This window comes from Silene latifolia, chromosome 3 (genome assembly GCF_048544455.1).
Source record: "Silene latifolia isolate original U9 population chromosome 3, ASM4854445v1, whole genome shotgun sequence".
In the NCBI taxonomy this organism is placed as follows: Eukaryota; Viridiplantae; Streptophyta; class Magnoliopsida; order Caryophyllales; family Caryophyllaceae; genus Silene; species Silene latifolia.
Window position 1 is genome coordinate 92,987,959 of NC_133528.1, and position 144,179 is coordinate 93,132,137.

Below are 144,179 nucleotides of genomic sequence, written 5' to 3' on the forward strand. Positions count from 1 at the left end.
AGTCACATGGACTAATGAACAATTACAATTGTTTAACACAATAAGTCACAAGAACTAATGAACAAGGACAAATGGTTCAAACAACGTGTCACAATGGCTAATGAACAAGGACAAATGGTTCACACAACGAGTCACAAGGGCTAATGAACAAAGACAAATGGTTCACACAACGAGTCACATTCACTAATGAACAAGGACACACAACGAGTCACATTCACTAATAAACAAGGACAAATGGCTTACACAACGAGTCAAAAGGACTAATGTACAAGGACAAATGGTTCACACAACGAGTCACATTTACTAATAAACAAGGACAAATGGTTCACACAATGAGTCACAACGGGTAATGAACAAGGACAAATAGTTCACACGAGTCACAAGGACTAATGAACAAGGACAAATGGTTTACACAACGAGTTACAATTAAAAATGAACAAGGACAAATGGTTCACACAACGAGTCACATTCACTGTTGAACAAAGACAAATGGTTCCCACAAAGTCTCATATTCACTAATAAACAAGGCAAATGGTTTACACAACGAGTCACAAGGACTAATGAACAAGAACATATGGTTAACACAACGACTCACATGGACTAATGAACAATTACAATTGTTTAACACAACTTGTCACAAAGACTAATGAACAAGGACAAGGACAAATGGTTCGCACAACGAGTCACATTTGCTAATAAACAGGGACAAATGGTTCACACAACGAGTCACATGGACTAATGAACAATTACAATTGTTTAACACAACGAGTCACAAAGACTAATAAACATGGACAAATGGTTCACACAACGAGTCACATTCACTAATAAACAAGGACAAATGGTTCACACAATGAGTCATAAGGTCTAATGAAAAAGGACAAATGGTTCACACAACGAGTCGCATTCACTAATAAAGAAGGACAACGGTTCACACAACGAGTCACAAGGGCTAATAAACAAGGACAAATGGTTCACACAACGAGTCACATAGACTAATGAACAATTACAATTGTTTAACACAATAAGTCACAAGAACTAATGAACAAGGACAAATGGTTCAAACAACGTGTCACAAGGGCTAATGAACAAGGACAAATAGTTCACACAACGAGTCACCTTCACTAATGAACAAGGACAAATGGTTCACACAACGACTCACATTCACTAATAAACAAGGACAAATGGTTTACACAACGAGTCACAAGGACTAATGAACAAGGACAAATGGTTCACACAACGAGTCACATTTAAAATAAACAAGGACAAATGGTTCACACAACGAGTCACAAGGGCTAATGAACAAGAACAAATAGTTCACACAACGAGTCACATGGACTAATGAACAATTACAATTGTTTAACACAACTTGTTAAAAAGACTAATGAACAAGGACAAATGGTTCACACAACGAGTCACATTCTCTAATAAACAAGGACAAATGGTTCACACAACGAGTCACATGGACTAATGAACAATTTCAATTGTTTAACACAACGAGTCAGAAAGACTAATGAACAAGCACATATGGTTCACACAACGAGTCACAAATGCTAATGAACAAGGACAAATGGTTCACACAATGAGTCACATGGACTAATGAACAATTACAATTGTTCAACACAACGAGTAACAAAGACTAATGAACAAGGACAAATGGTTTACACAACGAGTCACATTCAATAATAAACAAGGACAAATGGTTCACACAACGAGTCACAAGGGCTAATGAACAAAGACAAATGGTTCACACAACGAGTCACATTCACTAATGAACAAGGACACACAACGAGTCACATTCACTAATAAACAAGGACAAATGGCTTACACAACAAGTCAAAAGGACTAATGTACAAGGACAAATGGTTCACACAACGAGTCACATTTACTTATAAACAAGGACAAATGGTTCACACAATGAGTCACAACGGGTAATGAACAAGGACAAATAGTTCACACGAGTCACAAGGACTAATGAACAAGGACAAATGGTTTACACAACGAGTTACAATTACAAATGAACAAGGACAAATGGTTCACACAACGAGTCACATTCACTAATGAACAAAGACAAATGGTTACCACAACGACTCATATTCACTAATAAACAAGGACAAATGGTTTACACAACGAGTCACAAGGACTAATGAACAAGGACATATGGTTAACACAACGACTCACATGGACTAATGAACAATTACAATTGTTTAACACAACTTGTCACAAAGACTAATGAACAAGGACAAGGACAAATGGTTCGCACAACGAGTCACATTTGCTAATAAACAGGGATAAATGGTTCACACAACGAGTCACATGGACTAATGAACAATTACAATTGTTTAACACAACGAGTCACAAAGACTAATAAACATGGACAAATGGTTCACACAACGAGTCACATTCACTAATAAACAAGTACAAATGGTTCACACAATGAGTCATAAGGTCTAATGAAAAAGGACAAATGGTTCACACAACGAGTCGCATTCACTAATAAAGAAGGACAACGGTTCACACAACGAGTCACAAGGGCTAATAAACAAGGACAAATGGTTCACACAACGAGTCACATGGACTAATGAACAATTACAATTGTTTAACACAATAAGTCACAAGAACTAATGAACAAGGACAAATGGTTCAAACAACGTGTCACAAGGGCTAATGAACAAGGACAAATAGTTCACACAACGAGTCACCTTCACTAATGAACAAGGACAAATGGTTCACACAACGACTCACATTCACTAATAAACAAGGACAAATGGTTTACACAACGAGTCACAAGGACTAATGAACAAGGACAAATGGTTCACACAACGAGTCACATTTAAAATAAACAAGGACAAATGGTTCACACAACGAGTCACAAGGGCTAATGAACAAGAACAAATGGTTCACACAACGAGTCACATGGACTAATGAACAATTACAATTGTTTAACACAACTTGTTAAAAAGACTAATGAACAAGGACAAATGGTTCACACAACGAGTCACATTCTCTAATAAACAAGGACAAATGGTTCACACAACGAGTCACATGGACTAATGAACAATTTCAATTGTTTAACACAACGAGTCAGAAAGACTAATGAACAAGGACATATGGTTCACACAACGAGTCACAAATGCTAATGAACAAGGACAAATGGTTCACACAATGAGTCACATGGACTAATGAACAATTACAATTGTTCAACACAACGAGTAACAAAGACTAATGAACAAGGACAAATGGTTTACACAACGAGTCACATTCAATAATAAACAAGGACAAATGGTTCACACAACGAGTCACAAGGGCTAATGAACAAAGACAAATGGTTCACACAACGAGTCACATTCACTAATGAACAAGGACACACAACGAGTCACATTCACTAATAAACAAGGACAAATGGCTTACACAACGAGTCAAAAGGACTAATGTACAAGGACAAATGGTTCACACAACGAGTCACATTTACTTATAAACAAGGACAAATGGTTCACACAATGAGTCACAACGGGTAATGAACAAGGACAAATAGTTCACACGAGTCACAAGGACTAATGAACAAGGACAAATGGTTTACACAACGAGTTACAATTTCAAATGAACAAGGACAAATGGTTCACACAACGAGTCACATTCATTAATGAACAAAGACAAATGGTTACCACAACGACTCATATTCACTAATAAACAAGGACAAATGGTTTACACAACGAGTCACAAGGACTAATGAACAAGGACAAATGGTTCACACAACGAGTCACAAGGGCTAATGAACAAGAACATATGGTTAACACAACGAGTCACATGGACTAATGAACAATTACAATTATTTAACACAACTTGTCACAAAGACTAATGAACAAGGACAAATGGTTCACACAACGAGTCACATTGACTAATAAACAAGGACAAGGACAAATGGTTCGCACAACGAGTCACATTTGCTAATAAACAGGGACAAATGGTTCACACAACGAGTCACATGGACTAATGAACAATTACAATTGTTTAACACAACGAGTCACAAAGACTAATAAACATGGACAAATGGTTCACACAACGAGTCACATTCACTAATAAACAAGGACAAATGGTTCACACAATGAGTCATAAGGTCTAATGAAAAAGGACAAATGGTTCACACAACGAGTCGCATTCACTATTAAAGAAGGACAATGGTTCACACAACGAGTCACAAGGGCTAATAAACAAGGACAAATGGTTCACACAACGAGTCACATGGACTAATGAACATTTACAATTGTTTAACACAGTAAGTCACAAGAACTAATGAACAAGGACAAATGGTTCACACAACGTGTCACAAGGGCTAATGAACAAGGACAAATAGTTCACACAACGAGTCACCTTCACTAATGAACAAGGACAAATGGTTCACACAACGACTCACATTCACTAATAAACAAGGACAAATGGTTAACACAACGAGTCACAAGGACTAATGAACAAGGACAAATGGTTCACACAACGAGTCACATTTAAAATAAACAAGGACAAATGGTTCACACAACGAGTCACAAGGGCTAATGAACAAGAACAAATGGTTCACACAACGAGTCACATGTACTAATGAACAATTACAATTGTTTAACACATCTTGTCACAAAGACTAATGAACAAGGACAAATGGTTCACACAACGAGTCACATTCTCTAATAAACAAGGACAAATGGTTCACACAACGAGTCACATGGACTAATGAACAATTTCAATTGTTTAACACAACGAGTCAGAAAGACTAATGAACAAGGACATATGGTTCACACAACGAGTCACAATGGCTAATAAACAAGGACAAATGGTTCACACAATGAGTCACATGGACTAATGAACAATTACAATTGTTCAACACAACGAGTAACAAAGACTAATGAATAAGGACAAATGGTTTACACAACGAGTCACATTCACTAATAAACAAGGACAAATGGTTCACACAACGAGTCACAAGGGCTAATGAACAAAGACAAATGGTTCACACAACGAGTCACATTCACTAATGAACAAGGACACACAACGAGTCACATTCACTAATAAACAAGGACAAATGGCTTACACAACGAGTCAAAAGGACTAATGTACAAGGACAAATGGTTCACACAACGAGTCACATTTACTAATAAACAAGGACAAATGGTTCACACAATGAGTCACAACGGCTAATGAACAAGGACAAATAGTTCACACAAGTCACAAGGACTAATGAACAAGAACAAATGGTTTACACAACGAGTTACAATTACAAATGAACAAGGACAAATGGTTCACACAACCAGTCACATTCACTAATGAACAAAGACAAATGGTTCACAAAACGACTCATATTCACTAATAAACAAGGATAAACGGTTTACACAACGAGTCACAAGGACTAATGAACAAGGACAAATGGTTCACACAACGAGTCACAAGGGCTAATGAACAAGAACAAATGGTTCACACAACGAGTCACATGGACTAATGAACAATTTCAATTGTTTAACACAACGAGTCAGAAAGACTAATGAACAAGGACATATGGTTCACACAACGAGTCACAATGGCTAATGAACAAGGACAAATGGTTCACACAATGAGTCACATGGACTAATGAACAATTACAATTGTTCAACACAACGAGTAACAAAGACTAATGAACAAGGACAAATGGTTTACACAACGAGTCACATTCACTAATAAACAAGGACAAATGGTTCACACAACGAGTCACAAGGGCTAATAAACAAAGACAAATGGTTCACACAACGAGTCACATTCACTAATGAACAAGGACACAAAACGAGTCACATTCACTAATAAACAAGGACAAATGGCTTACACAACGAGTTAAAAGGACTAATGTACAAGGACAAATGGTTCACACAACGAGTCACATTTACTTATAAACAAGGACAAATGGTTCACACAATGAGTCACAACGGGTAGTGAACAAGGACAAATAGTTCACACGAGTCACAAGGACTAATGAACAAGGACAAATGGTTTACACAACGAGTTACAATTACAAATGATTAAGGACAAATGGTTCACACAACGAGTCACATTCACTAATGAACAAAGACAAATGGTTCCCACAACGACTCATATTTACTAATAAACAAGGACAAATGGATTACACAACGACTCACAAGGACTAATGAACAAGGACAAATGGTTCACACAACGAGTCACAAGGGCTAATGAACAAGAACATATGGTTAACACAACGACTCACATGGACTAATTGATACAAAATAAAGGGTTTCCATAAACCATTAGGACTGAACAATTACAATTGTTTAACACAACTTGTCACAAAGACTAATGAACAAGGACAAGGACAAATGGTTCGCACAACGAGTCACATTTGCTAATAAACAGGGACAAATGGTTCACACAACGAGTCACATGGACTAATGAACAATTACAATTGTTTAACACAACGAGTCACAAAGACTAATAAACATGGACAAATGGTTCACACAACGAGTCACATTCACTAATAAACAAGGACAAATGGTTCACACAATGAGTCATAAGGTCTAATGAAAAAGGACAAATGGTTCACACAACGAGTCGCATTCACTAATAAAGAAGGACAATGGTTCACACAACGAGTCACAAGGGCTAATAAACAAGGACAAATGGTTCACACAACGAGTCACATGGACTAATGAACAATTACAATTGTTTAACACAATAAGTCACAAGAACTAATGAACAAGGACAAATGGTTCAAACAACGTGTCACAAGGGCTAATGAACAAGGACAAATAGTTCACACAACGAGTCACCTTCACTAATGAACAAGGACAAATGGTTCACACAACGACTCACATTCACTAATAAACAAGGACAAATGGTTTACACAACGAGTCACAAGGACTAATGAACAAGGACAAATGGTTCACACAACGAGTCACATTTAAAATAAACAAGGACAAATGGTTCACACAACGAGTCACAAGGGCTAATGAACAAGAACAAATGGTTCACACAACGAGTCACATGCACTAATGAACAATTACAATTGTTTAACACAACTTGTCACAAAGACTAATGAACAAGGACAAATGGTTCACACAACGAGTCACATTCTCTAATAAACAAGGACAAATGGTTCACACAACGAGTCACATGGACTAATGAACAATTTCAATTGTTTAACACAACGAGTCAGAAAGACTAATGAACAAGGACATATGGTTCACACAACGAGTCACAATGGCTAATGAACAAGGACAAATGGTTCACACAATGAGTCACATGGACTAATGAACAATTACAATTGTTCAACACAACGAGTAACAAAGACTAATGAATAAGGACAAATGGTTTACACAACGAGTCACATTCACTAATAAACAAGGACAAATGGTTCACACAACGAGTCACAAGGGCTAATGAACAAAGACAAATTGTTCACACAACGAGTCACATTCACTAATGAACAAGGACACACAACGAGTCACATTCACTAATAAACAAGGACAAATGGCTTACACAACGAGTCAAAAGGACTAATGTACAAGGACAAATGGTTCACACAACGAGTCACATTTACTAATAAACAAGGACAAATGGTTCACACAATGAGTCACAACGGCTAATGAACAAGGACAAATAGTTCACACAAGTCACAAGGACTAATGAACAAGGACAAATGGTTTACACAACGAGTTACAATTACAAATGAACAAGGACAAATGGTTCACACAACCAATCACATTCACTAATGAACAAAGACAAATGGTTCACAAAACGACTCATATTCACTAATAAACAAGGACAAACGGTTTACACAACGAGTCACAAGGACTAATGAACAAGGACAAATGGTTCACACAATGAGTCACAAGGGCTAATGAACAAGAACAAATGGTTCACACAACGAGTCACATGGACTAATGAACAATTTCAATTGTTTAACACAACGAGTCAGAAAGACTAATGAACAAGGACATATGGTTCACACAACGAGTCACAATGGCTAATGAACAAGGACAAATGGTTCACACAACGAGTCACAAGGGCTAATGAATAAAGACAAATGGTTCACACAACGAGTCACATTCACTAATGAACAAGGACACAAAACGAGTCACATTCACTAATAAACAAGGACAAATGGCTTACACAACGAGTTAAAAGGACTAATGTACAAGGACAAATGGTTCACACAACGAGTCACATTTACTTATAAACAAGGACAAATGGTTCACACAATGAGTCACAACGGGTAATGAACAAGGACAAATAGTTCACACGAGTCACAAGGACTAATGAACAAGGACAAATGGTTTACACAACGAGTTACAATTACAAATGATTAAGGACAAATGGTTCACACAACGAGTCACATTCACTAATGAACAAAGACAAATGGTTCCCACAACGACTCATATTTACTAATAAACAAGGACAAATGGTTTACACAACGACTCACAAGGACTAATGAACAAGGACAAATGGTTCACACAACGAGTCACAAGGGCTAATGAACAAGAACATATGGTTAACACAACGACTCACATGGACTAATTGATACAAAATAAAGGATTTCCATAAACCATTAGGACTGAACAATTACAATTGTTTAACACAACTTGTCACAAAGACTAATGAACAAGGACAAGGACAAATGGTTCGCACAACGAGTCACATTTGCTAATAAACAGGGACAAATGGTTCACACAACGAGTCACATGGACTAATGAACAATTACAATTGTTTAACACAACGAGTCACAAAGACTAATAAACATGGACAAATGGTTCACACAACGAGTCACATTCACTAATAAACAAGGACAAATGGTTCACACAATGAGTCATAAGGTCTAATGAAAAAGGACAAATGGTTCACACAACGAGTCGCATTCACTAATAAAGAAGGACAATGGTTCACACAACGAGTCACAAGGGCTAATAAACAAGGACAAATGGTTCACACAACGAGTCACATGGACTAATGAACAATTACAATTGTTTAACACAATAAGTCACAAGAACTAATGAACAAGGACAAATGGTTCAAACAACGTGTCACAAGGGCTAATGAACAAGGACAAATAGTTCACACAACGAGTCACCTTCACTAATGAACAAGGACAAATGGTTCACACAACGACTCACATTCACTAATAAACAAGGACAAATGGTTTACACAACGAGTCACAAGGACTAATGAACAAGGACAAATGGTTCACACAACGAGTCACATTTACTAATAAACAAGGACAAATGGTTCACACAATGAGTCACAACGGCTAATGAACAAGGACAAATAGTTCACACAAGTCACAAGGACTAATGAACAAGGACAAATGGTTTACACAACGAGTTACAATTACAAATGAACAAGGACAAATGGTTCACACAACCAGTCACATTCACTAATGAACAAAGACAAATGGTTCACAAAACGACTCATATTCACTAATAAACAAGGACAAACGGTTTACACAACGAGTCACAAGGACTAATGAACAAGGACAAATGGTTCACACAACGAGTCACAAGGGCTAATGAACAAGAACAAATGGTTCACACAACGAGTCACATGGACTAATGAACAATTTCAATTGATTAACACAACGAGTCAGAAAGACTAATGAACAAGGACATATGGTTCACACAACGAGTCACAATGGCTAATGAACAAGGACAAATGGTTCACACAATGAGTCACATGGACTAATGAACAATTACAATTGTTCAACACAACGAGTAACAAAGACTAATGAACAAGGACAAATGGTTTACACAACGAGTCACATTCACTAATAAACAAGGACAAATGGTTCACACAACGAGTCACAAGGGCTAATGAACAAAGACAAATGGTTCACACAACGAGTCACATTCACTAATGAACAAGGACACAAAACGAGTCACATTCACTAATAAACAAGGACAAATGGCTTACACAACGAGTTAAAAGGACTAATGTACAAGGACAAATGGTTCACACAACGAGTCACATTTACTTATAAACAAGGACAAATGGTTCACACAATGAGTCACAACGGGTAATGAACAAGGACAAATAGTTCACACGAGTCACAAGGACTAATGAACAAGGACAAATGGTTTACACAACGAGTTACAATTACAAATGATTAAGGACAAATGGTTCACACAACGAGTCACATTCACTAATGAACAAAGACAAATGGTTCCCACAACGACTCATATTTACTAATAAACAACGACAAATGGTTTACACAACGACTCACAAGGACTAATGAACAAGGACAAATGGTTCACACAACGATTCACAAGGGCTAATGAACAAGAACATATGGTTAACACAACGACTCACATCGACTAATTGATACAAAATAAAGGGTTTTCATAAACCATTAGGACTGAACAATTACAATTGTTTAACACAACTTGTCACAAAGACTAATGAACAAGGACAAGGACAAATGGTTCGCACAACGAGTCACATTTGCTAATAAACAGGGACAAATGGTTCACACAATGAGTCACATGGACTAATGAACAATTACAATTGTTTAACACAACGAGTCACAAAGACTAATAAACATGGACAAATGGTTCACACAACGAGTCACATTCACTAATAAACAAGGACAAATGGTTCACACAATGAGTCATAAGGTCTAATGAAAAAGGACAAATGGTTCACACAACGAGTCGCATTCACTAATAAAGAAGGACAATGGTTCACACAACGAGTCACAAGGGCTAATAAACAAGGACAAATGGTTCACACAACGAGTCACATGGACTAATGAACAATTACAATTGTTTAACACAATAAGTCACAAGAACTAATGAACAAGGACAAATGGTTCAAACAACGTGTCACAAGGGCTAATGAACAAGGACAAATAGTTCACACAAAGAGTCACCTTCACTAATGAACAAGGACAAATGGTTCACACAACGACTCACATTCACTAATAAACAAGGACAAATGGTTTACACAACGAGTCACAAGGACTAATGAACAAGGACAAATGGTTCACACAACGAGTCACATTTAAAATAAACAAGGACAAATGGTTCACACAACGAGTCACAAGGGCTAATGAACAAGAACAAATGGTTCACACAACGAGTCACATGTACTAATGAACAATTACAATTGTTTAAAACAACTTGTCACAAAGACTAATGAACAAGGACAAATGATTCACACAACGAGTCACATTCTCTAATAAACAAGGACAAATGGTTCACACAACGAGTCACATGGACTAATGAACAATTTCAATTGTTTAACACAATGAGTCAGAAAGACTAATGAACAAGGACATATGGTTCACACAACGAGTCACAATGGCTAATGAACAAGGACAAATGGTTCACACAATGAGTCACATGGACTAATGAACAATTACAATTGTTCAACACAACGAGTAACAAAGACTAATGATAAGGACAAATGGTTTACACAACGAGTCACATTCACTAATAAACAAGGACAAATGGTTCACACAACGAGTCACAAGGGCTAATGAACAAAGACAAATGGTTCACACAACGAGTCACATTCACTAATGAACATGGACACACAACGAGTCACATTCACTAATAAACAAGGACAAATGGCTTACACAACGAGTCAAAAGGACTAATGTACAAGGACAAATGGTTCACACAACGAGTCACATTTACTAATAAACAAGGACAAATGGTTCACACAATGAGTCACAACGGCTAATGAACAAGGACAAATAGTTCACACAAGTCACAAGGACTAATGAACAAGGATAAATGGTTTACACAACGAGTTACAATTACAAATGAACAAGGACAAATGGTTCACACAACCAGTCACATTCACTAATGAACAAAGACAAATGGTTCACAAAACGACTCATATTCACTAATAAACAAGGACAAACGGTTTACACAACGAGTCACAAGGACTAATGAACAAGGACAAATGGTTCACACAACGAGTCACAAGGGCTAATGAACAAGAACAAATGGTTCACACAACGAGTCACATGGACTAATGAACAATTTCAATTGTTTAACACAACGAGTCAGAAAGACTAATGAACAAGGACATATGGTTCACACAACGAGTCACAATGGCTAATGAACAAGGACAAATGGTTCACACAATGAGTCACATGGACTAATGAACAATTACAATTGTTCAACACAACGAGTAACAAAGACTAATGAACAAGGACAAATGGTTTACACAACGAGTCACATTCACTAATAAACAAGGACAAATGGTTCACACAACGAGTCACAAGGGCTAATGAACAAAGACAAATGGTTCACACAACGAGTCACATTCACTAATGAACAAGGACACAAAACGAGTCACATTCACTAATAAACAAGGACAAATGGCTTACACAACGAGTTTAAAGGACTAATGTACAAGGACAAATGGTTCACACAACGAGTCACATTTACTTATAAACAAGGACAAATGGTTCACACAATGAGTCACAACGGGTAATGAACAAGGACAAATAGTTCACACGAGTCACAAGGACTAATGAACAAGGACAAATGGTTTACACAACGAGTTACAATTACAAATGATTAAGGACAAATGGTTCACACAACGAGTCACATTCACTAATGAACAAAGACAAATGGTTCCCACAACGACTCATATTTACTAATAAACAAGGACAAATGGTTTACACAACGACTCACAAGGACTAATGAACAAGGACAAATGGTTCACACAACGAGTCACAAGGGGTAATGAACAAGAACATATGGTTAACACAACGACTCACATGGACTAATTGATACAAAATAAAGGGTTTCCATAAACCATTAGGACTGAACAATTACAATTGTTTAACACAACTTGTCACAAAGACTAATGAACAAGGACAAGGACAAATGGTTCGCACAACGAGTCACATTTGCTAATAAACAGGGACAAATGGTTCACACAACGAGTCACATGGACTAATGAACAATTACAATTGTTTAACACAACGAGTCACAAAGACTAATAAACATGGACAAATGGTTCACACAACGAGTCACATTCACTAATAAACAAGGACAAATGGTTCACACAATGAGTCATAAGGTCTAATGAAAAAGGACAAATGGTTCACACAACGAGTCGCATTCACTAATAAAGAAGGACAATGGTTCACACAACGAGTCACAAGGGCTAATAAACAAGGACAAATGGTTCACACAACGAGTCACATGGACTAATGAACAATTACAATTGTTTAACACAATAAGTCACAAGAACTAATGAACAAGGACAAATGGTTCAAACAACGTGTCACAAGGGCTAATGAACAAGGACAAATAGTTCACACAACGAGTCACCTTCACTAATGAACAAGGACAAATGGTTCACACAACGACTCACATTCACTAATAAACAAGGACAAATGGTTTACACAACGAGTCACAAGGACTAATGAACAAGGACAAATGGTTCACACAACGAGTCACATTTAAAATAAACAAGGACAAATGGTTCACACAACGAGTCACAAGGGCTAATGAACAAGAACAAATGGTTCACACAACGAGTCACATGTACTAATGAACAATTACAATTGTTTAACACAACTTGTCACAAAGACTAATGAACAAGGACAAATGGTTCACACAACGAGTCACATTCTCTAATAAACAAGGACAAATGGTTCACACAACGAGTCACATGGACTAATGAACAATTTCAATTGTTTAACACAACGAGTCAGAAAGACTAATGAACAAGGACATATGGTTCACACAACGAGTCACAATGGCTAATGAACAAGGACAAATGGTTCACACAATGAGTCACATGGACTAATGAACAATTACAATTGTTCAACACAACGAGTAACAAAGACTAATGATAAGGACAAATGGTTTACACAACGAGTCACATTCACTAATAAACAAGGACAAATGGTTCACACAACGAGTCACAAGGGCTAATGAACAAAGACAAATGGTTCACACAACGAGTCACATTCACTAATGAACATGGACACACAACGAGTCACATTCACTAATAAACAAGGACAAATGGCTTACACAACGAGTCAAAAGGACTAATGTACAAGGACAAATGGTTCACACAACGAGTCACATTTACTAATAAACAAGGACAAATGGTTCACACAATGAGTCACAACAGCTAATGAACAAGGACAAATAGTTCACACAAGTCACAAGGACTAATGAACAAGGACAAATGGTTTACACAACGAGTTACAATTACAAATGAACAAGGACAAATGGTTCACACAACCAGTCACATTCACTAATGAACAAAGACAAATGGTTCACAAAACGACTCATATTCACTAATAAACAAGGACAAACGGTTTACACAACGAGTCACAAGGACTAATGAACAAGGACAAATGGTTCACACAACGAGTCACAAGGGCTAATGAACAAGAACAAATGGTTCACACAACGAGTCACATGGACTAATGAACAATTTCAATTGTTTAACACAACGAGTCAGAAAGACTAATGAACAAGGACATATGGTTCACACAACGAGTCACAATGGCTAATGAACAAGGACAAATGGTTCACACAATGAGTCACATGGACTAATGAACAATTACAATTGTTCAACACAACGAGTAACAAAGACTAATGAACAAGGACAAATGGTTTACACAACGAGTCACATTCACTAATAAACAAGGACAAATGGTTCACACAACGAGTCACAATGGCTAATGAACAAAGACAAATGGTTCACACAACGAGTCACATTCACTAATGAACAAGGACACAAAACGAGTCACATTCACTAATAAACAAGGACAAATGGCTTACACAACGAGTTAAAAGGACTAATGTACAAGGACAAATGGTTCACACAACGAGTCACATTTACTTATAAACAAGGACAAATGGTTCACACAATGAGTCACAACGGGTAATGAACAAGGACAAATAGTTCACACGAGTCACAAGGACTAATGAACAAGGACAAATGGTTTACACAACGAGTTACAATTACAAATGATTAAGGACAAATGGTTCACACAACGAGTCACATTCACTAATGAACAAAGACAAATGGTTCCCACAACGACTCATATTTACTAATAAACAAGGACAAATGGTTTACACAACGACTCACAAGGACTAATGAACAAGGACAAATGGTTCACACAACGAGTCACAAGGGCTAATGAACAAGAACATATGGTTAACACAACGACTCACATGGACTAATTGATACAAAATAAAGGGTTTCCATAAACCATTAGGACTGAACAATTACAATTGTTTAACACAACTTGTCACAAAGACTAATGAACAAGGACAAGGACAAATGGTTCGCACAACGAGTCACATTTGCTAATAAACAGGGACAAATGGTTCACACAACGAGTCACATGGACTAATGAACAATTACAATTGTTTAACACAACGAGTCACAAAGACTAATAAACATGGACAAATGGTTCACACAACGAGTCACATTCACTAATAAACAAGGACAAATGGTTCACACAATGAGTCATAAGGTCTAATGAAAAAGGACAAATGGTTCACACAACGAGTCGCATTCACTAATAAAGAAGGACAATGGTTCACACAACGAGTCACAAGGGCTAATAAACAAGGACAAATGGTTCACACAACGAGTCACATGGACTAATGAACAATTACAATTGTTTAACACAATAAGTCACAAGAACTAATGAACAAGGACAAATGGTTCAAGCAACGTGTCACAAGGGCTAATGAACAAGGACAAATAGTTCACACAACGAGTCACCTTCACTAATGAACAAGGACAAATGGTTCACACAACGACTCACATTCACTAATAAACAAGGACAAATGGTTTACACAACGAGTCACAAGGACTAATGAACAAGGACAAATGGTTCACACAACGAGTCACATTTAAAATAAACAAGGACAAATGGTTCACACAACGAGTCACAAGGGCTAATGAACAAGAACTAATGGTTCACACAACGAGTCACATGGACTAATGAACAATTACAATTGTTTAACACAACTTGTTAAAAAGACTAATGAACAAGGACAAATGGTTCACACAACGAGTCACATTCTCTAATAAACAAGGACAAATGGTTCACACAACGAGTCACATTCTCTAATAAACAAGGACAAATGGTTCACACAACGAGTCACATGGACTAATGAACAATTTCAATTGTTTAACACAACGAGTCAGAAAGACTAATGAACAAGGACATATGGTTCACACAACGAGTCACAAATGCTAATGAACAAGGACAAATGGTTCACACAATGAGTCACATGGACTAATGAACAATTACAATTGTTCAACACAACGAGTAACAAAGACTAATGAACAAGGACAAATGGTTTACACAACGAGTCACATTCAATAATAAACAAGGACAAATGGTTCACACAACGAGTCACAAGGGCTAATGAACAAAGACAAATGGTTCACACAACGAGTCACATTCACTAATGAACAAGGACACACAACGAGTCACATTCACTAATAAACAAGGACAAATGGCTTACACAACGAGTCAAAAGGACTAATGTACAAGGACAAATGGTTCACACAACGAGTCATATTTACTTATAAACAAGGACAAATGGTTCACACAATGAGTCACAACGGGTAATGAACAAGGACAAATAGTTCACACGAGTCACAAGGACTAATGAACAAGGACAAATGGTTTACACAACGAGTTACAATTACAAATGAACAAGGACAAATGGTTCACACAACGAGTCACATTCACTAATGAACAAAGACAAATGGTTACCACAACGACTCATATTCACTAATAAACAAGGACAAATGGTTTACACAACGAGTCACAAGGACTAATGAACAAGGACAAATGGTTCACACAACGAGTCACAAGGGCTAATGAACAAGAACATATGGTTAACACAACGAGTCACATGGACTAATGAAAAATTACAATTATTTAACACAACTTGTCACAAAGACTAATGAACAAGGACAAATGGTTCACACAACGAGTCACATTGACTAATAAACAAGGACAAGGACAAATGGTTCGCACAACGAGTCACATTTGCTAATAAACAGGGACAAATGGTTCACACAACGAGTCACATGGACTAATGAACAATTACAATTGTTTAACACAACGAGTCACAAAGACTAATAAACATGGACAAATGGTTCACACAACGAGTCACATTCACTAATAAACAAGGACAAATTGTTCACACAATGAGTCATAAGGTCTAATGAAAAAGGACAAATGGTTCACACAACGAGTCGCATTCACTATTAAAGAAGGACAATGGTTCACACAACGAGTCACAAGGGCTAATAAACAAGGACAAATGGTTCACACAACGAGTCACATGGACTAATGAACATTTACAATTGTTTAACACAGTAAGTCACAAGAACTAATGAACAAGGACAAATGGTTCACACAACGTGTCACAAGGGCTAATGAACAAGGACAAATAGTTCACACAACGAGTCACCTTCACTAATGAACAAGGACAAATGGTTCACACAACGACTCACATTCACTAATAAACAAGGACAAATGGTTTACACAACGAGTCACAAGGACTAATGAACAAGGACAAATGGTTCACACAACGAGTCACATTTAAAATAAACAAGGACAAATGGTTCACGTAAGCGAGTCACAAGGGCTAATGAACAAGAACAAATGGTTCACACAACGAGTCATATGTACTAATGAACAATTACAATTGTTTAACACAACTTGTCACAAAGACTAATGAACAAGGACAAATGGTTCACACAACGAGTCACATTCTCTAATAAACAAGGACAAATGGTTCACACAACGAGTCACATGGACTAATGAACAATTTCAATTGTTTAACACAACGAGTCAGAAAGACTAATGAACAAGGACATATGGTTCACAAAACGAGTCACAATGGCTAATGAACAAGGACAAATGGTTCACACAATGAGTCACATGGACTAATGAACAATTACAATTGTTTAACACAACGAGTAACAAAGACTAATGAACAAGGACAAATGGTTTACACAACGAGTCATATTCACTAATAAACAAGGACAAATGGTTCACACAACGAGTCACAAGGGCTAATGAACAAAGACAAATGGTTCACACAACGAGTCACATTCACTAATGAACAAGGACACACAACGAGTCACATTCACTAATAAACAAGGACAAATGGCTTACACAACGAGTCAAAAGGACTAATGTACAAGGACAAATGGTTCACACAATGAGTCACATTTACTAATAAACAAGGACAAATGGTTCACACAATGAGTCACAACGGCTAATGAACAAGGACAAATAGTTCACACAACGAGTCACAAAAACTAATGAAGAAGGACAAATGGTTCACACAACGAGTCACAAGGGCTAATGAACAAGGACAAATGGTTCACACAACGACTCACATTCACTAATGAACAAGGACAAATGGTTCACACAACGACTCATATTCACTAATAAACAAGGACAAATGGTTTACACAACGAGTCATAAGGACTAATGAACAAGGACAAATGGTTCACACAACGAGTCACAAGGGCTAATGAACAGGAACAAATGGTTGACACAACGAGTCACATTTACTAATAAACAAGGACAAATGGTTCACACAACGAGTCACAAGGGCTAATGAACAAAGACAAATGGTTCATACAACGAGTCACATTCACTAATGAACAAGGACGCACAACGATTCACATTCACTAATAAACAAGGACAAATGGCTTACACAACGAGTCACAAGGGCTAATGAACAAGGACAAAAAAGTTCACACAACGAGTCACATGGAAATGAGTAAGGACAAACGGTTTACACAACGAGTCAAAATGACTAATGAACAAGGACAAATGGTTCACACAACGAGTCACATTTACTAATAACCAAGGACAAATGGTTCACACAATGAGTCACAACGGCTAATGAACAAGGACAAATAGTTCACACGAGTCACAAGGACTAATGAACAAGGACAAATGGTTTACACAACGAGTTACAATTACAAATGAACAAGGACAAATGGTTCACACAACCAGTCACATTCACTAATGAACAAAGACAAATGGTTCACAAAACGACTCATATTCACTAATAAACAAGGACAAACGGTTTACACAACGAGTCACAAGGACTAATGAACAAGGACAAATGGTTCACACAACGAGTCACAAGGGCTAATGAACAAGAACAAATGGTTCACACAACGAGTCACATGGACTAATGAATAATTACAATTGTTTAACACAACTTGTCACAAAGACTAATGAACATGGACAAATGGTTCACACAACGAGTCACATTCACTAATAAACAAGGACAATGACAAATGGTTCACACAACGAGTCACATTTACTAATAAACAAGGACAAATGGTTCACAAAATGAGTCACAAGGGTTAATGAACAAGGACAAATAGTTCACACAATGAGTCACAAGGACTAATGAACAAGGACAAATGGTTTACACAACGAGTTACAATTACAAATGAACAAGGACAAATGGTTCATACAACGAGTCACATGGACTAATGAACAATTACAATTGTTTAACACAATGAGTCACAAAAACTAATGAACAAGGACAAATGGTTCACACAACGAGTCACAAGGGCTAATGAACAAGGACAAATGGTTCACACAACGAGTCACATTCACTATTGAAGAAGGACAATGGTTCACACAACGAGTCACAAGGGCTAATAAACAAGGACAAATGGTTCACACAACGAGTCACATGGACTAATGAACACAATTACAATTGTTTAACACAATAAGTCACAAGAACTAATGAACAAGGATAAATGGTTCACACAACGTGTCACAAGGGCTAATGAACAAGGACAAATAGTTCACACAACGAGTCACCGTCACTAATGAACAAGGACAAATGGTTCACACAACGACTCACATTCACTAATAAACAAAGACAAATGGTTTACACAACGAGTCACAAGGACTAATAAACAAGGACAAATGGTTCACACAACGAATCACATTTAAAATAAATAAGGACAAATGGTTCACACAACGAGTCACAAGGGCTAATGAATAAGAACAAATGGTTCACACAACGAGTAACATGGACTAATGAACAATTAGAATTGTTTAACACAACTTGTCACAAAGACTAATGAACAAGGACAAATGGTTCACACAACGAGTCACATTCACTAATAAACAAGGACAAATGGTTCACACAACGAGTCACATGGACTAATGAACAATTTCAATTGTTTAACACAACGAGTCACAAAGACTAATGAACAAGGACATATGGTTCACACAACGAGTCACAAGGGCTAATGAACAAGGACAAATGGTTGACACAATGAGTCACATGGACTAATGAACAATTACAATTGTTCAACACAACGAGTAACAAAGACTTATGAACAAGGACAAATGGTTTACACAACGAGTCACAAGGACTAATGAATAAGGACAAATGGTTCACACAACGAGTTACAAGGGCTAATGAACAAGAACATAAGGTTAACACAACGAGTCACTTGGACTAATGAACAATTACAATTGTTTAACACAACTTGTCACAAAGACTAATAAACAAGGATAAATAGTTCACACAACAAGTCACATTCACTAATAAACAAGGACAAGGACAAATGGTTCACACAACGAGTCACATTTACTAATAAACAGGGACAAATGGTTTACACAACGAGTCACATGGACTAATGAACAATTATAATTGTTTAACACAATGAGTCACAAAAACTAATGAACAAGGACAAATGGTTCACACAACGAGTCACAAGGGCTAATGAACAAGGACAAATGGTTCACACAACGAGTCACATTCACTAATGAACAAGGACAAATAGTTCACACAACGAGTCACCTTCACTAATGAACAAGGACAAATGGTTCACACAACGACTCACATTCACTAATAAACAAGGACAAATGGTTTACACAACGAGTCATAAGGACTAATGAACAAGGACAAATGGTTCACACAACGAGTCACATTTAAAATAAACAAGGACAAATGGTTCACACAACGAGTCACAAGGGCTAATGAACAAGAACAAATGGTTCACACAACGAGTCACATGTACTAATGAACAATTACAATTGTTTAACACAACTTGTCACAAAGACTAATGAACAAGGACAAATGGTTCACACAACGAGTCACATTCTCTAATAAACAAGGACAAATGGTTCACACAACGAGTCACATGGACTAATGAACAATTTCAATTGTTTAACACAACGAGTCAGAAAGACTAATGAACAAGGACATATGGTTCACACAACGAGTCACAATGGCTAATGAACAAGGACAAATGGTTCACACAATGAGTCACATGGACTAATGAACAATTACAATTGTTCAACACAACGAGTAACAAAGACTAATGAACAAGGACAAATGGTTTACACAACGAGTCATATTCACTAATAAACAAGGACAAATGGTTCACACAACGAGTCACAAGGGCTAATGAACAAACACAAATGGTTCACACAACGAGTCACATTCACTAATGAACAAGGACACACAACGAGTCACATTCACTAATAAACAAGGACAAATGGCTTACACAACGAGTCAAAAGGACTAATGAACTAGGACAAATGGTTCACACAACGAGTCACATTTACTAATAAATAAGGACAAATGGTTCACACAATGAGTCACAAGGGTAATGAACAAGGACAAAAAGTTCACACAATGAGTCACAAGGACTAATGAACAAGGACAAATGGTTTACACAACGAGTTACAATTACAAATGAACAAGGACAAGTGGTTCATACAACGAGTCACATTGACTAATGAACAATTACAATTGTTTTAAAAAACAAGTCACAAAGACAAATGAACAAGGACAAATAGTTCACACAACGAGTCACAAGGGCTAATGAACAAGGACAAATGGTTCATACAACGAGTCACATTCACTAATGAAAAAGGACGCACAACGATTCACATTCACTAATAAACAGGGACAAATGGCTTACACAACGAGTCACAAGGGCTAATGAACAAGGACAAAAAAGTTCACACAACGAGTCACATGGAAATGAGTAAGGACAAACGGTTTACACAACGAGTCAAAATGACTAATGAACAAGGACAAATGGTTCACACAACGAGTCACATTTACTAATAACCAAGGACAAATGGTTCACACAATGAGTCACAACGGCTAATGAACAAGGACAAATAGTTCACACGAGTCACAAGGACTAATGAACAAGGACAAATGGTTTACACAACGAGTTACAATTACAAATGAACAAGGACAAATGGTTCACACCACCAGTCACATTCACTAATGAACAAAGACAAATGGTTCACAAAACGACTCATATTCACTAATAAACAAGGACAAACGGTTTACACAACGAGTCACAAGGACTAATGAACAAGGACAAATGGTTCACACAACGAGTCACAAGGGCTAATGAACAAGAACAAATGGTTCACACAACGAGTCACATGGACTAATGAATAATTACAATTGTTTAACACAACTTGTCACAAAGACTAATGAACATGGACAAATGGTTCACACAACGAGTCACATTCACTAATAAACAAGGACAATGACAAATGGTTCACACAACGAGTCACATTTACTAATAAACAAGGACAAATGGTTCACAAAATGAGTCACAAGGGTTAATGAACAAGGACAAATAGTTCACACAATGAGTCACAAGGACTAATGAACAAGGACAAATGGTTTACACAACGAGTTACAATTACAAATGAACAAGGACAAATGGTTCATACAACGAGTCACATGGACTAATGAACAATTACAATTGTTTAACACAATGAGTCACAAAAACTAATGAACAAGGACAAATGGTTCACACAACGAGTCACAAGGGCTAATGAACAAGGACAAATGGTTCACACAACGAGTCACATTCACTATTGAAGAAGGACAATGGTTCACACAACGAGTCACAAGGGCTAATAAACAAGGACAAATGGTTCACACAACGAGTCACATGGACTAATGAACACAATTACAATTGTTTAACACAATAAGTCACAAGAACTAATGAACAAGGATAAATGGTTCACACAACGTGTCACAAGGGCTAATGAACAAGGACAAATAGTTCACACAACGAGTCACCGTCACTAATGAACAAGGACAAATGGTTCACACAACGACTCACATTCACTAATAAACAAAGACAAATGGTTTACACAACGAGTCACAAGGACTAATAAACAAGGACAAATGGTTCACACAACGAATCACATTTAAAATAAATAAGGACAAATGGTTCACACAACGAGTCACAAGGGGGCTAATGAATAAGAACAAATGGTTCACACAACGAGTAACATGGACTAATGAACAATTAGAATTGTTTAACACAACTTGTCACAAAGACTAATGAACAAGGATAAATGGTTCACACAACGAGTCACATTCACTAATAAACAAGGACAAATGGTTCACACAACGAGTCACATGGACTAATGAACAATTTCAATTGTTTAACACAACGAGTCACAAAGACTAATGAACAAGGACATATGGTTCACACAACGAGTCACAAGGGCTAATGAACAAGGACAAATGGTTGACACAATGAGTCACATGGACTAATGAACAATTACAATTGTTCAACACAACGAGTAACAAAGACTTATGAACAAGGACAAATGGTTTACACAACGAGTCACAAGGACTAATGAATAAGGACAAATGGTTCACACAACGAGTTACAAGGGCTAATGAACAAGAACATAAGGTTAACACAACGAGTCACTTGGACTAATGAACAATTACAATTGTTTAACACAACTTGTCACAAAGACTAATAAACAAGGATAAATAGTTCACACAACAAGTCACATTCACTAATAAACAAGGACAAGGACAAATGGTTCACACAACGAGTCACATTTACTAATAAACAGGGACAAATGGTTTACACAACGAGTCACATGGACTAATGAACAATTATAATTGTTTAACACAATGAGTCACAAAAACTAATGAACAAGGACAAATGGTTCACACAACGAGTCACAAGGGCTAATGAACAAGGACAAATGGTTCACACAACGAGTCACATTCACTAATGAACAAGGACAAATAGTTCACAAGAGAGTCACCTTCACTAATGAACAAGGACAAATGGTTCACACAACGACTCACATTCACTAATAAACAAGGACAAATGGTTTACACAACGAGTCACAAGGACTAATGAACAAGGACAAATGGTTCACACAACGAGTCACATTTAAAATAAACAAGGACAAATGGTTCACACAACGAGTCACAAGGGCTAATGAACAAGAACAAATGGTTCACACAACGAGTCACATGTACTAATGAACAATTACAATTGTTTAACACAACTTGTCACAAAGACTAATGAACAAGGACAAATGGTTCACACAACGAGTCACATTCTCTAATAAACAATGACAAATGGTTCACACAACGAGTCACATGGACTAATGAACAATTTCAATTGTTTAACACAACGAGTCAGAAAGACTAATGAACAAGGACATATGGTTCACACAACGAGTCACAATGGCTAATGAACAAGGACAAATGGTTCAAACAATGAGTCACATGGACTAATGAACAATTACAATTGTTCAACACAACGAGTAACAAAGACTAATGAACAAGGACAAATGGTTTACACAACGAGTCATATTCACTAATAAACAAGGACAAATGGTTCACACAACGAGTCACAGGGGCTAATGAACAAACACAAATGGTTCACACAACGAGTCACATTCACTAATGAACAAGGACACACAACGAGTCACATTCACTAATAAACAAGGACAAATGGCTTACACAACGAGTCAAAAGGACTAATGTACAAGGACAAATGGTTCACACAACGAGTCACATTTACTAATAAACAAGGACAAATGGTTCACACAATGAGTCACAACGGCTAATGAACAAGGACAAATAGTTCACACAACGAGTCACAAAAACTAATGAAGAAGGACAAATGGTTCACACAACGAGTCACAAGGGCTAATGAACAAGGACAAATGGTTCACACAACGACTCACATTCACTAATGAACAAGGACAAATGGTTCACACAACGACTCATATTCACTAATAAACAAGGACAAATGGTTTACACAACGAGTCATAAGGACTAATGAACAAGGACAAATGGTTCACACAACGAGTCACAAGGGCTAATGAACAGGAACAAATGGTTGACACAACGAGTCACATTTACTAATAAACAAGGACAAATGGTTCACACAACGAGTCACAAGGGCTAATGAACAAAGACAAATGGTTCATACAACGAGTCACATTCACTAATGAACAAGGACGCACAACGATTCACATTCACTAATAAACAAGGACAAATGGCTTACACAACGAGTCACAAGGGCTAATGAACAAGGACAAAAAAGTTCACACAACGAGTCACATGGAAATGAGTAAGGACAAACGGTTTACACAACGAGTCAAAATGACTAATGAACAAGGACAAATGGTTCACACAACGAGTCACATTTACTAATAACCAAGGACAAATGGTTCACACAATGAGTCACAACGGCTAATGAACAAGGACAAATAGTTCACACGAGTCACAAGGACTAATGAACAAGGACAAATGGTTTACACAACGAGTTACAATTACAAATGAACAAGGACAAATGGTTCACACAACCAGTCACATTCACTAATGAACAAAGACAAATGGTTCACAAAACGACTCATATTCACTAATAAACAAGGACAAACGGTTTACACAACGAGTCACAAGGACTAATGAACAAGGACAAATGGTTCACACAACGAGTCACAAGGGCTAATGAACAAGAACAAATGGTTCACACAACGAGTCACATGGACTAATGAATAATCACAATTGTTTAACACAACTTGTCACAAAGACTAATGAACAAGGACAAATGGTTCACACAACGAGTCACATTCACTAATAAACAAGGACAATGACAAATGGTTCACACAACGAGTCACATTTACTAATAAACAAGGACAAATGGTTCACAAAATGAGTCACAAGGGTTAATGAACAAGGACAAATAGTTCACACAATGAGTCACAAGGACTAATGAACAAGGATAAATGGTTTACACAACGAGTTACAATTACAAATGAACAAGGACAAATGGTTCATACAACGAGTCACATGAACTAATGAACAATTACAATTGTTTAACACAATGAGTCACAAAAACTAATGAATAAGGACAAATGGTTCACACAACGAGTCACAAGGGCTAATGAACAAGGACAAATGGTTCACACAACGAGTCACATTCACTATTGAAGAAGGACAATGGTTCACACAACGAGTCACAAGGGCTAATAAACAAGGACAAATGGTTCACACAACGAGTCACATGGATTAATGAACACAATTACAATTGTTTAACACAATAAGTCACAAGAACTAATGAACAAGGATAAATGGTTCACACAACGTGTCACAAGGGCAAGGGCTAATGAACAAGGACAAATAGTTCACACAACGAGTCACCTTCACTAATGAACAAGGACAAATGGTTCACACAACGACTCACATTCACTAATAAACAAAGACAAATGGTTTACACAACGAGTCACAAGGAGTAATAAACAAGGACAAATGGTTCACACAACGAATCACATTTAAAATAAATAAGGATAAATGGTTCACACAACGAGTCACAAGGGCTAATGAATAAGAACAAATGGTTCACACAACGAGTAACATGGACTAATGAACAATTAGAATTGTTTAACACAACTTGTCACAAAGACTAATGAACAAGGACAAATGGTTCACACAACGAGTCACATTCACTAATAAACAAGGACAAATGGTTCACACAACGAGTCACATGGACTAATGAACAATTTCAATTGTTTAACACAACGAGTCACAAAGACTAATGAACAAGGACATATGGTTCACACAACGAGTCACAAGGGCTAATGAACAAGGACAAATGGTTGACACAATGAGTCACATGGACTAATGAACAATTACAATTGTTCAACACAACGAGTAACAAAGACTTACGAACAAGGACAAATGGTTTACACAACGAGTCACAAGGACTAATGAATAAGGACAAATGGTTCACACAACGAGTTACAAGGGCTAATGAACAAGAACATAAGGTTAACACAACGAGTCACTTGGACTAATGAACAATTACAATTGTTTAACACAACTTGTCACAAAGACTAATAAACAAGGATAAATAGTTCACACAACAAGTCACATTCACTAATAAACAAGGACAAGGACAAATGGTTCACACAACGAGTCACATTTACTAATAAACAGGGACAAATGGTTTACACAACGAGTCACATGGACTAATGAACAATTATAATTGTTTAACACAATGAGTCACAAAAACTAATGAACAAGGACAAATGGTTCACACAACGAGTCACAAGGGCTAATGAACAAGGACAAATGGTTCACACAACGAGTCACATTCACTAATGAACAAGGACAAATGGTTCACACAATGACTCATATTCACTAATAAACAAGGACAAATGGTTCACAAAACGAGTCACATGGACTAATGAACAATTTCAATTGTTTAACACAATGAGTCAGAAAGACTAATGAACAAGGACATATGGTTCACACAACGAGTCACAAGGGCTAATGAACAAGGACAAATGGTTCACACAATGAGTCACGTGGCTAATGAACAATAACAATTGTTCAACACAACGAGTAAGAAAGACTAATGAACAAGGACAAATGGTTTACACAACGAGTCACATTCACTAATAAACAAGGACAAATGGTTCACACAACGAGTCACAAGGGCTAATGAACAAAGACAAATGGTTCACACAACGAGTCACATTCACTAATGAACAAGGACACACAACGAGTCACATTCACTAATAAACAAGGACAAATGGCTTACACAACGAGTCAAAAGGACTAATGTACAAGGACAAATGGTTCACACAACGAGTCACATTTACTAATAAACAAGGACAAATGGTTCACACAATGAGTCACAACGGCTAATGAACAAGGACAAATAGTTCACACGAGTCACAAGGACTAATGAACAAGGACAAATGGTTTACACAACGAGTTACAATTACAAATGAACAAGGACTAATGGTTCACACAACGAGTCACATTCACTAATGAACAAAGACAAATGGTTCACAAAACGACTCATATTCACTAATAAACAAGGACAAATGGTTTACACAACGAGTCAGAAGGACTAATGAAAAAGGACAAATGGTTCACACAACGAGTCACAAGGGCTAATGAACAAGAACAAATGGTTCACACAACGAGTCACATGGACTAATGAACAATTACAATTGTTTAACACAACTTGTCACAAAGACTAATGAATAAGGACAAATGGTTCACACAACGAGTCACATTCACTAATAAACAAGGACAATGACAAATGGTTCACACAACGAGTCACATTTACTAATAAACAAGGACAAATGGTTCACAAAATGAGTCACAAGGGCTAATGAACAAGGACAAATAGTTCACACAATAAGTCACAAGGACTAATGAACAAGGACAAATGGTTTACACAACGAGTTACAATTACAAATGAACAAGGACAAATGGTTCATACAACGAGTCACATGGACTAATGAACAATTACAATTGTTTAACACAATGAGTCACAAAAACAAATGAACAAGGACAAATGGTTCACACAACGAGTCATAAGGGCTAATGAACAAGGACAAATGGTTCACACAACGAGTCACATTCACTAATGAAGAAGGACAATGGTTCACACAACGAGTCACAAGGGCTAATAAACAAGGACAAATGGTTCACACAACGAGTCACATGGACTAATGAACACAATTACAATTGTTTAACACAATAAGTCACAAGAACTAATGAACAAGGACAAATGGTTCAAACAACGTGTCACAAGGGCTAATGAACAAGGACAAATAGTTCACACAACGAGTCACCTTCACTAATGAACAAGGACAAATGGTTCACACAACGACTCACATTCACTAATAAACAAGGACAAATGGTTTACACAACGAGTCACAAGGACTAATGAACAAGGACAAATGGTTCACACAACGAATCACATTTAAAATAAACAAGGACAAATGGTTCACACAACGAGTCACAAGGGCTAATGAATAAGAACAAATGGTTCACACAACGAGTAACATGGACTAATGAAAAATTAGAATTGTTTAACACAACTTGTCACAAAGACTAATGAACAAGGACAAATGGTTCACACAACGAGTCACATTCACTAATAAACAAGGACAAATGGTTCACACAACGAGTCACATGGACTAATGAACAATTTCAATTGTTTAACACAACGAATCACAAAGACTAATGAACAAGGACATATGGTTCACACAACGAGTCACAAGGGCTAATGAACAAGGACAAATGGTTGACACAATGAGTCACATGGACTAATGAACAATTACAATTGTTCAACACAACGAGTAACAAAGACTTATGAACAAGGACAAATGGTTTACACAACGAGTTACAATTACAAATGAACAAGGACAAATGGTTCATACAACGAGTCACATGGACTAATGAACAATTACAATTGTTTAACACAATGAGTCACAAAAACTAATGAACAAGGACAAATGGTTCACACAACGAGTCACAAGGGCTAATGAACAAGGACAAATGGTTCACACAACGAGTCACATTCACTAATGAAGAAGGACAATGGTTCACACAACGAGTCACAAGGGCTAATAAACAAGGACAAATGGTTCACACAACGAGTCACATGGACTAATGAACACAATTACAATTGTTTAACACAATAAGTCACAAGAACTAATGAACAAGGACAAATGGTTCAAACAACGTGTCACAAGGGCTAATGAACAAGGACAAATAGTTCACACAACGAGTCACCTTCACTAATGAACAAGGACAAATGGTTCACACAACGACTCACATTCACTAATAAACAAGGACAAATGGTTTACACAACGAGTCACAAGGACTAATGAACAAGGACAAATGGTTCACACAACGAATCACATTTAAAATAAACAAGGACAAATGGTTCACACAACGAGTCACAAGGGCTAATGAATAAGAACAAATGGTTCACACAACGAGTAACATGGACTAATGAAAAATTAGAATTGTTTAACACAACTTGTCACAAAGACTAATGAACAAGGACAAATGGTTCACACAACGAGTCACATTCACTAATAAACAAGGACAAATGGTTCACACAACGAGTCACATGGACTAATGAACAATTTCAATTGTTTAACACAACGAATCACAAAGACTAATGAACAAGGACATATGGTTCACACAACGAGTCACAAGGGCTAATGAACAAGGACAAATGGTTGACACAATGAGTCACATGGACTAATGAACAATTACAATTGTTCAACACAACGAGTAACAAAGACTTATGAACAAGGACAAATGGTTTACACAACGAGTTACAATTACAAATGAACAAGGACAAATGGTTCATACAACGAGTCACATGGACTAATGAACAATTACAATTGTTTAACACAATGAGTCACAAAAACTAATGAACAAGGACAAATGGTTCACACAACGAGTCACAAGGTGAAACAAAATTGTTTCATTTTGATTCATTTTAAGGCCAAAAGAAACAGTCCAAGGAATGGTTAACAATTGAAAGTGTTTCATCGCTTTTTGAAGTATTATTCCAGCAGGCCTGACTTCCAATCTGTATATCTCAAGTTCTAACGGTTCAAGTCATATGATTCCTATGCCATTGGAAAGCTTAAGCTCTTATCTAAATCAGGGATTTGGAATTACCATCATAGCTATTTTATATCTTGAGTTATGGTCGATACAAACAGACTACGCATTTCGGAACAGCTCACGACCTATGTGCACTAAAGGTTCAATATATCAAGATTTACTCAATGATTAAGGTTGATTCCTTTTGGATATGAAAGCTAACGCATTTAGCTTTCCAGTCAGCTATCATGAGCCCTTAAATTCATTGTGAGCTATGAGATATGCCCTCTACAAGATGAACCTGGTTTCCTGAGAATGCTATCAAGCCCGGTTTTGGACATCATCACAATTCAAGGTACAACTCCAAATACGTCTAACAAGATGTGCTATTTTATGACTCTAGACCCTTCTATGATGAGTTTAGAGACTTTTTGTCTAGGGACTTTTATTTAAATAAGGATCCAAGCTGAGATGAATTCGCAAGACAAAACCGAGTAACGAGTTTATCGGTTTTCAACAATCGAGCTTAGTTTGCTTCCAATCGGTCCCATCTTTTTATTAATCAAATGAAGACCATCCTAGGAAGAAATCCAGCTGCTTGGACCGACCAAAACAATCCTAGGAGGCTGCTTTCTTTATTTTGAAGAATTTCAGCAACTTTTCCTTGTTTTCTTGCTTGTTTTCTTGCTTTTTTCTTTACTTTTCAGCAACTTTTCCTTGTTTTCTTGCATGTTTCCTTGTGGAGACAACTTTCCTTGTTTTCTTGCATGTTTCCTTGTGGAGACAACTTTTCCTTGTTTTCTTGCATGTTTCCTTGTGGAGACAACTTTTCCTTGTTTTCTTGCTTGTTTAAATGTTAGCCATTAGATGTAATTTGGATGGTTAAGATTAGAAGGACTTGGGCTATAAGTAAACCAAGTTCCCAAGTGTAATATTCAGATTTGATTGAGTTAAAAAAAAAACTGAGAAAGAAACCAAGTGTTTTCTTCACAAAAATCTCTTCTTTGCTTTGTGCTTGAAGAGCTCCATTGCTTTGTGCTTGGGGTTGGTAATTCATTTGCTGTGTGCTTTGAGTTATCGAGGCTAGTCCTATTGCTTTGTGTTCGGGTCTAGTCATATCCAAATCGTCCTCTAAGGACACGCCTAAATAAGGGTTTGTTTCATGCAAACTTAGGCTCATTTCTTTTTCTTTTTCCGCTTAAATTGTCGAGTGAGAGGTTTCACTCCAACTTGGTAATCAGAGCTTTGGTCATAACACAATTCCATCTTGTGTTAGTCTTGGGTTGGATAATCCTTTTTGTGAGTTCATTATATCCTAACTACAAAAAAAAAAAAAAAAAAAAAAAAAAAAAAAAAAAGAGACCCAATGAGTGAATAGAGTTTATCAAAACTTTGCTTTGTTGTTTGAAAAAAATCTGTCTTTCTTAAAGTGTTGTCATTCGGTTTTCCCATTGGAAAATCAGTAGCAATGGAGTATGTTCCTTATGTTCCATGCTCAAAGATTAAGCCTTGTGACCTTGGTTCCACTTCCAAGTCCTTACAAGAAACTAAGGTGAAGTTACAAGCCCAAATAAGAAGGCTTAAAGGTGATGTGCCTACAAGGAGTGCAACCGATTGTCATGGTGTTCCGAGGGAGCCAAAACCACCAGATTTGAGCCGTGGAGAGCACCACTTGCTCCGTGACTGTCCTATGTCCTCTCCCACCCTTAGAGAGAAAGGTAAAACACCATTACTTCTTTCTTTTAATGGTGAAAACAGTAGGGCCTTTGTGTCTTGGTTATATGAGGTTGAATGCTATTTTAAGGGCAAGTATTTTTCGGAGGAAAGGAAGCTTGAGTTGGTTGTGTCTTGTTTAAAGGGTGTTGCTTTGTTGTGGTATAATACTCTTGCATTTTCAAGGAGGATGGAAGGGAAGGGTAGAATATGTTCTTGGTTTAAACTTGAAAGGAACATGAGATTAAAGTTTCTACCTTCTTCTACCATGGATAATTTGTTGACTGAACTTAAGACCCTAAAACAAAATTCCTTGAGTGTCCATGAGTATGCTAGATTATTTGAGGAACTACATTTTGTGTGTGTCAATGAAGTTAATCCTTTCAAAAAAATCAGATTTTTTCTTGGCTTGAAATCTGAAATTGCTCGAAAAATTAACTTAGAAATGGTGCATTCATATGGAGAATTGCTTGGGTTGGCTTTGGATGTTGAGAAGAGCTTAGTAAGGCCTAAAAACCATGAGGTCTTAGCTAAAGGGGTTAGTTTAGAGGTAGCCAAAACAGATGGGAAAGAGGAGAGTTTAGACCAAGGAGTTGTGCCAAGCCTGAACATTACTTTTCCTAAGTCTAAATCCCTTGAGCCAAAAGTCATTAGCATTTGTGATGAGATGATTAACCCATGTAGTGCTACATTTGAGAGTCCATGTTTTGAAACTAAAACCCCCTTCAACCCACCACATAAGCCTACTAGTGAGGAGGAGAATAGCCATATCCTTTCCCATGTGACCATCAATGACCAAGCTACTGATTTGGGGTCTAGAGAAGTGATTGTTAATCAAGGACTACTTAGCCTTCAAACCATGGAGTTTGGACAGTCCATGATCATGTTCAATGGTGGAACTTGTTCGGATTCAAGCAAGGGTAAAGCAAAAAGAGAGTCTTGGGTTGTTCCATACTCGAGTGTACCAAATCCGACCTCCTACATCAACCATGGTTCTTGCTTAAAAAGCTACATCTTGGGAGCATGCCAACCGAATAAGGAGCAACCTCAAATGTCCTTAGGGCCTGATTTGTCCAAGAACTTTGGTGACAAGAGAGTAACAACACCTCTCTTGCCATACACAATTTTGGTCTATGATCCGGGAGGAAATCATGATAATCCATCTCTTGAGGTGTGTGTGTTCTTATTGTGAAGAGGTTGAAGATGACAATGTCGAGAATTTGAGGACAAATTCTTTTCAAGAAAGGGAGTTTGAAACAAAATTGTTTCATTTTGATTCATTTTAAGGCCAAAAGAAACAGTCCAAGGAATGGTTAACAATTGAAAGTGTTTCATCGCTTTTTGAAGTATTATTCCAGCAGGCCTGACTTCCAATCTGTATATCTCAAGTTCTAACGGTTCAAGTCATATGATTCCTATGCCATTGGAAAGCTTAAGCTCTTATCTAAATCAGGGATTTGGAATTACCATCATAGCTATTTTATATCTTGAGTTATGGTCGATACAAACAGACTACGCATTTCGGAACAGCTCACGACCTATGTGCACTAAAGGTTCAATATATCAAGATTTACTCAATGATTAAGGTTGATTCCTTTTGGATATGAAAGCTAACGCATTTAGCTTTCCAGTCAGCTATCATGAGCCCTTAAATTCATTGTGAGCTATGAGATATGCCCTCTACAAGATGAACCTGGTTTCCTGAGAATGCTATCAAGCCCGGTTTTGGACATCATCACAATTCAAGGTACAACTCCAAATACGTCTAACAAGATGTGCTATTTTATGACTCTAGACCCTTCTATGATGAGTTTAGAGACTTTTTGTCTAGGGACTTTTATTTAAATAAGGATCCAAGCTGAGATGAATTCGCAAGACAAAACCGAGTAACGAGTTTATCGGTTTTCAACAATCGAGCTTAGTTTGCTTCCAATCGGTCCCATCTTTTTATTAATCAAATGAAGACCATCCTAGGAAGAAATCCAGCTGCTTGGACCGACCAAAACAATCCTAGGAGGCTGCTTTCTTTATTTTGAAGAATTTCAGCAACTTTTCCTTGTTTTCTTGCTTGTTTTCTTGCTTTTTCTTTACTTTTCAGCAACTTTTCCTTGTTTTCTTGCATGTTTCCTTGTGGAGACAACTTTCCTTGTTTTCTTGCATGTTTCCTTGTGGAGACAACTTTTCCTTGTTTTCTTGCATGTTTCCTTGTGGAGACAACTTTTCCTTGTTTTCTTGCTTGTTTAAATGTTAGCCATTAGATGTAATTTGGATGGTTAAGATTAGAAGGACTTGGGCTATAAGTAAACCAAGTTCCCAAGTGTAATATTCAGATTTGATTGAGTTAAAAAAAAAACTGAGAAAGAAACCAAGTGTTTTCTTCACAAAAATCTCTTCTTTGCTTTGTGCTTGAAGAGCTCCATTGCTTTGTGCTTGGGGTTGGTAATTCATTTTCTTGTGTGCTTTGAATTATCGAGGCTAGTCCTATTGCTTTGTGTTCGGGTCTAGTCATATCCAAATCGTCCTCTAAGGACACGCCTAAATAAGGGTTTGTTTCATGCAAACTTAGGCTCATTTCTTTTTCTTTTTCCGCTTAAATTGTCGAGTGAGAGGTTTCACTCCACAAGGGCTAATGAACAAGGACAAATGGTTCACACAACGAGTCACATTCACTAATGAAGAAGGACAATGGTTCACACAACGAGTCACAAGGGCTAATAAACAAGGACAAATGGTTCACACAACGAGTCACATGGACTAATGAACACAATTACAATTGTTTAACACAATAAGTCACAAGAACTAATGAACAAGGACAAATGGTTCAAACAACGTGTCACAAGGGCTAATGAACAAGGACAAATAGTTCACACAACGAGTCACCTTCACTAATGAACAAGGACAAATGGTTCACACAACGACTCACATTCACTAATAAACAAGGACAAATGGTTTACACAACGAGTCACAAGGACTAATGAACAAGGACAAATGGTTCACACAACGAATCACATTTAAAATAAACAAGGACAAATGGTTCACACAACGAGTCACAAGGGCTAATGAATAAGAACAAATGGTTCACACAACGAGTAACATGGACTAATGAAAAATTAGAATTGTTTAACACAACTTATCACAAAGACTAATGAACAAGGACAAATGGTTCACACAACGAGTCACATTCACTAATAAACAAGGACAAATGGTTCACACAACGAGTCACATGGACTAATGAACAATTTCAATTGTTTAACACAACGAATCACAAAGACTAATGAACAAGGACATATGGTTCACACAACGAGTCACAAGGGCTAATGAACAAGGACAAATGGTTGACACAATGAGTCACATGGACTAATGAACAATTACAATTGTTCAACACAACGAGTAACAAAGACTTATGAACAAGGACAAATGGTTTACACAACGAGTCACAAGGACTAATGAATAAGGACAAATGGTTCACACAACGAGTTACAAAGGCTAATGAACAAGAACATAAGGTTAACACAACGAGTCACTTGGACTAATGAACAATTACAATTGTTTAACACAACTTGTCACAAAGACTAATGAACAAGGACAAATGGTTCACACAACAAGTCACATTCACTAATAAACAAGGACAAGGACAAATGGTTCACACAACGAGTCACATTTACTAATAAACAGGGACAAATGGTTTACACAACGAGTCACATGGACTAATGAACAATTACAATTGTTTAACACAATGAGTCACAAAAACTAATGAACAAGGACAAATGGTTCACACAACGAGTCACAAGGGCTAATGAACAAGGACAAATGGTTCACACAACGAGTCACATTCATTAATGAACAAGGACAAATGGTTCACACAACGACTCATATTCACTAATAAACAAGGATAAATGGTTCACACAACGAGTCACATGGACTAATGAACAATTTCAATTGTTTAACACAATGAGTCAGAAAGACTAATGAACAAGGACATATGGTTCACACAATGAGTCACAAGGGCTAATGAACAAGGACAAATGGTTCACACAATGAGTCACATGGACTAATGAACAATAACAATTGTTCAACACAACGAGTAAGAAAGACTAATGAACAAGGACAAATGGTTTACACAACGAGTCACATTCACTAATAAACAAGGATAAATGGTTCACACAACGAGTCACAAGGGCTAATGAACAAAGACAGATGGTTCACACAACGAGTCACATTCACTAATGAACAAGGACACACAACGAGTCACATTCACTAATAAACAAGGACAAATGGCTTACACAACGAGTCAAAAGGACTAATGTACAAGGACAAATGGTTCACACAACGAGTCACATTTACTAATAAACAAGGACAAATGGTTCACACAATGAGTCACAACGGCTAATGAACAAGGACAAATAGTTCACACGAGTCACAAGGACTAATGAACAAGGACAAATGGTTTACACAACGAGTTACAATTACAAATGAACAAGGACAAATGGTTCACACAACGAGTCACATTCACTAATGAACAAAGACAAATGGTTCACAAAATGAGTCACAAGGGCTAATGAACAAGGACAAATAGTTCACACAATGAGTCACAAGGACTAATGAACAAGGACAAAAGGTTCACACAACGAGTCACAAAGGCTAATGAACAAGAACAAATGGTTCACACAACGAGTCACATGGACTAATGAACAATTACAATTGTTTAACACAACTTGTCACAAAGACTAATGAACAAGGACAAATGGTTCACACAACGAGTCACATTCACTAATAAACAAGGATAAGGACAAATGGTTCACACACCGAGTCACATTTACTAATAAACAAGGACAAATGTTTCACAAAATGAGTCACAAGGGCTAATGAACAAGGACAAATAGTTCACACAATGAGTCACAAGGACTAATGAACAAGGACAAATGGTTTACACAACGAGTTACAAATACAAATGAATAAGGACAAATGGTTCATACAACGAGTCACATGGACTAATGAACAATTACAATTGTTTAACACAATGAGTCACAAAAACTAATGAACAAGGACAAATGGTTCACACAAAGAGTCACAAGGGCTAATGAACAAGGACAAATGGTTCACACAACGAGTCACATTCACTAATGAAGAAGGACAATGGTTCACACAACGAGTCTCAAGGGCTAATAAACAAGGACAAATGTCTCACACAACGAGTCACATGGACTAATGAACACAATTACAATTGTTTAACACAATAAGTCACAAGAACTAATGAACAAGGACAAATGGTTCACACAACGTGTCACAAGGGCTAATGAACAAGGACAAATAGTTCACACAACGAGTCACCTTCACTAATGAACAAGGACAAATGGTTCACACAACGACTCACCTTCACTAATAAACAAGGACAAATGGTTTACACAACGAGTCACAAGGACTAATGAACAAGGATAAATGGTTCACACAACGAGTCACATTTAAAATAAACAAGGACAAATGGTTCACACAACGAGTCACAAGGGCTAATGAACAAGAACAAATGGTTCACACAACGAGTCACATTCACTAATAAACAAGGACAAATGGTTCACACAACGAGTCACGTGGACAAATGAACAATTTCAATTGTTTAACACAACGAGTCACAAAGACTAATGAACAAGGACATATGGTTCACACAACGAGTCACAAGGGCTAATGAACAAGGACAAATGGTTGACACAATGAGTCACATGGACTAATGAACAATTACAATTGTTCAACACAACGAGTAACAAAGACTTATGAACAAGGACAAATGGTTTACACAACGAGTCACAAGGACTAATGAACAAGGACAAATGGTTCACACAACGAGTTACAAGGGCTAATGAACAAGAACATAAGGTTAACACAACGAGTCACATGGACTAATGAACAATTACAATTGTTTAACACAACTTGTCACAAAGACTAATGAACAAGGACAAATGGTTCACACAACGGGTCACATTCACTAATAAACAAGGACAAGGACAAATGGTTCACACAACGAGTCACATTTACTAATAAACAGGGACAAATGGTTCACACAACGAGTCACATGGACTAATGAACAATTACAATTGTTTAACACAATGAGTCACAAAAACTAATGAACAAGGACAAATGGTTCACACAACGACTCACAAGGGCTAATGAACAAGGACAAATGGTTCACACAACGAGTCACATTCACTAATAAACAAGGACAAATGGTTCACACAACGACTCATATTCACTAATTGAACTAAAACTAACAGATTTGGAACGGTTTTGACACAAAATTCCCAAGTGACAAACAAAGAAAACTCAGCTTGTTTAGGACTTAAGGTATGACTTAATTCGAACACAAAGCAATGAATTAAGCCTAGGATTCGTCCAAGCACTTAGCAAAGGACTTATCCAACCTCCTAGCACTAAGCAAGGGAGTTTTATCAAGCACAAAGCAAAGATAAGAAAGAAAGAAAGCAGGTTGCTTCTTAGGGTTTTTTCATTCAAAATAATCTGATTTTTGCTAAGGGTTGTGCTTGCTTTTATAGGACAAGCAAGACAATCTCCTCCCTTCATCTAAGAGTGCATCCTAGGGTCACAAATGAGCTGCTAATTGTACAAAACACGGCAGCCAAGAGACCTTACAAGAAAACAGAAATGAAAAGGACATAAAGCATAAAAGATAGAAAGTAAACTAATAGTACAACAATCCCTTGTTTACTAGCTCAAGTCTTGTTTATGCACACTTGGACTCACTTGGAAGACTTTGGCAATGCTGCAAATACTCTTCTAAGGGCCCTTGAGCTATGTTTGATCAAAAGAGGAATGTTGATAGCGACATAATGCACATAAAACGAAGCCTGCTCCAGCATTGTTCCTGATTGCGCGCTGTTCTAAAAGCTTGGCAAACTCAATGATAGGAAAAGCTTTGGGATACAAGTTCCTACACAAAAACGTCCCAAACTCACCAAAGATTAATCCCATGCTGGAAAAAGGCACGACTTCTTAGACGGAATTCATGTTAGACCTCAATCTTGTGCAAGGTCCAAAACCGGGTTCAAAAGAGGAATGCTCGGCTGAATTCTCTTCAATCTCCCCTTCTTGAAAAGGATTTGCCCTCAAATCCTGGCCATTATCATCTTCAATCTCTTCATAATAAGGACTTAAGTCCCCAACATTGAATGTGCCATGGACCTCATAATCTCCGGGCAAGTTAATCTTGTAGGCATTGGACCCAATCTTTTCGAGGACTTCGAATGGACCATCCGCCCTTGGCATGAGCTTGTTCTTCCTTTTGGCTGGAAATCTTTCTTTTCTTAGGTTAATCCAAACAAGATCCCCTACTTCAAAGTTTGTGGCTTGCTTAGGACCCTTGGCCCTTGCTTTGTATGCTTCATTTGTTTTCTCAATTTGCTTCTTAACTTGAGCATGGATTTGTAGCATTTGCTCAACTCTTTTCTTAGCATCGAAATCAATCTTTTTCCTTTGGATGGGTGCCAAATCAGTGGGCATGAGTGGGTTGGCGCCATAAACAACTTCAAATGGAGACTTGCCCGTGCTTGAAGAAGGAGCCCTATTGAAGGCAAACTCGGCTTGAGCTAGTTTGAGATCCCAATCCTTCAATGATTTAGAAACCGTGCACCTTAGGATTCTCCCTAGAGTCTTGTTAGTCACCTCCGTTTGTCCATCAGTTTGGGGGTGATGGGAGGTGCTAAATAAGAGCCTAGTCTTTAGTAGCTTCCACAAGGACCTCCAAAAATGGCTCATGAACTTTGAATCCCTATCCGAGACAATAGACTTGGGAACTCCATGGAGCTTAACCACCTCTTTGAAGTATAAATCAGCCACACTAGATGCATCCTCCGTTTTCTTACAAGCAATGAAGTGAGCCATCTTGCTAAACCTATCCACAACAACCATGATGGAGTCCTTGCCTCTTTGAGTTCTTGGCAAAGCAACTATGAAATCCATGCTAATGTCTTCCCATGGCTGGTTTGGGACGGGTAAAGGGGTATAGGGGCCTGTTTTGAAGTAGGACTTGGATTGTTGACATGGAGCACACCTCTTGATAACATCTTGGACATCCCCAAGCATCTTAGGCCAATAGAAATGCTCTTGGAGTATGTCATAGGTCTTTTGAATGCCAAAGTGCCCGGCAAGACCATTGGAGTGTGCTTCTCGTACCAACAAGCTTCTATAGGGACTCCTTGGCACACATAAACGATTTCCACGAAACAAGAACCCCTCTTGGACCAAGTAATGACCCCCCTTAGCTCGTCCATTTTGCAATGACCCCCACCCCTCCTTGAAATCTGGATCCTCTTGGTAAAACTCTTTCATGTGCTCAAACCCAAGCACTCTTTGTTCCATGTAACTCAACATAATGAACCTCCTTGATAGAGCATCCGCAACCACGTTATCCTTCCCTTCTATGTACTTGCTTGCAAAGTTTAATGATTGTAAGAACTCAACCCATTTGGCATGTCTATGGTTGAGCTTATGCTGCCCATTGATGTACTTAAGAGCCTCATGATCCGAATGAAGAACAAAGGGCCTTGGCTTGAGGTAATGGCTCCAATGAGTTAAGGCTCTTACAATGGCATAGAACTCTTTGTCATAAGTTGAGTAATTTAGCTTGGCACCACTCAATTTCTCACTAAAGTAAGCAATTGGCTTGTGCTCTTGAACAAGGACAGCCCCAATGCCAATGCCACTAGCATCACACTCAACTTCAAATAACTTATCAAAATTTGGCAAAGCAAGAATAGGAGACTCACATAGCTTTTCCTTGATGGTGTTGAAGGAAGTTTCAGCCTTATCTCCCCATTTGAACTCCCCCTTCTTCATACATTCAGTTATAGGAGCCATGAGAGTGCTAAAATCCTTGATAAACCTCCTATAAAATGATGCTAACCCATGAAAGCTCCTCACATCCGTGATATTCCTAGGAATAGGCCATGACTTGATTGCTCTAACCTTCTCTTGATCAACTAATATGCCACGGTCAGAAATGATGAAACCCAAGAATTGGACTTCACTTTGCATAAAAGAACACTTCTCAAGCTTCCCATACAACTTGTGTTCTCTAAGAGTGTCAAACAATATTTGTAAATGATTGAGGTGCTCTTCTTTGTTAGGACTATACACCAAGATGTCATCAAAGTATACAACAACAAAGCTGCCCAAGTGAGGCCTAAGCACTTCATTCATAAGCCTCATGAAAGTGCTTGGTGCATTAGAAAGACCAAATGGCATGACAAGCCATTCATACAACCCATGCTTTGTTTTGAATGCGGTTTTCCACTCATCTCCTTCTTTGATTCTTACTTGATGATAACCTTGCCTTAAATCAATCTTTGAAAACAGTTTGGCTCCACTAAGCTCATCTAGGATGTCATCAAGCCTTGGTATAGGAAACCTATACTTGATGGTTATGTTGTTGATGGCTCTACTATCGGTGCACATCCTCCATGACCCATCTTTCTTGGGCACAAGCAAGGCTGGAACGGCACAAGGGCTAAGGCTCTCCCTCACAAAACCCTTGCTCATGAGCTCTCCAATTTGTTGTTGCAATTCTTGGCTAGCTTTAGGATCACTTCTATAGGCTGCCTTGTTGGGTAGAGTAGCTCCCGGAATGAAATCAATTTGATGCTCAATTCCTCTAAGAGGAGGCAAACCACTAGGAAGCTCATTTGGAAACACATCACCATAGGTTTTGAGTAGGCGTTGGACCTCACTAGGCAGCCCCTTCTCTTGCTCTCCCGCCACTTCCTTGGCTATAAGCACATACACGTCCCTATCCTCCTTTAACTCTTGCAACATTTCTGCCCCATTGATTAGTAACACTTCCTTAGATGGTTCAAGCATGGAGGGTGTTGGAATATGCTTGAGAACAGGTGGTAAAGGTGCTAGGATGACCTTTCTTGAGCCAAATTTGAAGGTGTAGGTGTTGTCTTTACCATGATGAACCGAGTCCCTATCAAACTCCCACGGTCTCCCAAGTAGCAAGTGACAAGCATCCATTGGAAGAACATCACAAAGAGCTTCATCTACATAGTTTTTGCCAATGGAAAAAGGAACCAAGCATTGCTTATCAACTCTAACTTCTGCCCCCTTGTTAAGCCATCTTAATTTATAAGGACTAGGATGGTCTTGTGTGGGTAAAGATAGCTTTTCAATGAGAGTACTAGAGGCTACATTGGTACAACTCCCTCCATCAATGATAAGATTGCAAACTCTTCCCTTAATGGTGCACCTAGACCTAAAGATTTGTTGTCTTTGGTCCATTTCCAAGGGTTGGGGTTGGGTATGCATCACTCTCCAAGTAACCAAGCTAAGACCCGCATCCGGCATAACCACATCATCCTCTTCATGGTCCGTTCCCTCCATTTCCTCATCACACACAAGAATCTCATCATCTCCCCAATGAACCACTTCAAAGCTACTAAGGGCTCTCTTGGTTGGGCATTCTTTGGCAAAGTGACCATAACCTTGGCATTGGTAACATTTTTTGAGAGGCATGGTCTTTTTTTGTGAGGTTTGGCTGCTTTTCCCTTGTCAAGTATGGTGGTTTTGTTTTGAGAGGGTGGTTCATTAATTTTGAAACTGGTTGGGGTTTAAAGGTGGCTGTTTTGGTGGTTGGTTTGGTGGTTGTAGCCTTCCCTTTACCCATTTTCTCAACCCTTAAAGCCAAATTAACGGCTTCATCAAAGGACCATACTTGTTGCATTCTAACCCTATGAGCAATCTTAGTATCTAACCCTTCAACAAATCTAGCAATTTTCTGTTCGGGCTTCTCATTGAGTTCACATTGCAAAGTAAGTTGTTCAAAGTCTCTAAGATATGACTCAAGTGGTTGTTGGTCTTGTTTAAGTTGTGTGAGCTTAATGAAAATGTCTTGAGTGTACTCTTTAGGTATAAACTTCTCATTAAGCTTCTTTTTCAGTTTTAACCAAGACTTAATAGGTTCCTTACCATCCCTTCTTCTCTGATTTTTAAGTTCTCATACCAAAGGGAGGCATAGCCTTTGAGTTTCAAGATTGCAACTTTAAAAGCTTTGCCATCAGAATAACCTTTAAACTCAAAGACTCTTTCAATGGTCCTAAACCAATCTAACAAATCCTCGGGGTTTAAACTACCATGAAAATCAGGAATTTCTACCTTTAAGTCTTTGTTGGGTTCTCCATGAAAGGCCTCGGCCATAGACTCCTCCGAATCAGAAAGCTCCTCTTCTTCATGGCCACCGTGAGCTCGTCCTCTCCCCATGAGGCCACGGCCTCTACCCCTGCCTCTAGGTGGTCGTCCTCCTCTTGGTGGTGGTGTTGGAATATTAGCCATGATAACATTGAGAGATTCTAGCAACAAATCACATTTTTCAGAAAGTTGAGTAACTTGTGTTTCAATTCCAGCAATCCTTTCTTCACTCATGGTTGGTTTTTGTGTTTTTAATGTGGTTAGGGTATAATGAACTCACAAAGAAAGGATTTTGTTGTTAACCAAAGCTCTGATAACCAATTTGAACTAAAACTAACAGATTTGGAACGGTTTTGACACAAAATTCCCAAGTGACAAACAAAGAAAACTCAGCTTGTTTAGGACTTAAGGTATGACTTAATTCGAACACAAAGCAATGAATTAAGCCTAGGATTCGTCCAAGCACTTAGCAAAGGACTTATCCAACCTCCTAGCACTAAGCAAGGGAGTTTTATCAAGCACAAAGCAAAGATAAGAAAGAAAGAAAGCAGGTTGCTTCTTAGGGTTTTTTCATTCAAAATAATCTGATTTTTGCTAAGGGTTGTGCTTGCTTTTATAGGACAAGCAAGACAATCTCCTCCCTTCATCTAAGAGTGCATCCTAGGGTCACAAATGAGCTGCTAATTGTACAAAACACGGCAGCCAAGAGACCTTACAAGAAAACAGAAATGAAAAGGACATAAAGCATAAAAGATAGAAAGTAAACTAATAGTACAACAATCCCTTGTTTACTAGCTCAAGTCTTGTTTATGCACACTTGGACTCACTTGGAAGACTTTGGCAATGCTGCAAATACTCTTCTAAGGGCCCTTGAGCTATGTTTGATCAAAAGAGGAATGTTGATAGCGACATAATGCACATAAAACGAAGCCTGCTCCAGCATTGTTCCTGATTGCGCGCTGTTCTAAAAGCTTGGCAAACTCAATGATAGGAAAAGCTTTGGGATACAAGTTCCTACACAAAAACGTCCCAAACTCACCAAAGATTAATCCCATGCTGGAAAAAGGCACGACTTCTTAGACGGAATTCATGTTAGACCTCAATCTTGTGCAAGGTCCAAAACCGGGTTCAAAAGAGGAATGCTCGGCTGAATTCTCTTCACTAATAAACAAGGACAAATGGTTTACACAACGAGTCATAAGGACGAATGAACAAGGACAAATGGTTCACACAACGAGTCACAAGGGCTAATGAACAGGAACAAATGGTTCACACAACGAGTCACATTTACTAATAAACAAGGACAAATGGTTCACACAACGAGTCACAAGGGCTAATGAACAAAGACAAATGGTTCACACAACGAGTCACATTCACTAATGAACAAGGACACACAACGATTCACATTCACTAATAAACAAGGACAAATGGCTTACACAACGAGTCAAAAGGACTAATGTACAAGGACAAATGGTTCACACAACGAGTCACATTTACTAATAACCAAGGACAAATGGTTCACACAATGAGTCACAACGGCTAATGAACAAGGACAAATAGTTCACACGAGTCACAAGGACTAATGAACAAGGACAAATGGTTTACACAACGAGTTATAATTACAAATGAACATGGACAAATGGTTCACACAACGAGTCACATTCACTAATGAACAAAGACAAATGGTTCACAAAACGACTCATATTCACTAATAAACAAGGCCAAATGGTTTACACAACGAGTCACAAGGACTAATGAAGAAAGACAAATGGTTCACACAACGAGTCACAAAGGCTAATGAACAAGAACAAATGGTTCACAAAACGAGTCACATGGACTAATGAACAATTTCAATTGTTTAACATAACTTGTCACAAAGACTAATGAACAAGGACAAATGGTTCACACAACGAGTCACATTCACTAATAAACAAGGACAAGGACAAATGGTTCACACAACGAGTCACATTTACTAATAAACAAGGACAAATGGTTCACAAAATGAGTCACAAGTGCTAATGAACAAGGACAAATAGTTCACACAATGAGTCACAAGGACTAATGAACAAGGACAAATGGTTTACACAACGAGTTACAATTACAAATGAACAAGGACAAATGGTTCATACAACGAGTCACATGGACTAATGAACAATAAGGAACAAGGACAAATAGTTCACACAACGAGTCACCTTCACTAATGAACAAGGACAAATAGTTCACACAACGAGTCACATTCACTAATAAACAAGGACAAGGACAAATGGTTCACACACCGAGTCACATTTACTAATAAACAAGGACAAATGGTTCACAAAATTAGTCACAAGGGCTAATGAACAAGGACAAATAGTTCACACAATGAGTCACAAGGACTAATGAACAAGGACAAATGGTTTACACAACGAGTTACAATTACAAATGAATAAGGACAAATGGTTTATACAACGAGTCACATGGACTAATGAACAATTACAATTGTTTAACACAATGGGTCACAAAAACTAATGAACAAGGACAAATGGTTCACACAACGAGTCACAAGGGCTAATGAACAAGGACAAATGGTTCACACAACGAGTCACATTCACTAATGAAAAAGGACAATAGTTCACACAACGAGTCACAAGGGCAAATGGTTCACACAACGAGTCACATGGACTAATGAACAAGGACAAATGGTTGACACAATGAGTCACATGGACTAATGAACAATTACAATTGTTCAACACAACGAGTAACAAAGACTTATGAACAAGGACAAATGGTTTACACAACGAGTCACAAGGGCTAATGAACAAGGACAAATGGTTCACACAACGAGTTACAAGGGCTAATGAACAAGAACATAAGGTTAACACAACGAGTCACATGGACTAATGAACAATTACAATTGTTTAACACAACTTGTCACAAAGACTAATGAACAAGGACAAATGGTTCACACAACGAGTCACATTCACTAATAAACAAGGACAAGGACAAATGGTTCACACAACGAGTCACATTTACTAATAAACAGGGACAAATGGTTCACACAACGAGTCACATGGACTAATGAACAATTACAATTGTTTAACACAATGAGTCACAAAAACTAATGAACAAGGACAAATGGTTCACACAACGACTCACAAGGGCTAATGAACAAGGACAAATGGTTCACACAACGAGTCACATTCACTAATGAACAAGGACAAATGGTTCACACAACGACTCATATTCACTAATAAACAAGGACAAATGGTTTACACAACGAGTCATAAGGACTAATGAACAAGGACAAATGGTTCACACAACGAGTCACAAGGGCTAATGAACAGAAACAAATGGTTCACACAACGAGTCACATTTACTAATAAACAAGGACAAATGGTTCACACAACGAGTCACAAGGGCTAATGAACAAAGACAAATGGTTCACACAACGAGTCACATTCACTAATGAACAAGGTGAAGGAAATGTAGATTCATATACATGTTAACATACTCTTATATGTCTAAATAATTTGTCATAAAATTAATAACGGATCTTATGCATGCAAACAATAATATAAATAGAGGAGAAATCATGTCCTTACATAGTAGATTTCGGCTATTAGGGCACAAGAGAGATCACCTTTCTCTTCTTGTTCTTGAGCTTTTCCAATGGAAGAATAAAGATCTAAGTGTAAGATCTCTCCCTATGTATTATACCCAAGGCTTAACACTTAATCTAATTAATATTACAATACTAGTATAATATTAATTTTAGTAGAAAATTGAACCAAAAACTTTTATAAAACTCTTATAAATTTCGGTTTTTTAAGAGAGAAGAAGAGAGGATTTTATCTCACTAGAAATCTCTATATTTGATGATGGAATAGAATGAAAAAATAATACACTAACTTTAGTATATTATTAGATAAAATTAAAGGAAAAACAATGATCACATTTGCTTCCCCAAAACCGTGTAAGAGGAGCTTTAGGGTGAGCCAATGCATGGAGAAATTGTTCTTCACAAGGAACAATAGGCTTGCATGGCTAGGTTTCCTTTTAATCATTGTGTTTTCCACTAATTACAAACAACATATAATTAGTATAAATCCTTCTAATTTTTCGGCCCATTCTATAATATGGATTCCATATTATTTTCGTCAATTGTCTATATGTTACATGTCACATATATTTGTTATGTATTTTTTTAACATATTAAAAAACAATGTATTAATAAAAATACGTCACATACAAAAATTGACTTAGTAATTTTCATATTTACTTGTGCCAAAAAATTTTTACCAATTTATAAATCACAACTGATTGTATTTATAACAATTCATTCAATTTAATTGTTACATTAAACAATTATTTCATCCGAGTAATGATACAATTCAATTACTCAGACCGTATCTTATTTAATCACATTTCAATATGATACGTAAATTTTACTTCCAAAATCGTCCGTCAATTTTCAAGTAATTTAATTAACTCGCAACGTTATACGATTAATTAAATAATCAATTAAGAGTATTGCCCTTTAGGTATGACCTAGGGGGTCAACTGATCACCACCGTCACACGACAGTAATGTCAAACTCTAGTCAGCCAATCATTACCGATATATGTTGACCAGTTGACAGTAACAATATTACTTCCCAATTGTTCATTTTAATGAGACTTAAACATGTGATCATTATGATCAACAGTCGTGATCGCATTATTGTCGGAGGACACATATTCCAACAATCTCCCACTTGTCCTCGACAAGTGTGCGTCACCAATTCTCTTGTCCTATTACTATCTCCCACTCAATGCAAGGTGTCTTTCAGGTCGTACTTGCAAGTGATCATATCGAGAGTGGTTTCCTCGATCTGGAGAATAACTGATTGACCGGACTTATCTGTCATAGATACTTTCCGAGCGTGGCCACGCATTTCCAGTTCATTACTCCTCGAGTGGCCCTGAGATATTGTTATAACCCTGACAAGGGGTGGACAATTCCTATCGCACTCATTCCCTTCGACTAGCCACAGCCATCATAACCCAAAATATGCCCATTTGACCCCATTTACGAAGGTCGTAGTAACACAAATCAAAGTTAATCGAAAACTGTGCCATCTTAGGTGAACAGTCTTTAGTCAAAAGAATCGACTCATTCGAATACTATAGTAGCTCTCGCCACGACCAGGCTATATAAATTTGCGGGAACTCTATAAGCGGTCATAAGGCCCGACAAAATGTTCCTAACATCTGCCTATGTGATCGACTAGTCATCTCACATATTTGTATGGCACTTGAACTTGCCATCAATCGCCTCACACTCTAGTCACTTCGAGACGTCACCTCATATAAGTAACTATGGGCAAAAACAATGTTAATCCATGTTCACTTTAACGGGGTTCAATTGTCTCTACAACCCGTTTGGATATAACAATGTACAGGGTGAGTTAAGAATAACTCATACGACAAATGTCGACATCACACTTGGGTAGTCAATATCATATTGCAACCTTGTGATGTTTATCATAAGTGTAAACACTTATTGATTGCAATAGAAGTTTAACATCCCATGTGTCCATGTGTTCAAACTTCTTACACTTGCATTTTCCTTCACATTCATGTTTTCTCTCATAGCATGAATCTTACCAAGTGCACATCAAGGTTCTCGACCTTGGTTTTGGTTCTTTAATTTGAAAGAACTTTCTTATCGCTCATCTCATAACGAACGAATTTGCGATGAATAATACAACTTGTACTGATCAAGTGTTCCATCCACACACAATGCACTAGGTATATATTTTGTAGAATCTTGTAACAATTTACAAGATCATTCAGCTTAGCACTTCTCACAAGTCCTAGCTTTACTAGGAAAGATTGTTTTTGAATAACTTCTTATTCAACCAAGCATTTTTCCAAAGCTTCTCATTTCTCTTTCTTGCTCGAAAGTTTTAGGATTCTCATAAATCCTTACTTGTGTTCGGATTTCATATATATGTGCAACCTATTGTCACATAATCGAGTATTCCGTCAAACACCGAAATCGCTCATCGGATTCTACTTGAGAATTCATGACGTTTCTATTATGGCTCACCAACCAATCATCATGCTCTTATGCATATGATTCAAAATTGGACATGTACATGATTATTCTAATGGCGGAAACATTAGTTATTGATAATCATGAGATCAACCGTTCTCAGGTTCAATGAACTACCATGACTGCTAATGGTAATTCCATTTTCATTCATATGAATATCCTATGTATATGTTGATACGATGTGTATCTCTTTAATACTAATCCAACATCCCATGATGTAATTGGATTCATCATTGTCCATTTTCATCCAGAATTGAAAACTCAAAAGCTTCTTTATGAAAGAAGGTATTAGCTCGTCATTCTTTAATGAGTAATGAGTTTTATACATTCAAGGATGATAGCTCCCACTAAATTCCATGTCTTCACATGAGAATTTCCTAACTCCCACTCAATTCAACATATTTCGAAATTGACTTCTCAATCGAAATTTGTCAAAGATATAAATATAAATTGCTTTGCCAAGTTACTAGGATAAAACCATATATGTTCCCATCATATCCTTTCAAAAAGCCTATTTTGAAGTGGTCTCATCTCAACCTTACGGAAAGAGATTTTTTAAATCTCTAACACACTCATGTCATAATGATGTGTAGTAATGTCATTATTCAAATATAAACAATATTTAGAATACGTCCTTCGGAATACTCTTTCGGAAGGAGGATTAACCATTTCCTAGCGAGGTTAAGCAATGACATTTGCGTGGTTGAAACGTTGGCTATTGAAGATATCGGAATATCAATCTTTGCAACTTAATCTTGATCATGACTAGTATGTTACTTTGATTCATTTAGGCTCTTAAGTAAAACTCATGATTGAAACTATTTGGTCAAAATTTATCATATAGAACTTAGTCAAAACTTGTTAAGACTTTACATTAGTCATTTTTATCCAAAACTTCTTTTGGTCTCCTCGTGTAGTTATTTTGAGAATTTACTCTTACGATTACTACACTTGGTCTCATTAGTTATATAGAACTAACTTGAGACCATAGATCTCATCTATTTGGTATACTATGTAAATAGATATACCTTTATTCAAATCATTTTCTCTTGTGTAGATCTACACATACACAAGTACACAATTTTGTCTTGCCTTGTGTGTTGTGTTCTCATTTTTCTCCCACTCTATCTTTAGAACAAATACACTATAGATTCAAAGATAGCATATGAGACACAAATTAATGATGTTGAAGTATAAGGAGAACTACCTCATAGGTTGACTAATAGTTATTGATTTCATATGAGTTCTTGGTGATTGACATTCCTTTAAGAGAGTTCATAGACTCAAAATCGCTTCATGAATGATCATACACAAGCCTTAAGCATGTGGACATATAATGAAACCCGTCATTATATTTGACTATTAGATCACTTTAAGGGAATAATCTTATGTTTCAAAACGCAAGCATTTAAAGATGAAATTTTAGAACATGAAGGATAAATGATAAAACGGGTGACTTGGGTTGCAAACCAAGTCACCAACATCCAAAATACAACCCATTATCCAAAATACCTTTCCATGTCGAACACGGAAGCTTAAAGTTCTAAAATTCAAAACATAACTTAAAATAAGACAATGAAAAACAAAGCTCCATAAAAGCTATCCTAAGCTTCTCCATGGTTTCTCATGCTTGTTTTTCCTTTCCTTTGTCTTTGCTTGGTGGAGGCCCTATTTACAATAAAAAAGGGAGATACATTATCACAACTTTGCATCATAATACCATAGTTGAATTTAGAAACATAAAAGAAGGTTAGTCATTTACCTACTGGAGTGATTTTTCCAGCTTTGATATCACCAAGGTATTTGGAACAATTTCTTTTCCAATGCCCCATGCCATTACAATAATGACATTTATCAAGAGGACCCTTCTTGACTTTGGAGGTGCTAGCTTCACAAGACTTAGCTTTTGGTGAATGTGGGAGCTTGCTTTTTACCCTTTCTTCCACTCTTCTTGAACTTCCCCTTACTCTTTGTGCTTATGTTAAGCACATCCTTGGGAGGGTTCACATTTAACCCCATGTCCCTCTCGGCTTGCACAAGTAACTTGTGCAACTCCTCAAGAGACACGTCCTTGTCTTGCATGTTGAAATTCACCCGGAATTGCACATATGCCTTGACTTTAGACAAGGAGTGTAGAATCCTATCTACGATGAGTTCTTTGGGGATTTCAACCTTTTGAATCTTCAAGGTCTCGACAAGCTCCATGAGTTTGAGCACATGAGGGCTAACCTTTTGGCCCTCTTTGAAGTCGAGATCAAAGAATGCCGCGGCCGCCTCATATTGGACGATCCGCGGAGTTTGTGAAAACATGGTCACAAGTTTGGAGTAAATCTCATTAGCATTGCCCATTTTAAAGGCTCTCCTTTGGAGTTCCGCCTCCATCGCAAATATTAAGACATTTTTCATTGCGGCGGACTCCTTTTGGTAAGTCTCATAGGCTTCCCTCGTGGCCGCGGTGGACCTAGTGGAGGGTTCGGGTGGAGAGGCCTCGGTAAGGTAACGAAGCTTGTCGTCACCTTCGGCGGCTAATTTGAGTTGGGCATCCCATTCGGAGAAATTTGACCCATTCTTTTCAAGTTTACATCGATCCATAAAGGATCGGAGCCAAGATGAAGTAGCGAGTGGTGTAGCATTAGGAGTTGGTGTTGCCATTTGTTATGGAAAAAGAAGTGGTCTACAAAACAAAATATAAGGAGTAAAACAATTGTCGTTTTAATAATACTCGTAAAAATGTATGATTTAAACAAGTTTTATGCATTTTTCTAGTGACCTCTACCCAACTAGATAAATGATTCCAAGACCCAAATTCATATTAATTTGGGCACGGTGTGGCCGATGAAACCCTCATCAATATAACTCGGTGGATTAACGTTTTAATCGATTCTACTTTTAGAACTCTTGGTCGATAATATTACATTAACATTTATCTATAGCCCAAAACACATTCAACAAGGGGACGGTGTGGCCGATAAAACCCTTATCAAAAAACTTTTGTTGAGTTCAATCCAAATTTCGAATAAATGTGTCCATGATCCAAACCCACATTAACTTGGGCACGGTGTGGCCGATGAAACCCTCATCAACATGAATTCGGTGGATAGACATTTATCACCCACTTCCCCTACGTAACAAGGTTTGTACCCCGGTGTGGCCGAGTGCACTCCCTCACGAAATAGGTTTTCATGGTTTCTACTCTTTGGTAAGGCTATGTCTCAATTAATTGTTTTAGCGAGAGGTCATGTCAATTTATTATCTATCACGTTTTAAGTGAACTAAAGCGGTGAACTACGATAATTCTAATTGACACGGTCGATAAACTCGATAAAATAAGGATGCATGTTTAGTTATGGCGATTTAGCGATGCATGTGACATAAAATAAAATGCAAGCATAAAGATAAAAATCCTAGTATGGCCTTTCCTAAAATAGAAAAACTATTAATCTATTACATATTCGGAAACCAACTCCATTGGTCCCTTGAACTTCGGTTGTGGCACACATCTCGAGGTAACACCGTCTTTATGTATCGCCATACTTGAAGTAATCCGTCTTTTGGAACTCCGGAATGAATAAAATTACATAATAAATTACATAATTTCCTATTATACATTTGTAACTAAAATAAAATAAATCTATTAAATTACAAAACGGTGATACGAGATCACAATAAAAATTACAACCGAATCGATATTCCCATACATTTCGGGAAATACCAATTAAAATCTAAGGCCATACTAAGTAAAATTACATAATTCAAAATTACATAAATTAAAATTATGACAATCATAAAGAAAATGCCGCACTAAAATATGTATGAACATGCTCAATTTTTATGCTAAATCGCCTTTTAATTAGCCAATATCGTATATTACTCGGTTTTTACGGATTTGCGTGATTTTAACATTTTATAATCACAAAAATGCATAAACTCATATTTATGCATAAGTTAATTACCCTAACCTCTTAGGACTCAAAATATAGTCTTCACTAATAATTTGACCATAATTAACCTTTATTTATAAAATTGTTCAAAAATGGACCAAAAAATTACAAAAATAAGCCATTAAACTTCAAATAAATCTAAAAATTTCAAATAAATTCAAAATTTGAAATTTAAATTCATGAACATTCTGGAAAAATTCCATGACACTCATAATGTTCAAAATCTTAGGTTAAAAATTTCGAAATTTTTCCGGAAAAACAATGTTGCGGTTTATCGATTTTTTTTAATAAAATAATCATAAAAACATGGAAAAATTATTTTCATTAACTTTTCAATTTTAGATCTGAAAAAGATAATAAAATGCAACATTAGACGTTTTTCCTAAGTCATAGATTATATTTTATTAATTTTCACTAATAATGTCACTATTTATGCCATTTTTCTTCAAAAATTCATAAATCATGCTAAAAGACTTCTTTATAGCCAATTATTTTACACACATCTTGTAAAATTGCATGTGACAACATATAAATTTTCTATGACCAGATTCGAAATTTAACTCATATTAACCTATTTTTCTCTTAAATCCGAATTTAATAATGAAAAATTCATTTTTCGAGCATAACAAGTCCAAAAATTATGAAAATTTGCAGGTTATCTCAAAATAATATATGTGACAACATATCCAAAAACCAAGTTAAAATTCGAAGTATAGCTATTTTTAGACCAAAAATGACATTTTTACTCATAAAATCACATTTAAATGCCATTATTGTAAATTATGAACAATAAAAATCCGAAAAATTAACCAAAATATCCTAAAACACTTTAGGACCAGAAATATTAACATGCATGTAATAATTTCGTGATATATCATAATAACACAAATTTTACAAGTTTTATTTGTTATTCATATAACTCGGAAAAACTTTTAACCAATTTGCATGCAAACAACCGTGGCTCTTGATACCGATTGAAGGAAATGTAGATTCATATACATGTTAACATACTCTTATATGTCTAAATAATTTGTCATAAAATTAATAACGGATCTTATGCATGCAAACAATAATATAAATAGAGGAGAAATCATGTCCTTACATAGTAGATTTCGGCTATTAGGGCACAAGAGAGATCACCTTTCTCTTCTTGTTCTTGAGCTTTTCCAATGGAAGAATAAAGATCTAAGTGTAAGATCTCTCCCTATGTATTATACCCAAGGCTTAACACTTAATCTAATTAATATTACAATACTAGTATAATATTAATTTTAGTAGAAAATTGAACCAAAAACTTTTATAAAACTCTTATAAATTTCGGTTTTTTAAGAGAGAAGAAGAGAGGATTTTATCTCACTAGAAATCTCTATATTTGATGATGGAATAGAATGAAAAAATAATACACTAACTTTAGTATATTATTAGGTAAAATTAAAGGAAAAACAATGATCACATTTGCTTCCCCAAAACCGTGTAAGAGGAGCTTTAGGGTGAGCCAATGCATGGAGAAATTGTTCTTCACAAGGAACAATAGGCTTGCATGGCTAGGTTTCCTTTTAATCATTGTGTTTTCCACTAATTACAAACAACATATAATTAGTATAAATCCTTCTAATTTTTCGGCCCATTCTATAATATGGATTCCATATTATTTTCGTCAATTGTCTATATGTTACATGTCACATGTCACATATATTTGTTATGTATTTTTTTAACATATTAAAAAACAACGTATTAATAAAAATACGTCACATACAAAAATTGACTTAGTAATTTTCATATTTACTTGTGCCAAAATTTTTTACCAATTTATAAATCACAACTGATTGTATTTATAACAATTCATTCAATTTAATTGTTACATTAAACAATTATTTCATCCGAGTAATGATACAATTCAATTACTCAGACCGTATCTTATTTAATCACATTTCAATATGATACGTAAATTTTACTTCCAAAATCGTCCGTCAATTTTCAAGTAATTTAATTAACTCGCAACGTTATACGATTAATTAAATAATCAATTAAGAGTATTGCCCTTTAGGTATGACCTAGGGGGTCAACTGATCACCACCGTCACACGACAGTAATGTCAAACTCTAGTCAGCCAATCATTACCGATATATGTTGACCAGTTGACAGTAACAATATTACTTCCCAATTGTATTCATTTTAATGAGACTTAAACATGTGATCATTATGATCAACAGTCGTGATCGCATTATTGTCGGAGGACACATATTCCAACACAAGGACGCACAACGATTCACATTCACTAATAAACAAGGACAAATGGCTTACACAACGAGTCAAAAGGACTAATGTACAAGGACAAATGGTTCACACAACGAGTCACATTTACTAATAACCAAGGACAAATGGTTCACACAATGAGTCACAACGGCTAATGAACAAGGACAAATAGTTCACACGAGTCACAAGGACTAATGAACAAGGACAAATGGTTTACACAACGAGTTACAATTACAAATGAACATGGACAAATGGTTCACACAACGAGTCACATTCACTAATGAACAAAGACAAATGGTTCACAAAACGACTCATATTCACTAATAAACAAGGACAAATGGTTTACACAACGAGTCACAAGGACTAATGAACAAGGACAAAAGGTTCACACAACGAGTCACATTCACTAATAAACAAGGACAAGGACAAATGGTTCACACAACGAGTCACATTTACTAATAAACAGGGACAAATGGTTCACACAACGAGTCACATGGACTAATGAACAATTACAATTGTTTAACACAATGAGTCACAAAAACTACTGAACAAGGACAAATGGTTCACACAACGAGTCACAAGGGCTAATGAACAAGGACAAATGGTTCACACAACGAGTCACATTCACTAATGAACAAGGACAAATGGTTCACACAACGACTCATATTCACTAATAAACAAGGACAAATGGTTTACACAACGAGTCATAAGGACGAATGAACAAGGACAAATGGTTCACACAACGAGTCACAAGGGCTAATGAACAGGAACAAATGGTTCACACAACGAGTCACATTTACTAATAAACAAGGACAAATGGTTCACACAACGAGTCACAAGGGCTAATGAACAAAGACAAATGGTTCACACAACGAGTCACATTCACTAATGAACAAGGACACATAACGATTCACATTCACTAATAAACAAGGACAAATGGCTTACACAACGAGTCAAAAGGACTAATGTACAAGGACAAATGGTTCACACAACGAGTCACATTTACTAATAACCAAGGACAAATGGTTCACACAATGAGTCACAACGGCTAATGAACAAGGACAAATAGTTCACACGAGTCACAAGGACTAATGAACAAGGACAAATGGTTCACACAACGAGTCACAAAGGCTAATGAACAAGAACAAATGGTTCACAAAACGAGTCACATAGACTAATGAACAATTTCAATTGTTTAACATAACTTGTCACAAAGACTAATGAACAAGGACAAATGGTTCACACAACGAGTCACATTCACTAATAAACAAGGACAAGGACAAATGGTTCACACAACGAGTCACATTTACTAATAAAAAAGGACAAATGGTTCACAAAATGAGTCACAAGTGCTAATGAACAAGGACAAATAGTTCACACAATGAGTCACAAGGACTAATGAACAAGGACAAATGGTTTACACAACGAGTTACAATTACAAATGAACAAGGACAAATGGTTCATACAACGAGTCACATGGACTAATGAACAATAAGGAACAAGGACAAATAGTTCACACAACGAGTCACCTTCACTAATGAACAAGGACAAATGGTTCACACAACGAGTCACATTCACTAATAAACAAGGACAAGGACAAATGGTTCACACACCGAGTCACATTTACTAATAAACAAGGACAAATGGTTCACAAAATGAGTCACAAGGGCTAATGAACAAGGACAAATAGTTCACACAATGAGTCACAAGGACTAATGAACAAGGACAAATGGTTTACACAACGAGTTACAATTACAAATGAATAAGGACAAATGGTTCATACAACGAGTCACATGGACTAATGAACAATTACAATTGTTTAACACAATGGGTCACAAAAACTAATGAACAAGGACAAATGGTTCACACAACGAGTCACAAGGGCTAATGAACAAGGACAAATGGTTCACACAACGAGTCACATTCACTAATGAAAAAGGACAATAGTTCACACAACGAGTCACAAGGGCTAATAAACAAGGACAAATGGTTCACACAACGAGTCACATGGACTAATGAACAAGGACAAATGGTTGACACAATGAGTCACATGGACTAATGAACAATTACAATTGTTCAACACAACGAGTAACAAAGACTTATGAACAAGGACAAATGGTTTACACAACGAGTCACAAGGACTAATGAATAAGGACAAATGGTTCACACAACGAGTTACAAGGGCTAATGAACAAGAACATAAGGTTAACACAACGAGTCACTTGGACTAATGAACAATTACAATTGTTTAACACAACTTGTCACAAAGACTAATGAACAAGGACAAATGGTTCACACAACAAGTCACATTCACTAATAAACAAGGACAAGGACAAATGGTTCACACAACGAGTTACATTTACTAATAAACAGGGACAAATGGTTTACATAACGAGTCACATGGACTAATGAACAATTACAATTGTTTAACACAATGAGTCACAAAAACTAATGAACAAGGACAAATGGTTCACACAACGAGTCACAAGGGCCAATGAACAAGGACAAATGGTTCACACAACGAGTCACATTCATTAATGAACAAGGACAAATGGTTCACACAACGACTCATATTCACTAATAAACAAGGACAAATGGTTCACACAACGAGTCACATGGACTAATGAACAATTTCAATTGTTTAACACAATGAGTCAGAAAGACTAATGAACAAGGACATATGGTTCACACAATGAGTCACAAGGGCTAATGAACAAGGACAAATGGTTCACACAATGAGTCACATGGACTAATGAACAATAACAATTGTTCAACACAACGAGTAAGAAAGACTAATGAACAAGGACAAATGGTTTACACAACGAGTCACATTCACTAATAAACAAGGATAAATGGTTCACACAACGAGTCACAAGGGCTAATGAACAAAGACAGATGGTTCACACAACGAGTCACATTCACTAATGAACAAGGACACACAACGAGTCACCTTCACTAATAAACAAGGACAAATGGCTTACACAACGAGTCAAAAGGACTAATGTACAAGGACAAATGGTTCACACAACGAGTCACATTTACTAATAACCAAGGACAAATGGTTCACACAATGAGTCACAACGGCTAATGAACAAGGACAAATAGTTCACACGAGTCACAAGGACTAATGAACAAGGACAAATGGTTTACACAACGAGTTACAATTACAAATGAACATGGACAAATGGTTCACACAACGAGTCACATTCACTAATGAACAAAGACAAATGGTTCACAAAACGACTCATATTCACTAATAAACAAGGACAAATGGTTTACACAACGAGTCACAAGGACTAATGAACAAGGACAAAAGGTTCACACAACGAGTCACATTCACTAATAAACAAGGACAAGGACAAATGGTTCACACAACGAGTCACATTTACTAATAAACAGGGACAAATGGTTCACACAACGAGTCACATGGACTAATGAACAATTACAATTGTTTAACACAATGAGTCACAAAAACTACTGAACAAGGACAAATGGTTCACACAACGAGTCACAAGGGCTAATGAACAAGGACAAATGGTTCACACAACGAGTCACATTCACTAATGAACAAGGACAAATGGTTCACACAACGACTCATATTCACTAATAAACAAGGACAAATGGTTTACACAACGAGTCATAAGGACGAATGAACAAGGACAAATGGTTCACACAACGAGTCACAAGGGCTAATGAACAGGAACAAATGGTTCACACAACGAGTCACATTTACTAATAAACAAGGACAAATGGTTCACACAACGAGTCACAAGGGCTAATGAACAAAGACAAATGGTTCACACAACGAGTCACATTCACTAATGAACAAGGACACATAACGATTCACATTCACTAATAAACAAGGACAAATGGCTTACACAACGAGTCAAAAGGACTAATGTACAAGGACAAATGGTTCACACAACGAGTCACATTTACTAATAACCAGGGACAAATGGTTCACACAATGAGTCACAACGGCTAATGAACAAGGACAAATAGTTCACACGAGTCACAAGGACTAATGAACAAGGACAAATGGTTCACACAACGAGTCACAAAGGCTAATGAACAAGAACAAATGGTTCACAAAACGAGTCACATAGACTAATGAACAATTTCAATTGTTTAACATAACTTGTCACAAAGACTAATGAACAAGGACAAATGGTTCACACAACGAGTCACATTCACTAATAAACAAGGACAAGGACAAATGGTTCACACAACGAGTCACATTTACTAATAAAAAAGGACAAATGGTTCACAAAATGAGTCACAAGTGCTAATGAACAAGGACAAATAGTTCACACAATGAGTCACAAGGACTAATGAACAAGGACAAATGGTTTACACAACGAGTTACAATTACAAATGAACAAGGACAAATGGTTCATACAACGAGTCACATGGACTAATGAACAATAAGGAACAAGGACAAATAGTTCACACAACGAGTCACCTTCACTAATGAACAAGGACAAATGGTTCACACAACGAGTCACATTCACTAATAAACAAGGACAAGGACAAATGGTTCACACACCGAGTCACATTTACTAATAAACAAGGACAAATGGTTCACAAAATGAGTCACAAGGGCTAATGAACAAGGACAAATAGTTCACACAATGAGTCACAAGGACTAATGAACAAGGACAAATGGTTTACACAACGAGTTACAATTACAAATGAATAAGGACAAATGGTTCATACAACGAGTCACATGGACTAATGAACAATTACAATTGTTTAACACAATGGGTCACAAAAACTAATGAACAAGGACAAATGGTTCACACAACGAGTCACAAGGGCTAATGAACAAGGACAAATGGTTCACACAACGAGTCACATTCACTAATGAAAAAGGACAATAGTTCACACAACGAGTCACAAGGGCTAATAAACAAGGACAAATGGTTCACACAACGAGTCACATGGACTAATGAACAAGGACAAATGGTTGACACAATGAGTCACATGGACTAATGAACAATTACAATTGTTCAACACAACGAGTAACAAAGACTTATGAACAAGGACAAATGGTTTACACAACGAGTCACAAGGACTAATGAATAAGGACAAATGGTTCACACAACGAGTTACAAGGGCTAATGAACAAGAACATAAGGTTAACACAACGAGTCACTTGGACTAATGAACAATTACAATTGTTTAACACAACTTGTCACAAAGACTAATGAACAAGGACAAATGGTTCACACAACAAGTCACATTCACTAATAAACAAGGACAAGGACAAATGGTTCACACAACGAGTTACATTTACTAATAAACAGGGACAAATGGTTTACACAACGAGTCACATGGACTAATGAACAATTACAATTGTTTAACACAATGAGTCACAAAAACTAATGAACAAGGACAAATGGTTCACACAACGAGTCACAAGGGCCAATGAACAAGGACAAATGGTTCACACAACGAGTCACATTCATTAATGAACAAGGACAAATGGTTCACACAACGACTCATATTCACTAATAAACAAGGACAAATGGTTCACACAACGAGTCACATGGACTAATGAACAATTTCAATTGTTTAACACAATGAGTCAGAAAGACTAATGAACAAGGACATATGGTTCACACAATGAGTCACAAGGGCTAATGAACAAGGACAAATGGTTCACACAATGAGTCACATGGACTAATGAACAATAACAATTGTTCAACACAACGAGTAAGAAAGACTAATGAACAAGGACAAATGGTTTACACAACGAGTCACATTCACTAATAAACAAGGATAAATGGTTCACACAACGAGTCACAAGGGCTAATGAACAAAGACAGATGGTTCACACAACGAGTCACATTCACTAATGAACAAGGACACACAACGAGTCACCTTCACTAATAAACAAGGACAAATGGCTTACACAACGAGTCAAAAGGACTAATGTACAAGGACAAATGGTTCACACAACGAGTCACATTTACTAATAACCAAGGACAAATGGTTCACACAATGAGTCACAACGGCTAATGAACAAGGACAAATAGTTCACACGAGTCACAAGGACTAATGAACAAGGACAAATGGTTTACACAACGAGTTACAATTACAAATGAACATGGACAAATGGTTCACACAACGAGTCACATTCACTAATGAACAAAGACAAATGGTTCACAAAACGACTCATATTCACTAATAAACAAGGACAAATGGTTTACACAACGAGTCACAAGGACTAATGAACAAGGACAAAAGGTTCACACAATGAGTCACATTCACTAATAAACAAGGACAAGGACAAATGGTTCACACAACGAGTCACATTTACTAATAAACAGGGACAAATGGTTCACACAACGAGTCACATGGACTAATGAACAATTACAATTGTTTAACACAATGAGTCACAAAAACTACTGAACAAGGACAAATGGTTCACACAACGAGTCACAAGGGCTAATGAACAAGGACAAATGGTTCACACAACGAGTCACATTCACTAATGAACAAGGACAAATGGTTCACACAACGACTCATATTCACTAATAAACAAGGACAAATGGTTTACACAACGAGTCATAAGGACGAATGAACAAGGACAAATGGTTCACACAACGAGTCACAAGGGCTAATGAACAGGAACAAATGGTTCACACAACGAGTCACATTTACTAATAAACAAGGACAAATGGTTCACAAAACGAGTCACAAGGGCTAATGAACAAAGACAAATGGTTCACACAACGAGTCACATTCACTAATGAACAAGGACACATAACGATTCACATTCACTAATAAACAAGGACAAATGGCTTACACAACGAGTCAAAAGGACTAATGTACAAGGACAAATGGTTCACACAACGAGTCACATTTACTAATAACCAAGGACAAATGGTTCACACAATGAGTCACAACGGCTAATGAACAAGGACAAATAGTTCACACGAGTCACAAGGACTAATGAACAAGGACAAATGGTTCACACAACGAGTCACAAAGGCTAATGAACAAGAACAAATGGTTCACAAAACGAGTCACATAGACTAATGAACAATTTCAATTGTTTAACATAACTTGTCACAAAGACTAATGAACAAGGACAAATGGTTCACACAACGAGTCACATTCACTAATAAACAAGGACAAGGACAAATGGTTCACACAACGAGTCACATTTACTAATAAAAAAGGACAAATGGTTCACAAAATGAGTCACAAGTGCTAATGAACAAGGACAAATAGTTCACACAATGAGTCACAAGGACTAATGAACAAGGACAAATGGTTTACACAACGAGTTACAATTACAAATGAACAAGGACAAATGGTTCATACAACGAGTCACATGGACTAATGAACAATAAGGAACAAGGACAAATAGTTCACACAACGAGTCACCTTCACTAATGAACAAGGACAAATGGTTCACACAACGAGTCACATTCACTAATAAACAAGGACAAGGACAAATGGTTCACACACCGAGTCATATTTACTAATAAACAAGGACAAATGGTTCACAAAATGAGTCACAAGGGCTAATGAACAAGGACAAATAGTTCACACAATGAGTCACAAGGACTAATGAACAAGGACAAATGGTTTACACAACGAGTTACAATTACAAATGAATAAGGACAAATGGTTCATACAACGAGTCACATGGACTAATGAACAATTACAATTGTTTAACACAATGGGTCACAAAAACTAATGAACAAGGACAAATGGTTCACACAACGAGTCACAAGGGCTAATGAACAAGGACAAATGGTTCACACAACGAGTCACATTCACTAATGAAAAAGGACAATAGTTCACACAACGAGTCACAAGGGCTAATAAACAAGGACAAATGGTTCACACAACGAGTCACATGGACTAATGAACAAGGACAAATGGTTGACACAATGAGTCACATGGACTAATGAACAATTACAATTGTTCAACACAACGAGTAACAAAGACTTATGAACAAGGACAAATGGTTTACACAACGAGTCACAAGGACTAATGAATAAGGACAAATGGTTCACACAACGAGTTACAAGGGCTAATGAACAAGAACATAAGGTTAACACAACGAGTCACTTGGACTAATGAACAATTACAATTGTTTAACACAACTTGTCACAAAGACTAATGAACAAGGACAAATGGTTCACACAACAAGTCACATTCACTAATAAACAAGGACAAGGACAAATGGTTCACACAACGAGTTACATTTACTAATAAACAGGGACAAATGGTTTACACAACGAGTCACATGGACTAATGAACAATTACAATTGTTTAACACAATGAGTCACAAAAACTAATGAACAAGGACAAATGGTTCACACAACGAGTCACAAGGGCCAATGAACAAGGACAAATGGTTCACACAACGAGTCACATTCATTAATGAACAAGGACAAATGGTTCACACAACGACTCATATTCACTAATAAACAAGGACAAATGGTTCACACAACGAGTCACATGGACTAATGAACAATTTCAATTGTTTAACACAATGAGTCAGAAAGACTAATGAACAAGGACATATGGTTCACACAATGAGTCACAAGGGCTAATGAACAAGGACAAATGGTTCACACAATGAGTCACATGGACTAATGAACAATAACAATTGTTCAACACAACGAGTAAGAAAGACTAATGAACAAGGACAAATGGTTTACACAACGAGTCACATTCACTAATAAACAAGGATAAATGGTTCACACAACGAGTCACAAGGGCTAATGAACAAAGACAGATGGTTCACACAACGAGTCACATTCACTAATGAACAAGGACACACAACGAGTCACCTTCACTAATAAACAAGGACAAATGGCTTACACAACGAGTCAAAAGGACTAATGTACAAGGACAAATGGTTCACACAACGAGTCACATTTACTAATAACCAAGGACAAATGGTTCACACAATGAGTCACAACGGCTAATGAACAAGGACAAATAGTTCACACGAGTCACAAGGACTAATGAACAAGGACAAATGGTTTACACAACGAGTTACAATTACAAATGAACATGGACAAATGGTTCACACAACGAGTCACATTCACTAATGAACAAAGACAAATGGTTCACAAAACGACTCATATTCACTAATAAACAAGGACAAATGGTTTACACAACGAGTCACAAGGACTAATGAACAAGGACAAAAGGTTCACACAACGAGTCACATTCACTAATAAACAAGGACAAGGACAAATGGTTCACACAACGAGTCACATTTACTAATAAACAGGGACAAATGGTTCACACAACGAGTCACATGGACTAATGAACAATTACAATTGTTTAACACAATGAGTCACAAAAACTACTGAACAAGGACAAATGGTTCACACAACGAGTCACAAGGGCTAATGAACAAGGACAAATGGTTCACACAACGAGTCACATTCACTAATGAACAAGGACAAATGGTTCACACAACGACTCATATTCACTAATAAACAAGGACAAATGGTTTACACAACGAGTCATAAGGACGAATGAACAAGGACAAATGGTTCACACAACGAGTCACAAGGGCTAATGAACAGGAACAAATGGTTCACACAACGAGTCACATTTACTAATAAACAAGGACAAATGGTTCACACAACGAGTCACAAGGGCTAATGAACAAAGACAAATGGTTCACACAACGAGTCACATTCACTAATGAACAAGGACACATAACGATTCACATTCACTAATAAACAAGGACAAATGGCTTACACAACGAGTCAAAAGGACTAATGTACAAGGACAAATGGTTCACACAACGAGTCACATTTACTAATAACCAAGGACAAATGGTTCACACAATGAGTCACAACGGCTAATGAACAAGGACAAATAGTTCACACGAGTCACAAGGACTAATGAACAAGGACAAATGGTTCACACAACGAGTCACAAAGGCTAATGAACAAGAACAAATGGTTCACAAAACGAGTCACATAGACTAATGAACAATTTCAATTGTTTAACATAACTTGTCACAAAGACTAATGAACAAGGACAAATGGTTCACACAACGAGTCACATTCACTAATAAACAAGGACAAGGACAAATGGTTCACACAACGAGTCACATTTACTAATAAAAAAGGACAAATGGTTCACAAAATGAGTCACAAGTGCTAATGAACAAGGACAAATAGTTCACACAATGAGTCACAAGGACTAATGAACAAGGACAAATGGTTTACACAACGAGTTACAATTACAAATGAACAAGGACAAATGGTTCATACAACGAGTCACATGGACTAATGAACAATAAGGAACAAGGACAAATAGTTCACACAACGAGTCACCTTCACTAATGAACAAGGACAAATGGTTCACACAACGAGTCACATTCACTAATAAACAAGGACAAGGACAAATGGTTCACACACCGAGTCACATTTACTAATAAACAAGGACAAATGGTTCACAAAATGAGTCACAAGGGCTAATGAACAAGGACAAATAGTTCACACAATGAGTCACAAGGACTAATGAACAAGGACAAATGGTTTACACAACGAGTTACAATTACAAATGAATAAGGACAAATGGTTCATAGAACGAGTCACATGGACTAATGAACAATTACAATTGTTTAACACAATGGGTCACAAAAACTAATGAACAAGGACAAATGGTTCACACAACGAGTCACAAGGGCTAATGAACAAGGACAAATGGTTCACACAACGAGTCACATTCACTAATGAAAAAGGACAATAGTTCACACAACGAGTCACAAGGGCTAATAAACAAGGACAAATGGTTCACACAACGAGTCACATGGACTAATGAACAAGGACAAATGGTTGACACAATGAGTCACATGGACTAATGAACAATTACAATTGTTCAACACAACGAGTAACAAAGACTTATGAACAAGGACAAATGGTTTACACAACGAGTCACAAGGACTAATGAATAAGGACAAATGGTTCACACAACGAGTTACAAGGGCTAATGAACAAGAACATAAGGTTAACACAACGAGTCACTTGGACTAATGAACAATTACAATTGTTTAACACAACTTGTCACAAAGACTAATGAACAAGGACAAATGGTTCACACAACAAGTCACATTCACTAATAAACAAGGACAAGGACAAATGGTTCACACAACGAGTTACATTTACTAATAAACAGGGACAAATGGTTTACACAACGAGTCACATGGACTAATGAACAATTACAATTGTTTAACACAATGAGTCACAAAAACTAATGAACAAGGACAAATGGTTCACACAACGAGTCACAAGGGCCAATGAACAAGGACAAATGGTTCACACAACGAGTCACATTCATTAATGAACAAGGACAAATGGTTCACACAACGACTCATATTCACTAATAAACAAGGACAAATGGTTCACACAACGAGTCACATGGACTAATGAACAATTTCAATTGTTTAACACAATGAGTCAGAAAGACTAATGAACAAGGACATATGGTTCACACAATGAGTCACAAGGGCTAATGAACAAGGACAAATGGTTCACACAATGAGTCACATGGACTAATGAACAATAACAATTGTTCAACACAACGAGTAAGAAAGACTAATGAACAAGGACAAATGGTTTACACAACGAGTCACATTCACTAATAAACAAGGATAAATGGTTCACACAACGAGTCACAAGGGCTAATGAACAAAGACAGATGGTTCACACAACGAGTCACATTCACTAATGAACAAGGACACACAACGAGTCACCTTCACTAATAAACAAGGACAAATGGCTTACACAACGAGTCAAAAGGACTAATGTACAAGGACAAATGGTTCACACAACGAGTCACATTTACTAATAAACAAGGACAAATGGTTCACACAATGAGTCACAACGGCTAATGAACAAGGGCAAATAGTTCACACGAGTCACAAGGACTAACGAACAAGGACAAATGGTTTACACAACGAGTTACATTTACAAATGAACAAGGACAAATGGTTCACACAACGAGTCACATTCACTAATGAACAAAGACAAATGGTTCACAAAATGACTTATATTCACTAATAAACAATGACAAATGGTTTACACAACGAGTCACAACGGCTAATGAACAAGAACAAATGGTTCACACAACGAGTCACATGGAATAATGAACAATTACAATTGTTTAACACAACTTGTCACAAAGACTAATGAACAAGGACAAATGGTTCTCACAACGAGTCACATTCACTAATAAACAAGGACAAGGACAAATGGTTCACACACCGAGTCACATTTACTAATAAACAAGGACAAATGGTTCACAAAATGAGTCACAAGGGCTAATGAACAAGGACAAATAGTTCACACAATGAGTCACAAGGACTAATGAACAAGGACAAATGGTTTACACAACGAGTTACAATTACAAATGAATAAGGACAAATGGTTCATACAACGAGTCACATGGACTAATGAACAATTACAATTGTTTAACACAATGAGTCACAAAAACTAATGAACAAGGACAAATGGTTCACACAACGAGTCACAAGGGCTAATGAACAAGGACAAATGGTTCACACAACGAGTCACATTCACTAATGAAGAAGGACAATGGTTCACACAACGAATCACAAGGGCTAATAAACAAGGACAAATGGTTCACACAACGAGTCACATGGACTAATGAACACAATTACAATTGTTTAACACAATAAGTCACAAGAACTAATGAACAAGGACAAATGGTTCACACAACGACTCACATTCACTAATAAACAAGGACAAATGGTTTACACAACGAGTCACAAGGACTAATGAACAAGGACAAATGGTTCACACAACGAGTCACATTTAAAATAAACAAGGACAAATGGTTCACACAACGAGTCACAAGGGCTAATGAACAAGAACAAATGGTTCACACAACGAGTCACATTCACTAATAAACAAGGACAAATGGTTCACACAACGAGTCACGTGGACTAATGAACAATTTCAATTGTTTAACACAACGAGTCACAAAGACTAATGAACAAGGACATATGGTTCACACAACGAGTCACAAGGGCTAATGAACAAGGACAAATGGTTGACACAATGAGTCACATGGACTAATGAACAATTACAATTGTTCAACACAACGAGTAACAAAGACTTATGAACAAGGACAAATGGTTTACACAACGAGTCACAAGGACTAATGAACAAGGACAAATGGTTCACACAACGAGTTACAAGGGCTAATGAACAAGAACTTAAGGTTAACACAACGAGTCATATGGACTAATGAACAATTACAATTGTTTAACACAACTTGTCACAAAGACTAATGAACAAGGACAAATGGTTCACACAACGAGTCACATTCACTAATAAACAAGGACAAGGACAAATGGTTCACACAACGAGTCACATTTACTAATAAACAGGGACAAATGGTTCACACAACGAGTCACATGGACTAATGAACAATTACAATTGTTTAACACAATGAGTCACAAAAACTAATGAACAAGGACAAATGGTTCACACAACGAGTCACAAGGGCTAATGAACAAGGACAAATGGTTCACACAACGAGTCACATTCACTAATGAACAAGGACAAATGGTTCACTCAACGACTCATATTCACTAATAAACAAGGACAAATGGTTTACACAACGAGTCATAAGGACTAATGAACAAGGACAAATGGTTCACACAACGAGTCACAAGGGCTAATGAACAGGAACAAATGGCTCACACAACGAGTCACATTTACTAATAAACAAGGACAAATAGTTCACACAACGAGTCACAAGGGCTAATGAACAAAGACAAATGGTTCACAGAACGAGTCACATTCACTAATGAACAAGGACGCACAACGATTCATATTCACTAATAAACAAGGACAAATGGCTTACACAACGAGTCAAAAGGACTAATGTACAAGGACAAATGGTTCACACAATTAGTCACATTTACTAATAACCAAGGACAAATGGTTCACACAATGAGTCACAACGGCTAATGAACAAGGACAAATAGTTCACACGAGTCACAAGGACTAATGAACAAGGACAAATGGTTTACACAACGAGTTACAATTACAAATGAACATGGACAAATTGTTCACACAACGAGTCACATTCACTAATGAACAAAGACAAATGGTTCACAAAACGACTCATATTCACTAATAAACAAGGACAAATGGTTTACACAACGAGTCACAAGGACTAATGAACAAGGACAAATGGTTCACACAACGAGTCACATTCACTAATAAAGAAAGACAAGGACAAATGGTTCACACAACGAGTCACATTTACTAATAAACAGGGACAAATGGTTCACACAATGAGTCACATGGACTAATGAACAATTACAATTGTTTAACACAATGAGTCACAAAAACTACTGAACAAGGACAAATGGTTCACACAACGAGTCACAAGGGCTAATGAACAAGGACAAATGGTTCACACAACGAGTCACATTCACTAATGAACAAGGACAAATGGTTCACACAACGACTCATATTCACTAATAAACAAGGACAAATGGTTTACACAACGAGTCATAAGGACGAATGAACAAGGACAAATGGTTCACACAACGAGTCACAAGGGCTAATGAAAAGGAACAAATGGTTCACACAACGAGTCACATTTACTATTAAACAAGGACAAATGGTTTACACAACGAGTCACAAGGACTAATGAACAAGGAAAAATGGTTCACACAACGAGTCACAAAGGCTAATGAACAAGAACAAATGGTTCACAAAACGAGTCACATGGACTAATGAACAATTGCAATTGTTTAACATAACTTGTCACAAAGACTAATGAACAAGGACAAATGGTTCACACAACGAGTCACATTCACTAATAAACAAGGACAAGGACAAATGGTTCACACAACGAGTCACATTTACTAATAAACAAGGACAAATGGTTCACAAAATGAGTCACAAGTGCTAATGAACAAGGAGAAATAGTTCACACAATGAGTCACAAGGACTAATGAACAAGGACAAATGGTTTACACAACGAGTTACAATTACAAATGAACAAGGACAAATGGTTCATACAACGAGTCACATGGACTAATGAACAATAAGGAACAAGGACAAAATAGTTCACACAACGAGTCACCTTCACTAATGAACAAGGACAAATGGTTCACACAACGAGTCACATTCACTAATAAACAAGGACAAGGACAAATGGTTCACACACCGAGTCACATTTACTAATAAACAAGGACAAATGGTTCACAAAATGAGTCACAAGGGCTAATGAACAAGGACAAATAGTTCACACAATGAGTCACAAGGACTAATGAACAAGGACAAATGGTTTACACAACGAGTTACAATTACAAATGAATAAGGACAAATGGTTCATACAACGAGTCACATGGACTAATGAACAATTACAATTGTTTAACACAATGGGTCACAAAAACTAATGAACAAGGACAAATGGTTCACACAACGAGTCACAAGGGCTAATGAACAAGGACAAATGGTTCACACAACGAGTCACATTCACTAATGAAGAAGGACAATGGTTCACACAACGAGTCACAAGGGCTAATAAACAAGGACAAATGGTTCACACAACGAGTCACATGGACTAATGAACAATGACAAATGGTTGACACAATGAGTCACATGGACTAATGAACAATTACAATTGTTCAACACAACGAGTAACAAAGACTTATGAACAAGGACAAATGGTTTACACAACGAGTCACAAGGACTAATGAATAAGGACAAATGGTTCACACAACGAGTTACAAGGGCTAATGAACAAGAACATAAGGTTAACACAACGAGTCACTTGGACTAATGAACAATTACAATTGTTTAACACAACTTGTCACAAAGACTAATGAACAAGGACAAATGGTTCACACAACAAGTCACATTCACTAATAAACAAGGACAAGGACAAATGGTTCACACAACGAGTCACATTTACTAATAAACAGGGACAAATGGTTTACACAACGAGTCACATGGACTAATGAACAATTACAATTGTTTAACACAATGAGTCACAAAAACTAATGAACAAGGACAAATGGTCCACACAACGAGTCACAAGGGCTAATGAACAAGGACAAATGGTTCACACAACGAGTCACATTCATTAATGAACAAGGACAAATGGTTCACACAACGACTCATATTCACGTATAAACAAGGACAAATGGTTCACACAACGAGTCACATAGACTAATGAACAATTTCAATTGTTTAACACAATGAATCAGAAAGACTAATGAACAAGGACATATGGTTCACACAATGAGTCACAAGGGCTAATGAACAAGGACAAATGGTTCACACAATGAGTCACATGGACTAATGAACAATAACAATTGTTCAACACAACGAGTAAGAAAGACTAATGAACAAGGACAAATGGTTTACACAACGAGTCACATTCACTAATAAACAAGGATAAATGGTTCACACAACGAGTCACAAGGGCTAATGAACAAAGACATATGGTTCACACAACGAGTCACATTCACTAATGAACAAGGACACACAACGAGTCACATTCACTAATAAACAAGGACAAATGGCTTACACAACGAGTCAAAAGGACTAATGTACAAGGACAAATGGTTCACACAACGAGTCACATTTACTAATAAACAAGGACAAATGGTTCACACAATGAGTCACAACGGCTAATGAACAAGGACAAATAGTTCACACGAGTCACAAGGACTAATGAACAAGGACAAATGGTTTACACAACGAGTTACAATTACAAATGAACAAGGACAAATGGTTCATACAACGAGTCACATGGACTAATGAACAATAAGGAACAAGGACAAATAGTTCACACAACGAGTCACCTTCACTAATGAACAAGGACAAATGGTTCACACAACAAGTCACATTCACTAATAAACAAGGACAAGGACAAATGGTTCACACACCGAGTCACATTTACTAATAAACAAGGACAAATGGTTCACAAAATGAGTCACAAGGGCTAATGAACAAGGACAAATAGTTCACACAATGAGTCACAAGGACTAATGAACAAGGACAAATGGTTTACACAACGAGTTACAATTACAAATGAATAAGGACAAATGGTTCATACAACGAGTCACATGGACTAATGAACAATTACAATTGTTTAACACAATGAGTCACAAAAACTAATGAACAAGGACAAATGGTTCACACAACGAGTCACAAGGGCTAATGAACAAGGACAAATGGTTCACACAACGAGTCACATTCACTAATGAAGAAGGACAATGGTTCACACAACGAGTCACAAGGGCTAATAAACAAGGACAAATGGTTCACACAACGAGTCACATGGACTAATGAACACAATTACAATTGTTTAACACAATAAGTCACAAGAACTAATGAACAAGGACAAATGGTTCACACAACGTGTCACAAGGGCTAATGAACAAGGACAAATAGTTCACACAACGAGTCACCTTCACTAATGAACAAGGATAAATGGTTCACACAACGACTCACATTCACTAATAAACAAGGACTAATGGTTTACACAACGAGTCACAAGGACTAATGAACAAGGACAAATGGTTCACACAACGAGTCACATTTAAAATAAACAAGGACAAATGGTTCACACAACGAGTCACAAGGGCTAATGAACAAGAACAAATGGTTCACACAACGAGTCACATTCACTAATAAACAAGGACAAATGGTTCACACAACGAGTCACGTGGACTAATGAACAATTTCAATTGTTTAACACAACGAGTCACAAAGACTAATGAACAAGGACATATGGTTCACACAACGAGTCACAAGGGCTAATGAACAAGGACAAATGGTTGACACAATGAGTCACATGGACTAATGAACAATTACAATTGTTCAACGCAACGAGTAACAAAGACTTATGAACAAGGATAAATGGGTTACACAACGAGTCACAAGGACTAATGAACAAGGACAAATGGTTCACACAACGAGTTACAAGGGCTAATGAACAAGAACATAAGGTTAACACAACAAGTCACATGGACTAATGAACAATTACAATTGTTTAACACAACTTGTCACAAAGACTAATGAACAAGGACAAATGGTTCACACAACGAGTCACATTCACTAATAAAGAAGGACAAGGACAAATGGTTCACACAACGACTCACATTTACTAATAAACAGGGACAAATGGTTCACACAACGAGTCACATGGACTAATGAACAATTACAATTGTTTAACACAATGAGTCACAAAAACTAATGAACAAGGACAAATGGTTCACACAACGAGTCACAAGGGCTAATGAACAATGACAAATGGTTCACACAACGAGTCACATTCACTAATGAACAAGGACAAATGGTTCACACAACGACTCATATTCACTAATAAACAAGGACAAATGGTTTACACAACGAGTCATAAGGACTAATGAACAAGGACAAATGGTTCACACAACGAGTCACAAGGGCTAATGAACGGAACAAATGGTTCACACAACGAGTCACATTTACTAATAAACAAGGACAAATGGTTCACACAACGAGTCACAAGGGCTAATGAACAAAGACAAATGATTCACACAACGAGTCACATTCACTAATGAACAAGGACGCACAACGATTCACATTCACTAATAAACAAGGACAAATGGCTTACACAACGAGTCAAAAGGACTAATGTACAAGGACAAATGGTTCACACAACGAGTCACATTTACTAATAACCAAGGACAAATGGTTCACACAATGAGTCACAACGGCTAATGAACAAGGACAAATAGTTCACACGAGTCACAAGGACTAATGAACAAGGACAAATGGTTTACACAACGAGTTACAATTACAAATGAACATGGACAAATGGTTCACACAACGAGTCACATTCACTAATGAACAAAGACAAATGGTTCACAAAACGACTCATATTCACTAATAAACAAGGACAAATGGTTTACACAACGAGTCACAAGGACTAATGAACAAGGACAAATGGTTCACTCAACGAGTCACATTCACTAATAAACAAGGACAAGGACAAATGGTTCATACAACGAGTCACATTTACTAATAAACAGGGACAAATTGGTCACACAACGAGTCACATGGACTAATGAACAATTACAATTGTTTAACACAATGAGTCACAAAAACTACTGAACAAGGACAAATGGTTCACACAACGAGTCACAAGGGCTAATGAACAAGGACAAATGGTTCACACAACGAGTCACATTCACTAATGAACAAGGACAAATGGTTCACACAACGACTCATATTCACTAATAAACAAGGACAAATGGTTTACACAACGAGTCATAAGGACGAATGAACAAGGACAAATGGTTCACACAACGAGTCACAAGGGCTAATGAACAGGAACAAATGGTTCACACAACGAGTCACATTTACTAATAAACAAGGACAAATGGTTCACACAACGAGTCACAAGGGCTAATGAACAAAGACAAATGGTTCACAGAACGAGTCACATTCACTAATGAACAAGGACACACAACGATTCACATTCACTAATAAACAAGGACAAATGGCTTACACAACGAGTCAAAAGGACTAATGTACAAGGACAAATGGTTCACACAACGAGTCACATTTACTAATAACCAAGGACAAATGGTTCACACAATGAGTCACAACGGCTAATGAACAAGGACAAATAGTTCACACGAGTCACAAGGACTAATGAACAAGGACAAATGGTTTACACAACGAGTTACAATTACAAATGAACATGGACAAATGGTTCACACAACGAGTCACATTCACTAATGAACAAAGACAAATGGTTCACAAAACGACTCATATTCACTAATAAACAAGGACAAATGGTTTACACAACGAGTCACAAGGACTAATGAACAAGGACAAATGGTTCACACAATGAGTCACAAAGGCTAATGAACAAGAACAAATGGTTCACAAAACGAGTCATATGGACTAATGAACAATTACAATTGTTTAACATAACTTGTCACAAAGACTAATGAACAAGGACAAATGGTTCACACAACGAGTCACATTCACTAATAAACAAGGACAAGGACAAATGGTTCACACAACGAGTCACATTTACTAATAAACAAGGACAAATGGTTCACAAAATGAGTCACAAGTGCTAATGAACAAGGACAAATAGTTCACACAATGAGTCACAAGGACTAATGAACAAGGACAAATGGTTTACACAACGAGTTACAATTACAAATGAACAAGGACAAATGGTTCATACAACGAGTCACATGGACTAATGAACAATAAGGAACAAGGACAAATAGTTCACACAACGAGTCACCTTCACTAATGAACAAGGACAAATGGTTCACACAACGAATCACATTCACTAATAAACAAGGACAAGGACAAATGGTTCACACACCGAGTCACATTTACTAATAAACAAGGACAAATGGTTCACAAAATGAGTCACAAGGGCTAATGAACAAGGACAAATAGTTCACACAATGAGTCACAAGGACTAATGAACAAGGACAAATGGTTTACACAACGAGTTACAATTACAAATGAATAAGGACAAATGGTTCATACAACGAGTCACATGGACTAATGAACAATTACAATTGTTTAACACAATGGGTCACAAAAACTAATGAACAAGGACAAATGGTTCACACAACGAGTCACAAGGGCTAATGAACAAGGACAAATGGTTCACACAACGAGTCACATTCACTAATGAAGAAGGACAATGGTTCACACAACGAGTCACAAGGGCTAATAAACAAGGACAAATGGTTCACACAACGAGTCACATGGACTAATGAACACAATTACAATTTTTTAACACAATAAGTCACAAGAACTAATGAACAAGGACAAATGGTTCACACAACGTGTCACAAGGGCTAATGAACAAGGACAAATAGTTCACACAACGAGTCACCTTCACTAATGAACAAGGACAAATGGTTCACACAACGACTCACATTCACTAATAAACAAGGACAAATGGTTTACACAACGAGTCACAAGGACTAATGAACAAGGACAAATGTTTCACACAACGAGTCACATTTAAAATAAACAAGGACAAATGGTTCACACAACGAGTCACAAGGGCTAATGAACAAGAACAAATGGTTCACACAACGAGTCACATTCACTAATAAACAAGGACAAACTGTTCACACAACGAGTCACGTGGACTAATGAACAATTTCAATTGTTTAACACAACGAGTCACAAAGACTAATGAACAACGACATATGGTTCACACAACGAGTCACAAGGGCTAATGAACAAGGACAAATGGTTGACACAATGAGTCACATGGACTAATGAACAATTACAATTGTTCAACAGAACGAGTAACAAAGACTTATGAACAAGGACAAATGGTTTACACAACGAGTCACAAGGACTAATGAACAAGGACAAATGGTTCACACAACGAGTTACAAGGGCTAATGAACAAGAACATAAGGTTAACACAACGAGTCACATGGACTAATGAACAATTACAATTGTTTAACACAACTTGTCACAAAGACTAATGAACAAAGACAAATGGTTCACACAACGAGTCACATTCACTAATAATCAAGGACAAGGACAAATGGTTCACACAACGAGTCACATTTACTAATAAACAGGGACAAATGGTTCACACAACGAGTCACATGGACTAATGAACAATTACAATTGTTTAACACAATGAGTCACAAAAACTAATGAACAAGGACAAATAGTTCACACAACGAGTCACAAGTGCTAATGAACAAGGACAAATGGTTTACACAACGAGTCATAAGGACTAATGAACAAGGACAAATGGTTCACACAATGAGTCACAAGGGCTAATGAACAGGAACAAATGGTTCACACAACGAGTCACATTTACTAATAAACAAGGACAAATGGTTCACACAACGAGTCACAAGGGCTAATGAACAAAGACAAATGGTTCACACAACGACTCACATTCACTAATGAACAAGGACGCACAACGATTCACATTCACTAATAAACAAGGACAAATGGCTTACACAACGAGTCAAAAGGACTAATGTACAAGGACAAATGGTTCACACAACGAGTCACATTTACTAATAACCAAGGACAAATGGTTCACACAATGAGTCACAACGGCTAATGAACAAGGACAAATAGTTCACATGAGTCACAAGGACTAATGAACAAGGACAAATGGTTTACACAACGAGTTACAATTACAAATGAACATGGACAAATGGTTCACACAACGTGTCACATTCACTAATGAACAAAGACAAATGGTTCACAAAACGACTCATATTCACTAATAAACAAGGACAAATGGTTTACACAACGAGTCACAAAGGCTAATGAACAAGAACAAATGGTTCACAAAACGAGTCATATGGACTAATGAACAATTACAATTGTTTAACATAACTTGTCACAAAGACTAATGAACAAGGACAAATGGTTCACACAACGAGTCACATTTACTAATAAACAAGGACAAATGGTTCACAAAATGAGTCACAAGTGCTAATGAACAAGGACAAATAGTTCACACAATGAGTCACAAGGACTAATGAACAAGGACAAATGGTTTACACAACGAGTTACAATTACAAATGAACAAGGACAAATGGTTCATACAACGAGTCACATGGACTAATGAACAATAAGGAACAAGGACAAATAGTTCACACAACGAGTCACCTTCACTAATGAACAAGGACAAATGGTTCACACAACGAATCACATTCACTAATAAACAAGGAGAAGGACAAATGGTTCACACACCGAGTCACATTTACTAATAAACAAGGACAAATGGTTCACAAAATGAGTCACAAGGGCTAATGAACAAGGACAAATAGTTCACACAATGAGTCACAAGGACTAATGAACAAGGACAAATGGTTTACACAACGAGTTACAATTACAAATGAATAAGGACAAATGGTTCATACAACGAGTCACATGGACTAATGAACAATTACAATTGTTTAACACAATGGGTCACAAAAACTAATGAACAAGGACAAATGGTTCACACAACGAGTCACAAGGGCTAATGAACAAGGACAAATGGTTCACACAACGAGTCACATTCACTAATGAAGAAGGACAATGGTTCACACAACGAGTCACAAGGGCTAATAAACAAGGACAAATGGTTCACACAACGAGTCACATGGACTAATGAACACAATTACAATTGTTTAACACAATAAGTCACAAGAACTAATGAACAAGGACAAATGGTTCACACAACGTGTCACAAGGGCTAATGAACAAGGACAAATAGTTCACACAACGAGTCACCTTCACTAATGAACAAGGACAAATGGTTCACACAACGACTCACATTCACTAATAAACAAGGACAAATGGTTTACACAACGAGTCACAAGGACTAATGAACAAGGACAAATGTTTCACACAACGAGTCACATTTAAAATAAACAAGGACAAATGGTTCACACAACGAGTCACAAGGGCTAATGAACAAGAACAAATGGTTCACACAACGAGTCACATTCACTAATAAACAAGGACAAATGGTTCACACAACGAGTCACGTGGACTAATGAACAATTTCAATTGTTTAACACAACGAGTCACAAAGACTAATGAACAACGACATATGGTTCACACAACGAGTCACAAGGGCTAATGAACAAGGACAAATGGTTGACACAATGAGTCACATGGACTAATGAACAATTACAATTGTTCAACACAACGAGTAACAAAGACTTATGAACAAGGACAAATGGTTTACACAACGAGTCACAAGGACTAATGAACAAGGACAAATGGTTCACACAACGAGTTACAAGGGGTAATGAACAAGAACATAAGGTTAACACAACGAGTCACATGGACTAATGAACAATTACAATTGTTTAACACAACTTGTCACAAAGACTAATGAACAAAGACAAATGGTTCACACAACGAGTCACATTCACTAATAATCAAGGACAAGGACAAATGGTTCACACAACGAGTCACATTTACTAATAAACAGGGACAAATGGTTCACACAACGAGTCACATGGACTAATGAACAATTACAATTGTTTAACACAATGAGTCACAAAAACTAATGAACAAGGACAAATGGTTCACACAACGAGTCACAAGGGCTAATGAACAAGGACAAATGGTTCACACAACGAGTAACATTCACTAATGAACAAGGACAAATGGTTCACACAACGACTCATATTCACTAATAAACAAGGACAAATGGTTTACACGACGAGTCATAAGGACTAATGAACAAGGACAAATGGTTCACACAACGAGTCACAAGGGCTAATGAACAGGAACAAATGGTTCACACAACGAGTCACATTTACTAATAAACAAGGACAAATGGTTCACACAACGAGTCACAAGGGCTAATGAACAAAGACAAATGGTTCACACAACGAGTCACATTCACTAATGAACAAGGACGCACAACGATTCACATTCACTAATAAACAAGGACAAATGGCTTACACAACGAGTCAAAAGGACTAATGTACAAGGACAAATGGTTCACACAACGAGTCACATTTACTAATAACCAAGGACAAATGGTTCACACAATGAGTCACAACGGCTAATGAACAAGGACAAATAGTTCACATGAGTCACAAGGACTAATGAACAAGGACAAATGGTTTACACAACGAGTTACAATTACAAATGAACATGGACAAATGGTTCACACAACGTGTCACATTCACTAATGAACAAAGACAAATGGTTCACAAAACGACTCATATTCACTAATAAACAAGGACAAATGGTTTACACAACGAGTCACAAGGACTAATGAACAAGGACAAATGGTTCACACAACGAGTCACATTCACTAATAAACAAGGACAAGGACAAATGGTTCACACAACGAGTCACATTTACTAATAAACAGGGACAAATGGTTCACACAACGAGTCACATGGACTAATGAACAATTACAATTGTTTAACACAATGAGTCACAAAAACTACTGAACAAGGACAAATGGTTCACACAACGAGTCACAAGGGCTAATGAACAAGGACAAATGGTTCACACAACGAGTCACATTCACTAATGAACAAGGACAAATGGTTTACACAACGACTCATATTCACTAATAAACAAGGACAAATGGTTTACACAACGAGTCATAAGGACGAATGAACAAGGACAAATGGTTCACACAACGAGTCACAAGGGCTAATGAACAGGAACAAATGGTTCACACAACGAGTCACATTTACTAATAAACAAGGACAAATGGTTCACAAAACGAGTCACAAGGGCTAATGAACAAAGACAAATGGTTCACACAACGAGTCACATTCACTAATGAACAAGGACACACAACGATTCACATTCACTAATAAACAAGGACAAATGGCTTACACAACGAGTCAAAAGGACTAATGTACAAGGACAAATGGTTCACACAATGAGTCACATTTACTAATAACCAAGGACAAATGGTTCACACAATGAGTCACAACGGCTAATGAACAAGGACAAATAGTTCACACGAGTTACAAGGACTAATGAACAAGGACAAATGGTTTACACAACGAGTTACAATTACAAATGAACATGGACAAATGGTTCACACAACGAGTCACATTCACTAATGAACAAAGACAAATGGTTCACAAAACGACTCATATTAACTAATAAACAAGGACAAATGGTTTACACAACGAGTCACATGGACTAATGAACAAGGACAAATGGTTCACACAACGAGTCACAAAGGCTAATGAACAAGAACAAATGGTTCACAAAACGAGTCACATGGACTAATGAACAATTACAATTGTTTAACATAACTTGTCACAAAGACTAATGAACAAGGACAAATGGTTCACACAACGAGTCACATTCACTAATAAACAAGGACAAGGACAAATGGTTCACACAACGAGTCACATTTACTAATAAACAAGGACAAATGGTTCACAAAATGAGTCACAAGTGCTAATGAACAAGGACAAATAGTTCACACAATGAGTCACAAGGACTAATGAACAAGGACAAATGGTTTACACAACGAGTTACAATTACAAATGAACAAGGACAAATGGTTCATACAACGAGTCACATGGACTAATGAACAATAAGGAACAAGGACAAATAGTTCACACAACGAGTCACCTTCACTAATGAACAAGGACAAATGGTTCACACAACGACTCACATTCACTAATAAACAAGGACAAATGTTTTACACAACGAGTCACAAGGACTAATGAACAAGGACAAATGGTTCACACAATGAGTCACATTTAAAATAAACAAGGACAAATGGTTCACACAACGAGTCACAAGGGCTAATGAACAAAGACAAATGGTTCACACAACGAGTCACATTCACTAATGAACAAGGACGCACAACGATTCACATTCACTAATAAACAAGGACAAATGGCTTACACAACGAGTCAAAAGGACTAATGTACAAGGACAAATGGTTCACACAACGAGTCACATTTACTAATAAACAAGGACAAATGGTTCACACAACGAGTCACAAGGGCTAATGAACAAAGACAAATGGTTCACACAACGAGTCACATTCACTAATGAACCAGGACGCACAACGATTCACATTCACTAATAAACAAGGACAAATGGCTTACACAACGAGTCAAAAGGACTAATGTACAAGGACAAATGGTTCACACAACGAGTCACATTTACTTATAACCAAGGACAAATGGTTCACACAATGAGTCACAACGGCTAATGAACAAGGACAAATAGTTCACATGAGTCACAAGGACTAATGAACAAGGACAAATGGTTTACACAACGAGTTACAATTACAAATGAACATGGACAAATGGTTCACACAACGTGTCACATTCACTAATGAACAAAGACAAATGGTTCACAAAACGACTCATATTCACTAATAAACAAGGACAAATGGTTTACACAACGAGTCACAAGGACTAATGAACAAGGACAAATGGTTCACACAACGAGTCACATTCACTAATAAACAAGGACAAGGACAAATGGTTCACACAACGAGTCACATTTACTAATAAACAGGGACAAATGGTTCACACAACGAGTCACATGGACTAATGAACAATTACAATTGTTTAACACAATGAGTCACAAAAACTACTGAACAAGGACAAATGGTTAACACAACGAGTCACAAGGGCTAATGAACAAGGACAAATGGTTCACACAACGAGTCACATTCACTAATGAACAAGGACAAATGGTTTACACAACGACTCATATTCACTAATAAACAAGGACAAATGGTTTACACAACGAGTCATAAGGACGAATGAACAAGGACAAATGGTTCACACAACGAGTCACAAGGGCTAATGAACAGGAACAAATGGTTCACACAACGAGTCACATTTACTAATAAACAAGGACAAATGGTTCACACAACGAGTCACAAGGGCTAATGAACAAAGACAAATGGTTCACACAACGAGTCACATTCACTAATGAACAAGGACACACAACGATTCACATTCACTAATAAACAAGGACAAATGGCTTACACAACGAGTCAAAAGGACTAATGTACAAGGACAAATGGTTCACACAACGAGTCACATTTACTAATAACCAAGGACAAATGGTTCACACAATGAGTCACAACGGCTAATGAACAAGGACAAATAGTTCACACGAGTTACAAGGACTAATGAACAAGGACAAATGGTTTACACAACGAGTTACAATTACAAATGAACATGGACAAATGGTTCACACACCGAGTCACATTCACTAATGAACAAAGACAAATGGTTCACAAAACGACTCATATTAACTAATAAACAAGGACAAATGGTTTACACAACGAGTCACATGGACTAATGAACAAGGACAAATGGTTCACACAACGAGTCACAAAGGCTAATGAACAAGAACAAATGGTTCACAAAACGAGTCACATGGACTAATGAACAATTACAATTGTTTAACATAACTTGTCACAAAGACTAATGAACAAGGACAAATGGTTCACACAACGAGTCACATTCACTAATAAACAAGGACAAGGACAAATGGTTCACACAACGAGTCACATTTACTAATAAACAAGGACAAATGGTTCACAAAATGAGTCACAAGTGCTAATGAACAAGGACAAATAGTTCACACAATGAGTCACAAGGACTAATGAACAAGGACAAATGGTTTACACAACGAGTTACAATTACAAATGAACAAGGACAAATGGTTCATACAACGAGTCACATGGACTAATGAACAATAAGGAACAAGGACAAATAGTTCACACAACGAGTCACCTTCACTAATGAACAAGGACAAATGGTTCACACAACGACTCACATTCACTAATAAACAAGGACAAATGTTTTACACAACGAGTCACAAGGACTAATGAACAAGGACAAATGGTTCACACAATGAGTCACATTTAAAATAAACAAGGACAAATGGTTCACACAACGAGTCACAAGGGCTAATGAACAAGAACAAATGGTTCACACAACGAGTCACATGGACTAATGAACAATTACAATTGTTTAACACAACTTGTCACAAATTCTAATGAACAAGGACAAATGGTTCACACAACGAGTCACATTCACTAATAAACAACGACAAATGGTTCACACGAGTCACATGGACTAATGAACAATTTCAATTGTTTAACACAACGAGTCACAAAGACTAATGAACAAGGACATATGGTTCACAAAACGAGTCACAAGGGCTAATGAACAAGGACAAATGGTTCACACAATGAGTCACATGGACTAATGAACAATTACAATTGTTCAACACAACGAGTAACAAAGACTTATGAACAAGGACAAATGGTTTACACAACGAGTCACATTCACTAATAAACAAGGACAAATGGTTCACACAACGAGTCACAAGGGCTAATGAACAAAGACAAATGGTTCACACAACGAGTCACATTCACTAATGAACAAGGACACACAACGAGTCACATTCACTAATAAACAAGGACAAATGGCGTACACAACGAGTCAAAAGGACTAATGTACAAGGACAAATGGTTCACACAACGAGTCACATTTACTAATAAACAAGGACAAATGGTTCACACAATGAGTCACAACGGCTAATGAACAAGAACAAATAGTTCACACGAGTCACAAGGACTAATGAACAAGGACAAATGGTTTACACAATGAGTTACAATTACAAATGAACAAGGACAAATAGTTCACACAACGAGTCACATTCACTAATGAACAATGACAAATGGTTCACACAACGACTCATATTCACTAATAAACAAGGACAAGTGGTTTACACAACGAGTCACAAGGACTAATGAACAAGGACAAATGGTTCACACAACGAGTCACAAGGGCTAATGAACAAGAACAAATGGTTAACACAACGAGTCACATGGACTAATGAACAATTACAATTGTTTAACACAACTTGTCACAAAGACTGGAGTGAAACTTCTAACTCGATAATTTAAGTAGAAAACTAAGGAAAGGAGCCTAAGTTTGCATGAAACAAACTTCAGTTTAGACGTGTCCCTAAGGACGGTTTTTGGTGATATGTCTAACCCCGAACACAAAGCAATAGGATTAGACTCGATAGTTCAAAGCACACAAGCAAGTAAACTATCAAACTCCAAGCACAAAGCAAAGGAGCTCTTCAAGCACAAAGCAAAGAAGAGATTTTAATGAAGAAAACTCATGTTTCTTACTTGGTTTTTATCTTAAGCAAATCTGAATATTACACTTGGGAACTTGGCTTATTTATAGCCCAAGTCCTTCTAATCTTAACCATCCAAATTACATCCAATGGCTATCATTAAACTACTAAGAAAACAAGAAAAAGTTGCTGAAAATCTATCCTAGGCAGCCGTGAGCATCAACCAAGCAAGAACAATCCAAATGGTCTTCTCAAGGTCTTACAATGAAAGGGACATAAGAGCTATCCTAGGAACACACAATTGGAGGCTTCCTTAGTCAATTTTCGGCTGGTATAAGCCCTTGAGAGCAGCCCCCAAAGCTCTTACACAATTGTAAGAATGATAGTGACACTTTGGATCTTCCTTGAAAGCGACATTTGAACTAATTCTTCAAAATAAAGAAAACAGCCTCCTAGGACTGATTTGGACGGTTTGAGCAGGTGAAAAATGTCCTAGGATGGTCTTCATGTGATTACTAAAAAGATGGGACCGATTGGAAGCAAACTAAGCTCATTTGTTGAAAACCGATAAACCCGTTACTCGGTTTTGTCTTGTGATTTCATCTTAGCTCGGATCCTTATTTAAATAAAAGTCCCTAGGCAAAAAGTCTCAAAATTCATTATAGAATTGAGACGTGACAAAGATTACCATGTCTTCTTAGACGGAATTTGAGTTAGACCTCAAAATGGACGAAGGTCCCAATCCGCGGTCTAGCTCGGCCTCCTCTCCCGTTTCAACCTCCCCTTCTTGAAAAGGATTTGCCCTCAAATCCTCGACATCTTCATCCTCGAGGTCTTCATAAAACGGACTCAAGTCACCAATGTTGAAGGTTCCATGGACACCATACTCACCCGGAAGATTGATTTTGTAAGCACTCGGACCAATTCTTTCCATAACTTCGAAAGGACCATCGGCTCTAGGCATGAGTTTGTTTTTCCTCTTTTGTGGGAACCTCTCCTTTCTTAAATGAACCCAAACAAGATCTCCGGGTTCAAAGTTCTTTGGATGACTCGGTTTCTTGACACGGTTCACATACCCCTCATTTGTTTTCTCAATTTGCTTCTTCACTTGGGCATGGATTTGGAGCATTTGTTCGACCCTTTTCTTGGCATCATAGTCGATGGAATTCCTCTTAATAGGTGCTAAATCAGTAGGCATAAGTGGATTAATGCCATAAACCACCTCGAATGGAGATTTCCCGGTGCTTGATGAAGGAGCTCGATTAAATGCAAATTCGGCTTGTGATAATTTGAGATCACAATCTTTCAAAGACTTGCACACCGTGGCCCTTAAGATTCTGCCCAAGGTCTTGTTAGTAACCTCGGTTGACCATCGGTTTGAGGATGATGGGAGGTGCTAAAAAGAAGCCTTGTTTTGAGCAATTTCCATAAGGACCTCCAAAAGTGACTCATAAACTTAGTATCCCGATCAGAAACTATTGACTTGGGTACACCATGGAGCTTGACCACTTCCTTTAGATATAAATTAGCAACACTTGAAGCATCCTCGGTCTTTTTGCAAGCAATGAAATGAGCCATTTTGCTAAATCGATCAACCACGACCATGATGGAATCCTTGCCTCGTCGTGTCCTTGGCAAGGCCACAATAAAATCCATGCTAACATCCTCCCATGGCTGGTTTGGGACGGGTAGGGGTGTATAGGGACCCTTTTGGAAGGAAGACTTGGCTTGATGACAAGGAGCACACCTCTTGATCACACTTTGGATATCCCCAAGCATCTTTGGCCAAAAGAATTGCTCTTGGAGAATATCATATGTCTTTTGGATGCCAAAATGACCGGCAAGGTCATTTGAGTGAACTTCTTTAACCAACAAGTTTCTATAAGGTCCCTTGGGTATGCATAATCGATTCCCAAAGAACAAGAACCCTCCTTGACTCGAATACTTACTCCTTTTGCCCTCCTCACATTCTCGGCCCTCTTGGAGTGTTTGCCACTCATCTTTGAAATCCGGATCTTCAATGTACAAATCCTTCATGTGTTCGAACCCTAATACCCTTTGTTCCATAAAACTCAACATGGTGAACCTCCTTGAAAGAGCATCGGCCACCACATTGTTTTTGCCCTCAATATACTTGCTTGAAAAATTGAATGATTTTAAGAACTCCACCCATTTAGCATGCCTATGATTGAGCTTGTCTTGGCCATTGATATACTTGAGAGCTTCATGATCGGAATGCAAAACAAACGGCTTTGGCTTCAAGTAGTGACTCCAATGGTTCAAAGCTCGAATAATGGCATAGAATTCTTTATCATAAGTTGAGTAATTGAGCTTGGCACCATTGAGCTTCTCACTAAAGTATGCTACTGGTTTGTGGTCTTGAAGTAGCACGGCCCCAACTCCAACTCCGCTAGCATCACACTCGACTTCAAATAACTTGTGGAAATTGGGTAATGCAAGAATAGGAGACTCACACATTAAGGCCTTGACTTTGTTGAAGGCTGATTCGGCCCTATCATTCCAAGAGAACTCCCCTTTCTTCATACACTCGGTAATAGGAGCCATAATGGTGCTAAAATCTTTGATAAACCTCCTATAAAAGGAAGCTAAGCCATGGAAACTCCTTACTTCGGTGATGGTGCTCGGTCTTGGCCAAGATTGAATAGCCTTGACCTTCTCTTGATCCATTAGAATCCCTTGATCACTAATGATGAAACCCAAGAATTGGACTTCCTTTTGCATGAATGAACATTTCTCCAATTTTCCATAAAGCTTGTGCTCCCGAAGTGTTTCAAACAATACTTGTAGATGCTTGAGATGCTCTTCTTTGGATGGACTAAAAATCAGAATATCATCAAAGTATACCACCACAAATCGGTCCAAATAAGGTCTAAGGACCTCGGTCATCAACCTCATGAAAGTACTCGGAGCATTTGAGAGACCGAATGGCATGACAAGCCACTCATATAAGCCTTGTTTGGTTTTGAAGGCTGTTTTCCACTCATCCCCTTCTTTGATTCTAACTTGATGGTAACCTTGCCTTAGATCGATCTTTGAGAACACTTGAGCTCCACTAAGCTCATCCAAGATATCGTCAAGTCTAGGTATGGGGAACCTATACTTAACGGTGATGTTGTTGATGGCTCAGCTATCGGTGCACATTCTCCATGACCCATCCTTTTTTGGAACAAGTAGTGCCGGAACCGCACAAGGACTAAGTGACTCCCTCACAAATCCTTTACTCACTAACTCCTCAATCTGTTTTTGCAACTCTTTGGTGGCTATTGGATCACTTCTATAGGCTGCTTTGTTTGGTAAAGAGGCTCCCGGAATGAGATCAATTTGGTGCTCAATGCCCCTAAGAGGTGGTAACCCACTCGGAAGTTCATTAGGAAAGACATCCCCATAAGAATCGAGTAACTCTTGAACCTCCCTCGACACTCCCTCCTTGGCCGTGGCCTGCTGGCCGTGACCCTCTCCGCCATCTCCTACTCCCTTAGCCAACCCCGTAACCACTAAAGCATACACGTCCCCCTCCCCTTCTAACTCTTGCAACATTTCAGCCCCATTGATTAATAGGATTTCCTTAGAAGGTTCAACCATTGAAGGTGGTGTTGTAGGTTTGATGGTGGGTGGTAATGGTGACAATATGACTCTTTTTGAAGCAAATTTGAAGGAATAGGTGTTCTCTTTCCCATGGTGAATCGAATCCCTATCAAATTCTCAAGGTCTCCCAAGTAACAAATGACAAGCATCCATGGGTAAGACATCACAAAGGACCTCATCAACATAATTCTTTCCAATAGAAAAAGAGACCAAACATTGTTTATCAACTCTAACCTCGGCTCCTTTGTTGAGCCACCTTAGTTTGTATGGACAAGGATGATTTATTGTGGGTAATGAGAGTTTTTCAATCAAAGTACTCGATGCTACATTAGTACAACTCCCCCCATCAATTATCAAATTACACACTCTTCCCTTGATGGTACACCTAGTCCTAAAGATTTGTTGTCTTTGGTCTAGTTCTAATGGTTGTGGTTGTGTGTGCATCACCCTCCAAGTAACCAAACTAAGTCCTGAATCCGGCAAGACTACCTCGGCTGCCTCCTTTTGTTCCTCATCATTCTCATCATTTTCACAAACAAGAATCTCATCCTCTCCCCAATGGACTACTTCTAGGGTGCTAAGAGCCCTCTTGGTTGGACAATCTTTCATGAAATGACCATACCCTTGACATTGGAAGCATTTCTTGAGGCCTACGGTTTTTCTTTGAGAATTTTCGGGTGCTTTTCCTTTGTCAAAATAGGCTGTTTTTGGTTGTGAATTTGAGAGGTCTTTGGGTTTTGACTCGGTTGGTGTGTGGGGTTTCGAGTAATGGCCTGTTTTGGTCGGGTATTTTTGTGGGTTAGCCCTTCCCTTTCCCGCTTTCTCAACTCTCAAAGCCAAGTTAACGGCCTCATCAAAGGACCACACATGTTGTAATCGGACTCTTTGAGCAACTTTGTCATCTAGACCCTCAACAAATCTAGCAATTTTTTGTTCCGGTTTCTCATTCATTTCACATTGCAAAGTGAGTTGCTCAAAATCTCTAATGTAAGACTCAAGTGGTTGTTGATCTTGTTTAAGTTGAGTGAGTTTAATGAACAAGTCTTGAGTGTATTCTTTAGGTACAAATTTCTCATTAAGCTTCTTCTTCAACTTTAACCAAGACTTAAGGGGTTCCTTACCATCTCTCTTTCTCTGATTTTTTAAGTTCTCATACCAAAGTGAAGCATATCCTTTAAGTTTTAAGATGGCAACTTTAAAACACTTAGCATCCGAATATGACTTAAACTCAAACACTCTTTCGATAGTTCTAAGCCAATCTATTAAATCTTCGGGATTTAAACTACCATTAAAGTCTGGAATTTCTACCTTTAAGTCTTTAGGATGCTCCTCATGATAAGCTTCAACCCAAGAATCCCCCGAATCCGAGTGCAAGTCGTCCTCCATGTCCTCATGCTCTCGGCCCCTTGCTCCAAACCCACGGCCACGCCCTCTTCCACGGTGTGGTGGTGGTCGTCCTCCATGCCTTGGTGGTGTTGGAACATTGGTCATCAAGGTTGTTATGGATTCTAAGATCAAATTCACATTTGTTGTTAATCGGTCTACTTTGTTTTCAAGATCGAGTATTCTCTCTTCACTCATTGGGCTGTTTTTGTGTTTTTGAATGTAGTTAGGAAAATGACCTCACAAGACTAACCAAAGCTCTGATACCAAGTTGGAGTGAAACTTCTAACTCGATAATTTAAGTAGAAAACTAAGGAAAGGAGCCTAAGTTTGCATGAAACAAACTTCAGTTTAGGCGTGTCCCTAAGGACGGTTTTTGGTGATATGTCTAACCCCGAACACAAAGCAATAGGATTAGACTCGATAGTTCAAAGCACACAAGCAAGTAAACTATCAAACTCCAAGCACAAAGCAAAGGAGCTCTTCAAGCACAAAGCAAAGAAGAGATTTTAATGAAGAAAACTCATGTTTCTTACTTGGTTTTTATCTTAAGCAAATCTGAATATTACACTTGGGAACTTGGCTTATTTATAGCCCAAGTCCTTCTAATCTTAACCATCCAAATTACATCCAATGGCTATCATTAAACTACTAAGAAAACAAGAAAAAGTTGCTGAAAATCTATCCTAGGCAGCCGTGAGCATCAACCAAGCAAGAACAATCCAAATGGTCTTCTCAAGGTCTTACAATGAAAGGGACATAAGAGCTATCCTAGGAACACACAATTGGAGGCTTCCTTAGTCAATTTTCGGCTGGTATAAGCCCTTGAGAGCAGCCCCCAAAGCTCTTACACAATTGTAAGAATGATAGTGACACTTTGGATCTTCCTTGAAAGCGACATTTGAACTAATTCTTCAAAATAAAGAAAACAGCCTCCTAGGACTGATTTGGACGGTTTGAGCAGCTGAAAAATGTCCTAGGATGGTCTTCATGTGATTACTAAAAAGATGGGACCGATTGGAAGCAAACTAAGCTCGTTTGTTGAAAACCGATAAACCCGTTACTCGGTTTTGTCTTGTGATTTCATCTTAGCTCGGATCCTTATTTAAATAAAAGTCCCTAGGCAAAAAGTCTCAAAATTCATTATAGAATTGAGACGTGACAAAGATTACCATGTCTTCTTAGACGGAATTTGAGTTAGACCTCAAATTGGACGAAGGTCCCAATCCGCGGTCTAGCTCGGCCTCCTCTCCCGTTTCAAAGACTAATGAACAAGGACAAATGGTTCACACAACGAGTCACATTCACTAATAAACAAGGACAAGGACAAATGGTTCACACAACGAGTCACATTTACTAATAAATAGGGACAAATGGTTCACACAACGAGTCACATGGTGTAACACCCCCATTTATTCAGGAGCCTTTAGCTAGACATTCCCAAATAAATAGAACTGTTACCATCTCGGTTTCCCGAGGTAGTGAATAACAAAGTACAACAATTCCAAAGTACTTTAAATTAAAACTTAGCGATTACATGTTTATTACAAATTTAACTAACTAAAACTTAATATAAAATAATTACAACTCGCAGCGGAAATAAATAAAGTGATAAAACATTCTATGTGGTCTAGACTTCTAGGTAGGTTGTCCAAGTCCTCACGCATTCCCATAAGCTCCCAAGTCAGCTAATCTTTAGTACCTGTCAAATCTGCTCCCCATAAAACGGTTCACCGCAGGTGTTCACGAAAACACAGTCAACCGCGAGGTTGAGTAGGAATAAACTAAACAACATAATTAACGGCATGATAGAGCCCACAGTGCTAACACAATAATAATAAATCCACCCCGTCAATATAATCACAGGTTATGGTAACACCCATAACATTCATCCGTCCACAATATACTCCAATCACCACCACTCCTCTAAACTCCATCTTAACGCTTCCTCAGCTCCGAATGTGCACATCTCCCTAGTAGTGAGCCTACTAGAGAAGAGACTCGAGGGGCGGCCAGTGATCAACTGACGCCACAAGGACTAGCGGTTGCTCAGACCGGTCCCTTCAAAATAATAACCAAGGACTAGCAGTATATCGGTCCCTTCAACAAATAACTCACAAGGACTAGCGGTATATCGGTCCCTTCAAAATAATATCACCATCACCCACTCCTCAGCATCCAAATTCTCATCATACTCGTTACAACTCCAACATCATAATCGCAACTCCATATAATCGAAACCACAATTTTCCAAGAACAATATATTCACAAACAATTACAATTACACAATTAAATAGTTGAGTAGGATAATCCCTACCTGGCCAGATCTCCCATCATAAAAGCAATCCGAGTAAAGAGAAATTCAATTAACATAGCTTCTCACAACTCCGTCACCTAGACAAGTAATTATTATAATTTAATTATTAATTATTCGATACATTATTATAATTTAATCAAATGAAATTCATTTATATTAATTATTTCCCGTGTATTATTTACATAAAAACCCGTCTTAGAAATTAAACTAATTAAATAATCCGCATAATCCCGCCATTAATCCAATACTAAATCAATTCATCATTACAATCCTACGTCATCACTCTATATCATCATCATGAACACCCATAACACGGTTTATACCCCGTGTCATACACCACGCCAAACCCCTTACCAAAACCCGCATATTACGACACTCCTAGCCACCGACACCACCGCTAAAAGCTACCACCACCTAGCTCGCACCACGGCCAACCCCTACAACGACCTACCACCTGCTAAAACACCACCAGCGCCCTAAAATCCCACGCCCTAAATACCCCACGACACTACTAATATCAAAAACGCGACACCACAACAACACAGCACACGACACCCCACCAGCACAACCACCACACGCCACCATTGACCGCCCTTACTCATCCCAATACCACCTCAGAACTACCCAACACCGGCAGTAACACAATCGACACCCCCTCCCCTGTTTCACGCTAAAACGACCATCACGTCACAAACCACCACCAACAACCGACACAACACCTCCGCCCTGGTCGACGCAAACACCAGGACCCAACCCCACCTTACCCAGGTCAAGACGAACCCGAATAAGGGTCCTATTAGGGTCGAATTCCACTACTCCCCTGTTTTCAACCCGCCTCCACAGCCCTCGAAACCCGCCTGCCACCGCCACCCTAAGCCTTCCCTGACACCACCACCATACTCAATCCAACCCTTGCAATCCCACGTACCACTTCCCAAAGTTTGGTCCGATTCCGTCAAGGTTTGGGTCAGTTTCTAAGCGCCTAAAGATCGTCTCACATTCAGCTTAATAAGAAAATAAAAAGCGAGATTAGAAGTTGTTACCTTGAATTATTTATCGCTTGCTAATTCCGTCACCAATACTTTCTTAAAGTTTCTTAATCTCCCTTTCTCTCTTTATGTAAATTTTCAGAATTGAAAAGTAAGATAGGATGGTAGATTGCTCCCCTTTTATAGAGTAGGCTTAGGCTTGTCCGTATTATTTTAGGAAACCGTCTTTAAGATAATTATTATTACTATTATTATTATTATTATTATTATTATTATTATTATTATTATTATTATTATTATTATTATTATTATTATTATTATTTTTATAATAATAATAATAATAATTATTATTATTATAATTATTATAATTATAATTATTATTATTATTATTATTATTATTATTATTATTATTATTATTATTATTATTATTATTATTATTATTATTATTATTATTATTATTATTATTATTATTGTTGTTGTTGTTATTTTTATTATCATATATTACTACTCTTACCATAATTAGAATTACCATACATCTCTTTTAATAATTAAATTATTAGGATAATTAATATAATTATTATTACTTTTCCGTAATTATTATTTCCATATTATCTATTATAAATTCCCGGTGCAAATCCCGATTATACTCATACCTTCTTATAATAAATTCCGGTCTAATTAATCAATGGCACACGGGCCAACACTCGATTATTAGCTAAGCCCAATTCCTGACTTGGATTATTAATTTTATATTTTACTTAACGTCTTATTTGTAATTATTATTAGAAATGCTTTTAACTAATTATTAGTTACATAAATTATTAATATCAAAATACGGGGTATTACACATGGACTAATGAACAATTACATTTGTTTAACACAATGAGTCACAAAAACTAATGAACAAGGACAAATGGTTCACACAACGAGTCACAAGGGCTTATGAACAAGGAAAAATGGTTCACACAACGAGTCACATTCACTAATGAACAAGGACAAATGGTTCACACAATGATCATATTCACTAATAAACAAGGACAAATGGTTTACACAACGAGTCACAAGGACTAATGAACAAGGACAAATAGTTCACACAACGAGTCACAAGGGCTAATGAACAAGAACAAATGGTTCACACAACGAGTCACATTTACTAATAAACAAGGACAAATGGTTTACACAACGAGTCACAAGGACTAATGAACAAGGACAAATAGTTCACACAACGAGTCACAAGGGCTAATGAACAAGAACAAATGGTTCACACAACGAGTCACATTTACTAATAAACAAGGACAAATGGTTTACACAACGAGACACAAGGGCTAATGAACAAGGACAAATAGTTCACATAATGAGTCACATGGACTAATGAATAATTACAATTGTTCAACACAACGAGTAACAAAGACTAATGAACAAGGACAAATGGTTTACACAACGAGTCACATTCACTAATAAACAAGGACAAATGGTTCACACAACGAGTCACAAGGGCTAATGAACAAAGACAAATGGTTCACACAACGAGTCACATTCACTAATGAACAAGGACACACAACGAGTCACATTCACTAATAAACAAGGACAAATGGCTTACACAACGAGTCAAAAGGACTAATGTACAAGGACAAAATGGTTCACACAACGAGTCACATTTACTAATAAACAAGGACAAATGGTTCACACAATGAGTCACAACGGCTAAAGAACAAGAACAAATAGTTCACACGAGTCACAAGGACTAATGAACAAGGACAAATGGTTTACACAACGAGTTACAATTACAAATGACCAAGGACAAATGGTTCATACAACGAGTCACATTCACTAATGAACAAAGACAAATGGTTCACACAACGACTCATATTCACTAATAAACAAGGACAAATGGTTTACACAACGAGTCACAAGGACTAATGAACAAGGACAAATGGTTCACACAACGAGTCACAAGGGCTAATGAACAAGAACATATGGTTAACACAACGAGTCACATGGACTAATGAACAATTACAATTGTTTAACACAACTTGTCACAAAGACTAATGAACAAGGACAAATGGTTCACACAACGAGTCACATTCACAAATAAACAAGGACAAGGACAAATGGTTCACACAACGAGTCACATTTGCTAATAAACAGGGACAAATGGTTCACACAACGAGTCACATGGACTAATGAACAATTACAATTGTTTAACACAACGAGTCACAAAGACTAATGAACAAGGACAAATGGTTCACACAACGAGTCACATTCACTAATAAACAAGGACAAATGGTTCACAGAATGAGTCATAAGGGCTAGTGAAAAAGGACAAATGGTTCACACAACGAGTCACATTCACTAATGAAGAAGGACAATGGTTCACACAACGAGTCACAAGGGCTAATAAACAAGGACAAATGGTTCACACAACGAGTCACATGGACTAATGAACAATTATAATTGTTTAACACAATAAGTCACAAGAACTAATGAACAAGGACAAATGGTTCACACAACGTGTCACAAGGGCTAATGAACAAGGACAAATAGTTCACACAACGAGTCACCTTCACTAATGAACAAGGACAAATGATTCACACAACGACTCACATTCACTAATAAATAAGGACAAATGGTTTACACAACGAGTCACAAGGACAAATGGTTCACACAACGAGTCACAAGGGCTAATGAACAAGAACAAATGGTTCACACAGCGAGTCACATGGACTAATGAACAATTACAATTGTTTAACACAACTTGTCACAAAGACTAATGAACAAGGACAAATAGTTCACACAACGAGTCACATTCACTAATAAACAAGGACAAATGGTTCACACAACGAGTCACATTGACTAATGAACAATTTCAATTGTTTAACACAACGAGTCACGAAGACTAATGAACAAGGACATATGGTTCACACAACGAGTCACAAGGGCTAATGAACAAGGACAAATGGTTCACAAAATGAGTCACATGGACTAATGAACAATTACAATTGTTTAACACAACGAGTAACAAAGACTAATGAACAAGGACAAATGGTTTACACAACGAGTCACATTCACTAATGATGCGTATAGAGGGGGGGTAAAAATTATAATAAATTTCAGCGGGAATTATGAATAAATTTCGTTCAAAAACAAGCCCGAAAATAAAAATAACGGGAATTCAAGTCACGCATTGGCAACAAAGACAAGCGCGCGAAACGAGGAAGACGGACTCCCAAGACCACGGCTAGGGCTGCCGTGTGAAATGGGTTGCGAAAATTCAAATCCTATTTCTTTTACTTGCCTCGCAATCTATGTTGTCAATGTAGTTTTTTTCACATAAAATTAATTTGGTAAATGGTGATAGGAACTAGGTTGATTGTATTCAATATGGGTCAAATTTTGGTCACCCCTCCATCCCCCCTAGTCGGCCATAAGGCTATATAAGCCATGTTTGTAGATCATTTTTACTCACCCTTGAAGAAATTAAAATTTGAGATTGTTTTCTCTGAAACTTGTCTTGTCTTCTTGTGTTGTTACACGAGTTGGTTTGGCTTAAGAGGTCGGAACGAGTTTTTCGCACCTTGCTTGAACTAAGGACGCGCTCCGCGGTTTAAGTCGAATTGTTTGACGCGTATCGAACAATTCACCCATTGTTATCGCTATAGGTCTAGTGATAGCAAATATCTCCAAAGTTCACACAAAAACAAAAAAAAGAAATTCAAATCACTATTCACGTGTACTGTTCACAGGCACTATTCATCAAAAAAAAAACTCAAAAAAAAATTTTATCCGTTCAATTTTCCCGAAATGGCATTTAACCACGAACAATTGCACAACAACGACCAAGTCGCTTCCGCACCCATACCCTATACGCTGCAAATGGTATCAGAGCTTCGGCTCTCGATTTCCCAAAATCGTGACGATCCTATCGCGGCAACATCCGAACTTGAAGACTCATTCTTGAAATGTGAGTGGTTAACCTTTTCTTGTTTAAATGACGATAATGACCCGTTCCTTGATCTAAACAGCCCGCCTATTTTTGACGAGGAACCCATGGATTTCGACTCACCCTTATTTATTCCATCAGAAAACCCTATTCTCCATCAAACTCCCTCTCAAAATAATCCCTCCAAACCCATAACCACCCAATTGCCCCTTTTCACGGTTGATAGACGAACAACCGGGAAGCGAATTGGTCCAGCGAAACTCACGCCACCAGGAGTCTCGCCGCCCCAATCCAACGGACACGGTGGTTGGCTTGTTTCATCATCGCAATCAACGGACTCCTCTGAGTCATTGGGCAGGGCCGACACCAACAGCAGCGGCGGGAGCAGCACCGGGGACAGCAGCGGCGGTAGTCACGGTTCTAGTAGCGGGGAATTTGAGGAGAGTGATTCCGAGAAGGAAGGAGAGAAAACCGACACCAACAATAGCAGCGGCAGCAGCGGTGACGATTCCAGCGAGGGGTTAGAGGCCGAATCAGAGGAAGAAAGCCAAGAGAATTCCGAAAATCAATTTGTTGATATCGAGGGTATGGATTCCCCGTCAAAACCATCTCCGGTTAGTGTGTTGAGGGCCGCGGCAGTGGGGGCGAAACCAGGCCCTAGTAATGCGGAGAAACCCGAAGAGAATTCCGACCCATGGCCAAAGGATTGGATTGGATTGAACCCCTACTCGAAATGGAACCGCAAAGAAGCATGGATTATTTTTCACGAATCAGTTGGGAGTAACGGACCAATCGACACCGACGAAGAGGAAAGCACGGCTACTTCCCGCCCTCCAAAACGACTTAAAAGAATAGCCCGACGCAAAAAAAGAAGGTACAAGAATCGGGGCGATTCTTTTTGAAGAAAGGGAGAGTTGATGCGTATAGAGGGGGGGTAAAAATTATAATAAATTTCAGCGGGAATTATGAATAAATTTCGTTCAAAAACAAGCCCGAAAATAAAAATAACGGGAATTCAAGTCACGCATTGGCAACAAAGACAAGCGCGCGAAACGAGGAAGACGGACTCCCAAGACCACGGCTAGGGCTGCCGTGTGAAATGGGTTGCGAAAATTCAAATCCTATTTCTTTTACTTGCCTCGCAATCTATGTTGTCAATGTAGTTTTTTTCACATAAAATTAATTTGGTAAATGGTGATAGGAACTAGGTTGATTGTATTCAATATGGGTCAAATTTTGGTCACCCCTCCATCCCCCCTAGTCGGCCATAAGGCTAAGCCATGTTTGTAGATCATTTTTACTCACCCTTGAAGAAATTAAAATTTGAGATTGTTTTCTCTGAAACTTGTCTTGTCTTCTTGTGTTGTTACACGAGTTGGTTTGGCTTAAGAGGTCGGAACGAGTTTTTCGCACCTTGCTTGAACTAAGGACGCGCTCCGCGGTTTAAGTCGAATTGTTTGACGCGTATCGAACAATTCACCCATTGTTATCGCTATAGGTCTAGTGATAGCAAATATCTCCAAAGTTCACACAAAAACAAAAAAAAGAAATTCAAATCACTATTCACGTGTACTGTTCACAGGCACTATTCATAAAAAAAAAACTCAAAAAAAATTTTTATCCGTTCAATTTTCCCGAAATGGCATTTAACCACGAACAATTGCACAACAACGACCAAGTCGCTTCCGCACCCATACCCTATACGCTGCAACTAATAAACAAGGACAAATGGTTCACACAACGAGTCACAAGGGCTAATGAACAAAGACAAATGGTTCACAACATGAGTCATATTCACTAATGAACAAGGACAAACAACGAGTCACATTCACTAATAAACAAGGATAAATGACTTACACAACGAGGCAAAAGTGATACGAATTGGGCAGCGGAAATAAAAACGATTTGGACAGTACGGTGGACTGTTCGTACTAGGTACGCGCAGACTTGTAACTGTTTAATTTCGAGAACAAAAAGAGTAAAATTGATGGACTGTTTTTGGCGAACCGAACGTACTAGGTACGACCCGTTCTGAATTTTGTAAATAAAAGGATAGTGTTTGAACAAGTAAGACCTATTACTTGATCAAGGTGAGTGAGACCAAGACCTATTGATCAACAACTCGAAAGTTTAATCGAAATCGCGTTTCAACCAAACCAGTTTTGTTTCCAAACAAGAAACGATTTTAACACAAGTGTTTTGTTATGAATTTTCTGAAAATTACACTTGGGAACTTGGCTTACTTATAGCCCAAGTCCTTCTAATCTTAACCATCCAAAATACATCCAATGGCTAACATTTAAACAAGCAAGAAAACATGGAAAAGTTGTCTCCACAAGGAAACATGCAAGAAAACAAGGAAAAGTTGTCTCCACAAGGAAACATGCAAGAAAACAAGGAAAAGTTGTCTCCACAAGGAAACATGCAAGAAAACAAGGAAAAGTTGTCTCCACAAGGAAACATGCAAGAAAACAAGGAAAAGTTGCTGAAAAATAAAGAAAACAAGCAGCTGGATTTCGTCCTCCTTGGTGTGCGTGCAGCGGGATTTCGTCCTCCTTGGTGTGCGTGCAGCGGGTGCCTTGGTGTGCTCCCCATCAGTTCCCATATTCCACATTTAGCAAACTAACAAAGGAAGGATCATTGGAGCGTAAGGGCTGAAAATTACGAACCAACATTAGGCCATTATCGTGAGTGTTCACGACCAATTCGTCCAGCTCATTAACCAACTTCGAATCATTAGTTTGATCAATATCTTGATTCGCATTCGCATCATCCCCTCCCCCTTGAAAAGGAATTGACCTCAATTCAGCTAGGCCATCGTCATCCAAGTAAGGAGAGAGATCACCAACATTAAAAGTGGCGTGAACACCATAATCACCGGGAAGTTCAACTTTGTAAGCATTGTTGTTGACTCGCCCCACAATTTTATAAGGACCTTCCGCTCTAGGCATGAGTTTATTCTTCCGTTTGCTTGGAAATCGCTCCTTTCTCAAATGCACCCAAACCAAGTCTCCAACCTCGAACACCCTTGGCTTCTTATTCTTGCTTGACTTCCGTTTATAGGCTGCATTCACGGCTTCAATTCTGGCCCGGACTTGCTCGTGGAGTTTCAACATTGCTTTCAACTTGGACTCGGCATCTTTATGCACCAATTCATCTTTAGGCAACGGAATTAAATCCAAAGGAAGATAAGGATTAATACCGTATACAACTTCAAACGGTGAATGACCCGTAGCATGAGTAGGCGACCTATTATAAGCAAATTCGGCATGAGAAAGTTTGAGATCCCAATCCTTTTGTGTCTTGCTCACAAGCCCACGCAACAAAGTTCCCAAAGTTCGATTTGTGACTTCGGTTTGCCCATCGGTTTGAGGATGGTGAGAGGTACTAAACAGCAACTTTGTACCCACTTTCCTCCACAATGTATTCCAAAAATAGCTCAAGAATTTAGAATCCCGATCTGACACAATAGTCTTTCGAATGCCATGTAACCTCACAATTTCCCGATAGTACAAATCAGCCACGTTAGAAGCATCATCGGTTTTATGACAAGCAACAAAATGAGCCATCTTGGAAAAACGATCAACCACCACCATAATAGCATCCTTCCCACGTTGAGTGCGTGGCAAAGCAACAATGAAGTCCATAGAAACATCGTCCCAAGGCCTGGCCGGAATTGGCAAAGGAGTATATTCACCTGGTTTGAACTTGCTCTTCGAAACTTGACAAGTAACACACTTACCCACGATATTGTGAACATCTTTTTGCAATCGTGGCCATAAGAAATGCTCTTTCAAGATCTCCACGGTCTTAGCCATTCCGAAGTGACCAGCTAGCCCTCCACCGTGAGCCTCCCTTACAAGTAGTTCCCGAATCGGATGCTTAGGAACACAAAGTCGATTTCCTTTAAAAAGAAAATCGTTTTGAATCAAATACTCTCCCTTAGTTCCTGATTTGCACTCAAGATATATAGCACCAAAATCTCCATCTTCACCATAGTAATCCTTCAAAGTTTCAAAGCCCAAAAGACGGACATCAAGTGTGGACAGCAAGGTATACCGACGAGACAAAGCATCGGCTACAACATTACTCTTCCCATTTTTATATTTGGATGAAAAGTGAAATGATTGTAAAAATTCCACCCATTTTGCGTGCCTAAGATTCAACTTCTGCGGCCCATTAATATATTTCAAGGATTCGTGGTCGGAATGCAATATAAAATGGTTAGGACGAAGGTAGTGACTCCAATGATCAAGAGCCCGCACAATAGCATAAAATTCCTTATCATAAGTGCAATAATTCAATCGAGCCCCACCCAATTTCTCCGAGAAGTAGGCAATAGGACGATTCCCCTGAATCAAAACAGCCCCTATTCCTACGCCACTAGCATCACACTCTACCTCGAAAGGTTGAGTAAAGTCGGGTAAAGCCAAGATAGGAGCGGTACACAACCGATCCTTAATCGTTTCAAAAGCTTGCTTGGCAGCCCCGCCCCAATTAAAACTCCCTTTCTTCAAACACTCCGTTATAGGGCTGGTTATGGTACTGAAATTTTGAATAAATCGACGATAAAATGAAGCAAGCCCATGAAAAGATCGTACCTCACTAACGGTTTTAGGTTCTGGCCATGATCGAATCGCTTCGATTTTTGATTGATCAACCGAGACACCATCCTTGGACACCACGTATCCTAAGAAAATTACGCTCTCCACAAGAAAAGAGCACTTCTCACGCTTCCCATAAAGTTTCTGACTTCGCAATGTTTCGAACACTTGCCTCAAATGTTCAAAATGATCATCTATGCTCCTGCTATACACCAATATATCATCAAGATAAACCACAACAAATCTGCCCAAGAAAGATTTAAGTACCTCATTCATCAATCTCATGAAGGTACTTGGAGCATTGGTAAGACCGAATGGCATAACGGTCCATTCATATAACCCATGCTTCGTTTTGAAAGCCGTCTTCCATTCATCACCTTCACGCATTCGAATCTGATGGTAACCACTTCTAAGGTCGATTTTTGAGAAGATGACCGAACCATGAAGCTCGTCAAGCATATCATCGAGTCTTGGAATTGGGAAGCGGTATTTGATTGTTATATTATTCACGGCACGACTATCAACACACATCCTCCACGACCCATCTTTCTTTGGCACAAGTAGTACCGGTACAGCACAAGGACTTATGCTTTCACGAACATAGCCCCTAGCCATCAATTCATCGATTTGCTTTTGGAGTTCCTTTGTTTCTTTGGGATTACAACGATAAGCAGCCTTATTCGGGAGAGATGAGCCCGGAATAAGGTCAATTTGATGTTCAATGCCCCGAATAGGAGGCAAACCAGCCGGTAGCTCATCGGGAAATACATCACTAAACTCCGTAAGGAGTTTTTCAACTTGGTCATTTTCCTGCAAAACAACATTAGAACTCGAATTCTCTTTAGCAACCAGTAAGAAAACCCGTTCACCACCATCAATAGCTCGCTCCACATCCCGTTTTCCAATCAACAACGATATACCAGCCTTGGGAACCGTGTTTGTGGCAGCAACACGGCTGTTTTGAGGTGATAAAGGCTTGAGCACAATTCGTTTTCCCTTATCTTTCAATTCATATTCATTACACTTTCCCCGATGTAACACATCACGATCAAATTGCCAAGGTCGACCCAACAAGATATGACAAGCATCCATGGGTATAACGTCACACAAAACCTCATCAACATACGAACCCATTGCTAAATTCACACGGGCCTGTTTAGTAACTTTGACACTACTACCGTTATCTAGCCAATGCAAAGCATAAGGATGGGGATGTTTTGTGGTCTTAAGACCCAACTTAGACACCATTTCAGTAGAGGCAACGTTAGTACAACTTCCCCCATCGATAATTAGACTTACCCATCTATTATTCACCTTACAATTAGTATGAAACAGTTGGTTCCGTTGTCCCGACTCAATTGGTTTAGAATCAATTTTCAAAGTTCGCAAAACCAAATTAGTATTGACATTAGGTGCCTCATAACCCTCTACTTCTTCTTCCCCTTCCTCATTATCATTAGAAATCAGAAACTCATCCATTTGTTCTTCCTCGGCCAACAATTCATCCCGACACTCAAAGGCTTCTCTTAAGGTCACAACTCGTTGATTAGGACATGCACTTTGATAATGACCGAATCCTTGACACTTAAAGCATCGAACCTTAGCCAAACTAGTCTCTTTTCCCGGGGGTTTAGAGGACTGACCAGCGGTGTTTTTAGGGTTGCCAGTCGAGGTGTTAGACACGGCCTGGTTGTTTGGGGTACCGACAGATTTAAACTCGGGTTTAGACCACGTTTTAGGCTTACTCGATTCTGAATTCGACCCACTCCCATACTTAGTTTTCCCTTGGGATTCGACTTTCAAACAAAGACTACACAAAGTATCAAAATCAGAATATTGGTATAACTCAACCGTGCTAGCAATGTTATAATTTAAACCACGCAAAAATCGAGCAATTTTTTGTTCCTCTATTTCTTCCAATTCACCCATAATAGCAAGATTCTGAAATTCATCTAAATACTCGCTAACACTCAATTTGCCTTGTCTAAAATCAGCAATTTTGCGATAAGTAGACAGCCTATGGGTCGATGGTACATACCTTTTCCGTAGTTTGCGTTTCAGGGATACCCAAGAATCAATTTTCTCTTTGCCTTCTCGGACCCTCTTAGCCTTCATCGCCTCATACCACAGCGATGCTCCTTTGCTCAATTTCAGAATTGCAAACCCACACCTCTTATCATCATCCAAGTCTTTGAAATCGAACAAACGATCGATTTTCCGTTCCCACTCCAAGTAGGCCTCGGGATCAGCCCCTCCAACGAATTCAGGAAGATCACTCGCTTTGAATGCATCAACAATTCGTTCTCCTCTTCTAGGTTGCCAACGCTCATCAGTTTCACGAGCATGCTTCAAGGCTTCCCGTAATTGATGAATGAATTCTGGACTGTTGAAATCCACCGACATAGTTAAACAAGGATCAAGAGCCGAAGCTCTGATACCACAAATGATACGAATTGGGCAGCGGAAATAAAAACGATTTGGACAGTACGGTGGACTGTTCGTACTAGGTCTGTATGAGACTTATAAATTATTTAATTTCGAGAACAAAAAGAGTAAAATTGATGGTGTTTTTTTGGCGAACCGAACGTACTAGGTACGACCCGTTCTGAATTTTGTAAATAAAAGGATAGTGTTTGAACAAGTAAGACCTATTACTTGATCAAGGTGAGTGAGACCAAGACCTATTGATCAACAACTCGAAAGTTTAATCGAAATCGCGTTTCAACCAAACCAGTTTTGTTTCCAAACAAGAAACGATTTTAACACAAGTGTTTTGTTATGAATTTTCTGAAAATTACACTTGGGAACTTGGCTTACTTATAGCCCAAGTCCTTCTAATCGTAACCATCCAAAATACATCCAATGGCTAACATTTAAACAAGCAAGAAAACATGGAAAAGTTGTCTCCACAAGGAAACATGCAAGAAAACAAGGAAAAGTTGTCTCCACAAGGAAACATGCAAGAAAACAAGGAAAAGTTGTCTCCACAAGGAAACATGCAAGAAAACAAGGAAAAGTTGTCTCCACAAGGAAACATGCAAGAAAACAAGGAAAAGTTGCTGAAAAATAAAGAAAACAAGCAGCTGGATTTCGTCCTCCTTGGTGTGCGTGCAGCGGGATTTCGTCCTCCTTGGTGTGCGTGCAGCGGGTGCCTTGGTGTGCTCCCCATCAGTTCCCATATTCCACATTTAGCAAACTAACAAAGGAAGGATCATTGGAGCGTAAGGGCTGAAAATTACGAACCAACATTAGGCCATTATCGTGAGTGTTCACGACCAATTCGTCCAGCTCATTAACCAACTTCGAATCATTAGTTTGATCAATATCTTGATTCGCATTCGCATCAAAAAGGACTAATGAACAAGGACAAATGGTTTACACAACGAGTCACATTTACTAATAAACAAGGACAAATGGTTCACACATTGAGTCACAAGGGCTAATGAACAAGGACAAATAGTTCACACAACGAGTCACAAGAACTAATGAACAAGGACAAATGGTTTACACAACGAGTCACAATTACAAATGAACAAGGACAAATGGTTTGCACAACGAGTCACAATTACTAATGAACAAGGACAAATGGTATACACAACGAGTCACATTCACTAATTAACAAGGACAAATGGTTCACACACCGACTCATATTCACTAATAAACAAGGACAAATGGTTTACACAACGAGTCACAAGGACCAATGAACAAGGACAAATGGTTCACACAACGAGTCACAAGGGCTAATGAACAAGAACAAATGGTTCACACAACGAGTCATAAGGACTAATGAACAATTACAATTGTTTAACACAACTTGTCACAAAGACTAATGAACAAGGACAAATGGTTCACACAACGGTCACAATCACTAATAAACAAGGACAAATGGTTCACACAACGAGTCACATGGACTAATGAACAATTTCAATTGTTTAACACAACGAGTCACAAAGACTAATGAACAAGGACATATGGTTCACACAACGAGTCACAAGGGCTAATGAACAAGGACAAATGCTTCACACAATGAGTCACAAGGACTAATGAACAATTACAATTGTTCAACACAACGAGTAACAAAGACTAATGAACAAGGACAAATGGTTTATACAACGAGTCACATTCACTAATAAACAAGGACAAATGGTTCACACAACGAGTCACAAGGGCTAATGAACAAAGACAAATGGTTCACACAACGAGTCACATTCACTAATGAACAAGGACACACAATGAGTCACATTCACTAATAAACAAGGACAAATGGCTTACACAACGAGTCAAAAGGACTAATGTACAAGGACAAATGGTTCACACAACGAGTCACATTTACTAATAAACAAGGACAAATGGTTCACACAATGAGTCACAACGGCTAATGAACAAGAACAAATAGTTCACACGAGTCACAAGGACTAATGAACAAGGACAAATGGTTTATACAACGAGTTACAATTACAAATGAACAAGGACAAATGGTTCACACAACGAGTCACATTCACTAATGAACAAAGACAAATGGTTCACACAACGACTCATATTCACTAATAAACAAGGACAAATGGTTTACACAACGAGTCACAAGGACTAATGAACAAGGACAAATGGTTCACACAACGAGTCACAAGGGCTAATGAACAAGAACATATGGTTAACACAACGAGTCACATGGAATTATGAAAAATTACAATTGTTTAACACAACTTGTCACAAAGACTAATGAACAAGGACAAATGGTTCACACAACGAGTCACATTCACAAATAACCAAGGACAAGGACAAATGGTTCACACAACGAGTCATATTTGCTAATAAACAGGGACAAATGGTTCACACAACGAGTCACATGGACTAATGAACAATTACAATTGTTTAACACATCGAGTCACAAAGACTAATGAACAAGGACAAATGGTTCACACAACGAGTCACATTCACTAATAAACAAGGACAAATGGTTCACACAATGAGTCATAAGGGCTAATGAAAAAGGACAAATGGTTCACACAACGAGTCACATTCACTAATGAAGAAGGACAATGGTTCACACAACGAGTCACAAGGGCTAATAAACAAGGACAAATGGTTCACACAACAAGTCACATGGACTAATGAACAATTACAATTGCTTAACACAATAAGTCACAAGAACTAATGAACAAGGACAAATGGTTCACACAACGTGTCACAAGGGCTAATGAACAAGGACAAATAGTTCACACAACGAGTCACCTTCACTAATGAACAAGGACAAATGATTCAGACAACGACTCACATTCACTAATAAATAAGGACAAATGGTTTACACAACGAGTCACAAGGACAAATGGTTCACACAACGAGTCACAAGGGCTAATGAACAAAGACAAATGGTTCACACAACGAGTCACATTCACTAATGAACAAGGACACAACGAGTCACATTCACTAATAAACAAGGACAAATGGCTTACACAACGAGTCAAAAGGACTAATGTACAAGGACAAATGGTTCACACAACGAGTCACATTTACTAATAAACAAGGACAAATGGTTCACACAATGAGTCACAACGGCTAATGAACAAGAACAAATAGTTCACACGAGTCACAAGGACTAATGAACAAGGACAAATGGTTTATACAACGAGTTACAATTACAAATGAACAAGGACAAATGGTTCACACAACGAGTCACATTCACTAATGAACCTACAAATGGTTCACACAACGACTCATATTCACTAATAAACAAGGACAAATGGTTTACACAACGAGTCACAAGGACTAATGAACAAGGACAAATGGTTCACACAACGAGTCACAGGGACTAATGAACAAGAACAAATGGTTCACACAACGAGTCACATTGAATTATGAAAAATTACAATTGTTTAACACAACTTGTCACAAAGACTAATGAACAAGGACAAATGGTTCACACAACGAGTCACATTCACTAATAAACAAGGACAAATGGTTCACACAATGAGCCATAAGGGCTAATGAAAAAGGACAAATGGTTCACACAACGAGTCACATTCACTAATGAAGAAGGACAATGGTTCACACAACGAGTCACAAGGGCTAATAAACAAGGACAAATGGTTCACACAACGAGTCACATGGACTAATGAACAATTACATTTGTTTAACACAACTTGTCACAAAGACTAATGAACAAGGACAAATGGTTCACACAACGAGTCACATTCACAAATAACCAAGGACAAGGACAAATGGTTCACACAACGAGTCATAAGGACTAATGAACAATTACAATTGTTTAACACAACTTGTCACAAAGACTAATGAACAAGGACAAATGGTTCACACAACGGTCACATTCACTAATAAACAAGGACAAATGGTTCACACAACGAGTCACATGGACTAATGAACAATTTCAATTGTTTAACACAATGAGTCACAAAGACTAATGAACAAGGACATATGGTTCACACAACGAGTCACAAGGGCTAATGAACAAGGACAAATGGTTCACACAATGAGTCACATGGACTAATGAACAATTACAATTGTTCAACACAACGAGTAACAAAGACTAATGAACAAGGACAAATTGTTTATACAACGAGTCACATTCACTAATAAACAAGGACAAATGGTTCACACAACGAGTCACAAGGGCTAATGAACAAAGACAAATGGTTCACACAACGAGTCACATTCACTAATGAACAAGGACACACAACGAGTCACATTCACTAATAAACAAGGACAAATGGCTTACACAACGAGTCAAAAGGACTAATGTACAAGGACAAATGGTTCACACAACGAGTCACATTTACTAATAAACAAGGACAAATGGTTCACCCAATGAGTCACAACGGCTAATGAACAAGAACAAATAGTTCACACGAGTCACAAGGACTAATGAACAAGGACAAATGGTTTATACAACGAGTTACAATTACAAATGAACAAGGACAAATGGTTCACACAACGAGTCACATTCACTAATGAATAAAGACAAATGGTTCACACAACGACTCATATTCACTAATAAACAAGGACAAATGGTTTACACAACGAGTCACAAGGACTAATGAACAAGGACAAATGGTTCACACAACGAGTCACAAGGGCTAATGAACAAGAACATATGGTTAACACAACGAGTCACATGGAATTATGAAAAATTACAATTGTTTAACACAACTTGTCACAAAGACTAATGAACAAGGACAAATGGTTCACACAACGAGTCACATTCACAAATAACCAAGGACAAGGACAAATGGTTCACACAACGAGTCATATTTGCTAATAAACAGGGACAAATGGTTCACACAACGAGTCACATGGACTAATGAACAATTACAATTGTTTAACACAACGAGTCACAAAGACTAATGAACAAGGAAAAATGGTTCACACAACGAGTCACATTCACTAATAATTAAGGACAAATGGTTCACATAATGAGTCATAAGGGCTAATGAAAAAGGACAAATGGTTCACACAACGAGTCACATTCACTAATGAAGAAGGACAATGGTTCACACAACGAGTCACAAGGGCTAATAAACAAGGACAAATGGTTCACACAACAAGTCACATGGACTAATGAACAATTACAATTGTTTAACACAATAAGTCACAAGAACTAATGAACAAGGACAAATGGTTCACACAACGTGTCACAAGGGCTAATGAACAAGGACAAATAGTTCACACAACGAGTCACCTTCACTAATGAACAAGGACAAATGATTCACACAACGACTCACATTCACTAATAAATAAGGACAAATGGTTTACACAACGAGTCACAAGGACAAATGGTTCACACAACGAGTCACAAGGGCTAATGAACAAAGACAAATGGTTCACACAACGAGTCACATTCACTAATGAACAAGGACACACAACGAGTCACATTCACTAATAAACAAAGACAAATGGCTTACACAACGAGTCAAAAGGACTAATGTACAAGGACAAATGGTTCACACAACGAGTCACATTTACTAATAAACAAGGACAAATGGTTCACACAATGAGTCACAACGGCTAATGAACAAGAACAAATAGTTCACACGAGTCACAAGGACTAATGAACAAGGACAAATGGTTTATACAACGAGTTACAATTACAAATGAACAAGGACAAATGGTTCACACAACGAGTCACATTCACTAATGAACAAAGACAAATGGTTCACACAACGACTCATATTCACTAATAAACAAGGACAAATGGTTTACACAACGAGTCACAAGGACTAATGAACAAGGACAAATGGTTCACACAACGAGTCACAAGGGCTAATGAACAAGAACATATGGTTAACACAACGAGTCACATTCAATTATGAAAAATTACAATTGTTTAACACAACTTGTCACAAAGACTAATGAACAAGGACAAATGGTTCACACAACGAGTCACATTCACAAATAACCAAGGACAAGGACAAATGGTTCACACAACGAGTCATAATGACTAATGAACAATTACAATTGTTTAACACAACTTGTCACAAAGACTAATGAACAAGGACAAATGGTTCACACAACGGTCACATTCACTAATAAACAAGGACAAATGGTTCACACAACGAGTCACATGGACTAATGAACAATTTCAATTGTTTAACACAACGAGTCACAAAGACTAATGAACAAGGACATATGGTTCACACAACGAGTCACAAGGGCTAATGAACAAGGACAAATGGTTCACACAATGAGTCACATGGACTAATGAACAATTACAATTGTTCAACACAACGAGTAACAAAGACTAATGAACAAGGACAAATGGTTTATACAACGAGTCACATTCACTAATAAACAAGGACAAATGGTTCACACAACGAGTCACAAGGGCTAATGAACAAAGACAAATGGTTCACACAACGAGTCACATTCACTAATGAACAAGGACACACAACGAGTCACATTCACTAATAAACAAGGACAAATGGCTTACACAACGAGTCAAAAGAACTAATGTACAAGGACAAATGGTTCACACAACGAGTCACATTTACTAATAAACAAGGACAAATGGTTCACACAATGAGTCACAACGGCTAATGAACAAGAACAAATAGTTCACACGAGTCACAAGGACTAATGAACAAGGACAAATGGTTTATACAACGAGTTACAATTACAAATGAACAAGGACAAATGGTTCACACAACGAGTCACATTCACTAATGAACAAAGACAAATGGTTCACACAACGACTCATATTCACTAATAAACAAGGACAAATGGTTTACACAACGAGTCACAAGGACTAATGAACAAGGACAAATGGTTCACACAACGAGTCACAAGGGCTAATGAACAAGAACATATGGTTAACACAACGAGTCACATGGAATTATGAAAAATTACAATTGTTTAACACAACTTGTCACAAAGACTAATGAACAAGGACAAATGGTTCACACAACGAGTCACATTCACAAATAACCAAGGACAAGGACAAATGGTTCACACAACGAGTCATATTTGCTAATAAACAGGGACAAATGGTTCACACAACGAGTCACATGGACTAATGAACAATTACAATTGTTTAACACAACGAGTCACAAAGACTAATGAACAAGGAAAAATGGTTCACACAATGAGTCACATTCACTAATAATTAAGGACAAATGGTTCACACAATGAGTCATAAGGGCTAATGAAAAAGGACAAATGGTTCACACAACGAGTCACATTCACTAATGAAGAAGGACAATGGTTCACACAACGAGTCACAAGGGCTAATAAACAAGGACAAATGGTTCACACAACAAGTCACATGGACTAATGAACAATTACAATTGTTTAACACAATAAGTCACAAGAACTAATGAACAAGGACAAATGGTTCACACAACGTGTCACAAGGGCTAATGAACAAGGACAAATAGTTCACACAACGAGTCACCTTCACTAATGAACAAGGACAAATGATTCACACAACGACTCACATTCACTAATAAATAAGGACAAATGGTTTACACAACGAGTCACAAGGACAAATGGTTCACACAACGAGTCACAAGGGCTAATGAACAAAGACAAATGGTTCACACAACGAGTCACATTCACTAATGAACAAGGACACACAACGAGTCACATTCACTAATAAACAAAGACAAATGGCTTACACAACGAGTCAAAAGGACTAATGTACAAGGACAAATGGTTCACACAACGAGTCACATTTACTAATAAACAAGGACAAATGGTTCACACAATGAGTCACAACGGCTAATGAACAAGAACAAATAGTTCACACGAGTCACAAGGACTAATGAACAAGGACAAATGGTTTATACAACGAGTTACAATTACAAATGAACAAGGACAAATGGTTCACACAACGAGTCACATTCACTAATGAACCTACAAATGGTTCACACAACGACTCATATTCACTAATAAACAAGGACAAATGGTTTACACAACGAGTCACAAGGACTAATGAACAAGGACAAATGGTTCACACAACGAGTCACAAGGGCTAATGAACAAGAACATATGGTTAACACAACGAGTCACATTGAATTATGAAAAATTACAATTGTTTAACACAACTTGTCACAAAGACTAATGAACAAGGACAAATGGTTCACACAACGAGTCACATTCACTAATAAACAAGGACAAATGGTTCACACAATGAGCCATAAGGGCTAATGAAAAAGGACAAATGGTTCACACAACGAGTCACATTCACTAATGAAGAAGGACAATGGTTCACACAACGAGTCACAAGGGCTAATAAACAAGGACAAATGGTTCACACAACGAGTCACATGGACTAATGAACAATTACATTTGTTTAACACAACTTGTCACAAAGACTAATGAACAAGGACAAATGGTTCACACAACGAGTCACATTCACAAATAACCAAGGACAAGGACAAATGGTTCACACAACGAGTCATAAGGACTAATGAACAATTACAATTGTTTAACACAACTTGTCACAAAGACTAATGAACAAGGACAAATGGTTCACACAACGGTCACATTAACTAATCAACAAGGACAAATGGTTCACACAACGAGTCACATGGACTAATGAACAATTTCAATTGTTTAACACAATGAGTCACAAAGACTAATGAACAAGGACATATGGTTTACATAACGAGTCACAAGGGCTAATGAACAAGGACAAATGGTTCACACAATGAGTCACATGGACTAATGAACAATTACAATTGTTCAACACAACGAGTAACAAAGACTAATGAACAAGGACAAATTGTTTATACAACGAGTCACATTCACTAATAAACAAGGACAAATGGTTCACACAACGAGTCACAAGGGCTAATGAACAAAGACAAATGGTTCACACAACGAGTCACATTCACTAATGAACAAGGACACACAACGAGTCACATTCACTAATAAACAAGGACAAATGGCTTACACAACGAGTCAAAAGGACTAATGTACAAGGACAAATGGTTCACACAACGAGTCACATTTACTAATAAACAAGGACAAATGGTTCACCCAATGAGTCACAACGGCTAATGAACAAGAACAAATAGTTCACACGAGTCACAAGGACTAATGAACAAGGACAAATGGTTTATACAACGAGTTACAATTACAAATGAACAAGGACAAATGGTTCACACAACGAGTCACATTCACTAATGAATAAAGACAAATGGTTCACACAACGACTCATATTCACTAATAAACAAGGACAAATGGTTTACACAACGAGTCACAAGGACTAATGAACAAGGACAAATGGTTCACACAACGAGTCACAAGGGCTAATGAACAAGAACATATGGTTAACACAACGAGTCACATGGAATTATGAAAAATTACAATTGTTTAACACAACTTGTCACAAAGACTAATGAACAAGGACAAATGGTTCACACAACGAGTCACATTCACAAATAACCAAGGACAAGGACAAATGGTTCACACAACGAGTCATATTTGCTAATAAACAGGGACAAATGGTTCACACAACGAGTCACATGGACTAATGAACAATTACAATTGTTTAACACAACGAGTCACAAAGACTAATGAACAAGGAAAAATGGTTCACACAACGAGTCACATTCACTAATAATTAAGGACAAATGGTTCACATAATGAGTCATAAGGGCTAATGAAAAAGGACAAATGGTTCACACAACGAGTCACATTCACTAATGAAGAAGGACAATGGTTCACACAACGAGTCACAAGGGCTAATAAACAAGGACAAATGGTTCACACAACAAGTCACATGGACTAATGAACAATTACAATTGTTTAACACAATAAGTCACAAGAACTAATGAACAAGGACAAATGGTTCACACAACGTGTCACAAGGGCTAATGAACAAGGACAAATAGTTCACACAACGAGTCACCTTCACTAATGAACAAGGACAAATGATTCACACAACGACTCACATTCACTAATAAATAAGGACAAATGGTTTACACAACGAGTCACAAGGACAAATGGTTCACACAACGAGTCACAAGGGCTAATGAACAAAGACAAATGGTTCACACAACGAGTCACATTCACTAATGAACAAGGACACACAACGAGTCACATTCACTAATAAACAAAGACAAATGGCTTACACAACGAGTCAAAAGGACTAATGTACAAGGACAAATGGTTCACACAACGAGTCACATTTACTAATAAACAAGGACAAATGGTTCACACAATGAGTCACAACGGCTAATGAACAAGAACAAATAGTTCACACGAGTCACAAGGACTAATGAACAAGGACAAATGGTTTATACAACGAGTTACAATTACAAATGAACAAGGACAAATGGTTCACACAACGAGTCACATTCACTAATGAATAAAGACAAATGGTTCACACAACGACTCATATTCACTAATAAACAAGGACAAATGGTTTACACAACGAGTCACAAGGACTAATGAACAAGGACAAATGGTTCACACAACGAGTCACAAGGGCTAATGAACAAGAACATATGGTTAACACAACGAGTCACATGGAATTATGAAAAATTACAATTGTTTAACACAACTTGTCACAAAGACTAATGAACAAGGACAAATGGTTCACACAACGAGTCACATTCACAAATAACCAAGGACAAGGACAAATGGTTCACACAACGAGTCATATTTGCTAATAAACAGGGACAAATGGTTCACACAACGAGTCACATGGACTAATGAACAATTACAATTGTTTAACACAACGAGTCACAAAGACTAATGAACAAGGAAAAATGGTTCACACAACGAGTCACATTCACTAATAATTAAGGACAAATGGTTCACATAATGAGTCATAAGGGCTAATGAAAAAGGACAAATGGTTCACACAACGAGTCACATTCACTAATGAAGAAGGACAATGGTTCACACAACGAGTCACAAGGGCTAATAAACAAGGACAAATGGTTCACACAACAAGTCACATGGACTAATGAACAATTACAATTGTTTAACACAATAAGTCACAAGAACTAATGAACAAGGACAAATGGTTCACACAACGTGTCACAAGGGCTAATGAACAAGGACAAATAGTTCACACAACGAGTCACCTTCACTAATGAACAAGGACAAATGATTCACACAACGACTCACATTCACTAATAAATAAGGACAAATGGTTTACACAACGAGTCACAAGGACAAATGGTTCACACAACGAGTCACAAGGGCTAATGAACAAAGACAAATGGTTCACACAACGAGTCACATTCACTAATGAACAAGGACACACAACGAGTCACATTCACTAATAAACAAAGACAAATGGCTTACACAACGAGTCAAAAGGACTAATGTACAAGGACAAATGGTTCACACAACGAGTCACATTTACTAATAAACAAGGACAAATGGTTCACACAATGAGTCACAACGGCTAATGAACAAGAACAAATAGTTCACACGAGTCACAAGGACTAATGAACAAGGACAAATGGTTTATACAACGAGTTACAATTACAAATGAACAAGGACAAATGGTTCACACAACGAGTCACATTCACTAATGAACAAAGACAAATGGTTCACACAACGACTCATATTCACTAATAAACAAGGACAAATGGTTTACACAACGAGTCACAAGGACTAATGAACAAGGACAAATGGTTCACACAACGAGTCACAAGGGCTAATGAACAAGAACATATGGTTAACACAACGAGTCACATTGAATTATGAAAAATTACAATTGTTTAACACAACTTGTCACAAAGACTAATGAACAAGGACAAATGGTTCACACAACGAGTCACATTCACAAATAACCAAGGACAAGGACAAATGGTTCACACAACGAGTCATAATGACTAATGAACAATTACAATTGTTTAACACAACTTGTCACAAAGACTAATGAACAAGGACAAATGGTTCACACAACGGTCACATTCACTAATAAACAAGGACAAATGGTTCACACAACGAGTCACATGGACTAATGAACAATTTCAATTGTTTAACACAACGAGTCACAAAGACTAATGAACAAGGACATATGGTTCACACAACGAGTCACAAGGGCTAATGAACAAGGACAAATGGTTCACACAATGAGTCACATGGACTAATGAACAATTACAATTGTTCAACACAACGAGTAACAAAGACTAATGAACAAGGACAAATGGTTTATACAACGAGTCACATTCACTAATAAACAAGGACAAATGGTTCACACAACGAGTCACAAGGGCTAATGAACAAAGACAAATGGTTCACACAACGAGTCACATTCACTAATGAACAAGGACACACAACGAGTCACATTCACTAATAAACAAGGACAAATGGCTTACACAACGAGTCAAAAGAACTAATGTACAAGGACAAATGGTTCACACAACGAGTCACATTTACTAATAAACAAGGACAAATGGTTCACACAATGAGTCACAACGGCTAATGAACAAGAACAAATAGTTCACACGAGTCACAAGGACTAATGAACAAGGACAAATGGTTTATACAACGAGTTACAATTACAAATGAACAAGGACAAATGGTTCACACAACGAGTCACATTCACTAATGAACAAAGACAAATGGTTCACACAACGACTCATATTCACTAATAAACAAGGACAAATGGTTTACACAACGAGTCACAAGGACTAATGAACAAGGACAAATGGTTCACACAACGAGTCACAAGGGCTAATGAACAAGAACATATGGTTAACACAACGAGTCACATGGAATTATGAAAAATTACAATTGTTTAACACAACTTGTCACAAAGACTAATGAACAAGGACAAATGGTTCACACAACGAGTCACATTCACAAATAACCAAGGACAAGGACAAATGGTTCACACAACGAGTCATATTTGCTAATAAACAGGGACAAATGGTTCACACAACGAGTCACATGGACTAATGAACAATTACAATTGTTTAACACAACGAGTCACAAAGACTAATGAACAAGGAAAAATGGTTCACACAATGAGTCACATTCACTAATAATTAAGGACAAATGGTTCACACAATGAGTCATAAGGGCTAATGAAAAAGGACAAATGGTTCACACAACGAGTCACATTCACTAATGAAGAAGGACAATGGTTCACACAACGAGTCACAAGGGCTAATAAACAAGGACAAATGGTTCACACAACAAGTCACATGGACTAATGAACAATTACAATTGTTTAACACAATAAGTCACAAGAACTAATGAACAAGGACAAATGGTTCACACAACGTGTCACAAGGGCTAATGAACAAGGACAAATAGTTCACACAACGAGTCACCTTCACTAATGAACAAGGACAAATGATTCACACAACGACTCACATTCACTAATAAATAAGGACAAATGGTTTACACAACGAGTCACAAGGACAAATGGTTCACACAACGAGTCACAAGGGCTAATGAACAAAGACAAATGGTTCACACAACGAGTCACATTCACTAATGAACAAGGACACACAACGAGTCACATTCACTAATAAACAAAGACAAATGGCTTACACAACGAGTCAAAAGGACTAATGTACAAGGACAAATGGTTCACACAACGAGTCACATTTACTAATAAACAAGGACAAATGGTTCACACAATGAGTCACAACGGCTAATGAACAAGAACAAATAGTTCACACGAGTCACAAGGACTAATGAACAAGGACAAATGGTTTATACAACGAGTTACAATTACAAATGAACAAGGACAAATGGTTCACACAACGAGTCACATTCACTAATGAACCTACAAATGGTTCACACAACGACTCATATTCACTAATAAACAAGGACAAATGGTTTACACAACGAGTCACAAGGACTAATGAACAAGGACAAATGGTTCACACAACGAGTCACAAGGGCTAATGAACAAGAACATATGGTTAACACAACGAGTCACATTGAATTATGAAAAATTACAATTGTTTAACACAACTTGTCACAAAGACTAATGAACAAGGACAAATGGTTCACACAACGAGTCACATTCACTAATAAACAAGGACAAATGGTTCACACAATGAGCCATAAGGGCTAATGAAAAAGGACAAATGGTTCACACAACGAGTCACATTCACTAATGAAGAAGGACAATGGTTCACACAACGAGTCACAAGGGCTAATAAACAAGGACAAATGGTTCACACAACGAGTCACATGGACTAATGAACAATTACATTTGTTTAACACAACTTGTCACAAAGACTAATGAACAAGGACAAATGGTTCACACAACGAGTCACATTCACAAATAACCAAGGACAAGGACAAATGGTTCACACAACGAGTCATAAGGACTAATGAACAATTACAATTGTTTAACACAACTTGTCACAAAGACTAATGAACAAGGACAAATGGTTCACACAACGGTCACATTAACTAATCAACAAGGACAAATGGTTCACACAACGAGTCACATGGACTAATGAACAATTTCAATTGTTTAACACAATGAGTCACAAAGACTAATGAACAAGGACATATGGTTCACACAACGAGTCACAAGGGCTAATGAACAAGGACAAATGGTTCACACAATGAGTCACATGGACTAATGAACAATTACAATTGTTCAACACAACGAGTAACAAAGACTAATGAACAAGGACAAATTGTTTATACAACGAGTCACATTCACTAATAAACAAGGACAAATGGTTCACACAACGAGTCACAAGGGCTAATGAACAAAGACAAATGGTTCACACAACGAGTCACATTCACTAATGAACAAGGACACACAACGAGTCACATTCACTAATAAACAAGGACAAATGGCTTACACAACGAGTCAAAAGGACTAATGTACAAGGACAAATGGTTCACACAATGAGTCACATTTACTAATAAACAAGGACAAATGGTTCACCCAATGAGTCACAACGGCTAATGAACAAGAACAAATAGTTCACACGAGTCACAAGGACTAATGAACAAGGACAAATGGTTTATACAACGAGTTACAATTACAAATGAACAAGGACAAATGGTTCACACAACGAGTCACATTCACTAATGAATAAAGACAAATGGTTCACACAACGACTCATATTCACTAATAAACAAGGACAAATGGTTTACACAACGAGTCACAAGGACTAATGAACAAGGACAAATGGTTCACACAACGAGTCACAAGGGCTAATGAACAAGAACATATGGTTAACACAACGAGTCACATGGAATTATGAAAAATTACAATTGTTTAACACAACTTGTCACAAAGACTAATGAACAAGGACAAATGGTTCACACAACGAGTCACATTCACAAATAACCAAGGACAAGGACAAATGGTTCACACAACGAGTCATATTTGCTAATAAACAGGGACAAATGGTTCACACAACGAGTCACATGGACTAATGAACAATTACAATTGTTTAACACAACGAGTCACAAAGACTAATGAACAAGGAAAAATGGTTCACACAACGAGTCACATTCACTAATAATTAAGGACAAATGGTTCACACAATGAGTCATAAGGGCTAATGAAAAAGGACAAATGGTTCACACAACGAGTCACATTCACTAATGAAGAAGGACAATGGTTCACACAACGAGTCACAAGGGCTAATAAACAAGGACAAATGGTTCACACAACAAGTCACATGGACTAATGAACAATTACAATTGTTTAACACAATAAGTCACAAGAACTAATGAACAAGGACAAATGGTTCACACAACGTGTCACAAGGGCTAATGAACAAGGACAAATAGTTCACACAACGAGTCACCTTCACTAATGAACAAGGACAAATGATTCACTTAACGACTCACCTTCACTAATAAATAAGGACAAATGGTTTACACAACGAGTCACAAGGACAAATGGTTCACACAACGAGTCACAAGGGCTAATGAACAAAGACAAATGGTTCACACAACGAGTCACATTCACTAATGAACAAGGACACACAACGAGTCACATTCACTAATAAACAAAGACAAATGGCTTACACAACGAGTCAAAAGGACTAATGTACAAGGACAAATGGTTCACACAACGAGTCACATTTACTAATAAACAAGGACAAATGGTTCACACAATGAGTCACAACGGCTAATGAACAAGAACAAATAGTTCACACGAGTCACAAGGACTAATGAACAAGGACAAATGGTTTATACAACGAGTTACAATTACAAATGAACAAGGACAAATGGTTCACACAACGAGTCACATTCACTAATGAACAAAGACAAATGGTTCACACAACGACTCATATTCACTAATAAACAAGGACAAATGGTTTACACAACGAGTCACAAGGACTAATGAACAAGGACAAATGGTTCACACAACGAGTCACAAGGGCTAATGAACAAGAACATATGGTTAACACAACGAGTCACATTGAATTATGAAAAATTACAATTGTTTAACACAACTTGTCACAAAGACTAATGAACAAGGACAAATGGTTCACACAACGAGTCACATTCACAAATAACCAAGGACAAGGACAAATGGTTCACACAACGAGTCATAATGACTAATGAACAATTACAATTGTTTAACACAACTTGTCACAAAGACTAATGAACAAGGACAAATGGTTCACACAACGGTCACATTCACTAATAAACAAGGACAAATGGTTCACACAACGAGTCACATGGACTAATGAACAATTTCAATTGTTTAACACAACGAGTCACAAAGACTAATGAACAAGGACATATGGTTCACACAACGAGTCACAAGGGCTAATGAACAAGGACAAATGGTTCACACAATGAGTCACATGGACTAATGAACAATTACAATTGTTCAACACAACGAGTAACAAAGACTAATGAAGAAGGACAAATGGTTTATACAACGAGTCACATTCACTAATAAACAAGGACAAATGGTTCACACAACGAGTCACAAGGGCTAATGAACAAAGACAAATGGTTCACACAACGAGTCACATTCACTAATGAACAAGGACACACAACGAGTCACATTCACTAATAAACAAGGACAAATGGCTTACACAACGAGTCAAAAGGACTAATGTACAAGGACAAATGGTTCACACAACGAGTCACATTTACTAATAAACAAGGACAAATGGTTCACACAATGAGTCACAACGGCTAATGAACAAGAACAAATAGTTCACACGAGTCACAAGGACTAATGAACAAGGACAAATGGTTTATACAACGAGTTACAATTACAAATGAACAAGGACAAATGGTTCACACAACGAGTCACATTCACTAATAAACAAGGACAAATGGTTCACACAACGAGTCACAAGGGCTAATGAACAAAGACAAATGGTTCACACAACGAGTCACATTCACTAATGAACAAGGACACACAACGAGTCACATGGACTAATGAACAATTTCAATTGTTTAACACAACGAGTCACAAAGACTAATGAACAAGGACATATGGTTCACACAACGAGTCACAAGGGCTAATGAACAAGGACAAATGGTTCACACAATGAGTCACATGGACTAATGAACAATTACAATTGTTCAACACAACGAGTAACAAAGACTAATGAACAAGGACAAATGGTTTATACAACGAGTCACATTCACTAATAAACAAGGACAAATGGTTCACACAACGAGTCACAAGGGCTAATGAACAAAGACAAATGGTTCACACAACGAGTCACATTCACTAATGAACAAGGACACACAACGAGTCACATTCACTAATAAACAAGGACAATTGGCTTACACAACGAGTCAAAAGGACTAATGTACAAGGACAAATGGTTCACACAACGAGTCACATTTACTAATAAACAAGGACAAATGGTTCACACAATGAGTCACAACGGCTAATGAACAAGAACAAATAGTTCACACGAGTCACAAGGACTAATGAACAAGGACAAATGGTTTATACAACGAGTTACAATTACAAATGAACAAGGACAAATGGTTCACACAACGAGTCACATTCACTAATGAACAAAGACAAATGGTTCACACAACGACTCATATTCACTAATAAACAAGGACAAATGGTTTACACAACGAGTCACAAGGACTAATGAACAAGGACAAATGGTTCACACAACGAGTCACAAGGGCTAATGAACAAGAACATATGGTTAACACAACGAGTCACATGGAATTATGAAAAATTACAATTGTTTAACACAACTTGTCACAAAGACTAATGAACAAGGACAAATGGTTCACACAACGAGTCACATTCACAAATAACCAAGGACAAGGACAAATGGTTCACACAACGAGTCATATTTGCTAATAAACAGGGACAAATGGTTCACACAACGAGTCACATGGACTAATGAACAATTACAATTGTTTAACACAACGAGTCACAAAGACTAATGAACAAGGAAAAATGGTTCACACAATGAGTCACATTCACTAATATTTAAGGACAAATGGTTCACACAATGAGTCATAAGGGCTAATGAAAAAGGACAAATGGTTCACACAACGAGTCACATTCACTAATGAAGAAGGACAATGGTTCACACAACGAGTCACAAGGGCTAATAAACAAGGACAAATGGTTCACACAACAAGTCACATGGACTAATGAACAATTACAATTGTTTAACACAATAAGTCACAAGAACTAATGAACAAGGACAAATGGTTCACACAACGTGTCACAAGGGCTAATGAACAAGGACAAATAGTTCACACAACGAGTCACCTTCACTAATGAACAAGGACAAATGATTCACACAACGACTCACATTCACTAATAAATAAGGACAAATGGTTTACACAACGAGTCACAAGGACAAATGGTTCACACAACGAGTCACAAGGGCTAATGAACAAAGACAAATGGTTCACACAACGAGTCACATTCACTAATGAACAAGGACACACAACGAGTCACATTCACTAATAAACAAAGACAAATGGCTTACACAACGAGTCAAAAGGACTAATGTACAAGGACAAATGGTTCACACAACGAGTCACATTTACTAATAAACAAGGACAAATGGTTCACACAATGAGTCACAACGGCTAATGAACAAGAACAAATAGTTCACACGAGTCACAAGGACTAATGAACAAGGACAAATGGTTTATACAACGAGTTACAATTACAAATGAACAAGGACAAATGGTTCACACAACGAGTCACATTCACTAATGAACAAAGACAAATGGTTCACACAACGACTCATATTCACTAATAAACAAGGACAAATGGTTTACACAACGAGTCACAAGGACTAATGAACAAGGACAAATGGTTCACACAACGAGTCACAAGGGCTAATGAACAAGAACATATGGTTAACACAACGAGTCACATTGAATTATGAAAAATTACAATTGTTTAACACAACTTGTCACAAAGACTAATGAACAAGGACAAATGGTTCACACAACGAGTCACATTCACAAATAACCAAGGACAAGGACAAATGGTTCACACAACGAGTCATAATGACTAATGAACAATTACAATTGTTTAACACAACTTGTCACAAAGACTAATGAACAAGGACAAATGGTTCACACAACGGTCACATTCACTAATAAACAAGGACAAATGGTTCACACAACGAGTCACATGGACTAATGAACAATTTCAATTGTTTAACACAACGAGTCACAAAGACTAATGAACAAGGACATATGGTTCACACAACGAGTCACAAGGGCTAATGAACAAGGACAAATGGTTCACACAATGAGTCACATGGACTAATGAACAATTACAATTGTTCAACACAACGAGTAACAAAGACTAATGAACAAGGACAAATGGTTTATACAACGAGTCACATTCACTAATAAACAAGGACAAATGGTTCACACAACGAGTCACAAGGGCTAATGAACAAAGACAAATGGTTCACACAACGAGTCACATTCACTAATGAACAAGGACACACAACGAGTCACATTCACTAATAAACAGGGACAAATGGCTTACACAACGAGTCAAAAGGACTAATGTACAAGGACAAATGGTTCACATAACGAGTCACATATACTAATAAACAAGGACAAATGGTTCACACAATGAATCACAACGGCTAATGAACAAGAACAAATAGTTCACACGAGTCACAAGGACTAATGAACAAGGACAAATGGTTTATACAACGAGTTACAATTACAAATGAACAAGGACAAATGGTTCACACAACGAGTCACATTCACTAATGAACAAAGACAAATGGTTCACACAACGACTCATATTCACTAATAAACAAGGACAAATGGTTTACACAACGAGTCACAAGGACTAATGAACAAGGACAAATGGTTCACACAACGAGTCACAAGGGCTAATGAACAAGAACATATGGTTAACACAACGAGTCACATGGAATTATGAAAAATTACAATTGTTTAACACAACTTGTCACAAAGACTAATGAACAAGGACAAATGGTTCACACAACGAGTCACATTCACAAATAACCAAGGACAAGGACAAATGGTTCACACAACGAGTCATATTTGCTAATAAACAGGGACAAATGGTTCACACAACGAGTCACATGGACTAATGAACAATTACAATTGTTTAACACAACGAGTCACAAAGACTAATGAACAAGGAAAAATGGTTCACACAACGAGTCACATTCACTAATAATTAAGGACAAATGGTTCACACAATGAGTCATAAGGGCTAATGAAAAAGGACAAATGGTTCACACAACGAGTCACATTCACTAATGAAGAAGGACAATGGTTCACACAACGAGTCACAAGGGCTAATAAACAAGGACAAATGGTTCACACAACAAGTCACATGGACTAATGAACAATTACAATTGTTTAACACAATAAGTCACAAGAACTAATGAACAAGGACAAATGGTTCACACAACGTGTCACAAGGGCTAATGAACAAGGACAAATAGTTCACACAACGAGTCACCTTCACTAATGAACAAGGACAAATGATTCACACAACGACTCACATTCACTAATAAATAAGGACAAATGGTTTACACAACGAGTCACAAGGACAAATGGTTTACACAACGAGTCACAAGGACTAATGAACAAGGACAAATGGTTCACACAACGAGTCACAAGGGCTAATAACAAGAACATATGGTAAACACAACGAGTCACATTGAATTATGAAAAATTACAATTGTTTAACACAACTTGTCACAAAGACTAATGAACAAGGACAAATGGTTCACACAACGAGTCACATTCACAAATAACCAAGGACAAGGACAAATGGTTCACACAACGAGTCATATTTGCTAATAAACAGGGACAAATGGTTCACACAACGAGTCACATGGATAAATGAACAATTATAATTGTTTAACACAACGAGTCACAAAGACTAATGAACAAGGACAAATGGTTCACACAACGAGTCACATTCACTAATAAACCAGGACAAATGGTTCACACAATGAGTCATAAGGGCTAATGAAAAAGGACAAATGGTTCACACAATGAGTCACATTCACTAATGAAGAAGGACAATGGTTCACACAACGAGTCGCAAGGGCTAATAAACAAGGACAAATGGTTCACACAACAAGTCACATGGACTAATGAAAAATTACAATTGTTTAACACAATAAGTCACAAGAACTAATGAACAAGGACAAATGGTTCACACAACGTGTCACAAGGGCTAATGAACAAGGACAAATAGTTCACACAACGAGTCACCTTCACTAATGAACAAGGACAAATGATTCACACAACGACTCACATTCACTAATAAATAAGGACAAATGGTTTACACAACGAGTCACAAGGACAAATGGTTCACACAACGAGTCACAAGGGCTAATGAACAAAGACAAATGGTTCACACAACGAGTCACATTCACTAATGAACAAGGACACACAACGAGTCACATTCACTAATAAACAAGGACAAATGGCTTACACAACGAGTCAAAAGGACTAATGTACAAGGACAAATGGTTCACACAACGAGTCACATTTACTAATAAACAAGGACAAATGGTTCACACAATGAGTCACAACGGCTAATGAACAAGAACAAATAGTTCACACGAGTCACAAGGACTAATGAACAAGGACAAATGGTTTATACAACGAGTTACAATTACAAATGAACAAGGACAAATGGTTCACACAACGAGTCACATTCACTAATGAACAAAGACAAATGGTTCACACAACGACTCATATTCACTAATAAACAAGGACAAATGGTTTACACAACGAGTCACAAGGACTAATGAACAAGGACAAATGGTTCACACAACGAGTCACAAGGGCTAATGAACAAGAACATATGGTTAATACAACGAGTCACATGGACTAATGAACAATTACAATTGTTTAACACAACTTGTCACAAAGACTAATGAACAAGGACAAATGGTTCACACAACGAGTCACATTCACAAATAACCAATGACAAGGACAAATGGTTCACACAACGAGTCACATTTGCTAATAAACAGAGACAAATGGTTCACACAACGAGTCACATGGATTAATGAACAATTACAATTGTTTAACACAACGAGTCACAAAGACTAATGAACAAGGACAAATGGTTCACACAACGAGTCACATTCACTAATAAACAAGGACAAATGGTTCACACAATGAGTTATAAGGGCTAATGAAAAAGGACAAATGGTTCACACAACGAGTCACATTCACTAATGAAGAAGGACAATGGTTCACACTGTTGGGAAATGTGTCCTCAACAATAGTGCGATCACATGATTTAAATATCATTTTTTAAATCTCATTTTAAGAATACATATGGGATGTAATATTTTACAGTCAACTGGTCCACACATATCGGTAATGATTGGCTGACTAGAGTTTGACATTACTGTCGTGCGACGGTGGTGATCAGTTGATCCCCTTAGGTCATAACTATAGGGAAATACTCTTAATTGATTATTTAATTAATCGTATACCGATACGAGTTAATTAAATTGCTTAAAATTGACGGATGATTTTGTGAGTATAATTTACGTATCTTATTGTAAATATGATTAAATGAGACACGGTCTAAGTAATCGGATTATTTTATTACTTAGATGAAATTATTGTTTACAGAAACAATTGAAACGAAATGAATAAATTATTATAAATACAGAATGTTGTAGTTTATAATTTGGAAACATTTTTGGTACGAGTAATTACGAATTACTAGTCGATTTTGTAAATGACATATTTTATGAGTATGTTGATTTTTAATATGTTAAAAATACATTACAAATTCACATGTCAAGTAACATATCACATATGTCACAATTGACAAATGACAAAAATAAAATGGACCTTCCATTTTATTTTGTATGTACCGAAAATTAGAAGGAGTATTAGTGGAAAAATTGTGTTGATTATTTTAATAAGAGAAAACATAATTATTAAAGCCTAATCTCTAGCCATGTAACCCTACAAGCTTTTGAGAAGAGCAAAAACAAAAGGCATTGGGCATGCTACCCAAGGCCATATTTCAGCCACCCTAAGGAAAGAAGAAGAGTTTTTCTTTTTCATTATTATTCATTCATAATTCATATACAACATTTCTAGTGTAAGAAATGTCTCTCTCTCTCTATCTTTTGTGAAAACTCTAGAGAAATAAAAATCTCAAAAATCACTCTCTCTCAACCGAAATATATGAGAGAACAAAAATATTTTGTGTCAAAATTTTATGTAAGACTAATCTTAATACTAGATCATATTATTTTAGTCTTTAAGATGTATTCCTTGGGTATATGCTTTTGGGAAGGATTCTACATTTGAGTCCTTGTTCATCCATTGAGGAAAGCACAAGAACAAAAGAGAAGGAGATCTCTTTTGTGCCCATATGAACCGAAATCACAATGTAAGAATAATGTTTATTCCTTATTTTGTTTTGATGTTTGCATGCATAAGATCAATCTTTAATTTTATGAAAAATTAAATTAAAACATATATGAGTATGTTAAGTATATAGATCTACTTATCCATCAATCGGTATCATGAGCCATGGTTGTTTGCATGCAAATCGGTTAAAAGTTTTTCCGAGTTATAAAGATTAACATATAAAACTTGTAAAATTTGTGTTATTATGATATATCACGAAATTAATTCATGCATGTTAAAATTTCTGGTCCTAAAATGTTTTAGGATATTTTGGTTAAATTTACGGATTTTTATTGTTCATATTATACAATAATGACATTTAAATATGATTTTATGAGTAAAAATGTCATTTTCGGTCTAAAATTAGCTGTACTTCGAATTTTCTAGTGATTTTTGGATATGTTGTCACATATATTATTTTGAGATAACCTGTAAATTTTCATAATTTTTGGACTTGTTATGCTCGAAAAATGGATTTTTCATTATTAAATTCGGATTTAGGTGAAAAATAGGTTAATATGAGATAAATTTCGAATCTGGTCATAGAAATTTAGTATGTTGTCACATGCAATTTTACAAGATGTGTAATATAATGGGCTATAATGAAGTTTTTTTTGCATGATTTATGGATTTTTGAAGAAAAATAGCATAAATAGTGACATTATTAGTAAAAAATTAATAACACATAATCTATGACTAAGGAAAAACGTTATATGTTGCATTTTATTATCGTTTTCAGATCTAAAATTGAAAAGTTAATGAATATAATTTTTCTCATGTTTTTATGATTATTTTGTTAAAAACCGATAAACCGCAACATTGTTTTTCCGGAAAAATTTCGAAATTTTGCGAAATTTTTGACCTAAGGTTTTGAACATTATGAGTGTCATGGTATTTTTTCCAGAATGTTCATAAGTTTAAATTTCAAATTATGAATTTATTTGAAATTTTTGTGATTTATTTGAAGTTTATAGCATTTTTATTGTAATTTTTGGTCCATTAATGAACAATTTTAGAAATATGAGTTAATTATGGTCAAATAGTTAGTGAAGACTAATTTTGAGTCCTAAGAGGTTAGGGTAATTAACTTGTGCATAAATATGAATTTATGTATTTTATTGTGATTTTAAAACGTTGAATCACGCAAATCCGTAAAAACCGTGTAATATACGATATTGGCTACTTAAAGGCGATTTAGCATAAAATTGGGCATGTTCATACATATTATAATGCTGCATTTTATTTATGATTGTCATAATTTTATTTTATGTAATTTTTGAATTATGTAATTTTACTTAGTATGGCCTTAGTTTTTAATTGGTATTTCCCGAAATGTATGGGAATATCGATTCGGTTGTAATTTTATTGTGATCTCGTATCACCGTTTTTTAATTTAAATAGATTTATTTTATTTTAGTTACAAATGTATAATAGGAAATTATGTAATTTTGTTCGTTCCGGAGTTCCCAAAGACGGATTTCTTCAAGAATGGCGATACATAAAGACGGTGTTACCTCGAGATGTGTGTCACAACCGAAGTTCAAGGGACCAATGGAGTTGGTTTCCGAATATGTAATAGTTAAATAGTTTTTCTATTTTAGGAAAGGCCATACTAGGATTTATTTATTTTATGCTTGCATTTTATTTTATGTCGCATGCATCGCTAAATCGCCATAACTAAAACATGCATCTCTCTTTTATCGAGTTTATCGACCGTGTCAATTAAAATTATCGTAGTTCACCGCTTTAGTTCACTTAAAACGTGATAGATAATAAATTGACATGACCTCTCGCTAAAACAATTAATTGAGACATAGCCTTACCAAATAGTAGAAACCATGAAAACCTATTTCGCGAGGGAGTGCACTCGGCCCTACCGGGGTACAAACCTTGTTACGTAGGGGAAGTGGGTGATAAATGTCAATCCACCGAATTTATGTTAATGAGGGGTATTTCGGCACACCGTGCCCTAAGTTGATATGAGTTTGGATCATGGACACATTTATTCGAAATTTTGGTTGAACTCAACGAAAGTATTCACGACGTATTTCCGGATGTGTTTCGGGCTTGAGATAAATATTAATGTAATTTTATCGACCAAGAGTTCTAAAAGTAGAATCGATTAAAGAGTTAATCCACCGAGTTATGTTAATAAAGGGTATTTCGGCACACCGTGCCCTAAGTTAATATGAATTTGGATTTTGGAATCATTTATCATAGTTGGGTAGAGGTCACTATGTAAATGCTTTACTTGTTATTTACAAGTATTAATAAAACGATAAATGTTTTGTTTTCCACTATTCCGTTATTATATTGTTCTATTTCTTTACCACAATTCATATACGATATCATTTCGATTCAAAACTCCATTAAAACATCGTATCTAAAGACAAAATTTGAATTTTCTTCTGAAGACCTCGAATGAACCATTGCTAAGGATCTCTTGTAAAGAGTATAGATTAAAGTTATTCATTATCAAACAGGTTTTTGATTCTTGACTAACACTTCTACTTACAATGGATTATGTTTCATATACTTAATTGAATTAAGTACCTTGAAGCGATAAATTGTTTTGGTAATTACATTTGTCAGAATTCGTAATTGACCAAAATAACGCAACCACTTCAATGAAAGTTTTAAGACTAAAACGAACAAATGAAGAGTATTCTTCATGAATTCAATTTTGCTTCTCAAAGCAAAGACTCATTGAAATAAGTGGGAGCATTCTCTTAAACCGTTAAGATGAGGACGAGGTTCAAGAAGTAAAGATTATAATGGAATTGATACAAGGTAATGTTAAAGGTAAAGTTGTTGAGAATGACGATACTAAACCTATCAATCCCGACCAATAAAGTTTCCATTGTCTTAAATGTTGGACACTAGAAAGGAAACTACCCCAAATTTTTGAAGAATCAGCAAATTAGTTGTGGGACATCTAATAGGATCTTCTTCTTTAAATGTTTATATGATTGACATAAATTTTGCTAGAACCATTTCGTCAATATTAGAAACCGATGGTGGTTTTCATCTTTGTATGCGATACATAGAATGATTAGAATATGACGACTAGCAACAATAATATTGAGAGATAGAGTCATTGTGCAATCAATCTAGTTTTGGGTTTATAGTTGTACTTAATTATGACTATTAAGTGCATAAACTCTAAATAAGAATATAAACTTGCTAAGATACAAAGAGGTTTCACTTTTATGGCCCTACACACCACAATTTGATGTATGGCTAGCCCATTATCAAGGTGATTATGTTCTAAACCATACTAGAATGATATATCATGAAGATGATGCAAGACTCAAATTGGTAACCTAAGATTAAACCTTAGATTCTAAAATGATGAACGCAAAGAGTTATCGAGTACTCTTGAAACCATTAGATCTTATGGTATATGCGTATCTTGTATTCAAAGCAAGATGTCTCGTGCCTTTTGGTTGAAAAGGAGATCGAGGTTGTAAATCATTGATCCATAATAGGTTGATCATTTTCTTTTACCAACGATTTAAGTTGACGCTAATATGTTCACTTAATAAGGTAAATAGAGAAATCTTTGAAGAAGTTCAAAGAGTTCAAGGAACCACGATTTAATCGTGATAGGGGTTATCAAAGTGAAGACTTTGATATAAGCCAAATGAAATGTGATATAATATCACAGGTTAATCTCTCTTAACACGCATTATGGGATAATGTGTGGTTGAATAAAGAATTCAAACGCTATTCGATATGGTTTGGACTTCAATCAAGTTACCTTGAGTTACTTGATCCTTTTGGGGAATTTATCATTTTTGTCTAAATTATTTTCCACTAAATCTAAACGAATCATATGAGATATGATATGGTAAGGTACCATATTTGTAAGTTTTCACAAGAAACAAATGCTCATTTTTCCCTTGCAATTATCACGAGTACGACGGGTTTGCGGCTCGTGAAGCTGTCTTTCTAAAATACAAGTTTATTTCTAGAAGACAGAGTGGGAGAAATTATTCAAGAGCCACAAAGAAAGCCACAAAGAATGTTATGTGGCATGAAACTGGTCTTTCTTGGTACATGAGACGTTTTGTGTAAGATGTTGTTTCTTTAAAACCTAGGAGGTTAAATTCGTCACTTGTTGAAAATGATGAATTCATGCTACTTTTAAATAAGTAAAGAGCTTATAACTTACAAAGAAATTGTTTGATTCAAGTTACTTCTGGAAAGTAATGAATATATGACTTACATAAGAGTGTTTAAGTCACAACTCACTACAAGGCTTAGAACCATGAAAATCCGAAATAAAAGGCTTGATTAGTGACAAAGGGTTTTTGCACTAATAAAGAGATATTTCAAAGTAAGATTGGTTTCAAAGGGTTTTGCACCAATTGAAATGCTTAAGTCTATTTGGATCTTCTTAGGGATTGTGTTTCATTATTATGAAATACATAGCGAGTGAATCTAAAACCCACTTCTTCAAAAGAAGGAATGTATTCAATACATGTCATGAGTTTTATAGATTCTTGCAATCCTAAGATAATGTGAAACTTAAGAGAGAATCTTAAGTAGGACATCAATGAGTTGGAATCAACATTTTGATCATGTGATAAAACTTTTCTCGATAAGTCGAGTAGTTGTGTTTATACATGGAGTTTAGTGGGAGTTACGAAAATTTTAATTAGTCCGATATGTGGATGACATATTGATCATTAAGAATGATTTAAGACTTTTGGAGTAATATAATACATCTTTAATATCTAGATTTATGTAGATAAATCCACGTGATATTAACGTCATATAAGAAGTCTTGTGTTGATAAGATTCATGGCTAAGTTCAATTAAATTGATCATATTTGATTGATTCCATTTGCTTCCGCTGCCGGATCAATTAAATGAGTAATGATGTATAACACTTCATATACTTTGAGTATGATGAATTGTTTTAAAATCGAATTTAAGTAATCTTTGCCAAGTGAGCCATAAAGATTACCCTTAAGTGCTTGCAGAAGCATTAAGGAAGAAAAGCAAAGTGTTTATGATGCAATTTTGGGTAAGAGTGTTACACAAGTGACAATTGACAATTGAGATTGCGCATGGTTTCCGACAATACCATAATCAAAACACATTAGGATGGTTAAGATACCATTGTGGCAATGTTAATTAAGAAGTAGATTTTCTAGAATCGTTCTAGGCAATAAAGAACAATGAGAGATATTTATAACGGAAATTGAGTACACTTGCAATCATGAGATGTGCAAGAAGGATGAGTCCCGCACACTGTGAAAACAGTGGGAGCTATTCTTAGGCTAAGAGGGCCTATGTCTTGATTGGATCTCGACACGTACTCAGAAAGTTTTTGTGATTCAAATGTATACATTACAAAGGAAAACGAGTATGTAGTAAGGTTGAGTAAGGTACAAGAAGTTGATAAAACCTACTAACCAAAGCCTTCTCAAAGGCTAAACATGATGAGTCATGTCATTTCAATTCAATTGAAATGAGCAACTACATTTAAGATCAAATTAGATTATAGAACATGAAATAGTAATCAGGCATTGACTATTGATATGTGATAATCGCATTTGTCGTTCGAGTTTTACTTTAAAACTCTCTTATTATACTTTGTTACATCCAAACGGGTTGTAGAGACAATTGAACCCCGTTAAAGTGAACACGGATTAGCATTGTATTCGCCCATAATCACTTGTATAAGGTGACGTCCCGAAGTGACTAGAGTGTGATGCGATTGATGGCAAGTTCAAGTGCCATAGAGTCATGTGAGATGACTAGTCGATCACATAGGCAGACTGTTAGGAACACCTTGTCGGGCAGTGACCGCTTATAGAGTTCTGGCAAATTTATATAGCCTGGTCGTGGCAAGAGCTACTATAGTATTCTAATGAGTCGATTCTTTTGACTAAAGACTGTTCGCCTAAGATGGCACAGTTTCAGATTAACTTTGATTTGTGTTACTACGACCTTCGTAAATGGGGTCAAATGGGCGTATTTTGGGTTATGATGGCTGTGGCTAGTCGAAGGGAATGAGTGCGATAGGAATTGTCCACCCCCTTGTCAGGGTTAAAACAATATCTCAGGGCCACTCGAGGAGTAATGAACTGGAAATGCGTGGCCAGGCTCGAAAGGTATCTATGATAGATAAATCCGGTCAATCAGTTATTCTCCAGATCGAGGAAACCACTCTCGATATGATCACTTGCAAGTACGACCCGAAAGACACTTTGCATTGAGTGGGAGATAGTAATAGGACAAGAGAATTGGTGACGCACACTTGTCGAGGACAAGTGGGAGATTGTTGGGAAATGTGTCCTCAACAATAGTGCGATCACATGATTTAAATATGATTTTTTAAATCTCATTTTAAGAATACATATGGGATGTAATATTTTACAGTCAACTGGTCCACACATATCGGTAATGATTGGCTGACTAGAGTTTGACATTACTGTCGTGCGACGGTGGTGATCAGTTGATCCCCTTAGGTCATACCTATAGGGAAATACTCTTAATTGAATATTTAATTAATCGTATACCGATACGAGTTAATTAAATTGCTTAAAATTGACGGATGATTTTGTGAGTATAATTTACGTATCTTATTGTAAATATGATTAAATGAGACACGGTCTAAGTAATCGGATTATTTTATTACTTAGATGAAATTATTGTTTACAGAAACAATTGAAACGGAATGAATAAATTATTATAAATACAGAATGTTGTAGTTTATAATTTGGAAACATTTTTGGTACGAGTAATTACGAATTACTAGTCGATTTTGAAAATGACATATTTTATGAGTATGTTGATTTTTAATATGTTAAAAATACATTACAAATTCACATGTCAAGTAACATATCACATATGTCACAATTGACAAATGACAAAAATAAAATGGACCTTCCATTTTATTTTGTATGTACCGAAAATTAGAAGGAGTATTAGTGGAAAAATTATGTTGATTATTTTAATAAGAGAAAACATAATTATTAAAGCCTAATCTCTAGCCATGTAACCCTACAAGCTTTTGAGAAGAGCAAAAACAAAAAGCATTGAGCATGCTACCCAAGGCCATATTTCGGCCACCCTAAGGAAAGAAGAAGAGTTTTTCTTTTTCATTATTATTCATTCATAAATCATATACAACATTTCTAGTGTAAGAAATGTCTCTCTCTCTCTCTCTATCTTTTGTGAAAACTCTAGAGAAATAAAAATCTCAAAAATCACTCTCTCTCTCTCAACCGAAATATATGAGAGAACAAAAATATTTTGTGTCAAAATTTTATGTAAGACTAATCTTAATACTAGATCATATTATTTTAGTCTTTAAGATGTATTCCTTGGGTATATGCTTTTGGGAGGGATTCTACATTTGAGTCCTTGTTCATCCATTGAGGAAAGCACAAGAACAAAAGAGAAGGAGATCTCTTTTATGCCCATATGAACCGAAATCACAATGTAAGAATAATGTTTATTCCTTATTTTGTTTTGATGTTTGCATGCATAAGATCAATCTTTAATTTTATGACAAATTAAATTAAAACATATATGAGTATGTTAAGTATATAGATCTACTTATCCATCACACACAACGAGTCACAAGGGCTAATAAACAAGGACAAATGGTTCACACAACAAGTCACATGGACTAATGAACAATTACAATTGTTTAACACAATAAGTCACAAGAACTAATGAACAAGGACAAATGGTTCACACAACGTGTCACAAGGGCTAATGAACAAGGACAAATAGTTCACACAATGAGTCACCTTCACTAATGAACAAGGACAAATGATTCACACAACGACTCACATTCACTAATAAATAAGGACAAATGGTTTACCCAACGAGTCACAAGGACAAATGGTTCGCACAACGAGTCACAAGGGCTAATGAACAGAGACAAATGGTTCACACAACGAGTCACATTCACTAATGAACAAGGACACACAACGAGTCACATTCACTAATAAACAAGGACAAATGGCTTACACAACGAGTCAAAAGGACTAATGTACAAGGACAAATGGTTCACACAACGAGTCACATTTACTAATAAACAAGGACAAATGGATCACACAATGAGTCAAAACGGCTAATGCACAAGAACAAATAGTTCACACGAGTCACAAGGACTAATGAACAAGGACAAATGGTTTATACAACGAGTTACAATTACAAATGAACAAGGACAAATGGTTCACACAACGAGTCACATTAACTAATGAACAAAGACAAATGGTTCACACAACGACTCATATTCACTAATAAACAAGGACAAATGGTTTACACAACGAGTCACAAGGACTAATGAACAAGGACAAATGGTTCACACAACGAGTCACAAGGGCTAATGAACAAGAACATATGGTTAACACAACGAGTCACATGGACTAATGAACAATTACAATTGTTTAACACAACTTGTCACAAAGACTAATGAACAAGGACAAATGGTTCACACAACGAGTCACATTCACAAATAAACAAGGACAAGGACAAATGGTTCACACAACGAGTCACATTTGCTAATAAACAGGGACAAATGGTTCACACAACGAGTCACATGGACTAATGAACAATTACAATTGTTTAACACAACGAGTCACAAAGACTAATGAACAAGGACAAATGGTTCACACAACGAGTCACATTCACTAATAAACAAGGACAAATAGTTCACACAATGAGCCATAAGGGCTAATGAAAAAGGACAAATGGTTCACACAACGAGTCACAATCACTAATGAAGAAGGACAATGGTTCACACAACGAGTCACATGGACTAATGAACAATTACAATTGTTTAACACAATAAGTCACAAGAACTAATGAACAAGGACAAATGGTTCACACAACGTGTCACAAGGGTTAATGAACAAGGACAAATAGTTCACACAACGAGTCACCTTCACTAATGAACAAGGACAAATGATTCACACAACGACTCACATTCACTAATAAATAAGGACAAATGGTTTACACAACGAGTCACAAGGACAAATGGTTCACACAACGAGTCACAAGGGCTAATGAACAAGAACAAATGGTTCACACAGCGAGTCACATGGACTAATGAACAATTACAATTGTTTAACACAACTTGTCACAAAGACAAATGAACAAGGACAAATAGTTCACACAACGAGTCACATTCACAAATAAACAAGGACAAGGACAAATGGTTCACACAACGAGTCACATTTGCTAATAAACAGGGACAAATGGTTCACACAACGAGTCACATGGACTAATGAACAATTACAATTGTTTAACACAACGAGTCACAAAGACTAATGAACAAGGACAAATGGTTCACACAACGAGTTACATTCACTAATAAACAAGGACAAATGGTTCACACAATGAGCCATAAGGGCTAATGAAAAAGGACAAATGGTTCACACAACGAGTCACAATCACTAATGAAGAAGGACAATGGTTCACACAACGAGTCACATGGACTAATGAACAATTACAATTGTTTAACACAATAAGTCACAAGAACTAATGAACAAGGACAAATGGTTCACACAACGTGTCACAAGGGCTAATGAACAAGGACAAATAGTTCACACAACGAGTCATAAGGACTAATGAACAATTACAATTGTTTAACACAACTTGTCACAAAGACTAATGAACAAGGACAAATGGTTTACACAACGAGTCCCAATTACAAATGAAGAAGGACAAGGACAAATGGTTCACACAACGAGTCACATTTGCTAATAAACAGGGACAAATGGTTCACACAACGAGTCACATGGACTAATAAACAATTACAATTGTTTAACACAACGAGTCACAAAGACTAATGAACAAGGACAAATGGTTCACACAACGAGTCACATTCACTAATAAACAAGGACAAATGGTTCACACAATGAGCCATAAGGGCTAATGAAAAAGGACAAATGGTTCACACAACGAGTCACAATCACTAATGAAGAAGGACAATGGTTCACACAACGAGTCACATGGACTAATGAACAATTACAATTGTTTAACACAATAAGTCACAAGAACTAATGAACAAGGACAAATGGTTCACACAACGTGTCACAAGGGCTAATGAACAAGGACAAATAGTTCACACAACGAGTCACAAAGACTAATGAACAATTACAATTGTTTAACACAACTTGTCACAAAGACTAATGAACAAGGACAAATAGTTCACACAACGAGTCACATTCACTAATAAACAAGGACAAATAGTTCACACAACGAGTCACATGGGCTAATGAACAATTTCAATTGTTTAACACAACGAGTCACAAAGACTAATGAACAAGGACATATGGTTCACACAACGAGTCACAAGGGCTAATGAACAAGGCCAAATGGTTCACACAATGAGTCACATGGACTAATGAACAATTACAATTGTTCAACAGAACGAGTAACAAAGACTAATGAATAAGGACAAATGGTTTACACAACGAGTCACATCCACTAATAAACAAGGACAAATGGTTCACACAACGAGTCACAAGGGCTAATGAACAAAGACAAATGGTTCACAACACGAGTCATATTCACTAATGAACAAGGACACACAACGAGTCACATTCACTAATAAACAAGGATAAATGACTTACACAACGAGGCAAAAGGACTAATGAACAAGGACAAATGGTTTACACAACGAGTCACATTTACTAATAAACAAGGACAAATGGTTCACACATTGAGTCACAAGGGCTAATGAACAAGGACAAATAGTTCACACAAAGAGTCACAAGGACTAATGAACAAGGACAAATGGTTTACACAACGAGTCCCAATTACAAATGAACAAGGACAAATGGTTTACACAACGAGTCACAATTACTAATGAACAAGGACAAATGGTTTACACAACGAGTCACATTCACTAATTAACAAGGACAAATGGTTCACACACCGACTCATATTCACTAATAAACAAGGACAAATGGTTTACACAACGAGACACAAGGACGAATGAACAAGGACAAATGGTTCACACAACGAGTCACAAGGGCTAATGAACAAGAACAAATGGTTCACACAACGAGTCATAAGGACTAATGAACAATTACAATTGTTTAACACAACTTGTCACAAAGACTAATGAACAAGGACAAATGATTTACACAACGAGTCCCAATTACAAATGAACAAGGACAAATGGTTTACACAACGAGTCACAATTACTAATGAACAAGGACAAATGGTTTAAACAACGAGTCACATTCACTAATTAACAAGGACAAATGGTTCACACACCGACTCATATTCACTAATAAACAAGGACAAATGGTTTACACAACGAGTCACAAGGACGAATGAACAAGGACAAATGGTTCACACAACGAGTCACAAGGGTTAATGAACAAGAACAAATGGTTCACACAACGAGTCATAAGGACTAATGAACAATTTCAATTGTTTAACACAACTTGTCACAAAGACTAATGAACAAGGACAAATGGTTCACACAACGGTCACATTCACTAATAAACAAGGACAAATGGTTCACACAACGAGTCACATGGACTAATGAACAATTTCAATTGTTTAACACAACGAGTCACAAAGACTAATGAACAAGGACATATGGTTCACACAACGAGTCACAAGGGCTAATGAACAAGGACAAATGGTTCACAAAATGAGTCACATGGACTAATGAACAATTACAATTGTTCAACACAACGAGTGACAAAGACTAATGAACAAGGACAAATGGTTTACACAACGAGTCACATTCTCTAATAAATAAGGACAAATGGTTCACACAACGAGTCACAAGGGCTAATGAACAAAGACAAATGGTTCACACAACGAGTCACATTCACTAATGAACAAGGACACACAACGAGTCACATTCACTAATAAACAAGGACAAATGGCTTACACAACGAGTCAAAAGGACTAATGTACAAGGACAAATGGTTCACACAACGAGTCACATTTACTAATAAACAAGGACAAATGGTTCACACAATGAGTCACAACGGCTAATGAACAAGAACAAATAGTTCACACGAGTCACAAGGACTAATGAACAAGGACAAATGGTTTATACAACGAGTTACAATTACAAATGAACAAGGACAAATGGTTCACACAACGAGTCACATTCACTAATGAACAAAGACAAATGCTTCACACAACGACTCATATTCACTAATAAACAAGGACAAATGGTTTACACAACGAGTCACAAGGACTAATGAACAAGGACAAATGGTTCACACAACGATTCACAAGGGCTAATGAACAAGAACATATGGTTAACACAACGAGTCACATGGAATTATAAAAAATTACAATTGTTTAACACAACTTGTCACAAAGACTAATGAACAAGGACAAATGGTTCACACAACGAGTCACATTCACAAATAACCAAGGACAAGTACAAATGGTTCACACAACGAGTCACATTTGCTAATAAACAGGGACAAATGGTTCACACGAGTCACATGGACTAATGAACAATTACAATTGTTTAACACAACGAGTCACAAAGACTAATGAACAAGGACAAATGGTTCACACAACGAGTCACATTCACTAATAAACAAGGACAAATGGTTCACACAATGAGCCATAAGGGCTAATGAAAAAGGACAAATGGTTCACACAACGAGTAACATTCACTAATGAAGAAGGACAATGGTTCACACAACGAGTCACAAGGGTTAATAAACAAGGACAAATGGTTCACACAACGAGTCACATGGACTAATGAACAATTACAATTGTTTAACACAATAAGTCACAAGAACTAATGAACAAGGACAAATGGTTCACACAACGTGTCACAAGGGCTAATGAACAAGGACAAATAGTTCACACAACGAGTCACCTTCACTAATGAACAAGAACAAATGATTCACACAACGAGTCACAAGGACAAATGGTTCACACAACGAGTCACAAGGGCTAATGAACAAGAACAAATGGTTCACACAGCGAGTCACATGGACTAATGAACAATTACAATTGTTTAACACAACTTGTCACAAAGACTAATGAACAAGGACAAATAGTTCACACAACGAGTCACATTCACTAATAAACAAGGACAAATGGTTCACACAACGAGTCACATGGGCTAATGAACAATTTCAATTGTTTAATACAACGAGTCACAAAGACTAATGAACAAGGACATATGGTTCACACAACGAGTCACAAGGGCTAATGAACAAGGACAAATGGTTCACACAATGAGTCACATGGACTAATGAACAATTACAATTGTTCAACACAACGAGTAACAAAGACTAATGAACAAGGACAAATGGTTTACACAACGAGTCACATTCACTAATAAACAAGGACAAATGGTTCACACAACGAGTCACAAGGGCTAATGAACAAAGACAAATGGTTCACAACACGAGTCATATTCACTAATGAACAAGGACACACAACGAGTCACATTCACTAATAAACAAGGATAAATGACTTACACAACGAGGCAAAAGGACTAATGAACAAGGACAAATGGTTTACACAACGAGTCACATTTACTAATGAACAAGGACAAATGGTTCACACATTGAGTCACAAGGGCTAATGAACAAGGACAAATAGTTCACACAAAGAGTCACAAGGACTAATGAACAAGGACAAATGGTTTACACAACGAGTCCCAATTACAAATGAATAAGGACAAATGGTTTACACAACGAGTCACAATTACTAATGAACAAGGACAAATGGTTTACACAACGAGTCACATTCACTAATTAACAAGGACAAATGGTTCACACACCGACTCATATTCACTAATAAACAAGGACAAATGGTTTACACAACGAGTCACAAGGACGAATGAACAAGGACAAATGGTTCACACAACGAGTCACAAAGGCTAATGAAAATGAACAAATGGTTCACACAACGAGTCATAAGGACTAATGAACAATTACAATTGTTTAACACAACTTGTCACAAAGACTAATGAACAAGGACAAATGGTTCACACAACGGTCACATTCACTAATAAACAAGGACAAATGGTTCACACAACGAGTCACATGGACTAATGAACAATTTCAATTGTTTAACACAACGAGTCACAAAGACTAATGAACAAGGACATATGGTTCACACAACGAGTCACAAGGGCTAATGAACAAGGACAAATGGTTCACAGAATGAGTCACATGGACTAATGAACAATTACAATTGTTCAACACAACGAGTCACAAAGACTAATGAACAAGGACAAATGGTTCACACAACGAGTCACATTCACTAATAAACAAGGACAAATGGTTCACACAATGAGCCATAAGGGCTAATGAAAAAGGACAAATGGTTCACACAACGAGTCACATTCACTAATGAAGAAGGACAATGGTTCACACAACGAGTCACAAGGGCTAATAAACAAGGACAAATGGTTCACACAACGAGTCACATGGACTAATGAACAATTACATTTGTTTAACACAATAAGTCACAAGAACTAATGAACAAGGACAAATGGTTCACACAACGTGTCACAAGGGCTAATGAACAAGGACAAATAGTTCACACAACGAGTCACCTTCACTAATGAACAAGGACAAATGATTCACACAACGACTCACATTCACTAATAAATAAGGCCAAATGGTTTACACAACGAGTCACAAGGACAAATGGTTCACACAACGAGTCACAAGGGCTAATGAACAAAGACAAATGGTTCACACAACGAATCACATTCACTAATGAACAAGGACACACAACGAGTCACATTCACTAATAAACAAGGATAAATGACTTACACAACGAGGCAAAAGGACTAATGAACAAGGACAAATGGTTTACACAACGAGTCACATTTACTAATAAACAAGGACAAATGGTTCACACATTGAGTCACAAGGGCTAATGAACAAGGACAAATTGTTCACACAAAGAGTCACAAGGACTAATGAACAAGGACAAATGGTTTACACAACGAGTCACAATTACAAATGAACAAGGATAAATGGTTTACACAACGAGTCACAATTACTAATGAACAAGGACAAATGGTTTACACAACGGGTCACATTCACTAATTAACAAGGACAAATGGTTCACACACCGACTCATATTCACTAATAAACAAGGACAAATGGTTTACACAACGAGTCACAAGGACGAATGAACAAGGATAAATGGTTCACACAACGAGTCACAAGGGCTAATGAACAAGAACAAATGGTTCACACAACGAGTCATAGAGACTAATGAACAATTACAATTGTTTAACGCAACTTGTCACAAAGACTAATGAACAAGGACAAATGGTTCACACAACGGTCACATTCACTAATAAACAAGGACAAATGGTTCACACAACGAGTCACATGGACTAATGAACAATTTCAATTGTTTAACACAACGAGTCACAAAGACTAATGAACAAGGACATATGGTTCACACAACGAGTCACAAGGGCTAATGAACAAGGACAAATGGTTCACACAATGAGTCACATGGACTAATGAACAATTACAATTGTTCAACACAACGAGTAACAAAGACTAATGAACAAGGACAAATGGTTTACACAA